The sequence below is a fragment of the Rhinatrema bivittatum genome, chromosome 2 (assembly GCF_901001135.1).
Source record: "Rhinatrema bivittatum chromosome 2, aRhiBiv1.1, whole genome shotgun sequence".
NCBI classification, from domain to species: domain Eukaryota; kingdom Metazoa; phylum Chordata; class Amphibia; order Gymnophiona; family Rhinatrematidae; genus Rhinatrema; species Rhinatrema bivittatum.
This window is the reverse complement of record NC_042616.1, coordinates 567,770,147-567,914,325: the sequence shown is the minus strand read 5'-3', so window position 1 is coordinate 567,914,325 and position 144,179 is coordinate 567,770,147. Positions and strand designations below refer to the sequence as shown.

Below are 144,179 nucleotides of genomic sequence, written 5' to 3'. Positions count from 1 at the left end.
CTCAGGCTGGACGCACCCTAATGACATCATTTGAGTCTCCTATTTAAGGCGAGGGCCTTCCCCCAGTTCCTCGCCTTGGCAAATGGGTCGTCACTTTTTGTGAAGCTAGTTGCCATCCAGTGTTCCTGTGTTCCTTTTTCCTGTATTTGTTCCAGTGTTCCTGTGCCTGTTCCAGTGTTCCTGCGGTCCTGCTCCTGTGCTTGTTCCAGTGTTCCTGTCTTCCTTGTTCCTGCTTGTTCCAGTGTTCCTGCAATCCTGTGATCCTTCTGTGTCCCAGCGTCTGTTCCTGTTTCCTGTTCCACATTTTGCTACCCAGGTTGTATCTTCTTGGACTGATACACAGTACTGACCTCGGCTTGCCTTTGACTACGTTTAGACTGCTGCCTGGAACTGACCTTTGCATGACACTGATTACGCTCGGACTGATACCTGGAACTGACCTCTGCTTGCTACTGACCATGCTCAGACTGATACCTGGAACAGACCCTCGCTTTGGCTGACCACCCTCGATGGATACCCTGGCTTTGACCGTTGCGCTTCACTCAGACACTTTCTTTGTTTCTCCCGTGACCACCAGGTCTGCCTGCTCTGACGCTGCCCGCGGCCTTCTACAAGCTAGTCCACTAGGCGCTGCCTATCCTGCCCGGAGGACCTTTAGTTCCTATTCCCTTCCAGTGGTCTCCGGTACTCTCTGTTCTGGTCTAGCTCACCTGTTCTCCACAAGCTGCGCACCCTTGCTCTTGGTGGGCACACCTCTCCGCTACCTCTCCAGGAGACCCTTCGAGGCCCACCTAAGCCCAGGCGGTCCGGGTAACCAAAGGCTCAACTTGCGAAATCCCCGAACTGTTATTGGTGAAGCTCCAGCTACCCTCTGTCTCCTCATGTGCTCTGCCTCCTGGCGGCAGGCGCCCTCTGGGATCTCCCTGAGGGCCGTACCAATCCTGCGCCAGGCCAAGGGTCCACCTCCAGCACAACAAAAATATTGTGAATATCATGTGATATTGCTGTGATATTCAATTATTTCTCAATATAAAATATTTTACGCATGAGAATTATTCGCAGTAGTTAGGAATCTAATGACTAGACCAAACCCACACTTTGATTTTGTGATGATCTGACTAAATACTTTCAAAACATAGTTCAAACAATACAGTTATTATTTAAAGACCAGTCTAAGTGTTCACAGGATATGGCTTATGAGGATGCTCCAGACAAGTGGTCTTCCTTTAGTTATGTTTCCCTCTCAGAAATTAAGCTCAAGTCAATCTTCTCTCTATTGGACACATGTTCTTTTGCCCTAGTAAAGGGTCTTAAAGATCAAACCTATGATTGCATTTGTCTTATGGTAAATAAATCTTTGTCAGACAGTGTGGTACTTGGGCCTCTAAAATTGACTGCAGTCCACCCTAAATTAAAAGCGTCTGTACTTCCACCTGATCAATTAGTTAACTATCATCCCATTGTCAGCCTAACTACACTGGATACAATTCTAGAAAAATATGCTCTGATACACTTAGAATAGTTCTTAGAGGACAACAATGTTCTAAAAGAATAGTTTGGGTTTCAGAAAACCTATAGCACAGAGCTGCTTTATGATCCTTATTAGATGAGTTATATTTCATGCTTGATCAGGGCAAGTCCAACTTTCTTATACTACTTGACATAACTTCAGCATTTGACACAATCAGTCATGATATATTTTTCTCTCATTGTGACAGGTTGTAATAGGGAGCTTTGTTCTTTCATGGTTTCAATCTTTTCTGAATAACAGGCAACAACAAGTTCTAAGGGGGGAACTACATTCAGGTTGGTTTGATTTAAAGTATGGTGTTCCCCAGGGATCTTCACTTTCATCAGTTTTGTTCAATCTTTATTTGCATCCTTTGTGTTCTATATGTAAGTCATTGGGATTGCTTTTCTATATCTATGTTGATGATGTATGGTTTTTGTTTCCATGTCAGAATAAGAGTGATTTTCCATAAACTGTTGGGATTCCGCTCACCAAAGGGTCCTGGATGCAGCCGTCGCCACCTAGCCGTGTTGCCTTTCCAATGCAACACTGAATCACCTCTCTACTGACCTGCTTCAGCACAGCTGGATGCCGCCGCCTCCATGCTTCCTGTAACCAGGCTGCTACCGCTGACTTCCATTTTACTCCAGCCCTGGCATTCTCCTAGGTGCGTGTGCCTCTATTGTGAATTTAAAGGGACCAGGAGGGAAAAGCCCCACGGCCCCTTCTGATGATGCCTTTCCTGTAGTTGTTATGACCGTCGGTCACAGACAGCTGCAACCGCGTCTACTTACGTCTTGTGCTGCCCTTCTCCGGGCTTGCTCGCGGTGGGGGATAACCTCTACTGTCGCATACCTCAAAGTTCCTCATGGCAGTCAGGATGCTGCCACCACCCACGCCAATTTCGGGCCTTCCTAGGCACGCGCGCGCGCCACCGGGCCCTCCTTTGAAGATGCTACGGCGGGAACCTCAGGGGCATCCCCAACTGATGACATCATTTGGTCAGGGTTCTTAAGCACCGCCTTCGCCCTTTGCTAGCTGACTTGGCAATGAGTTCCATCGCTACCATGCTTGCTCTTGTCTCCTCGGACCTGTCTCTGATCTATCTTGGACTCTGGACTGGCTCGGGTACCTCCTCCTTGGGGGCCTGCTTGCGCTCCTATCGGAGACCTGTTCTCCTGGCTTCCCCTGCTCCTCGGGCTAGCCCAGTGCCTTCCAGAGGTCCTACCTGTCGGCCTCCCTGCTCCTTGGGGTTGCCTCTGAGAACTACCTCACTACTTTGGAGACTCATCTTCATGCTTCCCGCTCCTCGGGGCAGTGCCTACATTCTACACCAGCGACTGTATGTGCTTCCCCGCTTCTCAGGGCAGTGCCTACGTTCCACACCAGTGACTGCCTATGCTTCCCGCTTCTCGGGGCAGTGCCTTCATATTACATCTGTGACTGTTCTCACACCTCCCCGCTTCTCGGGGTGGTGTCTCCATTCCTCTACCAGAGGTTTCCTTGTGCACAGCTCAAGTCCTCAGGTTGCTTATGTCATTACCTGGATACTCAACTCGGGCTTCCCCGCTCTGTGGGATAGCCTACATCATATCATCAGTGCCTTCCTCGCTATGCAGCTCCACCCCTTTGGGCTGTCTCTGCAGTACACCTCCTGAACTTCCTGCCTCATGCTTCCCGCTCCTCGGGCTTGCCTAGCGCCGCTCTCTCAGAGGTCTCTGCTCAGGTACTGCTCTCCAGCCCAACCTGTATACTGTGGGGTTCCTCTGTACTGAATCTCTCACTCCACTCTTCGGGACCTCCCCACAGACTTCTCTCCACAAGCTCCTGCTGCACCTGACCTCGCCTCCCGACGGTGAGGTTTATAGATGAGACTTTCAGTGACAAAATAAAGGTGTGGGGGGATTTAGGTAGGGCTGGGGGGTGGGTTAGATAGGGGAAAGGAGGGGAAGGTGGAGGGGTGGAAGGAAAGTTCCCTCCGAGGCCGTTCCGATTTTGGAGCGGCCTTGGAGGGAACCGGGAAAGCCATCGGGGCTCCCCTATGGCTTGGCGCACGCAAGGTGCACTAATGTGCACCCTCTTGCATGTGCCGACCCTGGATTTTATAACATGCGCTCGGCTGCGCACACATGTTATAAAATTGGGCGTACATTTGTGCGCCGTGTAGCACGCACAAATGTACCCCACGCGCGCAGGTTTTAAAATCTGGCCGTCAATGAACAATTGAAATTTTTATGGGTAGAAATCCCATGTATTGGGGTAAAATATAGTGATAGGAGTATGCTATCATCCATCTGCCCAAAATTATGAGATGGGTGATGAAATGCTAAGAGAAATTAGGGAAGCTAATCAAATTGGTAGTGCAGTAATAATGGGATATTTCAATTACCCCACTAGTGACTGGGTAAATATAAAATCGGGACATGCTAAAAGATAAAGTTCCTGGATGGAATACGTGACAGCTTTATGGAGAAATTGGTTCAGGAACTGATGAGAGAGGGAGTTATTTTAGATCTAATCCTTAATAGAGTGCAGGATTTGGTGAGGGAGGTAATGGTGGGTGGGGCCGCTTGGCAATAACATGATCAGATATGAATTAATGAATGGAAGAGGGACAATAAGTAAATTCACAGTTCTAGCACTAAACTTTGAAAAGGGAAACATTGATAAAATGAGGAAACTAGAAAAAAACTGAAAGGTGCAGCTACAAAGGTTAAGAGTGCACAACAGGCATGGACATTGATAAAAAAAATACCATCTTAGAAGTACAGTCCAGATGTATCCTGCATATTAAAAAAGGTAGAAGAAAGGCCAAACTATTGCTGATATGGTTAAAAGTTGAAGTGAAAGAGGTTATTTTAACCAAAAGACCTTCCTTCAAAATTTGGTTTTATGCTTTTTTTGGTTATGGTTAAAATGATCATACACTTATCTTTTAGAATAATGCTGATTTCAATCTTATACATCTATTTTTAAACACTCCTTCTCTCTGCTCATTGTGGTTGACTGCCTCTAATTTTCCTTAACCTATTGATCATTTCAAAGACATCCTCAATAGATCTAACCCTACCTCAGCACTAGCTCTCAGTGAATCATGAACAAGAATAATTTTTCATTAACCTCAGTCTAATATAGATGTCAAAAAATACACAATGCAATCAAAAAACTGAACAATAACAAAGCAGCAGGAAATGTTTAAATTGAAACTTAAATTCTCAGACCAATTCACACTAACATCCTATTGAAGCTTACAAAGTAATTCAGTGATATTTGGGAATATAATTCCTGTCTGACCAGTGAAGCACAGAATTGTTGTTAGAATACCAATAAGGGAGATTTCACTCACATTAACAATGGGAAAAAAGCATGCATCATTTTGTTGTGAGGGAAAATCTTCTCTGATATGAAAGAGGGTTAGGTCGGCCATTAATGAATGTGGATGTTAAAACTATTGGTGAGGTCTGACCACCTTTTAATTTGTTTTATTTTGTTGGGAAGTGATCAATTAAAAAGTTGTATTTCTGAAAAGCAAGCTAGTTTTCAGGCAAAAGAAGATTTAACAACTGTAAAGTTCTTTGACTCACTTGATAAAACTTGTTTTCAAATGAGAGAGTCTTTTCAGAACGCTCAGGAGAATATTGGTAGCAGACAGCACATCAGACATTGGATATTTTAGCCCCTAAGAAAACGATAGTAGCCATGGTTTACAAAGTACTTTAGGAGTTTAAAAGAAAATGGAAGGCAACTGGAGTGCAAACAGTGCAGTTTCCTAAAGAAAGCGGATAAAGTAACCTATAGACTGCATTTATGGGATTATAATTTAAAAATTAAAAAGCAAAAATACATTTTATTGGTGTAAGAACATCAGGCTAGCTAAGAATAACTCTAAAGCATTATTTGATATAACTAGAAGTTTGCAGTCTGTACCTGGCACTGTAAACCCTCTGACTAAAATTAATTCTATTAATGCTTCTAAATGTCCTGAATGTTTTTTTTTTTTTAATGTTTTATAACTTACTTCAGGTCCCCGGCTGACGGTGCGCAAGTCTTCGGGACAGCATTCAATGGCGCTTTCCCAGCCCGCCCTGTTCCTCCCCGCTTCTTTGAAGAGGCCCATATCGGGGTTTATGCACGTGGCCAGGACTCGCTGGGCCACATGTGTAAACTCTGGGATTTACCCGCGTAGACCTCTGAAAATCTACCCATAAGCTGCTGGATTTAATGGAGTGCTATACGAATATAAGCATCTGGTGGCTAATAACAAACTTGCCTTCAATCCATTAAAGAAATACATTTTATTGTTCAGATCATCTGCAGTGAATTTTTCTTGTCCATCTGTGAAAATAGCATGGCAGTTTGAGTTAAAAATTCCTAGAAGTAGTTGTGGATTCAGAACTATCTGTGCAGGCCCAAATCAATATGACAAACAGGTTGGAATTTTACCAGCTATGTTTACTATATAGGTGTGCAGGCCAAAAATTTTAATTTTGTTTTGTTATATTGGATAGAGGCTTTAATTTGAATTTTATATCATTGGGGGCTTTTTTCTTTTTTTTGTTTTATTCATTTCAGTAAATATTTTATTCATTTGCAAATATATGGTGCACTTTTTAAAAATAGTGCACACTATTCAAAAATAATGCACACTATCAGCTGAAACAAAAATGAAAAGAAATCCAAATTTCAGCAGGATTATTATTATTAATTTGAAAAATTAAATAAAATATGGGTGTTTTGCTGTATTTTTCATTTTGTTTTCAAAGGTTGGAAGATATCACTCTTATACCGGATACATTGCATTGATTTCCGATGATGTTTCCAGTAGAGTTTAAATTTTTAACCTTGCATTTTAAATGTCTATTTATGGGAGATCCTGTGTATTTAAAACAGGTATACCTCAGTCAAGGGTTTGCAATTTGTGCAATAATTGTTCCTGCATACACTGTCACATAATGATACAAAATATGTGGAAATGAAGGAAAGAGATTTTTCTTCTTATGGGCCGGTACTATGGAATACAGTGCCTAAGAGCTCACTCCAGAAGGCACCATAGAATTCCTCAAATTCCAAAAAGGTTGTAAGACATTGCTTTTTACTAAAGCTTTTATGCCCTTTGGTTAACTTATCTGAAGAAAACGATATGGCTCAATGGTGAACCTATGTTCTCTACTGTAATAGGATGCTGCCATTTTATCTATTTGTTGTACATAAGAACATAAGAACATACCATACTGGGTCAGACCAAGGGTCCATCAAGTCTAGTATCCTATTTCCAACAGTGGCCACTCCAGGCCATAAGAACCTGGCAAGTACCCAAAAACTAAGTTTATTCCATGTTACTGTTGCTAGTAAAAGCATTGGCTATTTTCTAAGTAAACTTAATTAATTGCAGGTAATGGACTTCTCCTCCAAGAACTTATCCAATCCTTTTTTAAACACAGCTTATACTGCACACGTCAGGGTAGGCGCAGGGAGGATAACTTTAAAACAAGCATGCGCCATGCCCATATACACAGATACAAGCACGCACGCACTATTGCACATGTTTTCTATCATGTATGCAAATGTGTACAAACTATATAAAATATACTTAAATCTACCCAACAACATGTTCACATATCTAAAAGATACATGGCATGAATTTTCAACATAGTCAGATAAGTAGCATTTTAACACTTATCTGGCATTCTTACTTAACTGGATAATATATGCTTTTTAGTATAATTTGTTGATTGTTCTATGTAATGCTCACAGGCGAAGTTATGTTTTATTGTAAACCGTGTGATTTGTATTTTATACAGGAATGTCGGTATATAAAAGTTAAAAATAATTAAAATAAATAAATAAGTAGCTTTTCTTGGTGACTTACTGACTATATGGCCGCAAAGTCTCCACTTACCCAGAGAAGTCAAAATTTATCCAAAGAAGTGATACAAATCTCCTATATGCAAGAATTTGAGCTCCTAATTTTATCCATTTACATGTGTATATTGCACTCACGTATTTTCCTTAGCAATTGTTGGTTGTTTCGCATGCAAATCATCAAATTCTGTACCATGTGCATGTGAAGGAAATTTCATGTTTTACCAATTAGTCCTCTGGTTGGCCCAGTCTGTCTCTAGATCATCAAGACCCTTCTGGTTCTTGAGCCTAAACTCCCCCCAGTTTACCTAGACCCCTCACCCAGTCAGCATTTGGCTATAAAGAATTTTATTCTCACTTATGCCAGATAATTAGCAGGTATAAATATATTCAGGTAACATATGTGCATCCCTTTGGAAGATTAGAAAATAGGAACTTATACATGTAAATGTTGGCCCCACACCGAAATGCCCCTGGACTGCCCCTTTTCTAGACAAGCAAATTTATGCATGCACCACTACTCACACGTGTATGTTTGAGGTTTATAAAATAGCATTTATGTGAATATGCGCTATTTGGGTGCATATCTGCTAATTTGTGCCATTTACCTTTATAAAAGTAAATTTTCAAAGGCGTTACGTGTGTAAATGTAACATACTATTGCAACAATTTTCAAAAGCCATTTACATGTGTAAAATGCAATTACAAATGTAAAATGTATGGACAATTCAATGGCATATAGTAGAGCAATTTTCAAAAGCCCACTTACACTTGTAAAGTGCATTTACCCAGGTAAATATGTAGATATGTAAATCCTTTTGAAAATCAGACCCTTAATGTATAATTCAGATTTGTAAGTCACTTGGAATAAAGCAAAGGAGAACTAAGCCCTTAAAATTATGGGAATTATAGAAGAATGCAAAGGATGGCAAGCTCATGTTTTTGCAACTCTACTCATATCCTTCACATCCGAGAATTTCCCACTCTGGAAATGTTGTCGCATCCCAGAGAACATGAACACCATCAGCAAAAAACCATACGTCCAGCCCAAACCTGGACAAAGTTTTTGATCATCTTTAAAACTTGGCAACCAGCCACTTCTATAAGATGGAGAGTTCAGCATGCCCTAGAACAGTGGGTTCTCAACCTTTTTTCTGTCGGGACACACCTGACAGATGGTTCTCACATGCATGACACATGACCATCATAGGGCTAAATGTAAAAGTATAATTTCCATCCACAGAAACCCCCCTGACCCACAATTATGGATGTAAAGCAGAATTATGACATTCCCCGTATAACTCACCTTACAAAAAAGATATTCTGGTTCTAGTGTCATCTCACTAACAGCAACACAAACTCCTACTACCAGGCTCAATATCCCTACTTATGAAAAGACAGCAGTTTATCACCAATACATGTTCTCTTGAGAAAATACAACAAATAAGACTGATACAAATGCTTACATGCTAGTAAAATACCTCACCTCGGTCACATACACAGAACCGACCTAACATACTCCCAGGATCTGCAGTAATGCACATAAACTAATCCGCACACAGTTACACCTGTATTATGGAATGCACTCAAACAGTAACAACCCTACCTATGAAAAGGCAACACTACAAATATTAAATCAGGCCATAAACATCAATACACCTCCTATTAGGAAACAGAACTAGCCAAGCAGCTATAGATCCCAACACAGAAATAATTGTATAACTATACTAATAAGCAGAATAAGTGTTTCACAACAACTATGAACAGAATAATATCCAACAATTAAAAACTCATAAAAATTATTTAAAATTCTCCAAACACCAATAAAATATTTCAAAACAGCAGACACATCACATAATATTCAGTAATTAAAATGGCAGTCAATCAAGAAAAATAAACTTTAAAAGCCACCTTTATTAACCCCCTCCAGCAGCTCTCCTACTTCTCTTCCATGCACGCCAGTAGCACACACCAGAAGCAGGTGTGGCTCTGTACTCATGGTCCTCTTCCTTAGGGCCTACAACCAGTCTTTCTGTCTCTTTCACACACACATATCAGTCACACCCCCATGACCAGTTTCTGTCTTTCACACACCAATCATCTCCTGACCAGTCTTTCTCTTACACACACAAACACCAGTCACATTCCCGAACAGTCTCTCTCTCATGCACACACACACACACACAGGCTTCCCACTCTCATGTTCTATCTTACATATACAGGTTTCTCACTCCCATGCTGAATCTCACACACACCCACACACCCAGGTTTCTCACTCCAATGCTAGCACTCACCACATGCACAGGCTCACACACACACACACACACACACACACACACACACACACACACAAACACTCCAGTCATCTCCCTGACAAGTCACTTCCATTGTCTCTCCTATATACACACATCACCTCTATCAAATTTGCGGATGATACAAAATTATTCAGAGTAGTTAAATCACAAGCAGATTGTGATACATTACAGGAGGACCTTACAAGACTGGAAGATTGGACATCCAAATGGCAGATGAAATTTAATGTGGACAAGTGCAAGGTGTTGCATATAGGGAAAAATAACTCTTGCTGTAGTTAGTTACACAATGTTAGGTTCCATATTAGGAGCTACCATCCAGGGAAAAGATCTAGGCATCATAGTGGATAATACTTTAAAAGCATCGGCTCAGTGTGCTGTAGCAGTCAAAAAAGCAAACAATGTTAGGAATTATTAGGAAGGGAATGGTTAATAAAACGGAAAATGTCATAATGCCTCTATATCGCTCCACGATGAGACCGCACCTTGAATTCTGTGTACAATTCTGGTCACCGCATCTCAAAAAAGATATAGTTGCAATGGACAAGGTACAGAGAACCTTGTCCATCAAAATGATAAAGGGGATGGAACAGCTCCCCTATGAGGAAAGGCTGAAGAGGTTAGGGCTGTTCAGCTTGGAGAAGAGACAGCTGAGGGGGGATATGATAGAGGTCTTTAAGATCATGAGAGGTCTTGAATGAGTAGATGTGAATCGGTTATTTACACTTTCGAATAATAGAAGGACTAGGGGGCATTCCATGAAGTTAGCAAGTAGCATATTTAAGACTAATCGGAGAAAATTAATTTTCACTCAATGCACAATAAAGCACTGGAATTTGTTGCCAGAGGATATGGTTTGTGCAGTTAGTGTAGCTGGGTTCAAAAAAGGTTTGGATAAGTTCTTGGAGGAGAAGTGCATTAACTGCTAGTAATCAAGTTTACTTAGGGAATAGCCACTGCTATTACTGGCATCAGTAGCATGGGATCTTCTTAGTGTTTGAGTAATGGCCAGGTTCTTGTAGCCTGGTTTGGCCTCTGTTGGAAACAGGATGCTGGGCTTGATGGACCCTTGGTCTGACCCAGCATGGCAATTTCTTATGATCTTATGTTCTTAAATAATGAACATTACAATAGTCATGTACATTGGAATGAAACAGGTTGCATTCTCTCTCTGCTATAGTTTTGTCATTGTCATAGACGGGTGCACTTTTAAATTTAAATGGTTAACTTTGGGAGTTATCTGTTCTCTGTGTCAACCATTGCTCTTCCTTTGGGGCAGATTTTTAAACCTGCGCGAGGGCGCAGATTTGTTCGCGCAACCCGGTGCGAATAAATCTATGCCTGATTTTATAACATGCGCGTGCAGCCGTGCGCATGTTATAAAATCCAGGGGCGCATGCAAGGGGGTGCACAATTGTGCAACTTGCGCACGCCGAGCCACGCAGCCTGCCTCCGTTCCCTCCGAGGCTGCTCCGAAATCGGAGCGAACTTTCCTTCTGCCCCCCCACACCTTCCCCTCCCTTCCCCTACCTAACCCGCCCCCCAGTCCTACCTAGAACCCCCTTACCTTTTTTGAAGAAGTTATGCGCGCCAGCCAACGGCCGGCCCGCGATCCTGGGCACAGCGGCAAATGGCCGCTGTGCCTGGAGGCTCAGGCCCCACCCCAACCCTTTTTGCGAGCCCCGGGACATACGCATGTCCTGGGGCTTGCGCGCGCCGCTGAGCCTATACAAGATAGGCTCGGCGCGCGCAGGGGCTGGCAGGGGCAGCTTTTTGGGGGTTATGCGCGTATCTTACACGCATAACCCTTTGAAAATCTGCCCCTTTGTGTTTAACTGTCACAAACCAGAAGTTATCCCGGCACTGCTGATGATATCATATTAAGTAGTTCCTGATTACACTTTATGGGGAAATTTAATACATCTAATACTTTATGATACCACTCTTTTTAGTTCTATAGTACTACTGAGGACTTTTAAGAATTTTTCAATCCTGTGTATGTTTGGATGGGCAAGCGGCAGCTGAAAGATGCTCTCCCCCCCTATCCCAGAGAGAAGAGGGAGCTGGTACCCTCAAAGCTGTGCCCGCCCATTGCCTGCCCACTGCCCACCCCCTATTGAAGGATCAGCTACACGGCGGAAACGCTGGACAGAGACGCCAGACAGAGATGTGGCCAGCGCCAAACTTGCCTGCCTCTGACATCAGCTTTTTCCTCTGGTGGGGAGAATCACCGGCAGGGTAAGCAGCAGCAGAAAGATGCTCCCTCCATTCCCTCCAGAGAGAAGAGGGAGATGTCGGCACTCTTGAGGCTGCGACCACCCACCGCCTGCCCACTGCCTGCCGAAGGATCAGCTACACGGCAGCAATGCTGGACAGAGATGCTGGACAAAGACACGACAAGTGCTGAACTCACCTGCATTTGACACTGGCATTCTGCTCCAGTGAGGAGAATCACTGGTAGAGCAAGCAGCAGCAGAAAGATGCCTCCTCCACCCCCTCCAGAGAGAAGAGGAAGATGTCTACACCCTCGAGGCTGTGCTGGCCAACTGCCCGCCCACTGCCCACCGTCGAGGCTGCACCCGCCCACTGCCCACCCAGCACCTAAGGATTAGCTACACGGCAGTAACAGTGGAAGGGCTTGCACCATTAGGCATGTGCCCTTGGCATGCACACAAAGGAGCACAACAAAGGAGCCTGCCCCTTTGTGCACCCCTTCGTGCACGCTTTGTTCAAGCCTCCAGACTGCACTACTATTAAGACCATGGACAACTGTGAGTATAATATACCATTTACTCCATCTCAATTCCCTATTCCTGTTATCACAGGCCAGGGATGCTACACTGCAGGAGTTATTCGATGGCAATTCCATACTCTGAAAGCTAGAACCCTCACTAGCATTGAGTTAAACAACTTGCCCCCTATCATTGCATCTATGCCGTTCTTCATACTCATCAATACACAATCCATTACAAAACATCTGCTGTGATTTATGACCTTCTTGCCTCCGGAATCTATGACTGTCTATATGTTATGAAAACCTGGTTGAAAGACTATGACATTTTGATTCTGCTGCCCACCTAACTTCTCATACGTTCTCAAGCCAAGACTAGGGTGAAGAGGAGTAGGTTTGGCTGTGTTCTTTAAATCCCTTTTGACATTTACTATGTTAGATGTCTCTGCTTTTGCTCCTTACAAGATGCTATGTCTGAAATCCCAACACATTAATCTTTGTTTGACCTACAGCCCTCTTGGGCTACTAGCCAAGAATGTATTCCCCTTGTGCAAGTCAATCTTTAATCTTAACCTGAATCCCTCTTCAACCATAATTCTCAGCAACTTTAACCTCTACCCTCCACCCCCATCAATAACATCCCCTACAATATCTTGTTTGATACCCTCCTCTCTTGTGCCTGGAAGCAAATCATCTCTTCTCCTACTCACAAAAAAGGCAACTGCCTAGACATGGTATTTGTCAACCCCTTTGGTTTTCACATAAATTAAGTGAATGTAGCCATAACTGAAATTCCTTGGAGAGACCACTTCCTCATCTCCTTCACTTTCAGATCAAAATCTCTTGAGTGAATCTCCCATAGAAATAATACCACTGCCATGAAACAAGGGCATAGATCCTGAGACCCTAGCATCCAACCTCATACTGATTCTGGATAATAATTCCTGTATCTCACCCGAAGAATTATTAGAATACTGGAACTCCTCTCTTACTTCTATCCTTGACAAACTTGGCCCCTTGAAACCATTCTCAACCAAAAGAATGATCACTGCACAGTGGTATAGATCCTTGCTCCAAACCCAAAAAATGTAGAACTGAGGAAATGCAAGAGGAAATGGCGGAAAAACCCTACTCATACAAATAAAACACTATATAATGATAAACTTGCATCATACAAGAGGCCACCCACTCTGCAAAAAAAATAATATATCTACATAAAACTGTCAGCTACAGTAAATTGCCCCAGAGAATTATATGCCTCCATAAAGAAGGTAATTCACCCCAGCTCTGCCCCCTTTACTCTCCCACCCACATTCCCGGGGATGAACATCATGGAGATATTCACCTCTCACTTTACCAGTAAGACAGCAACTGTAAACAGCACCTTTAATAATTCCCTTATTGAAGAATCTGTTGAATTGACCATTGATGGCCCAACTTGGGATTGTTTCGACCACATTAGAGCATATGACTCTACTAAGATTATCAATAACCTGAAACCATCATTTAGTCCCCTTAACCCGTTCCACACTACACTACTTGAACTGATAAAACTGGATATTACTCTGTTTATTACCAAGTTCATTAATTCCTCACTACAATGTGGCATCGTCTCTGATCTACTAAAACAAGCTTCAGTCTGGCCCATAATTAAAAAACATTCAGCTGATCCTACCATCATCTCCAATTACTGCTCAATCTCCTCTCTATCTTTCATGGCCAAAGGATTATAAACAACAGTTCTTCACCAACTCTGCAACTTTATTGACTCTAATAATATCCTCAACTAATATCAGTTCGCATTCAGGAAGCACCACAGCACCAAATTACTGTTGCTCTGCAGCTTTGACATTGTGAGATGGGGTTTTGATCAAGGCTTAACATTCCTTCTCTGTCTACTTGACATCGTCATTGCATTTGACACTGTTAATCATTCCATCCTATTTTCAAGACTGCGCTTTTTGGGGCAGATTTTAAAAGCCCTACACGCGCCAAGCCTATTCTGTAAAGGCCCAGCGACGCGCACAAGCCCCGGGAGGCGTGTATGTCCTGTGGTTTGAAAAAAGGGGCGGGGTGTGGGCGGTCAGGGGCGGGGTGGTGGCATGACCAGAGGCCTCCATAGGGCCTCTAGGCTGGGGGGATCGTGCGCCAGCAGTTGGCCAGCATGTGCAACCTACGCCTGCCCAGAGGCAAGCGTAACTTGCATAACAAAGGTATGGGGGGGGGGGGTTTAGGTAGGGCTTGGGGGCAGGTTAGGTAGGGGAAGGGAGGGGAAGGTGGGGGGGGGTGGAAGGAAAGTTCCCTCCGAGGCTTCTCCGATTTTGGAGCAGCCTTGGAGGGAACAGGGAAAGCCATCGGGGCTCCCCTAGGGCTCAGCGCGTGCAAGATGCACAAGTGTGCACCCCCTTGTGCGTGCTGACCCCGGATTTTATAACTTGCGCGGCTGCACGCACACATGTTATAAAATCAGGCATAGATTTGTGCGCACCAGGTTGCGCGCACAAATCTACGCCCACGCATAGGTACTAAAACATGGCCCTATTGGTATAACTGGCTCTCTCGCCTGATTCACTTCATACCTCAACAACAGGACCCAACAAGTCTAAATCGACTCTTTTACTTCCTCCGTGATGCCTCTGAGCTCTGGGATACCCCGAGAATCTGCTCTCTCTGCTGCCTTATTTAACCTTTACATAACTCCTTTATGCCGCACTCTTGCTGACCTTGGAATTTACTATAAAATTTATGCTGATGCTATTCAATTCTTCTAACTTCTGAAAGAAACATGGGCCCTTACAGAATCTTTTCTCACCCACTATCTTACAACCATCCAAAATGGCTCCACAGCAAAAAATTAGCTCATAACATCTCTAAAACAGAAATCATCATTTTATCATGCTATCCTGTCGACAATATTCCCAACAATTTCTCTTTTGACTCCTATTCCATCACCATCTCCCAAAGTGTATGCAATCTGGGAGTCACAATTGACCCCTCTCTCTCTCTATGATCAACCATATAAGAACTATTACTAACTCCTCCTTCTACAAACTACATCTACTCGGTCACCTTAAGCCCCTCCTTGAACTCTCTCACTTCAGGTCTGTCCTTCAATCTCTACTATTCTCTGGTATGGACTACTGCAACTCCCTCCTAACAGGTCTACCTTTATATGCGACCCATTCACTGCAGATCATACAAAACTCGGCAGCAAGACTCCTTACTAACACTTCCATGTGCAAACATATCTCTCCTGTACTCAGATTACTCCACTAGCTCCCAGTCTCTTACAAGCTCGCTATGATCATACACACCTTGATTCCTGGATTTCCTCAATAATAACAATCCACACTCCCTCCCAACTCTCAGATTGTCTAACCAACTGCTACTAAATGTCCCATCTCTAAAGTTTATGCACCTTGAACAAACTAGAGAGCGCACATTCTTCTCCGCAGAACTACTTCTATGGAACAGCCTACCAAAGGAAGTAAGATATATCCGAGAAAGAATATTTTTTTAAAACAGCCTTAAAAACTTTCCTCTTCAAAAAACCGTTCCCAAACTTAAATGATAATGGACTACCCCAACATGTCCCTTCTCGGAGAGTGCTACTTAGCTGACTACTGACTACTCTACTGGTCCCCTATCACAATAAAACGAACTCACTTGATTCTTACAGGTTGCTCCCCTCTATTCTGAAGAATTATGTAATGTCTTGTTCTCTCCTGTTCATTTGACTGTGTACGTTCATATTTAACCCCACTCTGAATGTAGGAAGGGCAGATAATAAATGTTTTCAAATAAATAAATACATAAATAAATAAATACATTTATTAACTGAGACCCTACATCTGCCCTTTCATCGTAGACCGGAATCCTTTTCTCTGAAAATGGTGAAGGCTACTAATTTACATACTGTTCAGCTTGGAATTCTCTACAGCACTGCTGTAAATTGGAGTGTGCTGTGCTGAAAAATCTAGACTGGATCAGGGATTTTTAATGGTCTGGAGTCTTAGTTACACATAAATATATATTTCTGACTTAATTTTCTTTCACAACTGATTTCTTTATAGTTATCCCAAGGTAGTACACTAACAGCTGAATTTTAAAATGGCCACGCGCGCAAATATCGGTGCTTACAAGAGTGGCTGGGCCTTGTGCGTGCTGCGCGCATTTTCAAAAGGGCCCAGCCACATGCTTAAGTGCCGATACGAGCACAAGTGCTGGGCCCAGAAAAAGGGGCAGGCTGGGGGGCGTGTTCTGGTTGGGGAGGGGCGGGGCAGGGCAGGATGGAGGCTGGCCGATACAGCGGCAGTAAGAAAACAAAAAAAAAAAGTAAGTTTTAATGAAGGGCTTAGGGTTGGGGAGGAGAGGGGAAGAGTGAGCGAGTATAGGTGGGGGGTAGGGAAGTTCCCTTCTAGTCCGCTCCTTAATTGGAGTGGACTGGGAGGGAACAGGGGAAGGCCCACTTGCGTCGCCGCACATAAATTACTAAAATTCACCCCCTTGGGTGTGCCGCCCGCACATGTGCATGCAGATTTTAAAATCTGCTGCATATGTGCACGCGGCCCACAGGTTTTATAACATGTGCCAGTGCGCGCATGTTATAAAATCCACATACACCTTTTAAAATCTACCCCTACGTTTTCAAGTGTCAACATAAATTTTAGACCTTATTTTAGGTCCAAAATAGGTCACATGGCATTTCAACCAAACTACCCCGTTTCCCAGCAGATTTTTCTCAAATGAAAATTATTTAGAGTTTCTCTGAACCTCCCTTAGGTGGACACTGAGGAAATATTCTCTTTTAGAGTGGTTTTGAGACTTATTTTCCAACCTTTTAAAACTTTATTTGAGCCTCTTTAGACCCTTCTAAATTCCATCTGAAGTCACCATTGGGTGTAAAGACCCTTCCCTCACCTGATCACCACCAGCATTTGGGTCAAATTAGGGTTATTTTTAATATTTTGGCACCTTTTAAAATCGAGTCAACGAAAGTGCACCCAGAGCTCCCAAATTCATGTGAGGGCTCCCTTTCACTTTTGCACCTCAGATAGAGAGTTATTTTTCTGAGACCTAGTTTTATATTTATTTAATTCTAAAAGTTCCCCCGTTGCTGCCTCAAAAATGGAAATGACCTCATGCTTCCTGGTGTAGCCTAGCATGCTCACCCATGCTGGGTACGTTCCCCATGGCCCCTGACACTGAAAATTCACTCCCCTAAGCAACACCAGCTTCCCCAAGGCTGCTGCAGCAACACTGACAGTCACCATGGCAGACTGACTCAGCTATGGTGTTCATGGCCATAGCCCTGCCTCTGCTGTCAATCACCACTTCAGCCCGGGACAACAAACATTGCTGAATTTCTCCTTCTTTTGCAACCATGGGGCAGGGAACCTTTGCAGCTGTCTAAATCAGCTGATGGCTGCCTCTGGCCTCTTCCCCTGAACTGCGGCTGACATTCGCGATGGCTCCAAGCAGCCTTGACTCCGGCCATCTCCGGCCGGCCTTTTACCATTGCATCCCATTGATGACTGCCTTCTTCTATCAGCCGTGGGAAGGCAATGACACCCGGACCTGCCCTGCTCTGACTTATTTTAAAAAATGCTGCACATTCTTCTGCCTGGGCCATGACAACCCCACAACACAACCATGGACAGCATGATGCCACAGCATCCCCATATAGGGGCTATGACAGCATCCCCTTCCTCAGCACTCTCCATCAGCCTTATGATTGCATGACAGTCCCACATAGGCTCCACCAGCATTGACCATGATGGCCTCCAGTTCAGCAGCACTTCCCAGCACTCAGGTCAGGATATGCATTTTGAAGGTTGTTGATTGTTTTCATTTTGATTTTTTCATATTGATGTTTCTTAGAGACAACAATATTTTTATAGTCCTGGTGTAATGCAGATTTTTCAAATTTTGTTTGTAGAAACCAGATACAGGCATTATGTGGCACTAACATCATTGTGGATCCTCTATTTCAAGTGAGAATTTTAGAGCCATTGATGCCAACCATGTACTCCAATACAGCAACTGTGAGATGCTGTTCAGTCTGGTATCAAGCATCTGGAACAGATAAGTTAATTATTGTTGATATGATGACATTGCCCTGACAAAGCATGAGGATGAAATATTAGCTAATGCCAGAACTTGATATTATAGTAGTTTTAAGACTGACTAAGACTTTGCTTTTACATGCATCTATAAAATGTACAAAGATACTAGTTTTGAAGAGGTAAATGATAGAGAAGACCAGTGAAAGTTGTGACTATAAAAGATAATACCGGCTTGTTGACACCCCCATCTCATTAATATAATGTTTGATTGAGATTTCTATTTTGGATTGTGTTCAGTGTAGTTCCTTGTCTCTCTTATGTGTGCTGTTGATTGATCTGAGACAAGTTCAAGAACTCTTTACTTTTTACTTTGACGTGTTATCAAATTTCTGTCTTTTCTTTTACATATTACAGTGTCTTACTCCTGCCGCCCCATTTGTCTATCCTTGTGTGTGTGTTTAGAAGTCCAGTATAATTTAACCTGCGGAGTTTAAAGAAGGGTTTATGATGCTTATGTCCTCTGATGTATCTTTTCCATTCCACCATGACATGATAGTCTTCTGACTAGAGGAGCAAATAGAGGAGAAGGACGAGGCGGAGGAGAAAGAGGAAATTCCCCCTAGCTCTCTGCAAACAGAGACCCCAGAGCCAGGCCACAGCCATCTACATGTTTCCAAGAATAAGATAGCGGCCAAAGAGATGTTTTATCCTTTCAATTTCTGTGCACGGTCAGCAAGTGTGAAAATATGTTGTGTCAAAATTGCTCCCATAGGAAATAATTGGAACTAAACAGATATTACATAAGAATATAAGAACATGCCATACTGGGTCAGACCAAGAATCCATCAAGCCCAGTATCCTATTTCTAATTGTGGCTAATCCAAGTACCTGACAAATATCCAAACATTAAATAGATCTCAAGGTACTATTCCTTATTAATTGCCGTAATAGCAGTTTATGGATTTCTTTCTCTAGGAATGTATCCAAACCTTTTTTGAACCCAGTTATACTGACTGCTGTAACCACATCCTCTGGCGATGAATTCCAGATCTTAACTATGTGCTGAGTGAAAAAGAATTTTCTTCGATTTGTTTTACATGAGCTACTTGCTAACTTCATGGAGTGCCCCCTGGTCCTTCTATTATCTGAGAGAATGAATAACCGATTTACATTAACCCGTTCAAGTCCTTTCATGATTTTGTAGACTTCTATCATATCCCCCCCCTCAGTCATCTCTTCTCCAAACTGAACAGCCATAACTTCTTTAGCCTTTCCTCATATTGCAGCACACATGACCTGGGCTTATGTCAGGCTAGAGCAGGAGTAAAATACATTTGGGTTTTATTGATTTATTTGCAAGCTTTTTTATACTGTCCTTCCAAAAATAAAACAGAACGGTTAACAATTTTAAAACATACACAGTAAGTACAAAAACTGAGTATTACAAACCCTTAGGTCTCTGTGGACATCTTTGAGAGATGTGGAGGTGATAATGGAGTGTCTATAATGGCTTTTCTTTTAGTGTGCTCTGAATATTTGTTTTCACACTTATCAGAATATCTTTTTTGTGTGCCAAATACTGTATCTCAAGGCTAATTCCTTTTAAAACTGTTGCTGTTGAAAGCAAATAGAATATTTCTGCTGTTCTGCCTCCAAGGAAAAAATTAATTTGAATGAATTGAAACCAAAATGCTTCTGTCATACTTTGCTTACTTGAGAAGTCCCCTGAATGATTTGCCTGTTACTCAGAGTCTTTCTGTGCCTTGTAACATATTTGAAGAAATGCTTGGGGCTTGCTTCCTGTGATTACTAGTGGCAATTCTGTTATTTGAGCTGCTAATTTCATGGACAATTTAAATGCAATTTGAGTTGTGAGTGCCCAAACTCTTGTCAGCTTGGAAATGCATGGATTTCTGCTAGGATTTACAGCTGTGACATCTTGAGAAATAAAGGACAGTTCCTTAGAAATGGATAAATTATTTTCATTTTGTCTGTGCTTCTTTGCGAGACCAGACTATCATCTACTGTTCAGAGAAACAATGCAGTCTTCGGTTTTCAAAAAAATGAAGTCATTGTCTCCTGGAAATGGATAAAATATGAGGCATATTAAAGGTCTGAACTCCAACTACTGTACAAATCCAAATAGAATTTTCATTGTGAGCTGCACTTCCTGCTTGATGACTGTAGTGGGCATTAGCTTACAAGTGAAAATTTGTGATGGCTTCAACTGGTTCTTTTGCTATTTGAAATGATGCTGAGAAACTATTACTCATTCTTTTTGATTTGGGATTCATCACCTCTTCTCAAGATCATAAGTCATCACTTCTGGTGAATACACTCTTCCAATTTGCACATCAAGTGTCGACCAATATCCTGTCTAGCAGTGATAGTCGCTCAAGGTACCATATCTAAAACCATACTTCTTACTGTGAAGCATGGATATGAATATGGATTTCAAGCAAGTATTTTGATTTGAAACTTACTGGAGAATTTTTTTACCAGTTAAAATTCCAATTTGAATGTACTAATACTTGCACACATTTAACTAGTGCCCTCAATAAGGAAGAAATAACAATAGTTTTACCTGACATAGTTTCAGCAATTAGAGAGACAACTACTCTCTGTGCCTGTGATAGACAAATGGTATATAATTTGACTGTCAACTGATTAATGGCAAGGACCCATTTGACTGTTTTCTAATTGCTAATTGTGTGTAAAAATCACAGCTCCCTAAGACTAGATTCCTTAAAGATATGACAAAATCTGTAGAAAAAAACCACAGTATTAGCTTTGTATTTTTAAATTAGTTTTTATTCAGCAGAAAGCACATCAAACTTTAACAACAAACTTAAAAAAAACCCATACAATATGTATTTTGTACAATTATTTCTCATATCAGTTTAACAATACAGTAGCTTTTAATATAGTCAATACGCTAGTTGCTTCCTTTATAGATTAGATTTCCTCCTTGCATATCCCCTCTTTTCCACATAGCACAATCATCTTACGTCCTTCCATTCTATATCCCCCAACCTACACTCAGTCAGTCATACCTCCTGATATCTTAGCCCAAACCCATTCCAAAACTAGACTCTCTCCCCCACATCTTCATCACACTCTTCCAGGAGGAAGTTCTGTCCTCTAGTATCTTTCTGTCCATAAGAGACCATTCCATTATTGCTATGAATACCTTTTTAAATGGTCTTTGTACCAGTGAAAGAGATGGCAGGTGAGATTTCACAATCTATTGAATATCCCATTGAAGTGAGCTTTTCCTTCTCTTCTATTGGGAGCATCCTATAAAACTTTATCCATGCCTCCACATATTCTTCCGAGGCTTCATGTTTCTAAAACATAATATCTAATAGCTTTCAGCATGTTGCTTGCTAGAGATGAAAGGCTGTAAATGTTGTTGTGGAGCACGCCCTCAGGCCCTGTTAGGAGCGCTGACGTGCGGTTCCATCTAAGGTAGGATGTGAGCCCTTGGGACACGGCACGGCTCAGGGAGGAGCCCCAAGACACACCGCAAGAGGTAAGCTGGTACGCCCATGGGAGGAGCAGGAATAAGCGGGACTGGAACAAAGGCAAGGAAGTTCAAAGCAGGAACAAGGCAAGACAGGAACTCAGGAACTTGGAAGACTTGGATGAAGACTTGGATACTCAGGAGACTCAGACGAAGACTTGAATACTCAGGAGACTCAGACTAGGGTTCAGATTGCTTGGAAGTTTCAGACGAGGGTTCAGGTTGCTCGGAAGTTTCAGGCAAGGGTTCAAGAGTCAGGTGAAAGTACTGGGTGAGAACTGCATCATAGCACACCCTACACAGCTGCCCATGGCTGGTCACAGACCATGTTGAACGCGAAGCAGACTCTAGGCGAAGACATGGAACTTGAGACTGGAACATGGCGAAGATTCAGTAGAGGCCTGCACTGGGGCATGCCCTACACAGCCGCCTGTGGCTGGACATGGACCATATGATGCGGAGCAGGTTCTGGCAGAGTCTTAGGCATGGACAGAAGCAGGCACAAGGGGACTCCATAGACCGGGACAAGATTCAAGACTCAGGATACTCAGAAGCAAGGCATTAAAACAGAAGTCTCCTGGAGGCTTGCGCTGCAGACGAGAAGAAGGCCTTGTACCATGAGGCGCCCTATATAGCCTCCCCGGGACTGGTTACAGACCACGACATGGCACGCCAAGGGAGGTGGACAGACAAGGGACCTGGGAACTGGACGAAGAGCCGAAGATGAGAGGGCGTTGGTGTTGAATTGTAGGTCGTGAATTTTTGATGCATGGAAGTCCCTTTTGGCATTAATGGTGGCTTGCCGGTAGCCGTAGCTACCACTGCAACAAGCAGGCCACACCCCTTCTCCATACTCTTACCCACCCCTGTTTTTTCTTTGGAGATGGCAGCCCTCCATCCTTCTGCTCCGTTAAGGTGGAACACCAACCACTGGCATCCCGCTCCGTGAATGCCTCTGTGGCTACTGCCGCTCCGTGCAGTGTTTTGCTGCCTTTTAATTCACATCCTCTAGACTTGATGGACCCACAGTGTTTATCCCACACCCCTTTGAAGTCCTTCACAGTTTTAGACTTCACCACTTCCTCCGGAAGGGCATTCCAGGCATCCACCACCCTTTCCGTGAAGAAATACTTCCTGATATTGGTTCTTAGTCTTCCTCCCTTGAGCCTCAGCTCGTGACCTCTGGTTCTGCTGATTTTTTTCTGATGGAAAAGGTTTGTTGTAGTCTTTGGATCATTAAAGTTTTTCAAGTATCTGAAAGTCTGAATCATATCACCCCTGCTCCTCCTTTCCTCCAGGGAGTACATATTTAGATTCTTCAATCTCTCCTCGTATGTCATCCGATGAAGACCCTCCACCTTCCTAGTCGCCCTTCTCTGTACCACTTCCATCTTGTCTTTGTCTCTTTGTAGATACGAGCTCCAGAACTGAACACAGTACTCCTTTATCATTTTGGTCACCCTTCTCTGTACCTTCTCCATCGCAACTATATCTTTTTTCAAAGCAGTTTCAAACATATGCAGGAAAAAGGCAGCCCCATTCTGCAACTGGCCTGATTTTCAAAGGAAACTCTGTATGGAGTTTCACTTTAAGAACATAAGAACATAAGAAATTGCCATACTGGGTCAGACCAAGGGTCCAACAAGCCCAGCATCCTGTTTCCAACAGAGGCCAAACCAGGCCACAAGAACCTGGCAAGTACCCAAAAACTAAGTACATCCCATGCTACTGATGCCAGTAATAGCAGTGGCTATTTCCTAGTCAACTTGATTAATAGCAGGTAATGGACTTCTCCTCCAAGAACTTATCCAAACCTTTTTTAAACCCAGCTACACTAACTGCACTAACCACTTCCTCTGGCAACAAATTCCAGAGCTTAATTGTGTGTTGAGTGAAAAAGAATTTTCTTTGGTTAGTTATAAATGTGCTACTTGCTAACTTCATGGAGTGCCCCCTAGTCCTTCTATTATCTGAAAGAGTAAATAACTGATTCACATGTACCCATTCTAGACCTCTCATGATCTTAAAGACCTCTATCATATCCCCCCTCAGCCATCTCTTCTACAAGCTGAACAGCCCTAAACTCTTTAGCCTTTCCTCATTAGGGAGCTGTTCCAACTCCTTTATCATTTTGGTCACCCTTCTCTATACCTTCTCCATCGCAACTATATCTTTTTTGAGATGTGGCAACCAGAATTGTACACATTACTGAAGATACGGTCTCACCATAGAGCAATATAGAGGCATTTTGACATTTTCCATTTTATTCACCATTCCTTTCCTAATAATTTCTAACATTCTGTTTGCTTTTTTGACGGCTGCAGCACACTGAGCTGACAATTTCAATGTATTATCCACTATAACACCTAGATCTTTTTCCTGGGTGGTAGCTCCTAATATGGAACCTAACTAGTAACTCCAGCATAGATTATTTGTCCCTAAATGCATCACCTTGCACTTGTCCACATTAAATTTCATCTGCCATTTGGATGCCCAATCTTCCAGTCTCGCAAGGTCCTCCTGCAATTTGTCACAATCCGCTTGTGATTTAACTACTCTGAATAATTTTGTATCATCTGCAAATTTGATTAACTCACTCATATTCCTTTCTAGATCATTTATAGATATATTGAAAAGCACCGGTCCAAGTACAGGTCCCTGAGGCACTCCACTGTTTACCCTTTTCCACTGAGAAAATTGACCATTTAATCCTTCGCTGTTTTCTGTCTTTTATCCAGTTTGTAATCCACGAATGGACAGCACCTCCTATCCCATGACTTTTTGGTTTCCTTAGAAGCCTCTCCTGAGGGACTTTGTCAAACACCTTCTGAAAATCCAAATACACTACATCTACTGGCTCACCTTTATCCACATATTTATTAACCCTTCAAAAAAAAAAGAACCAGATTTGTAAGGCAAGACTTGCCTTGGGTAAATCCATGCTGACAGTGTTCCATTAAATCATGTCTTTCTATATGCTTTGTGATTTTGATCTTTAGAATAGTTTCCACTATTTTTCCCGGTACTGAAGTCAGGCTCACTGGTCTATATTTATTTTATTTATTTGTAAGCTTTTATATACCGATGAACGTTGGGAACATCTCATCGGTTCACAGAAAACAAAAAATTCAGCTAACGAGCTTTACAGAGAACAATGAACAAACCATATAAAGTTGAACATGGCAAGGGGAAAATAACATAGGGGCGAGTAAAACTGAGGCACATTGGAGACTTAGAACTGAAGAATATACAATAAGTTTGGGATCAAGCAATGCTTAAATACATAAGATTAAATAAGAAAGAAGGTCATAAGTTAGATTAACTTAGTGTTCAAATATCTAAGTCAGAGTAACATAGAATTAAAAGGGGAGGAAGGCAGTTATTAGTAAGCTTGTGTAAACAGGGAAGTTTTCAGGTTCTGTTTACATTTTTTGTGGCAAGGTTCCTGACGCAGGAAGGAGGGGAGCTTATTCCATAGGACGGGTCCTGCCAAAGATAAAGCCCGGGCTCTAGTGCAACGGAGTTTGCGCTGCTTAGGGGAAGGGATGGGAAGTGTTGCTCTGTGTTGCTGCCTTATTTATTTATTTATTTATTTATTTATTTAACATTTTCTATACCGACCTTCATGACAAGATTCATATCAAACCAGTTTACATGGAACTTAGGGACTAACAAAAATAAACCATATAACAGGAAGGCCAGAGCACAGTTACATATAACAGGGAGATTGAACTTGGGGGCTAGAGTAGCCAGGAAGTAAAAGGAAAGCAAAAACTAGAGGTTGAACACATATTTATATATACTGGGGCTGGACCGGGGGTCTAGCCAATTAGGTTGTGTCTGATTGAGGAGTATGTTGATATCTTAGAACTTAAGGAAAGGCTTGGCGGAAAAGCCAAGTCTTAAGTTTTTTTCGGAAGGTTAGGAGGCAGGGTTCCAATCTTAGGTCAGTCGGCAAGTTGTTCCAGATGACGGGGCCCGCTGTGGAGAGTGCGCGTTCTTTGGTGGAGGTTAGTCGCATGGATTTAGTTGGTGGGACTTGAAAGTTTCCTTTATATGCTTCTCTGATGGGTCTTGCAGATGAGTAAAGTTTGAATGGGATCTGAAGGTCTAGAGGTAGTTTATTGTGGATGGATTTGTGGATTATGGTGAGTGTCTTGTGCAAGATTCTGTATTTTATTTGCAGCCGGTGCAAGTTTCGGAGTATGGGAGTGATGTGAGCTCCCCGGTTAGTGTTGGTTAAGATTCTAGCTGCTGCGTTCTGGAGCATCTGTAGCGGTTTGGTGGCGGAGATAGGGAGCCCAAAGAGGAGAGTGTTGCAATAGTCAGTTTTAGAGAACAGAGTTGACTGGAGAACAGTTCTGAAGTTTTGGAAATGAAGAAGGGGTTTGAGTCTTTTCAGAACTTGAAGCTTATAGAAACAGTCCTTGGTGATATTGTTGATTGCTTTCTTTAAGTTCAGATGTTTATAGAGGATTACTCCTAAGTCTCTTACTTGAGTGGTCTGGAGGTTAGGGACTATCTGAACGGAGCTTTCCGAATGGTCGGGGAGATAAGAAGGATTTCTATTTTGGCTGCATTGAGAACCAGGTTTAGGCTGGTGAGTAGGTGGTTAATGGACTTAAGGCAATTCTCCCAGTAGGTAAGCGTTTTTGGAAGGGATTCTTTTATAGGGATCAGGATCTGAACATCATCTGCATAGAGGTAGTGTGTTAAGTTTAGGTTTGTGAGCAGCTGACAGAGGGGCAGTAAGTAGATATTGAAGAGGGTAGGGGATAGAGAAGAGCCTTGGGAGACGCCTAGTGTTGATTTGAAATTAGGGGATTCTTTGTTATTGGTTCCCAAGCACACATGTGCACCAGCTTTTAATATCCGCGCCCGCATGTGTGGGCGAGTTGCGACTTGTGCGAGCGGGGGGAAGGGGGAATTTTAAAAAAACAACACATGGTGATGCGAGTAGGCCTCTCCCAGTTCCCTCCCAGTCTGCTTTAATTAAGGAGTGTACTGGGAGGGAACTTTCCTATCCCCCTACCTAACCTTCCTACCTTTTCCACTCTCCTCCCCGACCCCTAACCCCTACCTGCTCTGTCCAAGCAGAAGTAACTTCATTGTGCCAGCCGGCTGCCGGTGCATGCTTTCCCAGGAAAGGGCCCAATGGCTGCTGTGCTGGTCGGCCCCTGGCCCGCCCCTTTTCACTGGTCTGGCACTTCTGTGCATATTGGGAGATATGTGCGTGGCTGGACTGTTTCTAAAATGCGCTTGGTGCGTGCATGGCCCAACCACATGCGTATCCACTGGATTTTATGCACGCCAGGCATTGAAAATTCGGTCATAAATTATTTTAGTGGATGCTATTTGCAAAATAACATACTCTAAAAACAATAAATAAAATTTTAAAAAAACAAACGAATCATGATAATTAAAAAACAACTTGAAATAGAAGAAATAAAAAGGAAACAAAACAAAATGAAATCAACAAAATGAAATCAACAAAAATGAATCAACATTTTTTTTTCATGTGCAATCCTAGAAGAAAGTGAAGTCTACTTATGCTTTCCATTATTAGGCTCTGCTCAGTCATTGGCACTCTCTACAAAGGGCTATTTTCCCTCTTAGATAAGATGCTTTTATTCATCTTCCTAAGGACTCAATCTTGACTAGACATATGTGTGCTCAGTGCAATAAGAAGTCCAGGCAGTCTTTCTTTTACTTCATAGCTCCCATTATTGGAGAACATTTCTTTCATGAAATCATGAAAGCTGGCTCATTCCTCCATCTTTCCTTTTATTTTATCTGATGCCTTTAGAATTAAATCTAAAAAAAAAAGTCTCAGAAAAGTGATAGTCTCCTTGCAGAGTTATTCCTTGCTGCAGCACATCATGGCACTTGTCTGTTGAAAAGTAGCTTTAAGAGTCAATACCTACCTGGCAAGCATCCCAATATACTCACTAACAACAGGTGCCTCGCTTCTTCTATTCATATATCACCTTGACATTCACTTTCATACAGCTACATAGCACACACTTCAGCACTCAGTACCATTATGCATGCTCACAGATCACTAAATCTATTCAGTAACACACACAAAAGTTAGACAAAATGAAAACTTTAATTAAAATAAATTAGATTTCACCTTCTTCCCGGGGAAGGCGGGCAGCATAGAGAGTAGACCTGTGGGGAGGGGAGAACATGAGTATATTCAGGCAAAGATGAAAGAGAATAATGGACAGTTACTATGTCTCTCAGACAAATCACAAAGCAGCAGGTGCAAAACAGGTGTATTATGTACAGAGTAAATCTCAAGGAGTGCATCCATCCATCCACCGGAAACATATCTGAAATAGAAGACACTGTCCATTTAGACAAGTAGTTGCATGCACTCGGTTTCCATCTTGCTTTCTAGGGGCAAAGAACTGGCAGACAAGATTTTGAAACTTGGTCACTTCTGGGCTCAGAGCCCAGTGGCACTCTGGGCCTACACCATAGCACCAAGGTGTAATGAGTAAGTGCTGTGAGGGTCTGGAAGGGATCTGGTTTCTGTGAAGCTCTTTTTTTTTTAACAGAAAGGGAAGTATTGAGTTGGGATGAGGCTACAGCCTGATGTCTTTTTGTTTTCTATTTTTTACCACCACAGCCACCTTCAGGGGCGGTGGGGATGGGGCTGGATGGAGGTCTTTTTCACTGGGGTTTTTTTTCACTTTGTGGGGTTGTGTGACTCAGGCCAAGTAGCCACTTTAAGTCATGTGGCCAGGAACACTGGGAAATGCGTTAATGTCCCCATGCTCCTAGGGGAAGTTAGCTACAACTCTTGAGTTGTAGTTAACCTTATGCCAAATAATGTGGCTTGTGAATTTTTAGGCAAGCCACATTATTTATGTAACCCCTGTAATGCTTGAACCCGGATAACAGTCCCAGAGGCTATAATTTCACACTTCTATTTAGATGGACACTGTAGCTATACTAATAGATTTACTTCAGGGTTTCTTGCGTGGGGGACAGTTTCCTTTCAAGACCCTCACATTGCTCTTTACCTTTTTCCATAGTTAAGTCTCTTGCACATAGCATTAGAGAATAATGAAGTCACTACTCAATAAGACACATGAGAGTTGTTTGATGGCTTCCAACTTTTCTCTTTTACAGATAAGGTATAACGATGATTTTAAGTCTTTACAGCTGAGTACTTCACTTTCCAGATAATACAAGTAATTGTTGTTATGTTCTCCCTGTTCCGGGAATATCGCTCGAAGGGGTAGTACAGGATGGCAGGATGAGACATAGGGCAATCTTCTGCCTAGCTAGCCCTCTTCCCTGCAGGTTGGGCCTTTGGGTGCTAGGGTCCAGTAAAACTCCAGTATGGCAAAAGTACATGGTGAGTCTGTGAACAGGCTGGATCAGGCAAGGCAGTGAACAGACTGGATCAGGCGAAGATGTGGACTGGCTGGACCAGGCGAGGCTGTGAAGAGGCTGGATCAGGTGAAGCTGTGGACAGGCTGGGTCAGACAAGGCTGTGAACAGGCTGGATCAGGCAAGGAACTGAACAGGCTGGAACAGGTAAGGCTCTGGACAGGCTAGATCTGGAAAAACTGTAGACAGGCTGGATCAGGCAAGGCTGAGGACAGGCTGGGCAGGTCTGGAACAAGACTGGGTCTAGGAGCAAGCACAGGACAAGGGCTGGGACAGGATGCAACAATATCAGAGTAGGACAGGGCTGGACTGAGATGGGAGGAGACTTGTACAACTAGACAGAACAAGGGCTGAGCAAGGCAACACTGAACACAGATTGAAAATGCCCAAAGGCAGCTAAGCAGAAGGTCCATAGGTTACTAGATAGCAGAATAAGGCCAGATAGACCAAAAGACAGACAAGGCAAGGAGCAGAAGACCCAGGAGCAACTTGGCAAGGTTTGAGGACAAGTAGCGAGAAGACCCAGAGGCCACAAGTCAAGGCAAGGTGCTAGAAGGCCCTGGGGCCACAAGGCAAGACAAAGAGCAAAGGAGACAGAGGCTAGGACAAAGATAACTCCATGAACCAACAAGGTAGCTATGGCAGGGCTGGGTTATATAGGACAAAGACCTAGGCGTGGGGAGAACAGAGAGAAGAAACATGGCCAGCATGGAGAGTATGCTTGTTGAGATCCCCTGGTGGAGGGGAGGCTGCAAAACAGGCTGAGTCATGAGACCAGGGAGAGATGGTGATAGTTCTGAACAGAGCTCACTGGAGGCCTCTGCTGGTGGGGAGGCATCATAGTCAGGATACGATGAGACTGCATAGCAACTGAAATCATAAAACTTGTAGTAAGTTTGTAACTTCTTACCATTTTTCTGAAGTTCAGATGTCTCTCAATTTTAATTAGTTATTATTGGAATACAGGCAAGATAGAATGCTTCCCTCCCAATATAGATGAAGTTTCAAAATGTACATTTAAAGTGTTAAGTCTTTTATCGCCTACCTCCTCCTGTAGTATCAAGGGTGATACCTTTTTCTCCTTTTTCTTTGAATCTTTAGTAGATACTCATGGGCCATGGATGTAGTCCATCTCCTCTCCTTCTCTCCTCTTTTCTCCTTCTTCCTCTCTCATGATGGCTGGAAGTCATTATCTCCTTGGATTCTGATGACCCCAAGTTCCTCTTGCAAGAAGGGAACCTCTTCCATTGGTTAGAAGAGAAAACTCAAAAGAGCTTAACTGAGTCCATTAGGATTTGGCACTCTAAACTCAAATAAGTTAAAGGTGGTATGAGAAGGTGGAAAGAAACTCTCATCCAAAAACAAAAGTCTCCATGGAGCTTAAAGTTAAGAATTAGAAAAATGAATGCACAGCTTAAGACATTATGCTATCTTGAAAGCAAAAAGGAACAAACAACTAGGGTAAAATAGTGATCTAAAAACTACTTAGGACAGTTCCATTGCTAGCTTCCACATTGGGGAGCTGCAAACCCAATAAACCACCAATATGTCTACCTCCACACACAAATGGAATAATCCCGATTCAGTATTAGTAGGGGACTAACAGGATCCCTAAATTTGATTTGCATGGTTTTGATTACTTACGAGCTGATTAATCTGTACTTGCATGCTAATCAGCTCATTTAAATATGTGTGGTGCCCAGGCCATAATTATGTGAGTTATTTAAAATATCTCACGTTTTCCCAGTGAAGGACCATTTACTGTTGGGAAAACAGCCTAATGCAGCTTTGTGGATGAGCCTGTTAGATTGTGGGGACAGAGAAATACCTACAATAGCTGAATGTAACTTGCCTTGAGCTACAATCATAAGGCATGAGCTAAATCCAAATAAATAAAATAAAATAAATAAGATGTGCAAAGGGCACCAACATGAAAACCCTGTGGTGCAGTGAAAAGGGCAAGGCAGAATGAAATATTTTCATGAACAGCCAAAAGCACCGTGAGAGGGGCAAATCAGCGCCAACAATGGCAGGAACATCCCAAGGCATCAAAAGAAGAAAAAAAAAAAGGACATCAACAACAGTGGAATGAACAACAAGGGCAACAACACCTCCAGACATAGAGAGCCCAACTTTCAAACCTAATCTGTGGTATTGCAGTTGCTTGCGTGAGTGGATATGTGGAGATTAATGCTAGGATTTTATAAACTGTGCATGTGAGCTGTACAATTTATAAAATGCTACATATTTCTGCTCTGAAATCACCTGCATGCATACTTGAAATCACCAGTTCTCTGATTCCTCCACCAGTTTACCCAGTCCTTCTCTAGTTCACCTTGATCCTCTAGTACTTCACCCTAAAATCGTACCCAATTACCTGGCTCTCCTACTCCAAAGCTGCAGACAAAAAAGTCTCATTTCACTTGCGCAAGTCAATCAGTGGGTATAAATTGTATGAATAAGTAAGTAAGTATAGGGATGTGCAGAAGGGACGGATTCGTCCGATTCAGTATTCGTATTCGTCGGGACCCAAATACATTGCATTCATTCAATGGGGAAAAAACCTGATCCATTGATAAGTTTTATTCGTTTTCTGATTCCCATTAAAGTCAATGGGGGAAGTATTTGCAGCCTATTTTTGACTGCAGAATTGGGGTTTTCTTATCAATTCTGATGAAAATTCTGGGGAGCAATCATCAGAACAAGAAAAGAGCTCCAAGGTACTTAGACTGTGGCAAAGTGGCACCAAAGTGGCATGAATAGCCTAAGGCACTGTAAAGGGGCAAAGGGGTACCAGAAGTGGCAAGGATGTATTAACAGCGAGAGTGTAAAAAACACACCACAGCTTCAAAAGAGAGCACCAATAACAGATGCATGAACCCTAGAAGGCAGCTCGACAGGCAAAGTGGCAAGACAAGTGGCATCAACATCCTACAGCACAATGAAGGGGGAACATAGCAAGCAGAAAGACTAGCACCAACCCACTGAGGAACCATGATAGTGGAAAGAACACCACAAGGAGTTGAGTGAGTCATCTGGTGTATGGCAGCAAAGCAGAGTGGCAGAAAGCTGATAGGGGCAAGACAGGCTGGCCCCAGGGAGAGTTCCCTTTCCTTTGAGCGGGAAAGGGCTCCCTAGAATGGCTTCGCCCCTAGAGTAGGGTGTTTCCATTGGCATCTAGTGAGCTCTTGCTGGTCTTTTAAAATCTGGTGGTCATACAAACGAGAATAATCTCAGCAGAGACGGAGGAGGTTTCCATGTGAACATCGGTTAAGAGATTTATTTATTTATTTATTTATTTATTTATTTATTTATAGTTTTTTATAAACCACCGCTCATCAGAGATATCACGTCGGTGTACAGTGAACAGGAACTTACGCCGGAGCGTTATACATTTAACAAGGGTTAATATATAGGTATTTGAACATAAAACAAGTAGAAGCAATTAAAAACAAAACAATCAAGATAGGCTGGCTACATCCAGGGAGAGTTCCCTTTCCTTTGAGCAGGAAAGGGCTCCCCACAATGGGTTGGGTTCTAGAGTGGAGAGCGAGCTTTCAAAGCATGGCGATGTGGAGGAGGTCTCACTGTGAACAGTGGTTTAACATAGGTCAACAGGTACTAAGAGATAGGCTGGCTGGCTACCCTGGGAAGAGTTCCCTTTCCTTTGATCAGGAAAGGGCTCTTGGATGGTCAGGCACAGTGTTAGAGGTCAAACACTTTTAGGGACATAAGGCCTGGATGGACAGGCACAGCATTAGAGGTCAAACCCTTGTAGGGACATAAGGCCTGGATGGACAGGCACAGCATACGAGGATAGAGGTCAAGCCCTCATAGAGACATAAAGCCTGGATGGAGAGGCACAGCATTAGAGGCCAAGCCCTCATAGGGGCGTAAATCCTGGACAGACAGGCACAGCATTCGAGGATAGAGTTCAAGCCCTCATAGGGATGTGAGGCCTGGACGGACAGGCACAGCATTAGAGGTCAAACCAACAATAGTACCATGAAGACATCAAAGTACTAAAAAAGGGGAAAAGTGCAATATAAACTCCCCAAGGCACAAAGGGAGCAACAACAGGAACTAACAACACTGGCATGAAGAGCCCAAAGCATCAAAAGAGAGGCAAAGGACACCAACGTTATGTTTTGGTATGGAAGTGAACCCTGGGCCGAGGTGAGAGATGACTCCGTCCACAGGGAGGAGCCCTGTGGGCCTCACTGTCGGTAGGTGCGGTCTCAGAGGCTTAGGACACAACTGTAAGGAAATTTTATTATAGGAGAGAAAAGGCAGAACCTGAGGAGCGGAGTACTGCAGTTAAAGAGTAGTTGTTCAGCAGAACCTGAGGAGCAGGAACTGCTGTAGAGAAACAGTTCTTGAACAAGGATATGCCCAGGGTTATACTTCAGAAGTAGAAGTTCAGTAAAAGGCCTGCGGAGCAGGATATGCCAGACAACCTTCTCAGTAGTGGAGCAATTACTTCTGATGTGCAGATACGGTAGTGGCCGGCAGCGCGGGGTATGCCAGACAATCTTTCCTAGCACAGAAGGAATTACCTCACGTGTACAGATCTGGTAGTGGCCTGCAAGTGGGGTATGCCAGTACAGGTGGAGATATGGAGGTAGTCAGAGGTACAGAAGCTCAGAAGGCTCAGATGACGTTGAGGCAGCAATCTGCAGCACAGAGAGTGGTGAAGTAAATCCCACTGAGAGGTACGTGGTAGTGGTCCGTGGTACGGGGTACACTGCAGGGAATCCCAGCAAGGCTTTGTAGAGTAGAAGTACTGGAAGTACTCATGGGATGTGGTTCCAAAGGAAGTCCTGAGAAGTAGAACAAACAAGAGTTCAAAGGCAGGAAGGCTCTCCGAGGAGCGGATAGCCCAGGAATGCAGAAGAGCCCCTGAGGAGCGGGTACTCAGAGCGTTTCCCACAGCAAGCCAGGAACACGAACCGAAGGTCCAAGTAGGTGGGTTCAGGAACGAGGAAACTCCTTGCTAACTCGTCAGTGTATCGGGCTGGTCTGCTTAAGTACAAGTGTAGCAAGACTACGTCATCAGGAGGGGATGCCCCCGAGGTTCCCGCCATGACGTGTACATAGCTGGCCCATGCACGCACGCACCTATGTGACTGCAGAAGCAAGATGGTGGTTGGCAGCGCCCACGCCATCCTGGGAACGCCAGGGAGGTTGGCAGTGACTGGCAGAAGCCGCCACTCATCCCAGATTACATGGTGCAGTGAAAAAAGAGGTAAGCATTAGAGGTCGCAGCCGTCTGTGACCGATGGGCACAACAAACAACAGTGGCATGAACAATCCAAGCCACCAAGAGAGGAGCATAGCAATCCTGAGAGAGATCTGACTACCCCAAGGGACCAAGAGAGGGACAAAGGGAACCAACAACAGTGGCATGGATATACCACAGCCCCCAAAAAGAGGCAAATGACACCACAACATAGGCATGAAGACCCCACAAGTCACTAATAATGGGGCATCCTGCAGGGCAAAGATGCCTTCTTCCTCGGTCCCGAGACTTAGGATGTCCCTTATTGCCAAGTGAAGCAAGAGTATAAAGCATTGAATCTCCTAGTATCCCCCATCATTCATTGCCCTGATCATGATCCTGCCATGGTCTGGAACAAAAAACCCAAAGTAGAACAGTAATCTGTTTCCAGTCTAATAGCCAGCCAACTTCATCTCACTTATCACTGCTAAATTATGGGCTGAGGTGTGGCTCTGGCCCATCATCGAAGTGTACAGGACAGTATACATGTACCCTGCTGGTGTGCACCTGCTAGAACTGCTGCTTTTCTTGTTCAGCTGCTACCGGTGTACTGTCAGGGTGCATATGTAGCATTCTGGCTGGTCCAGATGTCACTTGTGAAATGATTCTACTTACCTCCATCTTAGTCAGATGTGTGTGTGTCTGAATGAAGGGTGGGGATCATGCACCTTCTATATGTTGTCCTAAACAGTATTTTGTAAGTGGCTAGTAAGATATGAAGCAACTGCCTAAATCCTTCTGAAGGAGTAGTCATCTAGGGCACTCATTTCCCTGATATACCAGGCCACCACTTGTGATGTTGCCTGCCTCTTGTCCTGTGACAGTGATGCAGAACAACACCCAATCCTTTGTTTTGTGGCTTGCCACTGACATGGCTGCAGGGGCTGCCGGCCTGCCACCTCACAAGGGGCCAGGGATCAATTTGGAAGACAGGCTTCCTCTTTGCTATGGTTTTCCTGCTGCTGCTGCTATTTTTGAGCAGAGGACAGGGTACTCAAATCAGTCTTCTCTGAAACTGGCACTAATGGGTGTTGTTTTTGTGAATGATAACATATGCCACTGTTTCTTCTACAGATGACTTTTCATTAGTGAACTCATTCTTTAAAATGTTGATTATCCATAACTCTAATGTGCCTCCACATATGTGATATCTTGTAGGATCTGTCTCTGTTTCCCTGGGTACTGCTCTGGGACTGGGGTTGAGGATGGTCTAGGAGGTAAAAGGCTAGGGGCGTCTCTCATGTTTTTGACTACTTGCTGTTCCTTCGGGGTGCTCTTGAACCCAGCAGTATCACTTACTGCCTCTATGACTTATACTATCTGCCTGCAGCTGCTCACCAGATATCATGCTAAGATTCTTCAAATCCTCCTTATCTACTAGACTTTCAATATCTCCTTTCTCTAACTCTTCAAACTCCTCACATGATTCATCTGAATCAGTATGTTCTGCAAAGATCTGCTGCAGATATTAATTGGAGCAAAGCAAAGATTGCTGTGCTGGCTTAAGTTGATGTCCTCTAGTCCTCACTTACTACTGCTACCAGCACTCTTCACTGAGTTTGCCTTCTTCTATCTGCACCGTACCAATAGTAGAAAAGGGAACAGGCAGCTGCTGCTCCAGGTGTTCACCCAACTCTATATCTTTAGTTGGTTTTACCTCTCTTAAAAAAATCACTCTTGATCTTAGTATAGCATTCCTAGCCCTCTTGATCCTTTGCTTCTTATAATTACCATTGCTACTTGTGATGGCCCCAGCCATTTCTGGAGAAACAGCCTTCTCTCGTCTTCTCCCATTGGCACATTTGTCTCCTGATGCGAGTGAGATGATGGAATTTAAACAGATCACTAGTGGGTAGATCGTTTAGTGTTATAATATACATCCTAGTATGGACACACATAGCAGACTAGACAGACACTTTTGTTACAAATAAAGCATAGTGAACTGCTGATGATTGCTGACTATATACACTAAGTCAAACTTAGTACAATAGTCACCCATAGAAGAATTAATTTCGCTGTCACTAATTCTTACACAGAGAAAGCAAGGTGTTCCCATGACAGTCACTGCACACTCTGTATATGCTGCAAGAGAGACTCAATCTCTCTGACTGTATATTTCCTGCAGAGACTGATAAATGCTGTCTGCTGTAGTGCTAGTCTTAACCTAATGTACCCTCAGACTACTACCATTCCAAATCACAGCTAGAACACAGTGGCAGTGATTGCAAATCCATACTTTGCTTTCGATTCTAAATCTAAATAATTTTTTATAATATTTTCTTTAACTTTTGAAGCAAGTTTCAGAACTTTTGCCTTTTGTCTGTGAGATCTAGCAGAAGAATAACTGAAAAAACAGTGACTGCTCTTCATTTTACTGTCACCTAAAAAATGATGAAGTCATGATATGCAGCTGCCAGCTTGGATAGGCTAGTTGAAACAGTGCTTCAATATGATTGGTCCTGCTCCTTCCGTGTCCCATCCCTAATGATATATTCTGTGTGAAGTAAATAAATGCATTGCTTTGCTTCGCCCGAAAACTTTAATTGAACTGAGCTGAATTAACCAAAAAAAAGATTTGGGTTTTTATCAGGTGCCTTATTAATTCTTTTCAGTTATAATGAACCAAATAAAAAAATCAATTCATTCATTACATTTTACCATTCAGATTCTTTTTTTTTTTTTTTTTTGAATTCTCTGTTTTATTTTCAAAGAAAATTACAACAAATTTTACAATACAATCGGAAATACAGTCCTAACTGGTCAGAAAAATAAGGAAAAATTAAAAAAAGAAAACATTATTTGCTTGAAAGGCAATATTTCCTGACTTTTATAGGGCTTATTTAAGGCAATAGAAGTGTCTTCTCCTTAAGTGAATGGAAAAAAGGAAAAAAAAGACAACATACCATGAAACTTATGCATTCAATCCCAATACATTTCCTAATCCGATCATTACATTGCCAATAGATCCTTTAATCCCACAGGATCCGTGAATGAATAGTTGTTACCTTTGAGTTTAATGATGCATCTGCATGGATATTTCAAATTGAAATATCCTCCTTTCTCCAAGACTTTTCCCCTGTATTGTAAAAAATTCTTTCTCCTAATCTGGGTTATCTTTATCAAATCTGGAAATATCCAAATTTTTTCTCCATAATAGGTACTTGACCTATTTTGGAAAAAGGATCTCATTACAAGATCTTTATCAGTGGAAAAAGCCAGCTGTACTAATAGTAACCCCCTGGATTTTATTACAATCTCATCTTGAGATTTTTGTAATAGATCTAACAAATCTATGGAGTTACTAACCTCTTCCTGTTCTTTATCTACTTCTTGTTTCTGGTTCTGATCTAATTTATTCATTTTTTTCATTTTCCCTCCTAGGTAATATGCCTTTATGATAACAGGGAGGCATTTCTCAGAAATTTTTAAAATTTGTATCAAGTAAGCCCTGAATAGTTCAATGGGATTCATCTTTCTTATTATTGGAAAGTTATTGACCCGTAAGTTTAAAGATCTCACGGTGTTTTCTAAAACCTCCAATGTTTTATTCACATCCTCTCCAGATACTATCTGTTGAGTTTGAATTTTTTCTGTTTGCAATACTCTTTTTTCTAATACACTTAAATCCTTTTTTTGTTGTTGAAGTTCAGCGGTATTTGATACTGATGAAGTAGATGTCTGCATTACTACTTCTGTTAATCTATTAATTGAAGAATCAAGTTTTACCATACAATTCCATAATGTTTCTAACGTAATACATGTCGGTTTTTTAAAAACTTTCTCATGGTCAATAACTACTTTGATACCTTCTTTCTTATCTTTATCAATTTTATCCTCTTTAGGTGTACTATACTCCTTAGGGGGACTTTGCAAGAAACTATCTTGAGGTCTAAGTATCTTTTCTATTTCTGATATATCATTAGGCTGAACTATTCCATTCTCTACCTCTGGTGAATTAAATATGTCTATTTGACAAACCCCTGTCTGTATTGGGGTTGCTACATCCTCTCTAGCAGGGGGAGGTGGTGGTGTCGGAGCTCCCGAGCTTATAGATGCCTCAATGGCCAGAGGAGCAGCACCCCGTTCCAGTGACTCTCCTACAGCGGCCAGCCCTCCTGGGAGAATTTGGGGATCAAGCCATTCCAGAACGGTTTTCTGCCCACCCTCTATATTAATCACATCACTGGGAGGCCGTGTCTTGGCCTTCCTTTTAGTGTGTGGCATATCGACGGTAAGATAACAATACTTAGGGCAGAATAGGTAGTGGAAGTTGCATAAATATATATTAAACAAAGAATAAACACTTCTTGAAGATAGGAGAACGTCCGCAAACTTCTACACTTGAGAAATCTTAGGGCTAAGTCCAGCAATCCGGCAAGTCCGGCGAAGCCCGGCAAAGCCTTAATGTGCGCGCCCCTTGAGCGCGCGCGGCTTTAGCGGCGCGCCGGCTCTGCGGCGCGCCGCTGTTATGTAGATATTTATAGACAAGAGTCGGGGTCCCGCCTCCTCCCGGAAGCAGGAAGCGCCCCTCGTCCAGCAAACAGCGAAACAGCAAAGTTGTTAAAGTTCCGTTGGGGCAAGCCACCGCTTACCCCCGGGCAAGCTGTACAGGTAATAAAGATTGTTTTCTCCTCCTACCTCGGTGGAGCTCAGCCGCAAACTAGCTTTTATGGGTAAGAGTCCGGGTCCCGCCTCCTCCCGGAAGCAGGAAGCACCCCTCGTCCAGCAAACAGCGAAACAGCAAAGTTGTTAAAGTTCCGTTGGGGCAAGCCACCGCTTACCCCCGGGCAAGCTGTACAGGTAATAAAGATTGCTTTCTCCTCCTACCTCGGTGGAGCTCAGCCGCAAACTAGCTTTTATGGGTAAGAGTCCGGGTCCCGCCTCCTCCCGGAAGCAGGAAGCGCCCCTCGTCCAGCAAACAGCGAAACAGCAAAGTTGTTAAAGTTCCGTTGGGGCAAGCTACCGCTTACCACCGGGCAAGCTGTACAGGTAATAAAGATTGCTTTCTCCTCCTACCTCGGTGGAGCTCAGCCGCAAACTAGCTTTTATGGGTAAGAGTCCGGGGTCCCGCCTCCTCCCGGAAGCAGGAAGCGCCCCTCGTCCAGCAAACAGCGAAACAGCAAAGTTGTTAAAGTTCCGTTGGGGCAAGCCACCGCTTACCCCCGGGCAAGCTGTACAGGTAATAAAGATTGTTTTCTCCTCCTACCTCGGTGGAGCTCAGCCGCAAACTAGCTTTTATGGGTAAGAGTCCGGGTCCCGCCTCCTCCCGGAAGCAGGAAGCACCCCTCGTCCAGCAAACAGCGAAACAGCAAAGTTGTTAAAGTTCCGTTGGGGCAAGCCACCGCTTACCCCCGGGCAAGCTGTACAGGTAATAAAGATTGCTTTCTCCTCCTACCTCGGTGGAGCTCAGCCGCAAACTAGCTTTTATGGGTAAGAGTCCGGGTCCCGCCTCCTCCCGGAAGCAGGAAGCGCCCCTCGTCCAGCAAACAGCGAAACAGCAAAGTTGTTAAAGTTCCGTTGGGGCAAGCTACCGCTTACCACCGGGCAAGCTGTACAGGTAATAAAGATTGCTTTCTCCTCCTACCTCGGTGGAGCTCAGCCGCAAACTAGCTTTTATGGGTAAGAGTCCGGGTCCCGCCTCCTCCCGGAAGCAGGAAGCGCCCCTCGTCCAGCAAACAGCGAAACAGCAAAGTTGTTAAAGTTCCGTTGGGGCAAGCCACCGCTTACCCCCGGGCAAGCTGTACAGGTAATAAAGATTGCTTCTCCTCCTACCTCCTACCATTCAGATTCTAATGAAGAAACATCTTTAGTTTCAGAGAGTCTACAGGATCAGATTTCTTAATTTCTAATTTTGCTTATCATGATAGTAAAGTTAGGACAGAGAAGTCTGATCTAGGTTCTTGGCTGGTATGCTTGAAATAACTACTGGTATGCAGTTAATGAGAACGCATAGCATATGGCAGTAGTTAAGGTGAAAATTGCAAGCTGTTCATTCATGCCTGTAGCCTAAGATGTAAATTTATATTCAGGAAATCAGATTTAACCTGGAACATTTAGGCAAAATGTATCTTTGTAATTGGCTCAATTAATGTGATTTAGTAAAGACCTTTTCTTGCCTTATTTTTAGGTAAAAACTGTACTATTCCAGGACAACAAGTCTTTTTGGCAAAATTACATCATTGACATTTACTCTTCAAAGACAACAAATCCATCTGTCTAGGGTAACAGAAAATGCATATTGCATTTGTAAGTGGCCAGCCATTTCCTTATTAGTATATAGATATTTGTGCCATGTATGAATGTCATTTTTGTAAAATATGATGTCACAATATTACTGTTACCAGCAATTTTGGTTTAAGTGGCTCCCCACAAAATCCTTCCCTTTCTGCACAATCGTCAAGGGAAAAAAGAACCAGACTGGGGTGATCAGATGGCTGGCCAGGACCTCGACACCTATTTCCATCTTTAAATCCCTCATGTGCTGATTTAGGCTTGCAGGAGGAGGGGGAAAGTAACAGTGGGATTTAGGTTTGTGTGTGAGAAAGAGGATCAGAGATGATGGGGGGAGTAAGGGAGAGGGAGAGAGGGGGTAGGGATGTAAGAGAGAGCAGTACCAGAGTCAGGGGAGGGACATATCCCTTCTCCCAATAGAGATTCTACCTTCATTGATGCCAGCTTCTCCCGCCCCATTCCGTGTCTTTCTCCATATCCTAGAGCCTTCCTCCCTAACCCTTCTACCTTCTCACTTTCTAAATCCCAAAACCATATCCCCTTGATCACAGATCATTCCCCCTCCCCCTTCCCTAATCCCAGATCTTCCCTAATCTCTCCTTTATCTCAGAACTCCCTCCTTCCCCATGCTCTTTCTCTCTCCCCTCCCCATCCACTGTGTTCCCCTGCCCTTCCTTCCCCATACATGGTCCTCCCCTCTCTCCTCCCCCTTCCTGAGTCCTCTTTCCCTTTTCCTTTCTGCCTTTCACCCTGCCCTCTCTGAGAACATCGCCCTTTGCTGAGAGCTGAGTCCCATTTTACTCACCCAAAAAAGAAAAGTAAATGTTACAGACAGATAAACTATTTTACTTTTGTTGTATTTTACTACAAAACTACATTTTATAATGTAAAATAAAGTGTAAATTATTTAATATATTTAACATATCCTGCTATCTTTCATCATCCCCCTTGATCACTCCCCCTGCTTCATGATACAGATGCCCATTCTTCAATGTTTCCTGATATCTATGTTCTTCTATTCAGGGTTCTACCCTGTGTTATCTTACTATATTCATTCTCCTTGTTATGTAACTATTTATCGTTAATTTTAAATTTTTAAACTTCATACATCGTTCAATGTAACATGTTGCTTTTTGTATGTAAACCGGAGTAAAGGCAACTCTGCTATACCTCGGTATATAAAAAAATGCTAAATAAATAAATAAATATGCAAAATATGTGTGTATGCAAATGTGCCAAATAATTGCCATAGAATTTTCCACTTTTCACAGCAGAATCTATTTATTTATTTATTTAAAGTATTTTCTATACAGTCGCTAAGATATATTCCATCGCAATGGTTTACATGTAAGCACATAAGTAATATTGGAGTAAGCGTACTATAGTACATTCTAACAGGTGTCATTAAGTTTCGGTTACATTAAATCATCAAAATACGCATAAATATTTAGTGATGTAGGTTCTGGCCAGGTGTAGCTGGAAGGTACTTATACAGGTAAAAAATCTCATTTCCTGTGTTTTATTATTACGTTTGTTGTGTACTAAATTTGTTAAAATATTGTAATACATATTTTTGAGAATACTTATTTATTATTTTTATATACTGACATTTGATCTCAATTGAGATATCACACTGGTTTACATTCAGGTACTGTAGATATTTCTCTATTCCCAGAAGGCTTACAATCTATGTTTTTGTACCTGAGGCAATTGAGGATAAAGTGATTTGCCCAAGGTCACAAGGAGTGACAGCAGGACTTGAATCCTAGTCTCCTGGGTCACAGTCCACTGCTCTAACCACTAGGCTATTTCTCCTCCCTTAGGGCTGTCTACCGGTGCTCTTCTGTTTATTCCAGTATATTTTCTATTCTCCAGTCTCTTTATAAAAGGCTTGTTTAAAAAGCCATGTCTTTAGACTTCTCTTGAATGTTTTGGGGTCTCTCTGTAATCTGATCTCCAAAGGCATTATGTTCCAGAGTGTGGGTCCTGCTAAAGATAAAGCCCTTTCTCTTACCTGTGTTAGTCGTGCTGTCTTGACTGAGGGAATGGTTAAGAGAGCTTTGTTTGCTGAACGAAGGTTCCTGTGTGGGACATGTACCCGTAGTGCAGTGTTTAGCCAGTCCACTTTTTTCATCATGTATTAGTTTATGTATGGTACATAGTGCTTTGTATTTTTTCCTTTGTTCTATGGGTAGCCAGTGAAGTTCGGCCAGAGTTTCAGTTATATGGTCTCTTCTTCTTTTTCCAGTTAGTATTCTAGCTGCTTTGTTTTATAGAATTTGAAGTGGTCTTATTGTTGTATTTGGGAATCCTAGTAAAAGTGCATTACAGTAATCGGTACTGGCAAAAACAAGTGCCTGAAGCACTGTTCTGAAATCTGCAGGAGTTAGTAGCGGTTTAAATTTTCTGAGGATCATGAGTTTAGCATAGCCTTCTTTTACTTTTAGTGATATGTGTTATTTTAGATTAATTTCGGGGTCCATTATTATTCCAAGGATCCGTACTTTTTCCGCTAGTTCTATTTTCTGGTTGTTTTTGAGTATTATTGGGGTTTGAATGATGTTGATATTTTTTATTTCTAAGTGTAGAAATTCTGTTTTTTCAATGTTAATCACGAGTTCCATTTGTTTTAATAGTTGTTTTATGATGTCTAGGTACATATTAGCTAAGTTTAATGTTTTTTCTATTGTGTCGTCGATTGGTAGAATTAATTGAGTATCACCTGCATAGATGTAATGTATGATTCCTAATCCTGCTAGTAGATGGCATAATGGTAGCATGTATATGTTAAAAAGGGTTGCGGACAAGGCTGATCCCTGCGGTACTCCTGTTTCAAGACTGAATTTGTCTGACAGTGTGTTGTTGATCTGAACTTGAAAGAACCTATTATTTAGATATGAGCTAAACCAGTTTATTGTTTCGTTGTGTAGTCCAATTTCTTCTAGCCTTTTTAGTAGAATTTTATGGTTTACTGTGTCAAAGGCTGCTGATAAGTCTAACATTATTAGAATGTATTGTTTTCCACTGTCAAAACCTCTTAGGATGTTGTCTGTAAGTGAGAGGAGTAGTGTCTCAGTACTGTAATGTTTGCGAAATCCATGTTGTGATGGATATAGTAAGTTATTGTTATCAAGGTGTTCCGCTAGTTGTTTCCGTACAGTTCTTTCTATTAATTTGGCTAATAAGGGAAGATTTGAGACTGGACGGTAGTTGTTCAGGATCAGGGGGTCACTGTTTTTTTTTTATGATTGGTTTTATAATTGCTCCTTTTAGTATATCTGGAATTGTTCCTTCCTTTAGGGATAGGTTTATAATCTTAGCTAAGGTTGGGGAGACTGTGTTGGCTGCTTTTTTTATGTCAATTGTTGGTATTGTTTCGATTTTGTGTGGAGCAGGGTTTAGATTTTTTAGTATGGATTCTACTTCTAGCTCTGATATTTCAGTGAATGAAGACCATTGAGTAATGCCTCTTTTTTGCAATTTAATTTCTTGTTTGGTGTTGTTTGGAAGTTTGGATCTTAAGTTTGTAATTTTATCACTGAAGAATTTAGCTATTTCATTGCATTTTGATTCTGGTAGACTTTGGGGTGATTCTTGTTTGTCATTGGTGAGATTTGCTACTATGGACAATAAGGCTCTTGGGTTGTTAGCGAACTTCTCAATTTTGTTGCTGTAGTATTCTTTTTTAACGGTCAGGATTAAATGTTTGTAAAAGGCAAGATGTTTTCTGAATTTGGTTAGGGTTTCGGTTGTTTTGAGCTTTCTCCATGTTTTCTCTATTTTCCTGAGAGTTCTTTTTGCGTCTTTTACTTTTTCGTTGTGCCAGGGATTATCTTGTTTTGCTTCTTTTTTACACATTAGTTTGATGGGGTTTATTTCATCTGCTATCTTTTTGGTTGAGTCGAACCATGCTTCCGTTGCGGAGCTGCAGTTTTTGTAGTCAATATTTGTAAGTTTTTCCTCTAGTTTGTCTTTTAGTTTTTCAATATTATAGGGTGGACGGTACTTGAATTCTATCAGTTTATGATTTAGTTTCATTTGTGGTTTAAGAAATTTAACGGAATGAATCAGAAAATGGTCTGACCAAGATATTTGAGTGTAATCAGTTTTAACATGTTCTAAACATTTGTGGTTGATGAAGGTGAGATCTAGAGAGTGTCCCGCTTTGTGTGTTGAATTGTCCGTTATTAATGAGAAACATAATGCTGTCATAGTGTCTATCAGTGTCTGGCATGTATCAGTTAACGGGTGGACATCCATGAGAAGATTAAAATCTCCTAGCACTATGGAGGGTTTAGATATGTTTAAGTGTGTTGTAAGAAACTCGATTAGTGGTGAGATATTTAATTCAAGGAAGGTGGCAGCTCTCAGCCTCTCAGCTGCCACAGGAAACTGAAGGCTGTGGGTATAAATAGCTGTAGTTAGAATACTTTAATGATGTCATTAATCATCATTAAAGACGTTAATGATGTCATTAATCATCATTAAAGCCACTATCCTAAATCAATAACTTTTTTCCATCAGTTCTTACTCATTGATTAAATGGACTGCTATATTATTACTGTTTAAAACCATTAAAACTCAAAAGAATAAAACAAAATAAAGTATGGAGTGACTTCTCCAGTGTTGGGACTAGGGCAGGGCATATATGGAGTCTCCATGATATGCAAATTCATCTCATGCATATTAATTATTCAGGTCCTGAAAACCTGACTGGCTATGGGGTCCCCAGGACAGGTTTGGGAAGCCCTGGAGCAAGGTGGGCAGCTGCCCTGGATGAAAGGCCTAAGGGGGAGTCATCCACAGGACTGTTTTTATCTCTGGGCATAGCAGGGGTGTTGTTCTTTAAGCACACAGGGTGTTACACTGCTTACCATACTGCCCAATGTCCCTAATCTCAGGCAGCGGAGCACTCCTCTGCTTCCTGCTCCCACCCCAAAGAGGAGAGGGTGAGGTGTGAGCCTGAGCAGACAGAGCGCACCACGGAGCAAAGAGGCGCGCTCTGCCCCAAAATCCAATCTGAATCCAATCCCCTTTTCCCAATCTGAAAGGAGCAGGAAATGTGGATGGGGAAGGGAGGGAACTAGGGTAGATAAGTAGAACAAAGAATTCATTTTTTCTCTGCACATTTCTAATTTGTGATCTCTTACTCTTTATGTATTGAGGGTCTGTATTCTCTGTGTGTGACTGAGGTGATTATTCTATTAACATGTAGTTTCCTGATCGAATATTTGCAATGTTGCTTTTCCATATAGGGTGGTTGCTATCTGAGGTCTGAGAGTTCATTCTGCTTTCGCAGGGCAAGGTTTACTCTATAGGTTTCAACTGTGATTTTTTTTTTTAAGGTATTGTGTTACGTCACTAAATGCCTGGTAATGGAGGAAGTAAGTGTCACTGTTAGTGAGGTGAGAACATAATTTGAATTTCTTTTCTATAGTGAGTAGCAAGGGGGAGATATCCCAGTTTAGGCTAGTCAGCCATTTTAGAGAGTACTTTCAACCAATGAATTTCTATTAATTGATAAATTTAAGTATTTTTGCAGTTTTTTCCACAATCTATCCCCAAAAATCAGAGATGATACATTCATCAGACACTGCAATATTTCTGAAATCTCACAGTGTATATAATATGTAATTAATTGTTTTTTAAAAAAAACCTACTTAGCAACAACCACACTATGCAAGAATATTTTTCCATAGTAATTAAACAATATCAAAATACTGGGAATCTCAAGCAATGTTCATAACCCCAAATTAACTTATAAAGTGAATAAGCCTGCATTATAGAATACATTTTCTAACTATAGTGATTTTTTATTTTTCATTAATACATTGTAATAAAATTGGATGTAAAAGCCAGATCATACACAGGTACATTATTGCCACATAGGCAGAAAAATACTGGCATTGTAGTTGATATATATATATATATATCCCAACCCGCGAGCAGCCCCCTCTCATCTCTGCGTGCCTGCTGCGCCGATCAGGCTGATGGCCAACTGCCTTTCCTTCGTGGCTGCCACTGCTGTGGCTTTCTTCCATGGCATGGAGCTGCTGCCGCTGCATGCAGGAAGAGCTGCCGCTCCTTCCCTCTTCACGACGGGAGTGCCACTGCTGTAGTGTGCAGCTCCTTCGTGGCAGGGGGGCCGCTGACGCTGACTTCCTCCTTCACCACCAGGCTCCTCTAGGCGTGTGTGCGCGCCTCTGTACTGTATTTAAAGGGCTATCAGCGGGAAAAGCCCCGCGGCCTCAACAGATGATATCATCAGCCTGTTCCTCCTATAGCCCTATAAAAGGTCTGTTTCCATTCCTCGGGACCTTCGTATCAGATCCTCACAGTTGCCTGTGGTATCTTCTTCGGTCAACGTCCTCCATAGTCTTCTCATGTCTAGATGGCTCTTCAATGGATGTTCTTTGGATGTTCCTGATGTTCCTTGTCTTGTTCTTCCTTGAAGCTCCTTTGTCACTTGTCCATGTTCCTGACATTCCATGTTTCTGATGTTCCTTGTTCCTGATGTCCAGCATCTGGCTCTTCGTCCTGCTTCCAGGTTTCCTTTTTGTCCATCATTCCTGGCGTGCCATCGTCATAGTCCATGACCAGCCCATGGGGGGCTGTGTAGGGTACTTCGTGGCACAAGGCCTGTCTTCATGTCTGCAGCGCAAGTCTCCAGAAGGCCCTTGCTTTTAATGCAGAGATCTGGTCTTGAATCCTAAGTCTTGAATCCTTGAGTCCTGTTCCCATCTTCGGAGTTCCTTGTTCCTGCTTTCGTCCATGCTCTAGAGTGAAGCCAGAGCATGCTCCACTTCAGCGTGATCTGCAACCAGCCACGGGTGGCTGTGTAGGGCATGCCTCGGTTCAGGCCTCTCCTGAATCTTCATCATGTTTCCAGCTTCAAGTCTTCATCTTCTCAACTGGATTCTGCTTTGCTTCCAGTGTGATCCGCAACTAGCCATGGGCGGCTGTGCAGGGCGTGCTGTGGTGAAATACTCACCCTGTACTAGTGCCAGAATCCTGAATTCGAACCAAGTTCCTTGAGTCCTTGTCTGAATCTTCCAAGTTCCTCAGTTCCAAGTTTTGTTATGTTCCTGCCCTCAGCCTCCATCTGGCCACACATACTCATCATTCCCAAGCAGTGGGTTGGGAAGGGCTACCGAGTGGCCGGAGGGCTACTCTTGAGACCAGCATTGCGTTGCTGGGTCTCACCTGTGCATGCAGGTCCAGTGGAGGTCTGAGCCTGCCTTGTTCAAGTTCCTCTGATGTCCTACATCTCAATCCCTGTCCTGCCCTGCTCCAGCCTGTGCTTGGACACTCTTTCTTCCCATGGTGTATGCCTTGGGGCTCCTCCCTGAGTCGCACCATGGTCCAAGGGCTCACATCCCTTCAGAGCAAGTGACCGCATCCTCACGCTTGCACCATGAGAAAGGTGGTGGTGGGGACCTAATGACTGTTGAGTTTAATTATAAAAATCTCATGAGGGCCTATTTGTGTGAAATTTAACTGGGGGATACAAGAGCAGTGGTTCCTAAATCTGTCCTGGGGTCACCTAGACAGTCAGGGTTTTAGGATATCCCCAATGAATAAGATTGTATGGAAGAAATGTTGGGATTGTGCCTGGGCCTGTGAGGGCATGATGGCTCATAGTCCTGTGCTGATTTTGTGTAAAGTTTCTGCAGCTATTGCCACTGCACAAAGATCTACAGCATTGTAGCCTGAGAAGCATAGGAGAGAGAAAGAAAGGCGAGAGGGGAAGGGGCTGCTCTTGGGCAGGGGGATGAAAGGGAAAACCAGGGAAGGGATTACTGCTGAGCAGGAGGTCAGGAGGCAAGTAAAGAGAAAGGCAATGCTGAGCAGGGCACTGAGAGAAGGGACTACTGCTTTACAGTAGGGTGGAGAGGGATAGAGATTGATATTGCTGGGCTGAGGGTCGGGGTGAGGATGCTGTTGCTGGGTGAAGGGGTGAGGAAAAGGGACATTTGGACAGGGGGTTGTTAGGAAAAGAGATCTTCTGTTGCTGAGGAGTATGTTTGGAGATAGAGGGACTGTGGGGTGAAGGAGGGAGGATAAGGGAGTGCTGCTGGACAGAGAGAGGGGGGCTGCTGCTAGTCAGGGGCAAGGAGGCAAGAGGAAGAGGGAAGCCGCTAGGGAAGGTGTTAGAGGAGGGCTGGGTGGGAGAGAGAGAGGAGATATGCTTCTGGACAAGGAATGGAAGGGGAGAAAAAGAGGTCGGCAGGGTAAGGATTGGGTCATGGAAAGGAAGATGCGGAGAAAGAGGGAAATGGAAAGCAGGGAATAGAGTGGGAGAGAAAGATGGGGATGCAGGGGAAGAGAAAAGGAGATGTTGGACAGTAGGGAAGTAGAGGAGGATGCTTTGCTGGAGTTGCCACCACCAGAGGGATAGCTGTGCTTTTGCTGGTAAAGAGAATAGCGCTGTGCCAGAGTAGCCACTGCCAGTCACGAGTGTGTGTGAGGGTGTGTGCGGGTGTGGGGGGGGGGGGGGGGAGTGTGTGGGTGTGGATGTGTGGGGGGATGGGTGTGTGGGTTGTAGGTGTGTGGGTGTGGATGTGTAGGTGTGTGTGTAGATGTGTGTTTGTGTGTGCGCTTATGTGTGCGTGTGTGTGTGGTGGTGCTGGTGGGGGCGTATAATTCTGAAAATGTGCCCCAGGCACAACTAGTCCCAGCATTGCAGTTCAGCCTGAAAACACAGGTAATTTAAGTTTATATGTATTTTATAAGCATTGCATGGGAGATAACATGACATTGCTTGAGGTGAAAGGTTTTTTATTCAGTTTACAATGATATAGGTTTTCTTATCTTCATGCTGTTTTCTAGTTATTTTTGCTAAATCCTTTCCTGGAAATGCTAATTTATACAAGTGTAGCTTTAGCCTCATCCTTTATCAGAAATTCATCAGAGGTGGCATTAGTTCAAGGTTGCAGCAACAAGATATGTCTTTTCTCTTTGATTTAGATGTTCCAGCATTTTCCTTGAACAAAGGCTGTGTTGATTTGATTCCCTTGATAAGCAGTTTGGTTCCCAGCAGTCGGTAAATATTGTTCGGTTGAAAGTTGTAGTCCTTTAAGGATTAAGGTACAGACATATTTTTTGCACATATTTCCCCTTGCTGTAAGAAGTATCAGAAAAAGATTTTTTTTTAAAAAGGTAAGTTTAATAAAAGTTATAATTTTACTTTTAAACATATGCAAAGATATATCCTAGTTCGTCTAATGCAATCACTGTACTGATTCTGTCATTCCTTAAAGTTCTGGACAGGGTAATCTCCAAATCCTTAATAGTTATTGTGGCAATTTATTTGCGATGGTGTCATTTCAAAGATGATTTATACAATGCCTACAAGTTACAAGTGTTGCGGTATGAATAGGAATGCTGCAAGGTGATTATGATTTTTCAATGCCTGTCTCTTTACAAGTGTGCCTTTTGTAATTATCTTATTATGAAGAGCAATAACAAACTTGCTTGCAGCTCCCTTATCGCTGTGATTTACGGTCACAGACCATTAAGACTGCAAAATGTATATGATTAAGTTAATTCTGAGATTATTCTTTTCATATGGTTAGACCCAATAACCCATCATGCACAATAACTTGATTTCAGCAACTGTTTTTCTCTTAAATTTGAACTGTCTCAGAGAGCAAGGCAGATCTAATTTCCCATCCGCAGAACTGGATCAACAGGCAAAAGCTGTGGGAAAATACTCTGCACAGAGTTAATTTTTGAAGTTGACTTTGAGTAGTGCATTTTCACAGCAGAATTTTGTCTGGTTGAGTTGTGCCAAACTGCAGTTTGCTAAAATAACTTTAAATAGAGGATCTCTCAAGAACTAGGTATGCCAGAAACATGTAAATATCAACAAGAGGAAGAAAAAAGCAGGCACAAATCAGGGATCTCCTGGGCAAAAGGAGAAGCAAATATAATCCACAAAACATCAGAATAATAAGGAAGAGAAAAACTGGGAGAAAAAAGCAGGAGACAGCTTTGCTGCTTGTGGAGTATTTTGCATGTCTTTTTATTTGAGTTTTTTTTGCTTTTTTTTTTTAAACAAGGATATGATTATATTAGTGCTGGGGCTTCTTGAGTACTTTGCTGTCATGGTTAGTTTCTGCATGATTTCACTCTGTCCTTTTATTTTTAATTATTTTTCATTTTCTCACTTTATTTCACTGCCAGTGTGCTCTGCAGATTTCTTTTTAACTTCTCTTTGTGCCTTAAAAATATAATATTGGAAGATATTATTTTTAAATTTCGTTTTTCCTTGGTGTCATAAGTCATAAGTACCATTGTTACCAAGACATAAATTTAAACATTGTTAGAATGTTTTTTTTTTATTTTAAAGGGATTTAGCACTTAAAAGGGATCATTTTCAAAGGCACTTATGTGTATATAGCCTGGTGGGAATGTGCATAAAGGTATTCGTAGAACATAATTTTGTGCGTTCTTTTGCACACATACTCAACAGGCATTCCAAGGGGTGGAATAGGGATTTACGTACATGCTTTCGACTTTCAAAAAGTGTGTGCAGTAGGTTATGTCTACCCTCCAGCAGTTGTAACTTCAGCATGAATGTTCCCACGTGTACCCAGCACAACCTGCGTATTTTCTAAGTAGTGTTATGCACATCAGTCCATTTGGAAATTCAGAGAGTTATTTTTACCTGCAGATATTGGCCCTACATGGGTTTCTGAAAAGTACCTTCAGAAAGTACAAATTTCTCTTTTTTCCTTTTCTTTTTTTAAATTCTTTATTTATAATTTCCAATTACATATTTCATGAATTAACACTTGAATAGAAAAACATTATGACATTATCAAAATGCTTATACAAAAAAGAAAAAAAAAATCAGGAAATACAATTTTTGTTAACAATGTATTTAGTCCTCAAAATTGAGATCCAATCCTGATCTGCTACCTTGAGGAAATAGAAATATCTATATTACTTAACAAAAAACTGGTTAAACAGGTCCCTTCCTTCTTTTTAATGGTTAAGCTTACAGATTTTCAAATGACGGGGGATGACATAGCAATTTGTGTTGCGCTCGGAGGTGGACCTTTGTCCTGGAGCAGGGGAAGATGGCCTCCTGGTAGGGACCAGGAAGCACCTACCCTCAGGGGGAGGAGCACTGGAGGAGACAGAGGCTGGGATGAGCTTCACCACTGGAAGCCCGTAGGGACCCAGGCCACTTGGACTTAGGTGGGCCTTGCAGGGTCTCCTGGAGAGGTGGTAGACTGGTGTGCCCACGGGCAGGGAAGGAGCACGGTCGGGTTCAGGGCTGGAGGTCAGATGAAGCAAGGAAGACCAGAACAGCATAGGCGATGACAAGGCAAGGGACAGAGCCAGAATCAGAAGACAAGGCAAGGGACAGAGCCAGAATCAGAAGACGTAGTCAATCAGGCTAAGGTCAAATACCAGTAATCAGTCCGAGAGTGGTCAACGTAGCAAGGTTAGGTTCCAGAGGTCAGGCGAAGTCACAGGCAGGCTGAGGTCAGTAGGCAGGCAGCAGGCAGAGAGGACAAGAAACAAGCCAAGGTCAGAAGGTAGGCAGCAGGCAGAGAGGTCAAGTCAGAGTGGTCAAGTAGCAGGCTGAGGTCAGTACCAGAGAGAGACAGTCCAAAGGTACTACCTGGGGAGACGAACAGAGGAACACAGGAACAGAAGGACGCTGGAACAGGAGGATGCAGGGACAAAGCTGGAAAATTAGGATCCTGGAACGAAGCTTGAACAAGACTGGAACAAACTGGAATGAGACTAGAACAAGGCTTAGAACGCAATGACAATCTAGCAGAAAAATCCGATTGCCAAGGCAAGGAAATGCAGGCAAGAACTTCCTTATGTAGTTCCCTCAATCAGGGCGTGCCACGGAGCTAGGACCTGCTCCTGGCTCTACAAGAGGCCAGGCAGTCCTCGCATGTACGCGTAGGGGCGTGGCCAACGCCACGGACAACTCCGGACTTCGGCGTGAGGCCTGGTGCGCAGTGGAAGGCCCGGCAACTGCCATCACGGGACACCAGGGCTTGGAAGAGCTTGCGGCTGCAGCTGGGGAGGCCGACCCGGGACCTGCTGAGGAGCCGGAGAAGTGAGCAGGCCCATGCGTGGGATGGACACGGACAGGGCGCACAACAACTGGCGTAAATCTATTAGTTATAAAAGAGGAAAGCTGTACAGGATTATAGAAAATGTATGATACATTTTGATACTTTACTAGACATTTACACGGAAATTTAAGGAAATATGCAGTTCCTATTTCTAACATCTTAGGTTTTAAAATTAAAAATTGTTTCTTCTTTTTTTGAGTCTCTTTTGCCAAGTCCGGAAAAACTTGAACTTTCAGATCCAGAAAACTTTCAGATCTATATCGAAAGAATCTTTTGAATATCCATTCTTTATCTGTCTCCAGAAGAAATGACACAATGAGGGCCAGATCTTAAAAGATACAAGCGGGCGTAGATTTGTTCGCGCAACCTGGCGCGAACAAATCTACTCCTGATTTTATAACATGTGCGCACTGCCGCGCGCATGTTATAAAATTCGGGGTCGGCGCACGCAAGGGGGTGCACACTTGTGCACCTTGCGCGCGCCGAGCCCTAAGGGAGCCCTGATGGCTTTCCCAGTTCCCTCCGAGGCCGCTTCGAAATCGGCGCGGCCTCCGAGGGAACTTTCTTTCTACCACCCCCCACCATCCCCTACCTAACCCACCCCCAGTCCTATCTAAATCCCCATCCTGACCTTTGTTGCAGAAGTTACGCCTGCCTCTGGGAAGGCGTAACTTGCGCGCATCAGCCAGCTGCCGGTGTGCCATTCCCTGGCACGGCCACAAAGAAGGAGGCCTCAGTCCCACCCCCGGACCCCTGCCATGCCCCAGACCTGCCCCCTTCCCGCCCTTTTTTCGAAGCCCTGGGACATACGCGCATCCTGGGGCTTGCGCGCGCCACCGAGCCTATGCAAGATAGGCTCGACACACGCAGGGGCAGCTTTTCGGGGTTACACGCGTATATTATGTGCGAAACCCTTTGAAAATCTGCCCCTAAGTGTAGCCGGCGTAACCTGTTCGCTCAAAGAGCTTACGATAATATTAGTCACATCCATTTGAGGCTCTAATGTTGAACAAATCTGTTCCCCATGTAATTCTTCATTTCCCTTTTAAGGGGTGTTATATAATAAATCCTTGAAATTAAAGGCAAAGTCTGTTTGGGTATTTTAAGGATTTCTAAGAGGTACCTCTTCCACATATCCCTTGGAGCAATTAAGGAATTTTTTGGAAAATTTATAGGACAGATAATTTTTGCCCGAGCGTGATTTTCAATGGATTCCATTTTCATCTTCATTCTTACATTTTCTTTTATGATGGGATACTGAACATCTTTAATTGTATTTATTTCCTTTTTCACATTCTCACATTCTTCATGATTTTCCTTTATCTCCTTTCCTACCTTACTCATATGGTCTTCCAAACCATTTAGGACTTCAACCATGGGTTTCAGTTGACTAGCAACATTCCCATTTAATAAACATATAGCGTCCCAAATTGCATCCAAAATAATTAGAGTAGGTCTCACCAACTCAACAACTTGTGACTGAGTCCTGCCGGTTGTACCTCCATTTTGTTGCTGGACTTCCGGCTGTTGAAACTCTTCACCAGTTCTCCATTAGGGCTCACTCCCTTTTCTCAGGCCTCAGCAGCGCTGCTTACTTCCAACGAAGCCGGCTCCCAAGGTAAGCTTAAGGTTCTGGCCTCAGCCGGGTTGGCCGGGGCACACCGCTCTTCCAGGGACAGAGATGTCTGTAGCTCTGGGGGAACGCTGAGTACTGCTTCCTCCCGGTTATTCCCCAGCGAGCCTACTCCCGGGGTCTCTGAGACTCGCCGCACATGGAAATCCATCGGGCCCATCACAGCAGATAACTGTAATTCACATTCTTTGGCTCTCCGTTTTAGAGTGGAATGTGGCATGATTAAGGAAATCTGGACCTGCGGAGCCATTCCAAGTGCGTCTCACCAGCTCGCGGCCATCTTGGATCCCAGAAAGTACAATTTTCTAATCTAACCTAGTTTTTAAAGAAAAGTGTGATTAGTTTTCCTAAGGCTTCATTATGTTCTGTTAACTATAACATGAGCAGTAGAAGACTTTCTCAATCTATCTAATAAAATAATTTTTGTGAAAATATATAAAATAGCAAGGCTTCCCTAACCTGTCCTGGTGATCCCACAACCAGAAGGATATTCAGGATATCACAGGATAATGAGGTTCAGTATTAAAACACAGACAGAGTTGGTTCATTCAAAGATTAAGGTCATGGACTTCAGAAAAGCTAACTTTGTAAAGATGGGGGAATAGCTCAAGGTAGGATAACCTGGGGGAAGAAGTAGAACATTAGGCAAAACTCAAAGGAAATATTGTAAAAGGCAACAAACCTTTAAGGTAAATTTTAAAAGCCCAGGGCAGGCTGAAATTAGGGGTTGCGAGAAGAAGACAGGCTTGTGCACTGACCATATTTTAAAAAGCACCCAATATACACGCGTAAATGCTGTGGCGTGCAATGTGAAAAGTGTACAAAAAGGGGCGGGGTATTTTGGGGTCTGACCAAGAGATGTGCACGGAAATACTTATGTGCCCCAGTGCAAGCCGAGGTCCCCTGCAGCATAACATTACCTTCTGCTATGGATGATGTGTAAGTTAGAAAATAAAAGGATAGAGCCATTTCTTAGGGGTTTAAAGGGTCTGGGGTAACTGGGGGGGGGGGGGGGGGGGGGTGTAGGCCTATCAAATCATGGCAGGTTGGAGGATCAAGCTGTTAACTGAGTAAACCGATGGGTGAACTGGTAAACGGAGGATGGCATGGTCACATGCCCCTTTTAAAATCCCCCAACTTACATGGTAGAAGCAGGACTTGCATGTCTACTTAAAGCTAGGTGCACATGTGCACATGGCCAGGCTATTGTATCACATGCACACAAGTTATAAAATAACCATGTTTCCTGGGTGTGGGCCGACACACACGCGCAAATGTGTGCCTGTACACCAGTTTGAAAGTTAACATCTTTTTATTAGAAAATGAAATAAGGGCAAGAGGTAAAAAAGAGGTCACTGTGGTTTTGTAAAGAAGTGGTTAAAAGATAAAAGAAAAAAAGGTTAGTGTTCATAAACTAAAAGAGAGAGGAAAACAGGCAACAATATATGGAAAAGCTAAGAGAAGCTGGGAAAGTAATCAGCAGATTGAAGGCAAAAAGGGAAGAAAAAATAGGCAATACAATAAAAATAAGGGAAAGGACTTTTAAAAATATATATTAGTGCAGGAGGAAGCACAAAAATGGGATTGCAAGACTCAAAGGTTTATAGGGGAATATGTAGAGGCAGGCAAGAATTCTTTAACAAATATTTCTATTCAGAGCTCATTGAATAAGGACCAGTGACATAGCCATGGGTGGGCTGTGGACCAATTATTTTGGGCTCATGCCCACCCAATCAGTGTTGCCCGGTGGCCCAAGAAGAGAGGCCCTGCCACAGGGCCACAGAGGACATGCCAGGCATGCACATCTAGGGGAGCAGCGACCAAGAGGAGGAAGAGGTCCGCAAGGCCACCATTGGGACCCCATTCCCACCGGCGGATGAGAAGAGGAAGAGGTCCATGAGGCTGCCGGTGCACCCCATACCACCTGTGGTTGAGAAGAAGCCTGGCATGTGAGAAGTAGAGCAGGCCCACAAGGCCGCTGGAGGACTCATCCCAGCAGTGGCGAGAGAGGACTAGGCCACCGGTGCACTCTAACCCACTGGTAGCCGAGAAGAGGAGAAGGACCGGGAGGCCGGCAGTCAAAGAAAAAAACACCTTCATCAGAAGGCGCCCGTTCTCCAGCTCCCCCTCGTGTGCCTGCCCTGCAGCATTCAAAACATGTGCTGATCTCATGCTCTTGATGGGGAGCCTGCCTGTGTTTTATGTTTCTCTGTGTGTGTGAGTATGTGTGTATGTGAATGATAGCCTGCTTGGCTTTGTGTAAATGGTAGCTATCTGGGAGTGGAGGTGGGGGTGTGTGAACGGGGTCCTGCCTGGGTGTGAGTGTGTATGTGGATGTAGCTTACCTGTATGTATGTGAATGGTAGCCTACCTTGATGTGGGTGTGTGTGAATGGTAGCCTGTCTGGGGTTGGGTGTGAATGGGTGTGTGACTGGGAGTCTGCCTGGGTGTGTGTTTGTGTGTGTGATTAGTAGCCTGCCTGTGTTTGTGTGTGTCTGTGTGTGAACAGTAACCTTTCGGGTGTGTGTGTGAATGGTAGCTGTCTGGGTGTTTGTGTGAATGGTAGCTGTCTGGGTGTGTGTGTGTGTGAATGGGAGCCTGCCTGGAGCTGGGTGTGTGTAAATGGGAGCCTGCTTGGGGGCTGGGACATTGGAATGGGAACCTACCTGAGGAGTTGGGGAGGGGGTGTTTGTGTGTGTGAGAGAGAGCATTTGGGAGTGAGAATTTGTGTATGAGGAAGTGGGATCCTACATGTGAGAGTGAGAACCTGTTTGTGTACTTATGTATGGAAGTTGGAGCCACAGCCTGCATGTGAGAAAGAGCATGTGAGAGCTTGTGTGTTTGTATGAGAATATGAAGCTTTATGTGAGAGATCATGTAAAAGTGACAGCCTGTGTGCGTATCTGTGAGGGGGAATGGGGGACAGCATGTGAGAGCCTGTATATGTGAGCATGTGAGAGTGAGAGCCTGTGTGTGTTTTTATGTATGGGATTGGGAGCCTTCATGTTTGAGAGAGCATGTGAGAACCCTGTGTGTTTGTGTGTGAGAGAGCATGTAAGACTGAGATCCTGTGTATTGTGTTTTTGGGAATTGAAGCATGTGTGTAAAAGCATGTGAGAATGAGAGCCTGTGTGTGTGTGTTTAGGGCAGAGCTTTCCAAAGTGTGTGTCGCGACACTTTAGTGTGTCGCCTGAGGTGTGCCGGTGTGTCACGCGAGCCCGGTGCACGTGACACACCGGCAAGTGGGAACCAATGCAGCCGCCGGTGGACCTCATCCCACTGGCGGCTGAGCAGTGAAGTTTCGCTGGGCTAGGCTGTGTGCCGGAGACACACAGCATGAAGATCGGTGAGCCGTGGTGGAGCTTACGTCACCACGGCTCAAAGAAAGAGGTCACGCAGGTGCTCCTCCTCCTTCCTGCCCACGCAGCCCCGGAAGAAAAATGTTGCCGGAGCCGCACGGGCAGGAAGGAGGTGGAGCATCAGCCACGTGCAGAAGAAGAGCAGCGGGCTGAGAGGAGGAGGCCCGGTAGCAGGGTCCCCACCGCGGATCGGCCCGTGAAGAAGAGAGACGCCGCTGCCGCGGATCGGCCCACGGAGAAGAGAGACGCCGCTGCCGCGGATCGGCCCGCGAAGAAGAGAGACGCCGCTGCTGCGGATCGGCCCGCGAAGAAGAGGGACGCCGCTGCCTCGGATCGGCCCGCGAAGAAGAGGGACGCCGCTGCTGCGGATCGGCCCGCGAAGATCAGGGCCGCTGCAGAGCCCATCCTGCAGCAATCCGTGAAGAGGAGCCCAGAGGTAAGAGAGAGGCTGAGGGCCCGTAGAGTGCGTGTATGAGATGAGTTGAGAGATTGTGTGCATGTATGAGATGAGTTGAGAGACTGTGTGTGGGAGTGAGGACCTGAATGTTTGCAGAGACAGCATGTGAGAGCCTGTGTGTGTGTGAGAGAGACAGCATGTACCAGTGAGAGCCTATGTGTATGAATGATTGTATGAGAGAGAGCATGTGACAGTGAGAGTCTGTGCTTGAGCAAGTCAGACAGCATGTGCAAGAGAGAGACTGTGTATGAATGATTGTATGAGAGAGAGCATGTGAGAGCCTGTGTGTGTGTGTGTGTGAGAGAGAGAGAGAAAGCATGTGAGAATGAGAACCTGACTGTATGTTTGAGGGAAGAAGATAGATGGAGAGAAAAGAAATAGAAAAAAAAGACAATATGAAAGGAATTGGCAAAAAAAAATAAGAAAGGAAAGGTGGAACAAAAAAGCCTGTGACCAACTGATAAAAAACTAAGATCAGACAGCAAAGGTAAAAAAAAATTACTTTTTACTGATTGGCACATGTAATTTTTGGTAATGTGCAAAAGTAGCATTTTCTCTATGCGGATCTCACAATGTACGAGATCAACATGGAGGAAGTGGAAACCCACGGGGCCTACACAGAGAAGGCAACAGAATGGGCTTCAGTGCCAATAGCAGCAATCAGCGCCTCCCAAATACCCATGCAGCATCAGTGACAGTGGCAGCAGAGGAATGAGAGAGGCTCTTGAGGTTGCTGGCAAAAGAAAGAGAGGAGGTCTGCCTTTAGTGTGCATGTGAATGAATGGGAGTCTGCCTGGGGGTGTATGTGTGTGAATGCATGGGTGCCTGCCTGAGGGTGTGTCTGTGTATGAGAATGTATGGGTGTCTTCCTGGGGTTTGTATGTGTGAGAATAGGTGCCTGCCTGTGTGTGGTGTATGTGTGTGTGTGTGTGAGAATGAATTGGTGCCTGCCTGGGGGTCTGTTTGAGTGAGAATGAATGTGTGCATGCCTGGGGGATTGTGAGGGAGGGGTGTGAAAATGAATGGGAGCCTGCCTGGGGGTAGGTTTCAGTGTGTGAGAATGACTGGGAGCTTGCCTGGGTGTGTGTGTTTGTGTGTATGTGAGGGAGCCAGAGAGAGTGAGAGCATGAGTGTGTATGAGAAAATCCAGGGGAGTAAGAGTTTGTGTGGGGGGTGTGTGTGGAGGGGGAGAGAGTGTCTTAGAGCCTGAGAGTGTGTCAGTGTCTGCGAGAGCGTGAAGTTATGGTGGGTATAAGAGCATGAATATGTATGTATGTATGTGACAGTGTATGTGTGAGAGAGAATGGACATGTGAGTATGTGTGAGAGAGAGAGGATAACCTCCTAATCCTTGACAATATCAGGGTGACTGGAAATCAAGAGCTCCCACATATGGACAGCAGGGGCTTTTTAAAATCCTTATTAGTTTTAATTATTGGGTGTTATTTGATATATGTGCCGTTTTTAAATATTTTATTGGTATTTGGGAAATTGTAAAAAATGTATATGATTTTAATTAATAGAAATTCTATTTATCAGTAGTTTTAAAATATTCTTTTATTAGTATGGTTTTACTATTATAACTGATGCTTTATGTTTCTTGATTTTATTTGTTTTATGAGGAATGGTGGTTCTGTTTTTCCATTGTTAATACACAGAGTCTGGCTTCTTGGGGTTTCCATGTCAGTTTTTGTCAAATTTGTGCTCCTTTATTCTGTATTTGGTGAGGGTCTGTCTCTGCTCTGTGTGTGTGACCATGATGAGAGATTCTACTAGCATAGGGATCTATAGCAATCGGGTTTGTTTTGTTTCCTCAGTAGGTGGTGTATTGGTATTCTAGGACCCAGTGTAATATTTACCCTTGCTTATTCACAGGTAGGGTTATTGTTGTTTGAGTCCTTGGTGTTATTACTGTTATGTTACGATGGGATTGCAGTATAGATTTTGAGTGTCTTTTTGCGAGGTTTTGTGTTAGTTCACAATGTGCCTGGCAGTGGAAGGTGTTTGTGCTGCTGTTACTGTGAGGTGACACCAGAATTTGAAAATATCTTTTAGTATGATGAGCTGTAAGGGAAACATCCAAGCTCCATTGTTTGGGGGAATTTCAGTGGATGCACAGAGTTACAGAACTGGAGGTGCAGGATTTATATTGACATTCTGTCCCTTCCTATAAATTCCAGTCTTCACTCTCATAGCCATATAGAATTAGTTGAATGAGGCTATCAAATAATTATATAGTGTGAAACTGGCCAGCTTTTTAAAATTACGCAGAAGACCCTTTGGACTTTCTTATTAACACCAAATATTCAAAATCTGTGTTCATCCCATCAAGCTCATATATCTCATTAAAGAGGTAAATTGAATAACACAATAACTTTGTTTTATTATTGTTATTCATAAATTAGAACAATAACATTAAGCTTGGAATATTATATATTTTTAATATAAATGAGAGGTTTTCACAAGATAGGTTGTGTCGTGAAACATTTTATTATGTATATATTTAAGGAAACATACATAAATTGTCGAAATACATTTAGTTCGTTTAACCTTTAACCTCTGGTTTGCTAGTAAACTGAATTACTGTGTCCCGAAATTATGTTTGCCTTATGTGGGGGTGTCAGGGAGCTGGTCGAGGTCAGACAGGCAAGAGCCTTGGTGGTCAGAGTAACTCGAGTGAACAGGCAAGAGTCCAGGAAGGCAGCGAAACTCATGGTCTGGCAGTCTAGGGTCTTGGCAGGTGGCGTATCTCATAGTCAGGCAGGCAGGCAAGGGTTTTGCCAGGTGGCATATCTTGTAGTCAGGCAGGCATGGGCCTTGCCTTAAATAGCCTGAGGCCTAGGAGAAGGAGTCTGGGTCCCTCCCGCGGGCGACGCTGAAAAGGGGGTCATGTGGCACGCGTGCGCGCCTGGGAGCCCAGGGGTTAACTGAGAGGCCAGCACGGGGCCTGATTCTAAAGGCACACCAGGGTCAGGGTAGGCAGCAGACTAACAGAGTGAGAGACAGGCCAAGGTAGGGGCAGGCAGCTAGCAAGAGTAGTCAGGTCCAGGTGGCAGGCAATCGTGGTCAGGTCCAAGCAAGAGATCAAGATCCATAGAGTCAAGCCAAGGATGAATGAAGACACAATGAAGACACTGGACAAGGTGGATAATACAAGGCAAGGTTGGACAAAGCGGGCTGGCCAAGGAAAGCTGGAGAAGTTATGGCTAAGTTATGTTAAGAAAACATATATTTTGTAAACCGTTATGATGGCTCTACCGAATGACGGTATATAAAACTCAACAAATAAATAAATAAATGGCTGGATGAGGCAAGACTAGAAGACAAGGCTGGATGATACAAGGCAAGACATAGCAATGCTGGATGAGGCAAGGCTGGACAAGGCAAGGCTGGACAATGCAAAACTGGAAAACAAGGCTGGATGAGGCAAGGCTGGAAGGCAAGGCTGGATGATGCAAGACTGGGTGAAGCAAGGCTGGAAGACAAGACTGGACAAGAAACAGGAACACAGGAATCAGCAACACTAGGCAACATGTACTACAAGGCAGAAGACCCATTGCTGAGGCAAGGAAGAGTAGAGTAGATGGGCCTTAAATAGGGCACCAGGTGTGAGGTCATCACTAGGTGCCATGAAGTACCTTTCCCCCTGCAGGGCCTTTAAGGTGCGTTGTTTTGCGCACGCATGCCAAAGTCTGGTGTGGAGAGGAGGAAAAGGAGCATCCGGACAGTGTCCCAGCTATGTGGCACTCTTCAGCAGCGGCTGTGGCCTCGGCATGCACAGGTTAAATGTGGCCAGCCAAACATAAAACCGTGTGTCTGTTTTTTTAAACTTAGGATGGAATTATTCTTATCTAGCTAAAAAAGGGAATATTTTTCTGCTGTAAAATTTTCTGAGTCCTAAATCTGAATGAATTGAGCCAAAGAGCTTGTAGAAAAGGCTTAAAATGTAAATGCATTGTTTAAATAGGGGACAGCTACAGTGCATTTTTATTTTTAATTCAATATGTAAAAACTGAGAGAAGAAAACCATATTCTGTATCCATACAGTACAAAAATGAAGGCACTAAAGTATTAGTACCTTTCACTTTACTGCATTCCTAGCACAGCAATTCAAATTAATATAGGTTAGAAATGTCACAGCTCTGTACAAAGTACATATTTTTCATTATGATGGCATAAAGCTTTGTTAAACAGGTAAACTCAAATTTTGAGGATAAAAATAATCCTATAAATTCAAATATGCCTTATTCAGATAATTAAAGGTTTTCACATTTTCCTTTATGCTAATATGTGGTAAATTGAATGGAAACTGTTAGCTTAACTTTTAGCATAGTTATTAAAAGGATATTTTTTATGCATTGATAAGTGATTAGATTTAATTATTAGTTGTTCAGGAGCAAAGATAATTATTTATTCTAATAATGTCAGGTATTATCACTATTTGTCACTTGTCCCTCTCATCCTGTGAGTTGAACCATGGTGGTTTAAGTTATTGGGTCTGATTGACTTTTTCTCCTATTATTGTGATATAATTAATTGATTGCTTTCCCCCTCTACTTTAAATATATTTTAATTTATCAGTTAAAAATATTTAAAAATAAAAAGAAGCAATGTCACAATTTTCTGGAGCTTCTGTGTAATACTTCCACTTGACCACAATGCTTTGAAAATAATGTATCAATTTTGCCATTACTTTTTCTTCTGTAGGAAATAATTGCATTGTTTAGTTTGATTTCCAACAACAGGAACAACAGGAGTTAGGACTCATCTAAATGTCCCAGTATATGTTACTTCATGGTGTGATAATCCCAGGTAGTAGTCAGTGACTGCTAATAGGAAACATAAGACTTGCCATACTGTGTCAGACCAAAGGTCCATCAAGCCCAGTGTCCTGTTTCTAACAGTGGCCAATTCAGGTCACAAGGGGGGATCTTAAGGGGTAAATAAATGCTATGCTGCTTATCCCAGGGATAAGCAATAAATTTCCTGAAGTCCAACTTAATAAATGTTTATGGACTTTTCCTCCAGGAACTTGTCCAAACCTTTTCTAAATGCAGCTACACTAATAGCTTTCATCACATCCTCTGGCAACGAATTCCAGAGATTAAGTGCTGAATAAAAAATATTTTCTCTTATTAGTTTTAAATTTATCATTTAGTAAATTCATTGTATATTCCCTAGTTTTATAGACCTCTATTATATCTCCATTTAGCCGTCTCTTCCCCAAGATGAAGAGTCCTACCCTCTTTAGCCTTTCCTCATAGGAGGAATTGTTCCATCCCCTTTATCATTTTGGTTACCTTTCTCTGTACCTTTTCTAAATTTGCTGTATCTTTTATGAGATGTGGTGACCAGAATTGCCCACAGTATTCAAGATGAGGTCTCACCATGGAGTGATATAGAGGAATTATGATATTCTCTGTTTTATTCTCCATTCCTTTCCTGATAATCCCTAACATTCTATTTGCTTTCTTGGCTGCTGCTGCTGCACACTGAGCAGAAGATTTCAATGCATTATTAAGGATGATGCCTAGATCCTTTTCCTGAATGGTGGCTTCTAATGTGGAACCTTGTATTGTGCAGCTATAATTTGGGCTATTCTTCCCTAAGTGCATCACTTTGCACTTCTCCATATTCAATTTCATTTGCCATTTGCATGCCCAGTCTCCCAGTATTGCAAAGTCCTCTTGCAATTTTCTGAATTATCTTGAGATTTAACAACTTTGAATAATTTGGTGTCATTGGCAAATTTGATCACCTCACTTGTTGTTCCCATTTTCAGCAGTGGTCCCAGAACAGATCTCTGGGGCACTCCACTATTCACCCTTTTTCCATTGGGAAAATATACCATTTAGCTCTGCTCTCTATTTTCTATCGTTTAACCAGTTCATAATCCACAATAGGATTATGAACTTTTTAATTTCCTAAGAAGTCTCTTATGAGGGATTTTGTCAAATGCTTTATGGAAATCCATCATGAAATGATGAACTATTTATACAAAATATTAACAGGATAGACAGATTCAAAGAAACACTAATTATAAAGATATCAATATACAATGCCACTTAGCTGGATAAATTCTGACTTATCTGGTTAAATGGTGGCATCTGAATATCCAGCTCCATTCAGTAGCTGCCACTTAGCTGGATAATTGAAAGGCGGGATGGGACATAACAGGGAGGAGCTACTTTTCTGGCTAACTTACTGGTTGATACATCAAGCTGCAGTAGTGCTTTAACGTGCATTTAACAGGGCATGTCGCATGATAAAGTGATAATTTGAATGGACCTGCCCAGGTTCCCTCCCCTATTATAAATATTGCAAATTCATGCAAAGAAGGTCATTAATAGGCAATTTTATGTTAATATTTAAATGCGGCCTACAGAGAAAGTGGTCAGCCACGATAAAATATCTAATCCTTGGTCCCGAGGATCCCCAAAATTGCCGTGGCTAAAAACAAAGATTAGGTGGGGGGTCAGGGTTGACCCTAAGCTCAACCTGAAGACATCACTCAAGGTGGCCTCGACTCCTTAAAGAAAAAAAAAAAGTGTCACGTTCATACACAGCAACAGTCCACAGCCCTCCCAAAGTTTACAATGAAACTCATTGGGGTTCAGGGTTACCCCACACTCCCCTACCCCAATAATAAATGAACCTGGCCCCCAGGGCCCCCCTCTCCCAAAAAGGTATGGTTAGAAATCACTGAGGTTCCATGGGGGTACCTGGACCTTGCCCTTGTCACATAACAGGGGCAAGGTCAGGTCAGTGCTATTTTGAAAAATGGTGTCGACTTGGCTGGCTACTAGGGTGTGCCCCAGCCCCATTTTGGGACCTTCATCTCATTTTTAAGGTTTAGAGGGTGCAGGTGGATCAGGGGTAGGAAGTGCCTGGGGTGCAAGGGGTGGGGTGGGGGCCTCTCTGAACCCCAATGCATTTTTTTTACATTTGTGGAGGGGAAGGGGGAGGGAAAGGGGGTAACTCCACTGAACCCCAATGACTTTTTATTATACCTTTGTGGGGTGTGGGGTGCCCATTGGGGGACACTATAGCTCAACAAAGTTCTTTTACTATTGGAGTGGGAGGTAACTGAACCCCAATGACTTTTACTGTAACCTTTAGTGGGTGGGGTGGGCCACTGCTGCAGGTGAATGTGACACTGTTTTTAATTTGAGGAGTCGGGGCCACTTCAAGTGAGGAGGGGTCTGTGGGGGGAGGGATCCACCGGGGGGCTTGACTGCCACATTTTAAGCCATGGGTGGCTGGGAGGGTCCGGGGGGAGAGAAGAAGATTTATGATTTCTTTAAATAGCTTATGGGTGGGCCCTGGATATTTAAATATACTTTATTGGGTTTGGGGGAGGACAGATCTATGGCCAACAGGGCTTCATTTATACTTTCACTGCAGGATCAAAAGAAACAGGCCCACAGAACCCTTTACATATATATATTTTTTTCCTTTCATAAATCTCTACTTAACTGGATATCTTTGAAGATATCCGCTTAAATCACTGGTTATGTGGCCACACAAGGTCGGATAACTTCAAAATCTAACCAGCTATATTCAAACACAGCTGGTTAGATTTTGAAGTTATCTGGCTACATGTAGTCAGATAACTTTAAGCAACTATATTTAGTGGCATGTTTATCCCACTGAATATACAAGACAAGTTATCCAGCTAACTCTAGCCAGATAACGTGTCCACCAAATGGCATAATTAATATTGGCTTCCATGTATTTCTGCCACAAAAGGTGCGTATATGTTTCAGAACATGTGTATATTTATAATGCAGGAACACACATACTTTATCCATTTTATAAAATTACACACTGGGGCAGTAACTTCCAAATGGATCCATGGGAGCACATATACATATGTATTTGTGCAAGCCCAAAGATGCAGCAATTTTACGACATAGGTGCACATACGCGTGCATGTTATAAAACAGCCTGGGCATGCGTATGTATGCGCTGACTTTTGCAAGTGGGCGCGCACAGCCATGTAAATTTGGGTATGAGCTGTGCTAGTGGGGGAATTTTATAACAAGTGCGGGTCCCCACCACACCAGCTCATTCACCAGTTCACCCAGTCTAGAGCTAGGTTCTCCAAAACTCTCTAGTTCTTTAGCCTGCACTCTTCCCAGTTACCTAGATCCCTTAAGCCCCTTAGGGATGCTTGGGTTTTGTTTTTTTTGCTAACTTACATCACCTCCATAGCAGAAGTAAAGTTACCCGGCACTGGGCCTTGGTGCATGCCTAGGCGTAGGTTCTTGTGTGCAATTCTCTTGGCCCCACCCCAGAATGCTCATGCCATGTCCATATCCCACCCCTTTTTTCTCGCATGCGAGATGTGTGCGCATCCTCCCAATTTATAAAATTAGGTGGACATTCGCATGTCTTACATGCATTCCCATCTCCCGATTTTGGCGTGTACCCAGCTTTTACAATTCACCTTATATTTTTTCTGTTTGATGTCTTTCCTGGATGACCAATAGTGTAAAGTTTGGGATCTGTGTTAGAACCTTTTTCTAAATTAGTTTCTAAATTTCTCTGCCTTTTTGTTCTGAAGCATCTTCTTGTGTGCATGAGTATTCCCATTTCATTCAGTTGTTGCAAGATGTTTGAGTGTGTGGTGATGATGTTTGTTTGAACATTGAGTCTCTTTATTCGAACATCCCTTAGCAGGAAACCTTGGATGATACAAAAATGGTTTGGATTGAAGGCCATTATCAGCTAGGGTTCCAACTGTACTTTTTATTGCATTAGCCAAGTTGGTCCTCACAGAGAACTATTTTGAGTTTGAGGGAGTATTTTATAAACAAATCAAGGGTCTGTTGAGAGTACACTTGAATTTTCAGTTTTGCATGTACATTTTACCACGGTTAAAAGGGGGGGGGAGGTTAGAGGACGTTGCAGTACAGTGCAGTATCACAAAGTACGTACAGTAGTTGCTATTTTGTAAGAGATATGTGCATATACATTACTGAACTTATTGGTACTCTTTTCCACTACTAATTGACACACACAGGTGAAATTGGACTTATCATTTGGCTGCAGTTTTTGGATGGGAGGGCTGGGTGAACTGGTGGGGGTTCAGGGTGAAGTGCTGGTGAGTCTAATTGAACTGGAGAAGGACTGAACATAAGAACATAAGAACATGCCATACTGGGTCAGACCAAGGGTCCATCAAGCCCAGCATCCTGTTTTCAACAGTCGCCAATCCAGGCCATAAGAACCTGGCAAGTACCCAAAAACTAAGGGGCGGATTTTCAGACTCCGCGAATAGGCCTACTTTTGTTTGCGCTCCAGGCGCAAACAAAAGTACGCTGGATTTTAGTAGATACGCGCGGAGCCGCGTGTATCTGCTAAAAACCTGGATCGGCGCGCGCAAGGCTATCGATTTTGTATAGCCGGCGCGCGCCGAGCCGCGCAGCCTACCCCGTTCCCTCCAAGGCCGCTCCGAAATCGGAGCGGCCTTGGAGGGAATCCTCTAACGCCCTCCCCTCACCTTCCCCTCCCTTCCTCTACCTAACCCACCCGCCCGGCCCTGTCTACACCCCCCCTTACCTTTCTCCGGGGATTTATGCCTCCCGGAGGGAGAAGTAAATCCCCGCGCGCGAGCGGGCCTCCTGCGCGCCGGGCCGCGACCTGGGGGCGGGTACGGAGGGCACAGCCACGCCCCCGGACCGCCCCGGGCCGTAGCCACGCCCCTGTACCCGCCCCCAAACCGCTGCCGACACGCCCCCGAAACGCCATGATGACCGGGCCCGCCCCCGACACGCCCCCGACACGCCCCCCTCGGAGAACCCCGGGACTTACGCGAGTCCCGGGGCTCTGCGCGCGCCGGTAGGCCTATGTAAAAAAGGCTCACCGGCGCGCAGGGCCCTGCTCGCCTAAATCCGCCCAAAACCGGGCGGATTTAGGCGAGCAGGGCTCTGAAAATCCGCCCCAAAGTCTATCCCATGTTACTGTTGCTAGTAATAACAGTGGCTATTTTCTAAGTCAACTTAATTAATAGCAGGTAATGGACTTCTCCGCCAAGAACTTATCCAATCCTTTTTTAAACACAGCTACACTAACTTCACTAACCACATCCCCTGGCAACAAATTCCAGAGTTTAATTGTGCGTTGAGTGTAAAAGAACTTTCTCTGGTTAGTTTTAAATGTGCCACATGCTAACTTCATGGAGTGTCCCCTAGTCCTTCTATTATCCGAAACTGTAAATAACCGATTCACATTTACCCATTCTAGACCTTTCATGATTTTAAACACCTCTATCATATCCCTCCTCAGCCATTTCTTGTCCAGGCTGAACAGTCCTAACATCTGTAGTCTTTCCTCATAGGGGAGCTGTTCCATCCCCTTTATCATTTTGATCACCCTTCTCTGTACCTTCTCCATCGCAACTATATCTTTTTTGAGATGCGGCGACCAGAATTGTGCACAGTATTCAAGGTGCGGTCTCACCATGGAGCGATACAGAGACATTACGACATTTTCTGTCTTATTCACTATTCCCTTTCTAAAAATTCCCAACATTATGTTTGCTTTTTTGACTGCCGCAGCACACTGAACCAATGATTTCAATATATTATCCACTATGATGCCTAGATCTCTTTCTTGGGTGGAAGCTCCTAATTTGGAACCTAACATTGTGTAACTATAGCATGGGCTATTTTTCCCTATATGCATCACCTTGCACTTATCCACATTAAATTTCATCTGCCATTTGGATGCCCAATTTTCCAGACTCACAATGTCTTCCTGCAATTTATCACAATCTGCGTGTGATTGAACTACTCTGAATAATTTTGTATCATCTGCAAATTTTATTACCTCACTCATGGTATTCCTTTCCAGATCATTTATAAATATATTGAAAAATAAGGGGCCCAATACAGATCCGTGAGACACTCCACTGCCTACTCCCTTCCACTGAGAAAATTGTCCATTTAATCCTACTCTTTGTTTCCTGTCTTTTAGCCAGTTTGTAATCCACGAAAGGACATCGCCACCTATCCCATGACTTTTTACTTTTCCTAGAAGCCTCTCATGAGGAACTTTGTTAAACGCCTTCTGAAAATCCAAATACACCACATCTACAGGTTCACCTTTATCCACATGTTTATTAACTCCTTCAAAAAAATGAAGCAGATTTGTGAGGCAAGACTTGCCTTGGGTAAAAGCCATGAACTAATGGAAGTATTGACGAACTGGTGATTCCAAATACAACAAGTGAGTATTTTCAAAATTATCTACATTCAAACTTTGTAAAATACATGCCTCTACATTTAATTCTGGGTATTTATTCATGCAGTGTCACAATTATTTTGCACTCAAAATATACATATATGTGTTTATAAAATAGGTAGAAAAATATGCATTTTCTTGCTTTGGAAATATGCACACATACTTTCAAAGCAGAAATATATTTCTGCCACACTGTTTATAAAATATTAGCATCATTCTTTGCACATCCACTTACATGGCAAATGCTGTAGCATGGAAAGGTTTAAAGGTTGGGCTCTAAGCATATAATATACAAAAATAAATACATCATAATTATCATCATATCAAATGATTATCTCCACTATCTCAAATTTCCCCAATCAGCCTCAGTCACTGAAGGTCTGGATAAGACAAGCCTGCCTTCCGTATCCTCAGCCCTGGATTAACCATTATGCAAGATAAGCACGTGCAAAGGACATCAAGGGAAGGGGGATACCACAGAGTGTTGAAAATTTGCATTTTTTTCTTTTGCTTCCTAGTTATAAGTAAATAATTTGCCTATATTGCTTACTGCTATTTAGCGTTAAATAAATACAATTTAAAGAAAACTATATTTAATATAGTTGAAAGGTCTGACCTAGAAGAAAACTGAATTTTAAATCTATTTCATATTCAGCAGTTATTGAGTATTAATTTCTTGCCAGTTAAGCAATGGAAGGACTGAGGGGGGTCACCATTATTGGGCTGTGTTTACGGTTTCAGTTGGCCTTAATTCAGCTTTGTCTATTGCCATTCCAGTCTGGACCAACCCAATTGAATAAATAACAAATTAACAAACTAAGCAACCTGACAACCCCAATACAGAGAATATATTGTTGCAGCTAATATTTCATATTGTACAGGTTAAGCTGTTATATCTTTGGAGAATATGCAAGGTCAGTCCTGAGTTAATTAGGATAGCTCAGTTTAAAGAAATCATCATCGGTCCTTCATTTGTTCACACGTATTAAACCTATTCTAATATGTAAAGAGCCCTCCAATTATCAAAGTCACTATAAGGTTCTGGAGGATTCTCACTAGGGCTGACATCACCACCTAAAGGAAAGGTTACTGTCTAATGATAGCAGATGAGCAAAATCTTCTTGTACTTCCTATTATATTCTAGTTTATGTTAAATAAAATGCTTTAAGAAATGAAGTACTGAAATCATGTAATGAAATTATATACTGAAAATTATAGAGCTGGAGACACTCACATAGAGAGGCAATCAGAAGAAGGCTGAAGCCAATGCACCTCTGGTCTTGTTCGCCCTAAATCAGCTATGTATCGATGTAATCCCATAGACTTTTTTTTAAAATTGTGACTTTGTTTTGGGAAGGCCCCTACAATATCTAATGATTTCAGATGGCAGACATCACAAATAAATAGCAGCTAATTCTAAGCCTTTTTAAAATGATGAATCTGATTCTTTTTTTCAAGGTTACTCAATTGGGATTTTCAATGAGTGTACTGTTAATTGGTTATATATAAATAGATTTGTGGGGTTTAGTTGTCAAATAGAGCAAAACAGCACTCAGAAGAGGAGAATTGGTTTACAGTGGATAATAAACATGCAAATACAATCTAATTAGTGTCTTTGAACTTCTTTTACTGCACTAAGCAGAGTGAGGTAAAAACCATTCTGAACCTTTAAATACCAATGTCAACCTTTATCATTTACCTGGACACCATGACACTACAGATTTGCATATCACCACCAAGCTGGTTTTTCTACATAGTATATTAACCTTACATTTCCTTGACATTACAATAGATAAATTGATAATATTTACAAATTTAAATTTTATTTTAACTTTACCTTACCTTAAAATGTGGATGAGTAAATTTCCTATGCGCTAAAGCTTAGCATGCATGCTAAGGTTATTTAATATGCACTGGAGTACTAGGGCCCTAGCATACACATTGAATCAGTTTCAGAAAACGTTAGGGCCAAATGAACAGCTATGCACATGAAAATGAAGGAACATTAGATGCAAATTAGAATTTAGTATTCCCTTATCTTATTTACCTATAAGCCTCACACTTTGCTATTTCACACATTCCTATCATATCTTGACATATAGGAGACAACTTTAAGGACTGAAACTAAACTAGTACTAACATATTGTACACATCATTTGCTGCCATTATTATGGGGTTGGAGGGAACCAGGGATTTGGGAAGAAAAATACCATCAGTTGACAGTAGGAATCTCAATGCAGTTCACCTTATTTTTAGCTTCTTTCTTAGGGGCCGATGCAATATTATTCGTGGAAAGTGGGCGCTGACTTTTCAGCGCCCACTTTCTTAACGCACTTATGGCGCCCGCAAGGGGGGGGGCGCCATGCAATATGCAAATTAGGGGGTCACGCTAGCATGGAGTTGCTAGGGTTGCTAGCGTGACCTTAGCGCATCCTTGGTAACGCGACCCCGCAGTTACCAGCAGTGTGCCGGTTATGAACACCGACGCCGATAAACTTGGCATCGGTTTTCATAACTGCAGTCAGCCGGTTATGAAAACTGATGCTGAGTTTATCGGCGTCGGTCTTCAAAGCGGCCGGCAGAGATTTTATTTTTATTTTACTTTTAAAAAAGTACAGAAAAGCAGTTTTTTCTGCTTTTCTGTACTTTTTTTTCAGTGCTCCAGGCAGGCGTTAATAGCTGAGTGATAAATGTGCGCCTGAGATACTTTCTGTTTCAGGTACAAGGGGATGAAAGGGATAGGGTTAGGGAGGGAGGGGGTTGCTGACACTTGAAAAAAGCCCATTTAAAAAAATGTAAAACAGGAACTGGGAGTGGAGGAGAGAGGAGGATGAGGCGTGACCCCCGGTCGTACAAATTCTGCCAATTTGAGGAATAGGGAGGCAGGCTCAGTCTTTGGTAGCAAAATTAAAGGGAAGAGGGGTTTCTGCTTAGGGCCTGCTGGTCCACATTAAAAAATTGTTTTTGTTTTTTTAAATGTTACAGCCCTACTTAACTGGCTATATTCTTTTGAATATATCCATTATTTATAAAGTTATTTGCCCTCACATGGCTCTGAAACAGGTCTAAAATTATCCAGCTAACCTACCCAGATATACCCAATATTTGGCTAGGTTAGCTAGCTATCTCAGCCCCTCTCCGGAATGACCCAGAACACCTCTTTTTTATCCGGCAATATTATAGCCAGATAACTACCTATCTGGCTATAATTTAGCCAGGTAAGTGACTGAATATGCCACATTTGACATTTAGATGGATTACTTTTGTGTTATCTGTCTAAATGGCTTTTGAATATCTACCCCCTTGTGTCTAGGGGAGTAAAAAGAGTAATCCCTCTTATTGGGGTGTTGCATCCTGAGGACATCAAGCAAATGAAAGGTTTCCATTAAGCTTTACGCCTGATCCAAACCCAGCATGAGTTAAGTTTGCAACATGTTATCAATAGCTGGGTTAGGACACATATTCCAGTTCCCATTCAGTAATAGTGCCCCCTCCTAAAATAGAGCTAATTTGTCAGTAAGCTGTTTATTAAGTTCTTTATGCTCAGCGTTAGGGCCATAGAAGTAAATTAGGGTAAACTGAACAGTGCAGATTGCGCAAGCTAAAAATAGGAATCTACTCTCTGGGACAGTTAAGGACTTATGTACCTGAAGATTTTTATCTGTTAAGAATCACATACCTGAGCCTCTGCTGAGTGAGTTAAAGAAAGAGTAGTATATTTGCCTTATCCTTCCCATTTTGAGTTTTCATGTTTAGACTTGCTAAGGTGCATCTCTTGCAACAGAAGGATCTGAGCTTTCTTCCTGCGAGCTAGTTGCAATATATGCTTCTACTTGAAAGAGATAGAAATACTTCTAATATTTAAGACATGAAAACAATGGTTGCATTGAAGTGAAGCAGTAATATATTCGCCTGTAAAAGAAATCATCAGGAGCCTCTGGCAAACCTTGGGCTCCCACAAGGATTCAATCTAGAAAGCAGCAGGGGATGCAGTATTAATATATTGTGTGAAATCTGATACAACTACATAGCATTATGCAAGGAGTGAGATACCGAAAGAGAAAATTTTAGGCCTCAACCTCAACTTGGGCCTAATAAAACAGAACCCAACCCACCCAATACCCCATCCTAATTCCCCGATGTTTAACACTAGTCCATAGCCCACCCCAAACCCATGCTAAAATTACATAAGACCCTGCACCCCTCCGGTGGGAACTAAATTGGGACTGGGAGGGTGGCTCACCCATAAACCTCAAGGCACACCCCCATTAACCCAAACCCACCACTCCCCTCATCACACCTAACCCTCAACCCTGGCAAGTAAAACATGTATTGATAAGATATGCATGCAGTAATTACAAACAGCATTGCAAAAGAAACTACAACATAAATAGCATTTGCAACTAGATACGGGACATACATGCAAAGAAATCAAGAAAGATGTGACTGCATGTAAGAGTCTTAAACTGCGCTGAATTATTCTCCATTTGCAGCTCCCGGTGGATAAGAGACAGTGATCTGCTGCAGAAAGAAATGATGAAAGTACCAATCAGCATCATGACTGAGGAAAAAGAGCCCCTCCATTCAAAGTACAGCCACAGGTGTTCAGAACCAAAATCAAATTGTTAAACATAGATATCCCAACTGTAAATGGTGTTTCGGAAATCTGGTGCAATAAATAAATTGGAAAAAAAACAAATAACTTTGCACAACTTGCTGACAAGAAGGAGGATTATTGAAGTCGGAGCACCTCCCGCACTCTGGGACCTCCACATGAACGTAGCAAACCTTCTCTGGCCGCTGCTCCCGCTGAAATAATTAGGACCACCACAGTGCCTTAATTTAGATGCATGTGTCTAGATCTCAGTCACATGATGAGTCTTCTTCTTCTGCAGTTATTTTTCAGCAGCCTTAATCGTGTCAAAGATGATCAGTTTCTCATCAACTGACATTCTAAGCTTAGTGAGGTGCAACATTGCATAACAAATGCTCAGTTTTTGTAGCTCTTTTTTAACAGTAGTAAAGGCATATCATTTGCATTGCACTTCCATGAAGAAGTCCTGAAAATCATAAGAACATAAGAACATAAGAAATTGCCATGCGGGGTCAGACCAAGGGTCCATCAAGCCCAGCATCCTGTTTCCAACAGAGGCCAAACCAGGCCACAAGAACCTGGCAATTACCCAAACACTAAGAAGATTCCATGCTACTGATGCAATTAATAGCAGTGGCTATTCACTAAGTACACTTGATTAATAGCTGTTAATGGACTTCTCCAAGAACTTATCCAAACCTTTTTTGAACCCAGCTACACTAACTGCACTAACCTCTAGCAACAAATTCCAGAGCTTTATTGTGCGTTGATTGAAAAAGAATTTTCTCCGATTAGTCTTAAATGTGCTACTTGCTAACTTCATGGAATGCCCCCTAGTCCTTCTATTATTCGAAAGTGTAAATAACCGAGTCACATCTACTCGTTCAAGACCTCTCATGATCTTAAAGACCTCTATCATATCCCCCCTCAGCCGTCTCTTCTCCAAGCTGAACAGCCCTAACCTCTTCAGCCTTTCTTTATAGGGGAGCTGTTCCATCCCCTTTATCATTTTGGTTGCCCTTCTTTGTACCTTCTCCATAAATAAATAAATAAATAAATAAAACGAGAAGCTTGGGAGTGAGTGCCGAGGTGGTGACCTGGATTGCAAATTGGTTGACGGACAGAAGACAATGTGTGATGGTAAATGGAACCTTCTCTGAAGAGAGAGCGGTTTTAAGTGGTGTACCGCAAGGATCGGTGTTGGGACCGGTCCTGTTCAATATCTTTGTGAGCGACATTGCGGACGGGATAGAAGGTAAGGTTTGTCTTTTTGCGGATGACACTAAGATCTGCAACAGAGTGGACACGCCGGAAGGAGTGGAGAGAATGAGACGGGATCTAAGGAAACTGGAAGAGTGGTCGAAGATATGGCAGCTGAGATTCAATGCCAAGAAGTGCAAAGTCATGCATATGGGGAGTGGAAATCCAAATGAACTGTATTTAATGGGGGGGGAAAGGCTGATGTGCACGGAGCAGGAGAGGGACCTTGGGGTGATGGTGTCTAATGATCTGAAGTCGGCGAAACAATGCGACAAGGCGATAGCTAAAGCCAGAAGAATGCTGGGCTGCATAGAGAGAGGAATATCGAGTAAGAAAAGGGAAGTGATTATTCCCTTGTACAGGTCCTTGGTGAGGCCTCACCTGGAGTACTGTGTTCAGTTCTGGAGACCGTACCTTCAAAAAGACAAAGACAAGATGGAGGCGGTACAGAGAAGGGCGACCAGGAAGGTGGAGGATCTTCATCGGATGACGTACGAGGAGAGATTGAAGAATCTAAATATGTACACCCTGGAGGAAAGGAGGAGCAGAGGTGATATGATACAGACTTTCAGATACTTGAAAGGTGTTAATGATCAAAAGACAACGACAAACCTTTTCCTAAGGAAAAAAATCAGCAGAACCAGGGGTCACGATTTGAAGCTCCAGGGAGGAAGATTCAGAACCAATGTCAGGAAGTATTTCTTCACGGAGAGGGTGGTGGATGCCTGGAATGCCCTTCCGGAGGATGTGGTGAAGACCAGAACTGTGAAGGACTTCAAAGGGGCGTGGGATAAACACTGTGGATCCATAAAGTCAAGAGGCTGCCAATGAAGAGTGGGTGACTCGCCAGAATGATGGCTACTGCCTGGAGTCAATACCCTTATTAAATAAACATACACAGGCTTGACTCCAACATCTCTCTAAGCTTCAACAGCAAGAGGAAATGTGGAAAAAAGGATTCACACTCACAAAGAGGGGAGTAGCTGGCTTGTTACGGCGGTTACTACCCCAAATCAAATAAGCCTGATACTTCACTTTCAATGCATATACAGCATAGTTCTCTGATTCAACGGCAGGGGAGAAGAAAAGAGGGTTCGCACTCACAAAGCGGGGAGTAGCTGGATTGTTACGGCGGTTACTACCCCAAACCAAATGGGCCTGATACTTCACTTTCGATGCACATCCAGCATGGCTCTCTGCTTCAACGGCATGGGAGAAGACTTATACGTCACGCATATCCAGCATAGCTCCCTGCTTCAACGGCAGGGGAGAAGAAAAACAACCAATAAGGGCTAATAACATAGTCTGGGTAAAACAAATAAGCATGGGTGCAGCTTGCTTATTGCGGCGGCTACTACCCCAAACTAATCAAGCTAGATATTTCACTTGGATGCAGCTCCATCACTGCTCTCTACATTAAAGGTGGGGATGGAAGGGAAATAGAACCAAGAGCTAAGAGAAACAGATAAGTATGAGAGAAAATATGTGTGAAGCTTGCTGGGCAGACTAGATGGGCCATTTGGTCTTCTTCTGCCGTCATTTCTATGTTTCTATGTTTCTATGTTTCCATTGCAACTATATCTTTTTTGAAATGCGGCGACCAGAATTGTACACAGTATTCAAGGTGCAGTCTCACCATGGAGCGATACAAAGGCATTATGACATTTTCTGTTTTATTCACCATTCCCTTTCTAATAATTCCCAACATTCTGTTTGCTTTTTTGACTGCCATAGCACACTGAACCGATGATTTCAATGTGTTATCCACTATGGCGCCTAGATCTCTTTCATGGGTTGTAGCACCTAATATGGAACCTAACATTGTGTAACTATAGCATGGGTTATTTTTCCCTATATGCATCACCTTGCACTTATCCACATTAAATTTCATCTGCCATTTTGATGCCCAATTTTCCAGTCTCACAAGGTCTTCCTGCAATTTATTACAATCTGCTTGTGATTTAACTACTCTGAACAATTTTGTATCATCTGCAAATTTGATTATCTCACTCGTCGTATTTCTTTCCAGATCATTTATAAATATATTGAAAAGTAAGGGTCCCAATACAGATCCCTGAGGCACTCCACTGTCCACTCCCTTCCACTGAGAAAATTGTCCATTTAATCCTACTCTCTGTTTCCTGTCTTTTAGCCAGTTTGCAATCCACGAAAGGACATCACCACCTATCCCAAGACTTTTTACTTTTTCTAGAAGCCTCTCATGAGGAACTTTGTCAAACGCCTTCTGAAAATCCAAGTATACTACATCTACCGGTTGACCTTTGTCCACATGTTTATTAACTCCTTCAAAAAAGTGACATGGTTACCTTGAAAGGAAAGATCCTGTGTGGATCAGGCAGAATTCAAAATCACTCATTTGTCACTAAAATTGTGCAATTTGATAATATCAGCATGAGGATGGCCACCTGGGCCAGGGGCTAGTGCTAGCATGGTGTGCCCAGTCAAATTTCACTGCACCCTTTGCATAAAGGTGTAGTATCTCTGGAGCCATTTTGAAAAGACTTGAACTCCCTTTTTTCTGGCACCCCAATTATCTGGAGATTGCAACAATGGGATTGATTCTCCAGCTTGTCTACTTTCTCGGTCAGAAAGTCACAAATTCTTTCCAACTTATTGATCTTGACAATGTTAGAGGCAAGAGCGAGCTCCAGATCTGTGAGCCTCATATCATGCTCTTCAAGCTTAATGGCATTATCCTGCACTAAGTCTACTATCTGCCCCACTTTCTCCACAATTGTTGCCAGCCATGAGTCCAACTTCTGAGATATTTTATTGGAGAACTTTTTATTATGGTACGGTTGGCTGCATTTTCTCCAACTTTCTGCATTTCTGCCCTAGTATCAGCATCCCAGGATGACTCAATTGCATGAATCAAGCTACTCACAGATTAAAAGGTGAATTTTAAAACTCGGGCGCACACTAAAATCAGGAGATGGGTGCACATGTAGCACATCCATGTGTCCATCTGATTTTATAAGCCGGCCACATATGTGCACAAGTCCTGATGAGCGAATATCTCGCGTCATAGAAAAAAGGGGTGGATTGTGGACATGGTGTGGGCAGGGCATGGGCATTCCAGGTGGGGCCAAGAGATGCGTGTGCAAGTCCCTGAGAGCCTGAGCATGCGCTCAGGTATATTTGAGCATAAAATTACTTCTGCTACGGAGGAGGTGTAAATCGCAATAAAAAAAAATTCCAGGCATCTATGAAGTGTTTGAGGGGACTGGGATAACTAGGGGGAATGTAGTCTAAAGATCCAAGGGGGCTTGGAGGACTTAGCTGTAGACTGGGCAAACTGGTGGATGAACTGGTAAAACTGGTCATGGTATGGATGCATGCCTGTTATAAAATTCCCTCACTTGTGCGGTTCAAAGCTGACATTATGTGGCTGTGGAGCACACTTGTAAAATTAGGGACACACATACACATGTCAGAGCTATTTTATAAAATGCATGCATGTGTGCATGCAGGATATAAAATTGCCATGTATCTGGCCATGCTGATATACACATGTATATGTGTGCCCGTGTGCCTGTTTGAAAATAACCGTCATAGAGTTTTCTGCTTTTTGCAGTTTACTTGCCCAATCTGGGTGGGTATTGAAGCTTTTTTGTATCTTTAGGTTGTGACATCTTTCCAGTGGCAGTCCTATTTTGAGTAAATATGGAAAAACAGCAATAATATAATGGGAGCTCAGCTAAGCCACTGCTACCCAGCTCAGAGCATGACCAGATAGCCCCAAATTTTGGTGAATTTTCTGAAAATAGGCACCTAACTTACAGGTCAATACAGTAAAGTGCGGCCGCAGTTACCCTGCTCCTAACCCGCTTTCTACTCACTTTTCGGCCGCGTTAGTCCAACCCGTGATTCACTATCCCCTTTAACCTACTCTTACCACCTCTATAAATCACCGGGTAACCCCTTCCGCCCGCAGCATGTATATTACATGTAAACGATCGAATTAGCTATTCCCTCCCATACAGTAACGCGCGCCTCGACTATCGCTTTTTTACCCTGCCGTTTTGCCGCGTGTTTAACCTGCTAATTTACCGCCTACCCCTACCCCTGCATTAGAGGCAGGAGTAAGGGTAGATGGCAAACTTTCCCCCAAAAGGAAACCTAAAAACCTAAAATCCCCTCCTCCAGAAGCGACTTGACATGTTACCAACTTACTTTTTGTTGCTTTCAGCCCCTTTCCTTCTCTACCGTCCTCCGGAGGGGGCAGCCGGCGGCGAAAGTAGCTTGCAGCGGTCCCCCCCGCGCAGGTCCCGGTTCTCCTGGCTCAGCCCTCATCTGAAGATTGTGAAGTCAGGTAAGAGCCCACTGTTCTGTGCGCTCTCCAGTCACGGCGCGAGCGGAGCGAAGTGAAGCGTACTTTCATTGGCTTGAGCGCCCGTCAATTTGGGTGCTCAAGCCAATGAAAGCACATGGACGGGCATGCGTGACGCACGCCGTGACGTCATGCATTATCCATTATCATGGATAATGGAGCATTTTGATTTTCAGATTTAGCCACATAACTTATCTGGCTAGCTATGGTCATGCCATAGAACAGTCTTAAAATTAGCTGGATAAAGTTATCCATCTATCTTTTAGATAGTCGGATATATTCAGCAGGTCCACTATGCCACTGAATATCCTGACAAAGGTAGCTGGATACGTTTATCTGGCTTACCTTGCAAGCCGGCCAGTGACTGAATATTGCCCCCTATATTTATATTGAAAGAATAGAAAATGGTGTGCATAAGTTTTAGAAAACTGACATATATAAATTTATGTAAAAATAAAAAGTGAGATATCTGTTAACTCCGTTTAACATATTGGCTTGCCCTGACTCACTTTTGAGCAGCTCTGTACATCACGGATGATATTTCCCTTCATAAACATATCTCTTCATTCCACTGCTGTGAACCTTTGTTCTCTACAGTACATTTTTTTCAGACACGCTCAAAACTATACAATATAGAGCAGATTTTCACAAGCAGGAGAGAAGGTAGGGGAATGGGGAAAAAGTGAGCATCTGGCTAGGATACCTTAGTTATCCACTGACTCACATCAATTGGAGATGTGCGATGTGTGATAAAATTGCTTTGCCACCAGTTGCTTTTTTTTTTTTTTACAGGCATACTGAATGTAGTCAGGAATTTTGGAAACTTTAGAATCTACAAGGAATGCTGGAAACCATGGAATCCACAAAGGAGTTAATCTAAAAATGAGAGAGTGATAATTTCAGCACAGGATAGCTGATTAAGGACAAAATGTTTCACAGCCATTCTAGAAAAAAAATGGTAAAACAGATAAATGCAGCTTGTGCAAAATGGAACTAGATTCAGTTACTGATCACACTGTCCAAAACGTGGAAAAGGCAAAAGATCAATAAGAATTCCACCTTTCACACTTCTGATGATTGTCACCCTTAAATAACAAACACTCAATCAATAGTGCACTTAACATATGGCTGTCAATTATGTTTAAGTATTTTTTATTGATTTAAAAAAAAGATGGTACAAATACCAAACAGGGAAGAATATCACAGAAACAGGCATTGCTACTACTTAGCAATGCCCGTGTACATAATATGCACTGTATCTCATCTCAAATAAGGCAGTATCCTCATCTTCAACCCCCTCCCATTCCCCCACCCTACATCTTACTGGCCCACTACTGAACAAAAGGTTCACTTTTTACATAGATAATGTCAATAGTCATTCAAAATTAAGCTTCAGCCTGATGTGGCAACAACTGCAGATAAGCGTCCCATATGAATACAAAAGATCTACATTTTCTGGTCAGATCAACTTTATCTACATACTTTTCATTCACACACATAAGGTGTATCAGATTTCTCCATTGTGTTAAAGTTGGGGAATCTTTTCCCACTCAATGTTGCAGGATAGATTTTTTGCCAATAACAGGATTTTCCGAATCCAAAGTCATATAAACTTTTTACTTAAAGCCACCCCCTCCATGTTATCAAATAGTAGCACATCTGTCTGCAGCAGGAGCAGCATCCTCGTAACCATAAAGATATATTGAACCACTGATTTCCAAAAATAACTTATCTTAAAACAACCCCAAAATTAATGTCGCAGGGCTCCTGGCATCCAATTGCATTTTTCGCAAATATCAGATTGGGCAATAGACATATGGAATGCCTTCTTTTGGGAACAATAGTTCCTCATTAAAAACTTATATTGTACTTCTTGTAAATCTACATTGCAAGTAATAGATTTTATTTTCTTGAAACAAAGTGCATATTGACATTCTGTGAGATCTCAGATTTCCAACTAAATACTATTTAACCCAAGGTCAATGTTGGATTTCAGATCCAGGAGATGACGATAAAAATATTTTATAGAGTGCCGGCTAGGCTCCTCTATATATTAAATATTTCTGATAACAGTGCCCTATTATCCACACCCCAATCCTGCACCTTTAAGGATCGAATATAGCTTCTAGTTTGCTGATAGGCAAAATAATGCTTGTTATCCAGCTCAAAAATTCATCAACCAGAGTTGAAAAGGATTTCATAGCCCCATTCTCAGTCAGAAATTGCGCTATCATACTCAGTCCCTTAGCAGCCCAGTTTGCAAAGATTGCATGGTGTGTGCCTGGAGGAAATAACTCATTCCCAATTAAGGGCAGGAATTGAGAATCATTGCTTTTTAATTGCAAATAAAAGTAGAAATGGCGCCAGGATAAAATCAGGAGAGTGACTAAAGAGCTTCCCTAAAGTATCCTGATAACGCCATCAATGAAGAATACAAAAGGTACTCCAGGTTGTCCAGAGAAAAAAGTTTCTTTTCCATCCCAATAGGAGTATAAAAGTTTATCCCCAGCAACCAATGCACAACATGGCGTAGATTGCAAGCCACATTGTATAATTTTAAGTCTGCTAAGCCCCTCGTTCCCATTTGAGCATCAGTTTGAGCCAGGCCTCTCGCGGTTTCTTATTTTTCCAAAGGTATCCCCTTCTCAAATTCTCTATCTGGGCCACATTCTGTCTCGATAAATATCAGGGTATTGCCTGGAACATGTATAACCATTTTGGCAGAATAATCATTTGGAAAAGATTTACTTTGTCCGCCAATGATAATGGGAAATCCCTGCTGGTAGAGTTCAACATCTTCTGGAAATTTATCCTATATAATTTTGTTGGATTCTTGGGTAAAATAATACCCAAGTATGTAAAGGAATCATTTACCCACCGCATAGGGAAAATCCTCTCCCCAGGTCTGTCTCACCTCAGTAATTGTCGGTAAATTTCACACTTATCCAAATTTAATTTAAAGCCTGCCAACCATCTCCAGTTCCCCTAAGAGGGCCTTCACAGAGGCTTGTGGGTCCACAATTTGGATTTGATTTTTCTTCTTTCTCCCACCCTAGCCCACCCCCCATTTATATGGCAAAACCAGAGCTGGAGTCCACAGACGAGATGTGTAGCTGAGTGAATGAAAAAGAGCCTGGCAAAAGAACCTCAAAGTGATGGTCAAGGAAGAGACCAGAGACCCTTCTAAGGTCTGTGATATGAAGCAAGGAGGTTAGGACAGGGAACCCTATTATCTACAAATTCTTGGTAGGGAGGAAGGCAACATGTCTACATGTGTCTGGAACTTCTTTGTCATAAGGCTATTGGTGTACAATATAATTAGAATGATTCCTGTATTTTCTGCCACATTTTCTTGGTTTCTGATTGCATTATTTGGTTCCTAAGGATCTTCTCTTTCTCCATACGATTCATAGGATTGTTACTGAAAGTTCTATCAGCAATGCTGTCCTTGTACTTTTCTACTTTACCATTATATCCAATTTTTTTTTTGCATCATGCTTTTTATCTGTTGGAATAGGAATGACCCACGTGGTCACAAGTTCTTTCTCTACAATTCTCTCAGGGTTATAATTCCAGTGCTTTTCTGGTACAGTGATGTTATAAATTTTGTACAGTTTCCAGTGAATGAGCCATGCCAGAAACCCTGGGACATCAATTTTGGGGTTGTTTTAAGATAAGTTATTTTTGGAAATCTGTGGTTCAATATATCTTTACAGTTATGGCTCCCACTGCACACAGATATGTTATTATTTGATAACATTCGGGGGGGGGGGGGGGTTTAAGAAGTTTATATGACTTTGGATTCGGAAAATCCTTTTATTAGCAAAAAAGTCTTCTATGGATTCTAGTTTCGATTTTTCCACATAAATGGGGAGTGGGAGAGGGGGTGGAGAGGGAAGGAAAACCAAATTCAAATTAAGAATGTCTTCAAAAAAATTGTCTTGCATTAGGTGCAACCAAGTACCTTACCAGATGCAATAAAGCCCACATGTCAGGGTTCTACACCAGCCCCTTATCCATGGATACCCTAAGTAATCCTGAGTACACAGTTAAAATGGTGATCTCCAGTTTGCCACAGCTTCCCTGTCCATCTGATTCACTTCTGTAGATCCCTTTCATTGTACTATGCTTGCCAGTATTGTTTCTCTGGACTTCTATCCTGTCCTGTCCTTGCTCACCTCGGCTCTGGTTATTACAGTGATCCCACTGTTAAAACTATTTGTGCTCAGCTTGCATTGTAATGGCAGCATTTTACCCTTTATCTTTCTGGGTTCCAGTTCTGAGCTGTACCTCCTCAAGAAGGGAAGTGGGTTAATGTGCCCTTTTAACTTCAGGAGCCTGGCTTAAACAATAGTCCACCTTAGCTTCAGGTAGGTTCTAGCCAACATACGTGATGAGTTGTATATCATCCACATACATATAACACTCTGTTCCATTGTTTATTTCTTTAAAGGTCTTATATTTCACAACTTCCACTATATAGTGTTCAGTGCGGAGTACAGATGTACATACATACAAATCTTAATAAAACTATACTATACAACTATATTACGTAATACAACTGAGTATGGACATTAACAGACATCACAAACTAGCACTTCCCCCAAATGCTTCACTAAAAAGAACAGCCTTTAGTTGTTTCCTAAAAACTTGTACATCCATCTCTGCACACAACTGGACAGGGAGAGAGTTCCATAAAATACACCTGCATGTGTAACCTTGTAACATATGTATAAAACTGGTTTCTTATAGTTTATTAATTCAGGGTTAACCAGACTATACAAGGTTAAAGCTGTAGAGACGTGCAGTTCAACTGATAGCCCAGCACCAATAATGAAGTTACACACCGCATTAGCATATAACAGCATTAAACTTTACTGAATAATTAGCAGATTTATTCGTTCTGCTCACTCTGCAAACACATGCACACTGTAGTAACTTAGACATGAAATACTGCTCAAAGATTTCAACTGGTGACAATTCAGCAGCTATCTCCAAACTTTACACAATCTTTTCATTTATTTCAAAGTCCCAGCTTGTGTCCTACTGTGAAGCTGTTTGAATGCTGAAGGGCGGGAGATGACGTCAGCACTTCTTTTGATCCTAACTGCTGAACCCTCATTGCAAAGGGAGCCCTCAGTCTCTGGCAATTCAAATTAGTAATCCTTCACAGCATGGATCCTTAATTAAAACAGACACATTTCTTTAGTATCAGGGCAGAGCAGAGAACTTCCTCCATCTTGCTCAGGAAGCAATGGCCTGTTTTCACTTGCCCCAAACTGACTTCAGCTGGGCTGTGTGTTTTCAGTCCTTAAAGAGACAGCACCCAATTGGCAGTTCTTCAGTGTCATTGTCTTTTTTACTAAAGTAGGTCACACATGCATGATATAAGATTCATGCATTTGTGGTCGCACACACGCTGTAAGGAATCAGGTAGGCGAGAATAAGGTAAAAGTAAAATAATATGTTTATTGGTATACAATCTTAAGTCCAAGTATTAAAAGTATCTAAGCATATACAGTTCTAAGCATATACAGTTCTAAGCATATACAGTTCTAAGCTTAAGCATATACAGTTCTAAGCATTAAAGATATTGCTTAAGCATATACATCTGTATCCGTGCACAATATTTCGGCCAATACTCACTACACCCTTTTCATCATCAGCCTGGCAAGGAGAGAGCGCATCACAGGCGAAAAAGGGGTCTTCACTTTGTACGTCTACAAAGGACAAAACATCACTTTGCTCTTCCGCAAAGGAACTCTTTCTCTCTCAGTTTGTCGTCCAAAGTTACCTTTCTTTTATAGTCTACTGTATGCCAGGTGCCGAAGGGTGCGTGCGAAGTAATCTTATGTTCATGCCAGGTGCAAGCTTATGTGCGTGCGAAGTAATCTTATCTTTATGCCAGGTGCAAGCTTATGTGCGTGCGAAGTAATCTTATCTTTATGCCAGGTGCAAGCTTATTTATAGCCTACTGTATGCCAGGTGCCAAAGGGTGCATGCGAAGTGCAAACTTATTTATAGCCTACTGTATGCCAGGTGCAAACTTATTTATGCCAGGACAGGATTGCTCACTATCTGTTCTTGCAGTTCAAGGATAGGTCATCTCCATTCCAGGCCGAATGTCAGTGCTGCAGCTGATTCTGCAATATCCCTTACACACGCATATGGGGTGTGCATGCTCGTTTAAAAGTTAGCAAAATACTGATGGTTCAACCAAGTATAAATGATGTGGATTCTTGTGTTTAAAAAATATGTATGTACTGAAAGTAACATACCCTTGTAATTTTGGGGCAGTGAGATGTGATACTTTATAAAATCTGTGGCTCCTGTTGCACACTTTATAAAAAACAAACATAACTTTAGGCATATATATTTATCATATATGTGCTGAGGCATGCATACTATTGAAAATCACACACCCTATCTAATAAATGAAATAAAAATATCATAATCTTTGCACACAATTGTATTATTGGTATATCAGTTTACATGTTCTTAGATTTAGGAAAATATTCAGTTTGTGATGGAAGCTCTTAAGCACAATATATATATATATCAACCTAATAAATGAAGCTTGACTGATGTGCCGCAAATGCTCAGTAGAGAGCAGCTCTACTGCGCATGCGCGGGCGAGCACGTCGGCCAGAGCTTGCCCATAACAAAAATGGCGCTGGGAGGAGCGGCGGCGAGGAGCAGTGGCAGCGGCGGCGAGGAGCAGCGGCAGCGTAGGTGAGGGGCGACGGCGAGGAGCAGCGGCGGCAAGGCGCAGTAGCGGCGCGCGCGCGAGGGAGGGAGGGACCTCCCCCGGAGATCTTCTGTTTATGCCATCCGGAGGGGGAGTGAATGGGGGGAGGAAGGAATGAATGAGGGGAGGAGGGAGGAGGGAGTGACTGAGGGGAGGGGGGAGGGGAGAATAGAGGGTGAGGGGAGAATGAGGTGGGAGGGAGGAGAGTGAGGGGGAGGGGGAAGGAAATGGACCGAAATTTTTTTTTTAATGTAGCCCATTGTTACGGGCTTAACGGCTAGTATATATATAAAACAACCCAGAAATACATCTTATAATAAACTATACAAGTACCTGTTTTTCATCCAGGCTGTTATTTTTGTAATTGCTTGTTTTTCACATCCATCTCTTTGCCCCTGCTTCTTTCTGCATCTAACCCATAACTGCCTTCTTCACTATCATTTCCCCAGCCACTTTTCCCAGTATCCATTCCTCGGACTCGCCTGCCTTTCTGGAGTCCCCTTTTCCCCTCAGTCAGGCTTAAGCAGTGGAAACTCATCCCTCTGTTGCAGATCAGCCTGCAATCTCTCTCTGAGGTGGTAAAACAAACATTTTCTAACTCATAGGCCAATCCTCACTTCTCAAAATGATGCTGCTGCATTTTGGATGAAGTGAATTCAGTTCAATCGTCATTAATGTTTTGACGCTTTCCTGCCTTGCGTCCCTTCCTGCCCACCCCTTCTCATACTCTCTCTTTCCTGACAGAAGCCCTATCACTCTCCTTCCATCCCCCACTCCCCTACAGTCCTCTCACTCACAGGGTGAATTAAAGTGGAAGAGGAAAATAAGAGAGCTAAGGATATGAGATGGAGAAAGAGAGATGAGTGAAAGGGCTGCAGGAGGGAAGGAAAGAGGGCAAGAGGGCTGTAGGGTGTGAGAAGAAAGGAGGAGAGTAAGAATACTGAAGTGGTTGAGAGGGTCAAAGGTCACCCTCTACAGCCCCCTCACTTTCCTCCTTCCCCTTCATCCCTGCTGCCTCCTCTTCTTCGCCTCCCTTTCCCCAGACCCTACAGCCCTCAACAGTGAGAGAGCCCTTTCACTCTCATTCCCTTACCTCACCCACTTGGCCCTGTTTTAGGTATCCCTCAGGCAACCTCCATATGTGTGTCCGTGCGTGCTTGTGTGTGTAAACATGGGGCAGAAGAGGGAGGAGGGGGAGGAAAGTCTCCTATCCCTCTGCCGTGCTGAAAGGTAAACGTAGACCATCCATGCACTTTTACATCATATTGGTTTTGAGAAAACAATCTGCACAATAAGGCAACTTTGACCCATCCACAGTTTTCCTTCACTGGTATTCAGTAATTTTGTAAAGTTTAGAGTAGAAAGGACCAGTCATTCGTGAGATGTAACAGATGATAAATACATATGGACATTCACGTCTTTTTATATCTGTTAGAACAATTTTCAAACTGCCTGCAGAAGTGCAACACTGATGCTTTTTCTTTCCACCACAAGTTTTGTGCCAATTTTCAAAGGAAAACTTTTCCTTTGAAAATTGACAAAGAAAAGGTACTCAGACAGGGGCAGATTTTAAAAGCCCTACGCGCGTAAATCCAGCTGGATTTACGCGCGTAGGGGGGTGACACGTGCCGAGCCTATTTTGCATAGGCCCGGCGACGCGCACAAGCCCCGGGATGCGCGTATGTCCCGGGGCTTTGTGAAAGGGGCGGGGTGAGGCAGGGGCGGGACCGAGGCCTCCAGCAACGCGGTCGTGCCGGGGGATCGCGCAACCTACGCCTGCCCAGAGGCAGGTGCAACTTATGGAACAAAGGTTAGGGTGGGTTTAGGTAGGGCTGGGGGGTGGGTTAGGTGGGGGAATGGAGGGGAAGGGGGGGCAGAAGCAAATTTCCTCTGAGGCCGTTCCGATTTTGGAGTGGCCTCGGAGGGAACAGGAAAAGCCATCAGGGCTCGGCGTGCCCAAGGTGCACAAGTGTGCACCCCGTTGCATGCGCCAACCCCGAATTTTATAACATGCGTGCAGCTGCGTGCTCAATGTTATAAAATCAGGCGTAGATTTGTGCGCGCCGGGTTGCGCGCACAAATCTACGCCCGCGCGTAGGTATTAAAATCCGGCCCATAACTTTGCATCTCTTTTTTTGTGTTGATACTTTTTCACCCACAAGCTTTTGAGAACTGAAACATATGCGTGTACTTACCAGCCTGTCCCCAGCCATAGGCTTCAGCAATGCCTCTTTTTACCATGGGTAACATTACATGCATGGTAGGACTCCACTTACAATTTTACCTGAAAATAGGGTGGGCAATATTCAAAAATCCCATTTCCTTTGGTAAAACATTTAATAGATGGAAATGACTTTGAAATTGCATACTTGGCCTGCCCTATCTATCTATCTATCTGATCTATATATATATAGATATCATTGCTCCAGCAGGCATTTAGAATATTGGCTATTCCAAATGGCATTTGGAGCTTAGTTTTAAATGTTCTATTTTATCTAACGTTTATGTTTATTCATCTTTATTTAGCAGCATAGATAAATTAGATTAGAAGCAGAAACAAGCTTCATTGACATGGCCTGTGTATCAACTTGTTGCTATACTTCAATATAACTTACAACATTATATACATAGGTGCTCATTCTTTTTCCCTTCAACTCCTCATCTGTTTATTCTTATTTTCTCTTCTTTTATCTCGCCCCAATTCAACATACATAATCATCCTGGATGCCGTTTTCCTTGCACAATAGCTAGGAAATTTCACAGTTTGGTGATTTCTGTTAGTTTAGGTTATTATTTTCAATTGTTTAAGTTTGTGTTATAGAATTAGAAACTGAGAAGCCCATTTTTTTTATAATGCTTCTCCCACTCCTGGGCTTCTTCACTAAATACAGAGGGGTAGATTTTCAAAAACCGCGAATAGGCGTACTTTTGTTGGCGCTCCAGGCGCAAACAAAAGTACGCTGGATTTCAGTAGATACGCGCATAGCCGCGCGTATCCGCTGAAATCCGGGATCGGCGCGCGCAAGGCTATTGATTTCGTATAGCCGGCGCGCGCCGAGCCGCGCAGCCTACCCCCGTTCCCTCCGAGGCCGCTCTGAAATCGGAGCGGCCTCGGAGGGAACTTTCTTTTGCCCTCCCCTCACCTTCCCCTCCCTTCCCCTACCTAACCCACCCACCCGGCCCTGTCTAAACCCCCCCCTTACCTTTGTTGGGGGATTTACGCCTCCCAGAGGGAGACGTAAATCCCCGCATGCCAGCGGGCCGCTAGCGCGCCGGGACGCGATCTGGGGGCGGGTCTGGAGGGCGCGGCCACGCCCCCGGGCTGCCCCGGGCCGTAGCCACGCCCCCGGGCCCGCTCCTGACACGCCCCGAAAACACCGCGCGGTCCGGGCCCGCCCCCGACACGCCCCCCGACACGCCCCCTCCGAAAACCCCGGGACTTACGCGAGTCCTGGGGCTCTGCGCGCGCCGGTAGGCCTATGTAAAATAGGCTTCCCGGCGCGCAGGGCCCTGCTCGCCTAAATCCGCTCGGATTTGGGCGGATTTAGGCGAGCAGGGCTCTTAAAATCCGCCCCAGAGTGAGTAGGACAAAAGAGGAAAATCACACTAAAATTTTATTAGAAAACCTAAGTCTTCATTGCTACCCTCTGAGGTTGGTTTATCCCTCAACAGAAATATCTGCCCATCTAAGATTTATATCACCTGAGGTTTAGCTGCTTTAGAAATCATTGGCCACTTTGACCTCTTTAGCAGAGCATGTCTCTCTACTGCCAGGACCCTCTGCAATGTCTTGTGCTCTCAGCACTTCCTGTTTTCTGCTGTGATCTTCCTGGCTTAAGCTTCTGTACTGGTGGTTTACACTTTGGCAGTGGCTGGCCTTTGGTTGCTAGGTGAAAGTTCGTAGATATCTGTTTGTTTAGCATCTTATGGCTAGTCCTTCCAGACATGTGATTGATTCTGAGTCCAGTGGATGTCCAGCTACATTGCAGCACACTGTCAAGCTTTAAGTGGCTCATTTCAATGTCAGATTTTATTTGGTCATCATGACCTACTGAGGAAAAGGTCCATGATTCTTTTCATCTGTGGTCGGTTGTTCAGACATTTTCCTGGAATGGCCCTAGCTCTGTCTGGGCTCAGGTCTTTAGTTAGATCTATCTCACTGCTCATGTGTTTTCTCCTCCACCCCCCCACCACCCCACCCTCCACTGTGTTTTCCTGCTGCAGCATAAGGCTCTGTGAAAAGATTGACAGACAGAAAGTGGCTGTGCTGCTTGAGAGAACTGAGAAAAAATTGGTATTTTGTGCTTTAAATCCTCTGTAAAAATCTATTCTATAGATTAGACTTCTATTTTATGATTTTTTAAATGTATAACTTCAGTTAATGTGGACAGGTGGTATATACTTTTAATAAATAATATATTCAGTAAAATAAGTCACTTCAATAAAATTCACTTGCATTCTCTGAAATAACAGTGATGAATTATATTGGATAACACTACATATATACTCCTGCTACTGGTGACATTTAGACTAATGACTGACATAATGCTAAGTAAGAGGACTCTGTATCATCCAGGGTGGTATTATTGCATTATTGATTGTACACTAAGACAACCACTATTTAATATGACTGTGATTGATATAGATAGAAAGTGCCATTAGCAAAGAGAAAGGTTAAAGCAATCACCAAGTCTACATAGTAAGTTAAAGCTGCAAGCAATAACCTATATATGCATAAATTGCAGTTATTATAATTACATTGTTAAACTCTTGAAATACAGGGCTCTAAGTGCATGGGATGACATTCATTTATTATTAAGCCCATCAGTCCACCAAATGGTTCTCTATAGAACAGGAAGAGTTGGGAACTTTTCCCCTCTTTGTAATTTTGATCCATAGTGAGATGCACATAGAATTTCTATATTGATAATGATATTGGATTTAGATCTCCTGAACAAATAAGATTATTCTATGATAAGTTAAACTAATTAGCAGAAGAAAGAAAACTGTTTAAATAAAATTCAAAAGAAATTGAAGACAACAATGTGGATAATAATGCTAGTTTTCAGTATGAGAGATTGACAATGACTCATGCAATTATCCTTTAATATTTAATATTGCATGGCTGTTCCCTTAGGGTTGTTAACAGATATGGATCTGTGACTGTTTCCAGTTATTTTATATGTCTGAGCTACGTGTAAGTAGATTGTTTTTTTGCTATTACTGTGTTTATTGGCTTTGTTTTTGTTTTTTATAAATACTGTTTTGAGTTTGTGTGTTTGATCATTTGTATTGTATATTGATTAGAGCAGTTATTTTTATTTGCAAATGTATACCTCTTTGGGTGGCCTGAAAAGTCCAAGAAGGCAGTTTAGAAATGGTTAAAATAAATAAAATAAAATAAACAGGAACTGCTTACTATTACACAAGTTCAAACTTATCATACTATATTTCTTTTCTGAACATTAGCTATTGAAATGCTGGGTTTTACCCCTTCTCAGCCATCAGGTGAATGCTATCAGTTTCTGTACTGTAATTATTTCTGAATGCTGACTGTCAAAAACACATTAGCCTGCATTAAAGATTCAGAAAGCTGTTGATAAACAACTTTTTCTATAATCTTTGATTTAAAGGGGAGATTGGAAATTAGTGTATAGCTAGAAAGCTCTCCCAAATTCCACCTCCTATTGGAATGAAAGATTTACGATAAAATTAAGCCAGGGCAAGATCAGTGTATTAAGCTGCTTTGTGAACCACCAGGGGCAGGATCTAAACTACAAGTGATGGCTTTAATAATCTTCAAAACTGTGTTTAACTGCAGAAATAAAACATCATTAAAACACAAGAAAAACTCTTGCTTCTGAAGTTACCCCCTGCAGATTCAAAGACATCTCTCAGGGATAATAATCTGCCAATAAGCAGCTTTAGCCAATAGATCTCTCCCAGAACCATCAAGTAGAAATTAAAAAATTATTCAAGCATTGACCAGTACTCTGAATGGACAAAGTACGGTTGAAAGAGTTGTCTTCAGGGATAGTTGGAAGCTGTGATTTAGACAAAGAGGGAAGAATAAAGGACTGGAAATCAGCATGCCTACCAAAAAGAGAATGCAAGGTAAATCTCTACTTCATGGTGATCTAGGTTATAGCTAAAGGCATTTCCCCAGAGGGGTTAAAGGCATTGGGAATTGTTTGGTTTATTTTCCTGTAGCGGGGATGGAACCCACACAAATATTTTTCCGGAGGTCATCTTGGGATTTTGGTAGCTAGGCTTTTGCATATCCTGAAACTCTTCAGCTTTTGGACTATCCTCTTTTTGGGATGGGTCTCAGTGATATAAATTGCCACTAAGCATGTGCAGTAGACAGAAGGTGAGGAGACATTGCAGAGGGAAGGAGATACTGAGTAGGTTAAGGATGCAGTGAAGAGACACATCCTGGATTTCACAGTGAAGAGAAGTGTTTTGAGGAAGAGATTTTGAGTATGTCATGCCTAATCAAATGAAGAGGTTTTGAAAGAAGATTGATTTTTGGATCATCTTCTGACTGAGAAGGAGGACCTCCGGGAAGGAAGGGCTGCATTCCTGTTTTTGTATCTTGTTCCCAGTTAATGGCAAGGCAAAAGACAGATTGGTGTTTTTGAGTGTTTTAAGAAGTACTTTGGAGAATCAACCTATTTTCGAGGTTGGGGAACGTTTTTCCATTATCCCTGGTATACGTTGAAACTGGAGGAGGACTTACTTACCCTTAGTAGGGAAGGAATTTTGGACCGGGACATAGTGAGAGAAAGAGGGGCATTTCACTCCTAATACTTATGATTTTTTGAACTCATAGCCTGGATATCATTTTTAAGCTTAAGTAAACCTTTTTTACGATTTCAACACCAACTTTTGCCTCTGAGTTTTCCATCGAGAATGCCCTTTTGGATCAGTAGACCTCCTCACTGTGAGCACCGAGCAAAGGGTAAGAGAGGCTGTGCAGCTTGGCTACCCTATCATAGCAGCTTGGGCCCTGGAGGCTTAGGCCTCCTTCCCACCGAAGAACCTTGGCTCCCATGGTTGTCTGGAAGAATAAAGACAGCCCTAAGACTTTGTTGTAGCCCCTGCATTAGGAACCCTCTGCTAGAGATGGGGGTTACATTCTAATGGCAACAAGCCAGAACTGTTTATGCTGAAAGCTGTTTGAATGTAGAAAGGAATAAAAGATACCTTGCACCTGAAGCTGTAAAATTTCCCTTCCAAGGGCACCTCAAGGGACAGTCCCTCATAGCCAAATTAAAATGAGCTGGTCCCTTTGAGAATGTGTACCTTGTATATTTTAACATGCAGTACATCTTCCACAAATTAACAAGCCCAAAGACTGCCCCCCTTAAACCCCATCCAACACACCAGAGAAGGTTCCTGGCCCTTTCACCCAAATGAACAATGGACCTGATCTTTTTTATTTATTTATTTATTTGTAAATTTTATATTCTGTAATTCTATAAAGTACAGCTTGGATTACAACAGAAAATGCATATACATCACATCAAGTTATAAAATAATTAATAAAATATATAAAACATAAAAATTATAATAAAAAACATTTAAACTCAAAATAAAGTTCACAAAGATTTTGGCTCTTAGGGGAGGGGGAGGGGAGGAAATAGGAAGGATGGGGTCCAGGCGATCTGGTATGTTGGAGAAGGGAATTTTCTTATTGGGGGAAGGTGGAAGCCCAGGTAATTATAGGAGATGGTAAATTTACTAGAATAATGCCTGCAGCACATTTACTGCAAGTTTATAAATACTAATGTAGCAATACCCCCATATGTGCTGATGACATCATCTAAGGTCCTACAGTTTAATGGGTGTCAAGTCCCCTGTCGTGGTCGGTCTGATATACATCCAAAAGTCTACACTCCAGTTCAATGATGCTCACCAGGTACAGGAGAATCCAAAATAGGAGCAAGGAAGAGAATATTAACAAAATGATCCAATAACAATCAGCCACTCACTGTAGAAAAATAAACAAAGAAAGTCCAATTGGTATTCAGAATAAAGATAGCTTACTTCAGTTTAAAGAAGAGTATCCAGGCCAAAATAGTAAAATTTAAAAACAGCCTGAGGAAAATCAAAGTAAGAAAAATCATGGTTTCCTTGTCCACTCTGGGGCGGATTTTAAAAGGCGCGCGAATAGCCTACTTTTGTTTGCGCTCCAGGCGCAAACTAAAGTACGCTGGATTTTAGCCGATACGCGCGGAGCCGCGCGTATCTGCTAAAAACCTGGATCGGCGCGCGCAAGGCTATGGATTTTGTATAGCCGGCGCGCACCGAGCCGCGCAGCCTACCCCCGTTCCCTCCAAGGCCGCTCCGAAATCGGAGCGGCCTCGGAGGGAACTTTCCTTTGCCCTCCCCTCACCTTCCCCTCCCTTCCCCTACCTAACCCACCCGCCCGGCCCTGTCTAAACCCCCCCCTTACCTTTGTCGGGGGATTTACGCCTAAATCCCCGCGCGCCAGCGGGCCTCCTGCGCGCCGGGCCGCGACCTGGGGGCGGGTACGGAGGGCGCGGCCACGCCCCCGGACTGCCCCGGGCCATAGCCACGCCCCCGTACCCGCCCCCAAAACACGCCCCCGAAACGCCGCGACGACCGGGCCCGCCCCCCGACACGCCCCCGACACGCCCCCCTCGGAGAACCCCGGGACTTACGCGAGTCTGCTCTGTGCGCGCCGGGAGGCCTATGTAAAATAGGCTTCCCGGCACGCAGGCCCTGCTCGCGTAAATCCGCCCGGTTTTGGGCGGATTTACGCGAGCAGGGCTCTGAAAATCCGCCCCTCTGTGTCTCCTTACTGGTCTCCTTCCTTCTGCACCAGCATCCAGGTTCAGGATCCCCGCACTTTGAAGGGTAGGGTAACTGGAGTGTAATTCCAGCATATGCTAGTCAGAAGATGAAAAATATTCCCAAGCCTAAAGTCCTCAAAGTCCAATAATTCAAAAAACTCAATTTGTAAGCCAAAACTCTCAAAAACCTTCAAGTTCCTTGAGGCTTCTCCTCAAGATGCAACAATTTTCCTTACCCTCGCTGTTGCTGGTTGCTTTTGATACAGCTCTTCAGGATTCGACTGCAGGAGGTCATTCTGGACCCCCGCTGGACTTTTGGCAAGTCTTGTGGGGGTCAGGAGGCCCCCCCAAGCTGGCCAAAAGTCCATGGGGGTCCAGCGGGGGTCCGGGAGCGATCTCCTACGCTCCTGACGTTGGGGGACAAAAAACAAAATGGCGCCGGCGCTACCTTTGACCTGTTGACAGGTCAAAGGTAGCGCCAGCGCCATTTCTACAACGCACGGAGGTCCGAGAGTAAAAGATCACACCGGGACCCTTCCTCTGGACCCCAGGTAATTTAAGGCATTTTGGGGGGGGGGGTTCGGGAGGGTGGGGGATTTATTTTAAAGGGTCGGGGTGGGTTTTAGGGTTGTTTTAGTGTGCCGGTTTTCCCGCCCTCCCCCCCCCACTGGACCCCAGGTAATTTAAGGCATTTTGGGGGGGTTCGGGAGGGTGGGGGATTTATTTTAAAGGGTCGGGGTGGGTTTTAGGGATGTTTTAGGTTGCCGGTTTTTGATTTACACGATTTACACGATATTTAAAAAACCCAAACTGCGACGATCCGATTCCCTCCCCCTCCCAGCTGAAATCGATCGTTAAGACGATCAATCACACGATTCACATCTCTACTAACTGCATACAATAGACTCAGTTCTTCATAGCACTATTTTTAGCTCTGCTTAGTACATAGGTCCCTTAGTGTCTGATATTTAGTTTACTTTTAAGGAGATTTTTTTTTTCAAATTGTTTGAAAGCTTCTTCTGTTTAGCTACTCTTACCATATGGGATATAAACATAATTCCGGTTTCCCATGATTCTGTGGCTGCAGCAAGAGCTGCATAATCTGGCCTTCGCTGCAGGATTTGGCAATCCCTGCAAAATTAATTCCAAAAAAAGCCCCAAACCCTGTTTTCACATTTAAACAATCTCAAAACACAAAGAAAAAACAGGATACTGAAATCTTATCTCCTGTAAATCATTCTCCATACTCAGAATGCTTTCACAAAATTCATTTGAACTGGCATCATATGAAGAGAAAATCTGCCAAAAACCTTGGCTAAATGGCACTGAATATAATCCTATACCAGTCTTAATACAGCTATGTTGTTGGACACTTCTTGTTATACTACAGTTCACTATTAAGAATCAATTTTTTAGGTCAAAATTTTGCAAATGCTAATAAAAATTACTTATCTTGTGGTGTTTCTAAGAGCTTAGCCTTCAGAAAGATAAGCAAGTGATTCAATGAATCTGTACAGCAAAAGACATTTCTATAATGGTTCACCCCTTTTGTGTTGCAGTTGAGAATAATGGTGTCTCCACAGCAAAGCTGGTTCGGTAATAGCTGAACACTATGCAGTTAATTCAATTTTTGGAATGAACTTTCTCCTATAAGATGTTAAATGCCAAGATGATGTCAAAAGAGCATGATGATATAAAAAGAAACTGGCATCTACCCTGCCCAATACTGCAGTGTTTTTAGCATCCTCACACCCACATCAGGGCCTGTTTCTTCATGATATTTAAACCGGACAAATGTTTCACTCTTTATCAAGGGAAACCAACTGAGAAGGAAGAAGCCAGGTTGCACAGCTGAAAATTGGCAGGCTGGCATGCATCTATGCATGGGCCCTCTCTCCTCCTCCCTTCCAAACCCACTGATCCTCCAGAAGTTGTGAAACGGCTGATTGTCTCCTCCCCTCCCAAGATCTGATTTTCCCTCCAGGCCAGCAGGAAGAGGAAGAGGAGAGCAGTGTTTCATAGTACTGCATGTGTCTTCTCCTGCTGCTTGGCTAGACTTATGGTTTGAATATGTGGGCCATACTCAAACTGTGACTGGCCCAGATGACAGCAAAACATGAACAGTCACTTTTTTTTCTCCTGTTGGCCCAGAGAAAGTATTGGCTCAGGGAAAGAGGGTGTAGGAGGAGAGAATTGGGGAGAGTGAAAAGATTGACTCAAAGCAGTGGTATAGAGAATCAATCCAGGAGAGAGCGAAAGGGGAGGCTTGTCCTGGAAGAAATGATTGGCTGTTGGAGAAGGGGAGAGGGGAGAGATAGAGAGAGAGAGAGAGAGAATGCAGGGGAGGGAAAAGGTGGCACCACGTGGCTGGTGCTCCCTACAGCTCGGCGCCCTAGGCGACCACCTAAGTTCGCCTAATGGATGCGCCGGCCCTGTAAATACCCAAGCCAAAGAGGAGTGCCACTGAGCCAAGAAAGAGCTTGAACCTGCCATCCACTTCAAAGGAGCACTGCTACAACACTCTGTGACTTTGTGATTGGTAGGGGTAAAGGAACCTCCCCTAATTTCCAACCTGCCACCTCTGCCTTTAGGAGTTTCTCTGATTTTCTCTTTTTCACCTGGTTTTGCACTTTTCTTCACTTCCTCTGTATCTCACTCTTTACTTGCCTTTATTCCATAAAGCTTACTTTATCTCTTATAGGTTCGCTCCTTTCCTTCTTGTTTTCTCATTTCCTACCTATCTCTTTTCCTGTCCTCTCTTCTCATTCATTTACAGGGAATGAGTTTCTGCTGGGAACATTACCAGCTCTATCAAGTCCGCAGGAGTTACCATCAGTCTTCAGTGCTATTTTTGCATCCTGGCCACAAAAAGTAATGCATCACTGTGTCCCTGGCAGAAAGCCAGGGTAATAGGCTCTTAAACCATAAAACATTTTGACTTCTGTGAGTCAGAGTGCTTTTACTTGTTAACTTAGCTGTGAAAAGTTTTGTGGTTCAGTAATTGTTTCATGCATTCTCTGCAGATCTCAATGCCAAAATCAGAGTCTGTCTTGGCTTGCAGTTACAGTAAAATGCAAAATTCATCTGCAACTATATAGAGGGCAATTTTCAGATAACTGACTAGGTGCAAGGTACATTGGTACTTTTAATGTTTGTAATTTGCAATGGATTTTCAAAGAGAGACCAGATAGTTAGTTTCTCTTTGAAAAATCACTTATTATACAAGTACAAAAGTGCCCATGTTCTTTTACTCTTGCTATTTTTTTTAAATTCTTTATTTATGAATTTTCATGAATTACATCCCAAGAAAACATCTTGAGCTGCAATACATATATCCAGCAAAAATAACTGATAATACAGTACTAAATGAAATTTCCCAGGAAAACTTATTATCATTATTATTATTATTATTATTTGCAAAGTATAAGTATTATTTATTTATTTATTTATTTATTTATTTATTTAATTAACAGTTTTATATACCGAAATTCTTGTAAGGGTTTACAAATCAGTTCGGTTTACATTGAACAGAAAACAGTGCTTCGGTAAATGAAAGCAATTACATAGAACATTAACAGAGCTTCAAATGTGAACAATTACAAAGAACTAATAATAAATATCTTATTAACCAACAAACAAGCCCTCTTTTAAAATGACTTCACACTAATACTGTTTACCTTCCCTTTCTTCCACTTTCTCCCTCCCCTCTATTATTTATCCCACCAGCTCCTGTTCTCTCCATTTCCCTCTCCTTCCCATTGTTATTGTACTGAATTTATGTTTAAGTTACCTGATATTGTTTAATTTTCTGTAAACCATTGTGATGGCTTAAGGGAATGACGGTATATAAAATTGAATAAATAAATAAAATAAATAAATAAAGTCCACTTATAGGAGGATCCATTAATAACCTCAGTGGAATAATAAATACATTCAATATAGGAAAAAAGAAACTAGCTCAGAGGACAACTTTTATACATTTCTTTTGTGGTTTGGTTGCTATGGCACTGTTAGCTCCTGTCACATGGTGTTATGCTCAGCCTTGTGGATCCTTGGGCCGACGGAAGGATGCTATACCTTGGAGGAAGATCCGTAGATTCTCCTGTCGGGTGGCGAGGCAGGAACAGATGAGGTGACCAGCTGACCCTCGGCACTGGAGACAGATGCGACTGTGAAGGCAGATGATGGGTCGTGATGTCATGGAATGGAGGTGTGTCTTCGCCCCTGGAAGTCCGCGGTCCCCCCAGGAGGAGCCCGTAGGGACCAGGACCGCTGGGACTTAGGTGGACCTTTGAGAGGTCAAGGAACAGACGTACGGTGCAAGGGCTGTCTGGAGTTTCACCCCTGGAAGCCCGCGGTCCCCCCAGGAGGAGCCCGTAGGACCCGGGCCGCTGGGATTTAGGTGGACCTTTGAGAGGTCAAGGAGCAGACGTACGGTGCAAGGGCTGTCTGGAGCTTCACCCCCGGAAGCCCGTAGGGACCCGGGCCACTGGGACTTAGGTGGACCCTTGGAGACGATGGTCAGGAAGAGGTCCAAGGTCAAGTGCCAGAGGGTTGTCGCTTACCAGTCTGAGGTCACACACCAGAGAATCACCACTTGCCAGTCCGAAGTCAATTTTATTTATTTATTTATTTATTTATTTTAAATCTTTTCTATGCCGTCGTTTGGACGATACCGTCACAACGGTTTACATCAAGGCACATAAAATTAATGATACTGTGATTCGCACATTTAAAAGAGTGCCATAAGGTTCGGTAACATAGTTAGTGATCAATAATGTTTAAATGTAACTAATCATGTCCATGTCTCTATCTTGGTTATTATTATAGATTTACTTTAAAATTGTGAGTTGTTCTTTAAAGACTACACACTTGTTGAATACAGTGTGTGTGGATGTTATATTGAATGTGCTTTGCCTGTCCCTGGTTTCTATTCTCCCTTCTCTTTCTGAAAAGCCAGGAATCACCGCTAGCTGATCCAAGGTCCGGAACCAGGAATACCAAAATGAAACTGGAACAAGGAGTCAAGATGCTGGAACTCACCGAAGCAAGCAGACTCAAACAACTCTCACAGGAGACATTGCTAAGTCGAGGAATGGTCAGAGGAAGTCTCCTTATATACTTCCTCTGGCCCTGTGGATAGGAATCAGCTGCAGGCAATTAAAGGGACAAGGTCCCTTTAAATCTAGTGAAGAGGCGCGGCCTCGTGGCTAAGGATGGCGGTGGCCATCTTGGATCCGGGCCGCGGAGGAGAGCAGCAGCGGCCATGAGGGAGGATCAGGGACGGCTCCGATCCCGGCGGCCAGCCCGAAGGCCCATGCCACTGTGCGGGGGTGCCGAGCTCGAAGCAGGGCATTCAGCCCCAATGCTGCCGCTGGCCTGGTCGGCAGAAGAGGTAGGGGCCGTGCCCGCGGACAGCCACAGAACACAACAGTACCCCCCTCCTTAGGGTGCCTTCCCGGAGGCCTGGGTTTATCCGGATGATCTTCGTGGAACTGCTCCAGCAATCCCCGATCCAGAATGTTGGCCAATGGTTCCCAGGTGTTCTCTTCGAGGCCGAACCCCTCCTACGCTAGGAGATACTCCCATTTCTTTCCGTGCTTTCTTATGTCCAAGACCTCGCGGACTTGAAAAGTGAGGTCATCCTCTGAGGCGATTCGTTGGGGAGTCGTAGGCGTGCTGGAGGGCCAAGACAACACCAAGGGCTTTAAGAGGGACACATGGAACATGTTGTATATCTTGAGGGAAGGCGGCAGACGAAGCTGATATGACACGGCTCCAACCTGACTAATGATGGGGAAAGGTCCAATAAAACGCGGGGCCAGTCGCGTTGATGGCAGCTTCAGACGGATGAACTGAGTACTTAGCCATACCTTTTGGCCTGGCCGGAATGGAGGGTAAGGCCTTCTTCGCTGATTCGCGTATCTTTTAGCGGCTTGACTGGCTTGGACCAATGCGCGTCGTGTGGAGATCCACAAGCGGTGTAACTTGTCTGCTGAAAGTTGAGCTACCGGGGACGTAACTGTGATGGGAATTGGCAGCGGTGGATGTGGCTGCTTCCCATATACAATCTGAAACGGCGAGGATCCGGTAGCAGAGGAGAGGTGGGAGTTGAGCGCGAACTTCGCCCAGGGTAGCAGGCTGGACCAATCATCCTGTTTTTCGTTGACGTAGAGTTGGAGGAATTGTTTTAGCGTTTGGTTCGTCCTCTCAGCCAGACCATTATACTGAGGATGGTAGGCTGACGTATAGTCCAAGGTAACGTCAAACCTTTGACAGAGAGCCCTCCAAAACCTGGCAGTAAATTGAGGCCCCCTATCGGACAGGATGCTTCTAGGAAGGCCATGTAGTCGAAAGATATGCTGCATGAACAGCTGGGCCAGCTGGGGAGCAGACGGCAACTCTGGGAGTGGCACGAAATGTGCCATTTTGCTAAACCGGGCAACAACCACCCATATGACCGTGTTGCCACTAGATAGTGGTAGGTCGACCACAAAGTTGGTTGTCACGTGAGTCCAAGGTTCTGCGGGCGCTGGTAAAGGCTGGAGTAAGCCCGTGGTCGAGCCGGAGATCCTCTTGTGGCGAGCACATGACTGGCAGGACTCTACGTATGCTCGGACATCCTTGTTAACTTTAGGCCACCAATAATATTGGCGTAGGGTTTGTAAGGTTCGGGATTGTCTGGGGTGGCCAAAGCAGAGGGAGTCATGGGCCCAGGCTAAGACTTGTTTCCGCAAGTGCAGCGGGACCAGGGTTTTCCCGGGAGGGATGGTCGTGGTAGCAGACAGGAGGATAAGGGATGGCTCAATGATGAACTGCGGTTCCTCAGTACCTTCTGTAGACTCAAAGACACATGATAGAGCGTCAGCCTTGACATTCTGAGCCAGACCTCCAAAAATCATAAGCTACGTCCGTGTGCCTTCCTCTCACGCCAGTTCTCCCCGGCAGAGTGGAACTACGCCATAGGAGACAAGGAGCCCTTGGCTATAAAGGTAGACTTAGAAGAGTGGCGACCGTGGCTAGAGGGAGCGCAACACCAGTTTACGGTCTACACATTACACAAAAATTTAGAGTATCTGCAGCGGGCCTGTAGCGAAGGACAACATTGAATCTAGTGAAGAAAAGAGCCCAACGTGCCTGCCGGGCATTGAGTCGCTGGACCCGCTGCAGATACTCTAAATTTTTGTGTAATGTGTAGACCGTAAACTGGTGTTGCGCTCCCTCTAGCCACGGTCACCACTCTTCTAAGTCTACCTTTATAGCCAAGAGCTCCTTGTCTCCTATGGCGTAGTTCCACTCTGCCGGGGAGAACTGGCGTGAGAGGAAGGCACACAGACGTAGCTTATGATTTTTGGAGGTCTGGCTCAGAACGGCGCCAATCCTTCTGAGGATGCATCTACCTCGATGATAAACGGCCGCTGTGGGTCCGGATGCCAAAAGCACGGCTGTAACAGGAATGCCTCCTTGAAGCGACGAAAGGCAGCCTCTGCACAGGAGGCCAGTTTTTGGGGTCCACGCCTTTCCGGGTCAGGGCTGTCATCGGGGCAACGATGGACGCATAATGTGAGATAAAAGATCGATAGTAATTTGCGAAACCCAGAAACCTTTGGAGTGCCTTTAGTCCTGACGGCTGTGGCCATTCCCGAATGGCTTTCAGCTTCTGGGGGTCCATATGAAAGCCTTCTCTGGACACTATGTACCCCAGGAAGGGGAGGGACTCCTGCTCAAAAAGGCACTTTTCAAGCTTCGCATACAATTTGTGCTCTCTGAGGCGCTGTAACACTTGGATGACGTGCTGGCGGTGAGTGGTTAGAGTATCTGAAAATATCAGTATATCGTCCAAGTATACGACCACACACTGTTACAAGAGTTCACGAAGAATCTCATTCATGGTGTTCTGGAACACCATGGAGTCATTACAGAGCCCGAACGGCATTACCAAATACTCGTAGTGGCCGTCTCGGGTACTGAAGGCCGTATTCCACTCATCACCCTCCTTGATAAGGATCAAATTGTAAGCTCCTTGGAGATCCAGCTTGGAGAATATATGTGCTCCTTGCAAGTGTTCAAAGAGTTCCTAGATGAGGGGCAGCAGATAACGGTCCTTGACTGTAATAGCATTCAGGCCCCTGTAGTCAATGCACAGGCGCAGACTACCGTCCTTGGCAACGAAAAAGAACCCAGCCCCTGCTGGGGACTTTGATTTCCGGATAAATCATCTCTCCAGGTTTTCCTCGATATACTCTTTCATGGCCTGCGTCTCGGCTGGGGAAAGGGCATAAGTGCGCCCTCGAGGAGGCTCCATCCCTGGGAGAAGATTGATGGCACAATCAAAGGAACGATGCGGTGGCAGAATTTCGGCCTTTTGTTTCGAGAAAACATCTGCATATGCGGCATATGGGGCTGGTAGGCCTGGAAGGCTGGTGGAGGCAATGGGACATGATACTGGAACCACAGAGCGGAGGCAATTGCCGTGGCAATTCGGCCCCCAACGAGCCAGCTGCAACATCTTCCAATCGAACTGGGGCTCGAGCTCCTGGAGCCAGGGGAGACCTAGGACGATCGGATGGATGGAGTACTCCAGGATGTAGAATGACATTGGTTCCTGATGCAGGGCCCCAGCCCTCAGCTGGACGGGAATCGTGGTGTGAGTCACCTGTTCAGGAAGAGGCTTTCCTTGGATCGAAGAGTTGACCATGGGAACAGGGAGACGAACTTGTGGGATCTTTAAATGTTCCACCAGGCCTTTCATTATAAAATTGCCTCCGGCGCCGGAGTCCACTAGAGCTAGCGTGTGGAACTCCCCAACAGTCACGGTTAACGCCACCGGCAACGTTAGTGGAGGTGCAGGTTCAGTACGGCCCAGGAAGAGACCTCCTTTAGGTCTTAGGCCCAAGAGTTTTCCGGTCGTGCGGGGCAGGCAGCTATTCGATGGCCTGCCGTGCCGCAATAAAAGCAAAGCCCTTTCCTGGTGCGCCACCAACGCTCTTGAGGAGACACTCTCCCACGACCCAATTCCATGGGCTCTTCGGCGGGAGCCCGGGGGGCTTCTATTGCACTCTTGGGCGGAGGTGAGGGCCTTCTTGCTGTCTTAACTATCGGAGGATGAAACCTCATCCGACAATCCACCCGATTGGCTAATTCAATCAGGTCATTGAGGTCGTCCGGGAGTTCTCTCGCTGCTAGCTCATTCTGGAGACGCGAGGCTAACCCCTCCAGGAAGATTCCGTGCAGGCAATCTTCCCTCCAATTCAGCTCTGCGGCCAGGGTACGTAATTCCATTGCGTACTCTGCCGTGGTCCGAGTACCCTGTCGCAATTGGAGCAGTTCTGAGACCGCAGTGGGTTTGCGGACGGGTTCATCAAACATCTACCGGAAGGCAGAGAGGAACTGACTCAAGCTTTCGAAGACAGGATCCCTTCTCTCCCACAGATCAGATCAGAGGTTTCCCGTCCAGCAGGGACATAATGTAACTGGTTTTGACCAGGTCGCTGGGAAACTGCGCAGGCAGCAAGGAGAAATGGACCTGGCATTGGCTGAGGAACCCTCGACACAGATTCGCATCTCCAGCGTATAGAGAGGGCTCCGGAAGTTGAGTGAGAGCTCCTTGCCCCAGGTTGCCCCTGGAGGCCTGAACGGTATGAGGCTGAGTAGCACAGCCTCCTTGAGCCCCTGATGGAGATGGCAGTGTAGGGTTCATGGGTCTTAATGCCTCGAGGCGTTGGGTCAGACCCTGTACCGCAGAAACCAGGGCATCGAGGGTCTGTTGTTGATCCTTCAAGCGCTGGGCCATTCCAGGAATGGCCTGGTGGGCAGATACTTCCGCTGGGTCCATGGACTTGGCAATCTGTTATGCTCAGGCTTGTGGACCCTTGGGCCGACGGAAGGATGGTATACCTTGGAGGAAGATCCGTAGGTTCTCCCGTTGGGTGGCGAGGCAGGAACAGACAAGGTGACCAACTGATCCTCGGCACTGGAGACAGATGCGACTGTGAAAGCAGATGATGGGTCGTGACGTCATGGAACGGAGGTGTGTCTTCGCCCCTGGAAGTCTGCGGTCCCCCCAGGAGGAGCCGGTAGGGACCAGGACCGCTGGGACTTAGGTGGACCTTTGAGAGGTCAAAGAGCAGATGTATGGTGCAAGGGCTGTCTGGAGCTTCACCCCTGGAAGCCCGCTGTCCCCCAAGGAGGAGCCCATAGGGACCTGGGCCGCTGGGATTTAGGTGGGTCCTTGGAGATGATGGTCAGGAAGAGGTCCAAGGTCAAGTGCCAGAGGGTCGTCGCTTACCAGTCCGAAGTCACACACCAGAGAATCACTGCTTGCCAGTCCGAAGTCAATACCAGGAATCACCGCTAGCCAATCCGAAGTCAATACCAGGAATCACCACTAGCCGATCCAAGGTCTGGAACCAGGAATACCAAAACAAATCTGGAACAAGGAGTCAAGATGCTGGAACTCACCGAAGCAAGCAGACTCAAACAACTCTCACAGAAGACGTTGCCAAGTCGAGGAATGGTCAGAGGAAATCAAAATATGCTTCCTCTAGCCCTGTGGATAGGAATCAGCTGCAGGCAATTAAAGGGATAAGGTCCCTTTAAATCTAGTGAAGAGGCGCGGCCTCGCGCCTAAGGATGGCGGTGGCCATCTTGGATCTGGGCTGCGGAGGAGAGCAGCAGCGGCCGCGAGGGAGGAACAGGGACGGCTCCGATCCCGGTGGCCAGCCCGAAGGCCTGTGCCGCCGCGCGGGGGTGCCAAGCTCGAAGCAGGGCAGTCGGCCCTGACGTTGCCGCTGGCCTGGTCGGCAGAAGAGGTAGGAGGCTGTGCCTGTGGACGGCCAGAAGCGCAGAACACAACACATGGTAAGGGCAAAGGGCCATCGGCGCCATTTTGATTAGTGACAGGTGACGGCCCGAGAGAGGGAGATTGCTCCTGGGACCCTGCTGGACCACCAGGGACTTTTGGTAAGTCTTGGGAGGCGTCAGGAAAGTCTTGGGGGGTCGGGAGGGTGGGGGTGGCAATTAATTAAATTTGAAGGGTTGGGGTGGGGTTTTTTTAATGTGTCCGTTCTTCCCCCCCCCAAAAAAAAATGATTAGAAAACCACATGAAATTTTGTGGGTTTTCTTATCATTTTGTCACAAACGAATACACATCCCTACAGATCATTAGTGAGTGCTCACCTGGAATACTGTGTCCTGTCCTGGAGACTTCATCTAAAAAAGGATAAAGACAGAATGGAAGCAATCCAGATGAAAGTGACCAAAATGGTGTGGGATCTATACAGAAAGTCATATGAGATGAGACTGAAAGACTGACTATACCCTGGAAGAGAAAAGAGACAGGATATTTAATACAGGCTTTCAAATACCTGAAAGGAATTAATGACGTGCAAAAGTCAAATTTTTTCTGATGGAAAGGAAGCTGTAAAACTAGTGGTCATGGCATGAAATTTCAAGGTGGGAAAATGTCAAGAAATATGTATTCATGGAAAGGATTTGTAGCTGCATTAGAATGCAATCCCAGAAGAGTTGGTGAAGACAGGAATGAAAATGAAATTCAAAAGGGTGTGGGATAAACACAGAGGATCCCTGCTGGTTAGAGAATGGAAATGAAGAAATGGGGTAACTTTTCAATTAATTCTAAAGTTTGCATTTCTGCGTGGAGGTAGCCTGCACAGAGCGGCAGTTGCTACTACTATAAAACTTGTGGGGCACATGAGATGGAGCATTTTAGTCTTTATTTGCTATCATTCACAATGTTACAATGCCCCCAGGAATGCCTCTTTTTCATTTAATTATGCATGCATTTTTAGCTACTCTGAGGGACATTTTTTTTTACCTTTGTGGTAATTACCTAGCCAGATCCCTTTGAAAATTGACCTTGAAATGCTTGGGTTGATCTAACTGCTGAAATGTCTTTCTGTGAAATTGTAGGAGGGTAGCAGCATATGGAAAGAATTAGAGCATGAAAGCTTTAGGTCCAGGTGGCAATCTGTTGCTCTTTCATCTCCACAGTATGACTCTTGCCCTCCTGTCCCCATGTCAGCTGGGTAGCAATGTGGACCACTGGAGAAGAGAGACTGGAGCATGGAGTATGTACAGCATAATGGAGCAGAGAAAAGCCATTTTACTCCGGCCCCTTTTATCCTGCTTTCACAATGCTACTTATTGCTGTGGAGATAAGGAAGGGGAGGCTGAAGCAGGAAGGAGAGGCTTTTCTCTGTTCATCTCTGCTTTGCCCCTGCATTCCTGCCTGCAATCAGCAGAAGTGGATGACAGGAGAGGAGAAAGCAAGATTGGAGCTTATAGTACAGCAGAAAAGAGCCAGTCAGAGGGCTGATCCAGCCCTCCCCATCCTTTTCCACTCTCCACCCTATTTGCTGCCTGGAATAAAGGGATTTTTGCTGTTCTGACTAGAAAAGAGGGGATGGAGAGGGCAATGTCATAGTCCCAGCAGATTATTGTGCTCACAGCTGACAGCAGAGGGGATGAGGAAGTCATTTGGAGCTCTACTCAGGCCCAAATGATTTGTGACAACAGGAAGAGGATTAATGCAGGTAGCTTTTTGGGAGGGCAATGTGCAAATGGGTGAATGTTGGAGTAGATAAGGGGAGGTGCAGTGAAAAAAGGGTTAATGTTTGGGAAAGAGGACAATGCAAAGGGGGTGAAAGCATCTGAGGGGAATGAATTGCAAGGAAGTGAATGTTGGAAGAATTGAGGAGGTACATGAGTATTGGGAAGATGTGAGGAGGGGTGAATGTCATCTCCTTCCTCATCTCCCTTTAGTCAGCATTGGATATTAGGCTGATGGCACTTTATTCTTCCAGGGTCTATGCTGCTAGGTGTTCTTCCTTCATATATTGAGAAGCCAACTTCAATCCTGATTTGAGTGCAAACAGTCTCAAAAAGACTACGTCTTGTATTATAATCATTGGTCATACAAAATTGCATTTTGTATCCATTTTTTAATGAGAAAATATTTTTGTATGCAAATAAAAGTCACTTATCTTTGAGTGAATATTTGTCTTATTTAAGCAAATTGCCCACTCGATACTGCTTCAGTGTTTCGTCGTTTAGAGTTACCATTCACTGTGCTTGTCGGCGTCTCATGTTGAGTGACAACAAGCATGGTGAACAGTAACTCTAAATGATGAAACACTGAAGCAGACAGCAGGACTGGGAGACAGGCCGAGGTCAGGGCAGGCAGCAGATAGGGAGAAGTCAAGTCCAGAGCCAAGGTTGAAGTCCAGGAAGTGAAGGCAAGGAAATGAGATAGGGGAAGGACTGGCAAGAAAGACCAGGATGAACAAAACAAGACAAGGCAAGGAACCAGGAACAAGAAGCAAGGCAGGCAACAAGGAACAAGGTTTAAGACAAGGAACAAGGCAACAGGAAAAAGAACAAAAAGCATCGAGGAACCTGCTGCTGAGGCATTTGAAGGGCATCTGAGGCAGTTTTATATAGGCAGGGCCCTGTGATGTCATCAAAGGTTGCCTTGATGCAGCCGATAAACAAAACCGCGATCGGGCCGCACAAAAAAAAAATTAACGATGTGAATCGGAACCAGAATCGGATTCCGGTTCCGATTCACATCTCTATTGGTAACTGGATAAAAGACAGGAAACAGAAGGAAATGAGGGAAAGGTAGTTAGTGGGGTGACCCAGGGGTCCTACAGTTCAACCTGTTCTACTTAACATATTCATAAATGATCTGGAGAAAGGAATGAGTGAGATAACCAGATTTGCAGATGACACAATTTTGTTTTGATTCATTAAGATGACAGCAGATTTTGAAGAACTGCAGAAGGACCTCGTGAGACTAGGAGACTGGACATATAAATGGCAGATACAATTGAATGTGGAAAGTGCAAAGTTATGCACATAGAGAAAAATAATCCCAATTATGGGTACACGATTTTGAGTTTGTGTCAGGAGTCACCACCCAGGAAAAGAATCTTACAGCCCTTTTGGACAGTACCTTGAAATCTTCAGCTCAGTGGTGTGGAGGTGACCAAAAAGGCAAATATAATGTTAGGAATTACTTGGAAGGGAATAGAGAGCAAAACTGAGACTATCATAATGCCTCTATAAAGATCCATGGTGCGACCGCACCTTGAGCACTATGTGCAGTTCTGGTCACCCCCAACTCAAAAAAGGCTTAGAGAACATAGAAAAGATATAGAGAAGGGTGACAAAAATGGTAAAAGGGATAGAAAAGCTCCTTATGAAGAAAGATTAGAGCTCTTTAGCATGTAGAAGGATTGAATGCAAAGGGATATGATTTAAATTTATAAAATCATGAGTGGGGTAAAATGGGTAAATAGGGAGTGATTATTTATGCTTTCAAACAACACTAGGACTATTAAACTAGCAACCAACAGATTTAAAACATCATAAGAAGTATTTTTTCACTCAGTGCACAATCAAGTTATGGAATCTATTGTTGGAGGACAAGGTCAAAGCAACTAACATAGCGGGGTTCAAAAAAGGATTGGACAAGTTCCTGAAGAAAAATTCCATAAACAGTTATTAGTGAGGTAGTCTTGGTAAAGCCAGTGCCTATCCCTGGGAGTGAAATACTAGAAATAGATCAACTATTGGGGATATGCTGGGGACTTGTGACCTGGACTGGCCACCATTGGAGATAGAATGCTAGGCCCAATGGACCTTGGCCTGGCCCAACATGGCACTTATTATGTTTTTATGGATTCAAGAAAGTATGGCATAAACAGAGGCAACCTGTGAGGGAGTGAAGGGAACTGTAAAACAATGAGTTGGGCAGATGGGCTGACTAGATAGGCCATGCAGTCTTTTTCTGCCATGATGTTTCTATGTTTCTAATATGGGGAGTGAGAAAAAAACAGGGTAGGGAGTTATATGAGAACCATGTGGGAGAAGGATTGTGTGTGAAATAGCATGAGGGAGTGGAGGGGGCACAAGAGAACCAGGAATGGAGGTACAAAAGTTTCAGAATAACTGAGGGGAAGGCAGTAGAGAAATGCAAGAAAGCCAGAGGTAGTGAAGGAGAGTGATGGTGCACAGAGTCACAAAATGTTAAGGGGGGAGGGAATTTAACAAAGAACTAAGGGTGTTATTTTCAAAGGCTTTCGCACATGGTACGGCCGTATCGCTTGCAATATGCCTCTATCGCATGCGAAAAGGGCCTTCTCGCATGCGATAGAATGCAAATTAGGGGGAAGGGAGGCGTTGGGGCGGGGAGGGGGCAGAGTCAGCGGTGTCTTCGCAGCTGGCGATAATGTGACCAACATTATTGTCGGCAGTAGCGCACCGAATAGCAACATTTTTAACGGTGGCGCTATTTGGTGCGAAAGCCGGCAGCCGGCGCACAGCCATGGTGCGAAGGCTGTGGGCTCTCGCAGGCTGGCCCCCCTTCGCCCCCCCCCCCCCCATTTTTGCTGTGAAGGGGGAAAGGGCAGGAAACAGAGCTAGAAATGGTGATGCTGGGAGAGGAGGAATACAATCACATGGATGGAGGGTGAGGGAGCCAGAGATGGTGACTGGGAGGTAACAACCAGATACAAAGATAGCACAGCAATCAAAAGCCAGTATATAATACTTAGAGGTCCTACCAATGTGGCATAATTTGATTCATGGTCATTCTAACAGGGAAAACATCTTTCAATGTATTCACAAAGAATCGAGTTTAGGAAAACAATGCTCATGTCAGTGATAGTGCCCAAAGAACATCCTGAAGGAGTCATGTAGAACCAGGATCTCTCAGACAGAATTTAGAATAGGTTATAAACATTTTTAGACTAATGAGGATTCTTGTTCCTTTCAGCATCATAAACTGCATCAATTTTTGGGGGTCTTCTTAATATTTTTATTAAATTCTTTTTTTTACCTGAAACTAGATGTGAAGCTTAAAATCTGGAGCAAATTGAAAGAGAACTGATTGGATCTCTGAGTACATATAAGAAGGCTCAGTTCACTCCCTTAACTTGTTTATTGACTTTTTTTATTTGCTTCTTTTACAAAACTTATTTCTCATGAAATGAAAGCTTTGAAATCTTTACAAAACAAAACAATAGAACAATTTTTGACATGATCATTTAAACAGACCCCTCATGTTGTTCTGATCTTGGCCTTGTGGCTATCCATAGGAGCAAGGCTGTGCTTGAAGATTATTGATGTTGACATTGGCCTTATTTGCATTCTGCTACGATGATAAAAATAGGTTTGGGAAAAAACACATATCATAAGTTGTCACCAATGAATTTGCTCCATCGTTGACCCATGAAACTCAATGTATAAAGGTTTATAGTTGCAATGCAAAAATGTAACCATTACCTTTTCTGTTGTAGCTAGTTTTAAACCTTATACAGTAACAAATATATACAAATCAAAAACACAATGCTGGTTGCAATACAAACAGAAGTAAGAAGGACAAGATAAATGCTTCAACATTCAAAATGATTGGAGAGGAGAAATTCATAGGCTAGAAATGCAAAATTCTTCTGAGGGAGTAAAATACATTTTAAAAGCTTTTTATAAAGATATATTTGCAGCAACCTTTACTGTTATGCCTATTTTTCCAATAGGAGGATGCAAACCTAATTAACAGAATCAATCAATCAATAAAAGCTCGCAGTGACTCCCATCAGCCCATAATTTCTATGCATGTAAACAGATGCAAATTTACCAGTGGTTAATCTGATATTATCCAGTCACATTATTAAAATAGTTTAGTTCTATTCCCTTTTTATAAATCATTCTGTCAGTATAGGTTCTTTTTTATTTACTGTATTTAAAATGATTTCCCCCTGTATTTATTTATTTATTTATTTATTTGAGGTTTTTTCTATACCGGCATTCACGGAATTCGTATCATGTCGGTTTACATAAAACGAGGGGTAGTCAATACATTAAAAAAACGTGCATAAATAAAACAAGAGAGTATACATTTACAAATTATAACAAGTTATAACAAGTGCGCAGAAAAATCAGTTACAATAAAACAAGGATGGTTCTAACTGGGAGAAGAAGAAGAGGATGATAGTAGTTTAACAAGAAGTAGAATGTGCAGTGTTTGGTAAGTCTGTATCAGTTTAATGTAGCAATAGTAGGGTAGATTTTAAAAGGTGTGCGCGGTTCCCGGCGTGCGCACATGGACGCATGGATTTTATAACATGCGTGCGCTGGTGTGTACATATTATAAAATCCATGGGCCGCACACGCAATCGCCAGATTTTATAATCATGCCCGCATGTGCGGGCGGTGCACGCAGGGGGTGAATTTTAGTAAGTTACGCGTGGCGACACAATTGGGCCTTCCCCCATTCCCTACCATTCTACTCCAATTAAGGAGCGGACTGGGAGTGAATTTCCCTACCCCCTGCCTAACCTTCCTTCTCTTTCCCTTCTCCTCCCCAAATCCTAACCACTACCTACCTACCCGTACATTTTTTATTTTACTACTTACTGCTCCCCTGGAGCAGAAGTAATTTGCGTGCACCAGCAACTGCAGGCACGCTCTTCCCCAGGAAAGCGGCTAATGAATGGTTCTGCCCCTCCCCTCCCCACCCAGACCAGGCCCCCCCCCCCAGCCCGGCCCTTTTTCAGACCCTGGCAATTGTGCACGTAGCAACACTTACGTGCGTGGCTGGGTCCTTTTCCAAATGCGCAGGGCCCGGCCATGCGCGAAAGTGCCAATATTTGCACACGTGGCTGTTTTAAAATTCAGCTGAGTGTGCTTAATCAGTGGTTTTCTTCCATTATTTACCTAACGAGAAAGCATTGATATCCAAGCTAATAATTAATGCTTTCATTATTAAAATATACTACTGCTCATTATAAACACAAAATAAAAATAACAAGCATAATTCTTGCAATAGATTGAAAACATCTGGTCTTGAACATATAATACTTTATAAACTGATAAACTTTAGAAACATAAACTTTATTTACTGCTTGGGTATTTGTCAAGTACTTGTATCCTGGATTGGCCACTGTTGGAAACAGGATGCTGAGCTTGATGGATCCTTGGTCTGACCTAGGATCAGTAGGAGCACTGAGGAGAGGGTCACCTTACTGGTGGCTGGACAGAATCAGTAAGTACTGCTTGGGGAAATTTTTAAAACTTAAACTCCCACCCACCCATAGATAATCCTTTAATTTATAGGTAGGTGACACTTTCACACACACAAAAAAATTAATCAACCTTTTCACTTAAATTCAGAAATTCCCCACTCCTTATCAAGAGTTTAATCATTCCCTTGTAGGTCACTACCAGATATATAGTGAATACACTAATACATTTAAAGGACCTTAATTGTACGCAGTCTTATGCCCATAGCAACCTAAAACTTAACTAGGAACAAAACAAATTTAAGATTAAGGCAGCAATCCAGCAGCAAGAGGAGGGCCAACTCGTCTTTTGAATCAAGTGTCACATTGTTTACCTGCCAGTGAGAAATTGTACATGTGCATCTGATGCAAAGAACTCCTGTCTCTTAGAGAACGACTCTGATCTCTGGAGGATAGAATGGCAGCCCTAGAGGAGCTGAGGCAGAGAGGTATATAGATGAGACCTTTAGGGACAGAGTAGCCAAGTCCAAACTCCAGACTGGCAGCCCTGATGCTTCCTTGGAAGAGCTAAAAGATTCCAATTTATCCCTGTCCATTGAAAGGCAGAATGTTAATACAAACAAAAAACACACTTTGGCTAATGCCAGAAGTCTAAAAATTAAGATGGGAGAGTTAGGGTGTACAACAGTGAATTATGACAGACTTAATTGGCAAATCAGAGACATGGTGGAAAGAGGATAACCAATGGGACAGTGCTATACCAGGGTACAAATTATATCGCAAAGACAGAGAGAAGCATCTTGGTGGTGGGGTGGTGCTTTATGTCCGGGAAGGCATAGAGTCCAACAGGATCATTCATGAGACTAAATGCACAATCCTTGGTTATTTGTCTGTAGGGATGTGAATCGTTTTTTGACGATTTAAAATATCGTCCGATATATTTTAAATCGTCAAAAATCGTTAGGGCCACGATACAATACCAATTCCCCCGATTTATCGTTAAAAAATCGTAAATCGGGGGAAGGGGGAGGGCAGGAAAACCGGCACACTAAAACCCACCCCCGACCCTTTAAATTAAATCCCCCACCCTCCCGAACCCCCCCCCAAATGCTTTAAATTACCTGGGGATCCAGCGGTGGTCCAGAACGGCAGCGGTCCGGAACGGCCCCCTCAATTGAATCCTGTTGTCTTCAGCCGGCACCATTTTGCAAAATGGCCGCCGCAAAATGGCGGCGGCCATAGACAAAAACGATTCGACGCAGGAGGTCGTTCCGGACCCCCGCTGGACTTTTGGCAAGTCTTGTGGGGGTCAGGAGGCCCCCCCAAGCTGGCCAAAAGTTTCTGGGAGTCCAGCGGGGTTCAGGAAGCGATTTCTTGCCGCGAATCGTTTTCCGTACGGAAAATGGCGCCGGCAGGAGATCGACTGCAGGAGGTCGTTCAGCGGGAGTTCCGGACCGCCGCTGAATGACCTCCTGCAGTCGATCTCCTGCCGGCGCCATTTTCCATACGGAAAACGATTCGCAGCAAGAAATCGCTTCCTGAACCCCGCTGGACTCCCAGAAACTTTTGGCCAGCTTGGGGGGGCCTCCTGACCCCCACAAGACTTGCCAAAAGTCCAGCGGGGGTCCGGAACGACCTCCTGCGTCGAATCGTTTTTGTCTATGGCCGCCGCCATTTTGCGGCGGCCATTTTGCAAAATGGCGCCGGCTGAAGACAACAGGATTCAATTGAGGGGGCCGTCCCGGACCGCTGCTGTTCTGGACCACCGCTGGATCCCCAGGTAATTTAAAGCATTTGGGGGGGGGTTCGGGAGGGTGGGGGGTTTAATTTAAAGGGTCAGGGGTGGGTTTTAGGGGGTTTTAGTGTGTCGGCTCATGATTTTAACGATTTTCACGATAGTTTACACACCCAAACGGCAACAATACGATTCCCTCCCCCTCCCAGCCGAAATCGATCGTTAAGACGATCGAGGACACGATTCACATCTCTATTTGTCTGTACTATGATGATATTCCTTGAACAACTCAATGTTAAAAGCCACTGAAGAAGCCATCTTTGGGTGAAATATGCTGGGCAATTGATAAGTGGGCAATTGATATTAATTAAAAGTGGGATGCTTCAAATGAATATGAGATGCAACCCAATCCTATGGGTTTTTGACAAGTGTTTTTTTAATAACCCATATGCAAGGCATATTTTTTAAATGAATATTATATTTCCATGGAAGAAATTGTCTTTCTATTGTCTATGTAATATTGGATTATTTATAACTTTTTAAGCTTTGGGATATTTGGGAAAAAGTAGAATTGCAAGTCCCTTCAGTTGGAGGCTTTTGGATCATTGGATAACTTACAGCATAATTGTTTTTGGACTATTTTTTTAAGGACCTTTGAATAAGAGAATGGGTAACTACTACAGAGAATTGTTATTGTGTTGATATTTTTGTATGATTATTTATATTTTTTGTTTTATTTTGTTTAATGATGTTTGGTTTGTTATGTTTTTGTAATTAGATTTTGGGTTTTGTGTTGTCTTATGTTTAATGTTGGGGTTCCAGGAGTTTACAAGGGCCTGGGTTAGTGGTGTTGACATTTCTTAGGTATGTTAACAAATGTAATAGAAAGATAAAAAAAAATGTGTGTAAAGGAAAGAAGTGTTTTTGAAAAGTGATATTAAACTGTAATGAAAATGCCTTTTTTGCTACTATTGAAATATAGTTTTTTTTTATTATATTGAATAATTAAAGGTGAATTTTAAAAGCCCAGCACGTACAATAATTAGGGGGTGCACGAATAATTTGGTTTCGTGCGTGCTGACTGCATATTAAAAAGTGCTCAGATATGCACGTAAATGCCACAGTGCGTACATCTCAAAACTTCTCAGAAAAGGGTAGGGCATGGGCATGTTGGGGCTTGGCCAAGATATGCGCATATAGGGGGTCATTTTCAAAAGGATTTACATGTGTAAATGTAACTACTATTTTAGTAATTTTCAAAAGCCATTTACCTGTGTAAAGTGCACTTAACATGGCTAAATCCTATGGACAATTCTATGGCATTTATTGTAGCAATTTTCAAAAGTTCACTTACACAGGTAAAGTGAATTTACACATGTAAAACCCAATTTTAAGCATGTAAATGCTTTTTAAAATCAGGCCCATAACATCTTACATGCCCCGGCACGTGCCAAGGTCCCCTGCCATGTAACTTTACTTCTGCTATGAATGGCATATAAGTTATAAAAGAAAATGTTCGAGCCATTTTGGAGGGGCTTAAAGGGTCTGCAGTAATTGGGGGGGGGGGGGGGTTTACAGGCTATCAAAGCAAGGGGGTCTAGAGGATCCAGCTGTTAACTGGATGAACTGGTGGACAAACTGGTAATGGCATTGGCATGCACCCCTTTTAAAATTCCCAACTTACCTGGTAGAAGCAGGATTTATGCATCCATTTAAAATTTGGCACACATGTGTGCATGGCCAGGCTATTTTATAACATGCGCACATATATGAGCACCAGTTACAAAATGGCCTCATCCCTAGGCATGAGCCGACATGCACTTGCCAGTAAGCACTTGTGTGCCAGTTTGAAAATTACCATCTTTGCTTTTAAATCTCATTACCAGCAAAGCAAACTCCTACTACCAGGCATCCTGTCATGAACCTCAAAATCATGGTAAAAACAAACTCAGAACTTTTGTATCAAACCTGACATCTCATAACAGCACTAACATCTAGGATACACATGGCAACATCTCTTCCTATGAAAGGCCAGTCAAGCATTGAAATGCAAATGTACCTTTTGTTTTGTATATATTTAATAATGCTGAGATTGTTGATGCTTGGCCCGCCCCCACCCCCACTCCCCTCTTATCCCAAAAATATAATCTTGTAGGCTACAAATACGAGACGCAGACTTTTTGTGAATGGAAGAGGCCGCAGCTTTATTGAACTATTAACAATTGACCAAACTGGAACTTGTATATGAGATGCACGAGCCGATAATTGTATATTAGGGATGTGAATCGTTTTTTGACGATTTAAAATATCGTCCGATATATTTTAAAACGTCAGAAATCGTTAGGGCCACGATACAATACCAATTCCCCCGATTTATCGTCAAAAAATCGTAAATCGGGGGAAGGGGGAGGGCAGGAAAACCGGCACACTAAAACCCCCTAAAACCCACCCCTGACCCTTTAAATTAAATCCCCCACCCTCCCGAACCCCCTCAAATGCCTTAAATTACCTGGGGGGTCCAGTGGTGGTCCGGAACGGCCTCCTGCAATTGAATCGTGTTGTGTTCAGCCGACGCCATTCTGCGCCGCCATTTTGCAAAATGGCGGCGCAAAATGGCGGCGGCCATAGACCAACACGATTAGACTGCAGGAGGTTGTTCCGGACCCCCGCTGGACTTTTGGCAAGTCTTGTGGGGGTCAGGAGGCCCCCCCAAGCTGGCCAAAAGTCCCTGGGGGTCCAGCGGGGGTCCGGGAGCGATCTCCTGCCATGAATCGTTTTCCGTACGGAAAATGGCGCCGGCAGGAGATCGACTGCAGGAGGTCATTCAGCGGCGGTCCGGAACCCCCGCTGAACGACCTCCTGCAGTCGATCTCCTGCTGGCGCCATTTTCCGTACGGAAAACGATTCGCGGCAGGAGATCGCTCCTGGACCCCCGCTGGACCCCCAGGGACTTTTGGCCAGCTTGGGGGGGCCTCCTGACCCCCACAAGACTTGTCAAAAGTCCAGCGGGGGTCCGGAACGACCTCCTGCAGTCGAATCGTGTTGGTCTATGGCCGCCGCCATTTTGCGCCGCCATTTTGCAAAATGGCGGCGCAAAATGGTGCCGGCTGAAGACAACACGATTCAATTGCAGGAGGCCGTTCCGGACCGCCACTGGACCCCCAGGTAATTTAAGGCATTTGGGGGGGGGGTTCGGGAGGGTGGGGGATTTAATTTAAAGGGTCAGGGGTGGGTTTTAGGGTGTTTTAGTGTGCCGGTTTTCCTGCCCTCCCCCTTCCCCCGATTTAGCTACGGACCGCCGCTGGACCCCCAGGTAATTTAAGGCATTTGGGGGGGGGGTTCGGGAGGGTGGGGGATTTAATTTAAAGGGTCGGGGGTGGGTTTTAGGGGGTTTTAGTGTGCCAGTTCATGATTTTAACGATTTTCACGATACTCTAAACACCCATACGGCGACGATACGATTCCCTCCCAGCCGAAATCGATCGTTAAGACGATCGAGGACACGATTCACATCTCTATTGTATATATAAGTAATAATCCCGGGTACTTCCCGCCGTGTCTCCTAGCAAGGGATCCCTCTCATCAGGTCCCCTGCCTTGATCTTGCTAGCAAGGGGGCCCATACTGAAGGTCTACCAAATCCGGCCCTGGCTCGTGCCCCAGCCTAAAGCTGCGACATATAATAACACACTTGCCACTGTAACAGGTTGAGATAAAACTGAGGAACAAGCATAAATGCTGAAGTAAACTTATTACTAACATAAGCCTCCTGACTACAACAGGATAACTGTTATTGCTATTCTTAGTACATGTTGGTGTTTGGTGGCAAAGGGCGGGTGGGTGGGGTCTCATGCCGTCGTCGCTGAGGAAAAGGGGGAATGGCGTCGACGGTGCTCTCTTTTATCGGCGCTGCGACGCGCATTCAGCACATGTCACAGGTCGATGACATTGTCCGGCGTCAGGCCCGGCGCGCGCGCTCCAGTGGAGCATGCGCTCGGCCACCGGGGACATACTGCATATGAGGGAAAAGGATGGGCATGCCCCGACCCATCGGCGTCGCCGTTAGGGTTGGGCTTTCGCACACGGGGATGCGAGCCCTGGTATTTATGTCTATTTATGCCAAACTTTGTAAACCACCATAATCATTGGAGCATACTATATCAAAATAGTTTTAAATAAATAAATATATCAACAAGCCCTAGAAACTAATACACCTCCTACTGTGAAAACAGAACAAACTAGACTACTATACACTAGCAAAATCTTTCATCTCTGTCACACACACAGAACACAGGAAGATCCTCACCAAATACAGAATACAGGACCACAAATTAGAAAGAGAAAGAGGCAGACAAAAATTGAACTGGAAACCCCCAGAAGCATATTATAACCAAGGGATATGCAAAAATAATTTCCTCTAAAGTGAACTTCTATAAAAGTCACTTTGTTCTAATTAATTCCCATTCACAACATAGAAACAAAAATCTCCTATTATCTTTTGAAATGCTAACTTTAAAAATGTTTTATTTTCACTAATGTCCTGATTTTCAAAAGCATTTAAATGCTTAAAATTGAGCTTTACATGTGTAAATGCACTTTACCCATGTAAGTGGGCTTTTGAAAATTGCTACAATATATGCCATTGAATTGTCCATTGGATATTCATGTGGAAGTGTACTTTACATGTGTAAATGGCTTTTGAAAATTGCTTTAATAGTATGCTACATTTACATGCATAACTCTTTTGAAAATTCACCTGTAATTGTTTTGTCACTTTCAAAAATTAATTATTCTGACTAGCTGATGGGAATTTTGATAACTCTAAACTTCACAGGATTTATCTTATTAAACCAGAGAGGTATCCATTTCCCAAAACTTCATAACAAATAGGGGGAATTCACTGGCTCTTTTAGAAATTAATTCCACTCTGACCTGGACCATGGTTTCATCAGACTAGGATTCCTGAAGGAGATTAACTTTAAGGCACTGACATTTTCACATAGTTGTCTCTCCTTTACAACATGACAATTTATTAAGCTTTCTATCCTTCAGTGCTTTGGTAAGTGATTAAATTGTAAGAGGTGTGCTCCTGATAGCCTTTATCAGTGAATGCACCTGCTTCAATGAGCATGCATTTTCATTTCCATTTAATTACAGGATGTTTGATTATATTAAAACATGTAATAGTCTCCCAGCTTGCATTGTTGTTTATAGGCTGAAGGCTCACCTTTTCATTTCTCCATAGGTGCCCAATTCTCTGGCTAGGGATTTGGCCCTTTGCCTCTTCTTTCCTAGTGAGTGCATTCTGAGTTCTTTAAAGCTCTCTGTGTACAATGTTTTAAGTAATTTGCAACACACTACTCTTTTATCAGAGAAAAGGCTCAAGGTAGAAACTGACATAAATGAAGCAGAGATAAGCTGAACGATTGCTTCCTTGTCACTTCACAAAACCCCTGGGTTAGCTGCATTCATTATTGAATGTTACCAGGCATTTTGACACCTCACCTAAAATACTTTTGGAAGGCAAAACTGTTATTTCCCTGGCTGAGGCTAAGGTTGTTCCATAGACGTCAGAACAGGGTAGGCCAACCGAGTCCTGGCCTACCAAATATTTGCTGTGCCATCCCTAAGCACTAGAGCCAGCACCGCGTGGCTGTCTGCATCATCACTTTGGTTTCATGAGACATGCAGATCGGCCTGAGAATACCAGGGCCTTTGAGCCTCAAACTCACAGAGAGGCATGAGAGTGCCTGTATTCATGCACTGATTGGCATGTCTCCTGAGACCAGCACAAGAATGAAGAGAGACAAGTGGTAGCAGCCACAACATTTCTGGAACAGTGGAAAGATTTCAGTTGGCTGTGAGGTCCAAGGCTGGGAGCTGGAGGCTGGTCAGGAGTGGAGGTTCTGAGACTGGAGGGTGGCTGGCTGGGAGTGTCCGAATATGCTATCTATTCTGCCACCTACTAAAATAACTCACCAATTTGCTTTTAGTTATATGGCTTCATTGCTGTGGAATATTTTGTCTTTTTTATCACAGAGTAGAGAACAACTATTTGAAATTTAGAAAAAATGTAAAAGTCTGATTCCTTACTAAGGCTTTTGATGTGTAAACTCTGCTTTTATGCATTGCACTATATGTTATTATTTAAGACTTTTAATGATTTATACTGTTAACTGTGTTGATTTTTAAATCTTTTTTCTTTTTATCTATTGGATTGTTATAAACAGGTAGATTTTAAAAGTGTTGCTCGTAAAAAAATATGGCCCCAATCACAGTGTGTGGGCCTTGCGCAAGCAGCACAAATTTTAAGAAGCCTCAATGTACACGTATACATACCCATGTGCACATCAAGCACAAGGGGGTGGAAAAGGAGTGAGGCATGGGAGTTCCTGGGTGGGGCCAAGAATTATGTGCATAACTCCAATTTTTAGAAAAGCTGACCATGGCGCACATCGGTGTATTATCCTCATAACAGGGGCGGATTCCGGGTAAAGATCAGCCTGGGGATTTTCCCAAAAGCCGGCCCAGAAGATACCCTGTGGTCTGCCAAGTGGACCTGGGTCACCTAACCTGGTTCTTCAAATACTCCTACCTCTAATATTCACACAACCACTCTCACCCCACCCCCTCCAACTCCTAACCTCTCCTCTTCCCTCTCCCCCCACCTACTTTCCACCTCCTTTCTACCCCCTCCCTCTACTTAAAACTCCCTAAAGTGAATTTGATCAGGACAACATATTGTATATAAAAATTTGTTCCCAATCACGTGTATATATACCTCCTTTAAGTGTGGATACCCTCCTATATATCAGAATCTCCCCCCCCCCCCCCCCCCCCCCCCGTTTAGATAACCTCTTTCTCGTATCCCACCTTGCTAATTTCTACTTGCATAATCTAATCTGTTATTTGTATGTTCTTAATGTTCCTTATTTAATTATGCAATAATTGTAAAGCCTGTTGCTAAGTTCTGTTCTATGTAAACCGACGAGATGTTCCCAACGTTCGTCGGTATATAAAAGTTATTAAATAAATAAATAAAATAAAATAAATAAGTGTGGCTTTGTTGCGGCCACGCTCGGCAGACCACATGACCAGAGCGACCGGCCCACCGGGGGATGCCCGATCCCCCGAATGGCCATTCCACCCCTGCTTCATAACTTGATTTGGCCAAAAATTCTCATTATGCTCAGGAAATACATAATGCCAATGTCAATAATAAAGTGTTATTTAATACTGTAAAATCCCTTACCTCACCAAGAACTGATTTCACTGATCACATTTCTAACAATTTTTGTAATAGCATTGCCTCCTACTTCAAAGACAAGATCTCTAACTTATCTTCTAAATTTAGTCACTTGCCCATCCCAACCAATAATCATCCTCTGCCAATCTACTTTTGGTCTGACTTCTGTCTTTTTAATTCCAAAACCATAACCCACGTTCTCTGTAAAATAAAAATATCAAATAGTACATTCAATCCCTGTCCTGGTAAATTACTAAGAGATATTCGCAAAGTTATCTCACCTTCCCTAACCCACTTAGTCAATTTATCTTTGACTAATGGAATCTTTCCATACTCCTTGAAATTAATATCTATTCTACCTATCCCAAAAATTACACCCAATTGCCTCACTCACCACCCTGGCAAAAGTAATAGAATCTGTGGTCCTACATCAACTGAACAATTACATTGAAGAAAACAATATATTAGACACTAATCAACATGGTTTCTGTAAGGCACATAGTACTGAGACCCTCCTACTCTCCTCATTTGACACAATAATTCATGGATCTGACTCAAACATAGACTTCATTCTCATACTTCTTGACATTTCTGCAGGATTTGATGCTCTGGACCACAATATTCTTTGCTCCAATTATTATGGAGTCTCAGTTTAGTGGACCCTTAGGCCGACCTGCAGGAGACTGGGAAAGGTGGTCAATGTCTCTAGTATGTGGCAGGCCGGGAGGCAGATGTTCAGGCAGGACGTAGAGGTGCTCTTCACCCTGGAAGCTGGTACTCCCCCGGAAGGAGCCCGTAGGAGCCCAACCACTGGGACTTAGGCGGCTTCACCCTTGGAAGCTGAAGTCCCCCTGGGAGAAGCCCGTAGGGGCACGACCGCTGGGACTTAGGCAGGTTGTTGATCAGGACTGAGAACAGTAGATAAGTACTGTAACAGGGCTCGGGTTCTGGAACCAGGCATAAACTGTAGCAGGGCACAGGTACTGGAACCAGGCAGGAACTGTAGCAAGACTCGGGTGCTAGAACCAGGCAGGAACTGTAGCAAGACTCTGGTACTGGAACCAGGCAGGAACTGTAGCAGGCTAGTAGGAACCAAGCAGGTACTGTAGCAGGCAAGCAGGAATGGAGGGAGTAGCAAGGCAACTCACTCCGGGGCACGGCACAACAGGGAACCAGGAGATAAGCCCGTTGCAAGGCAAAGACTGAGTGTCCGCGGCTGGCTTATCAAGACAGCGGCGTCTGACATCAGGAATTGGGCGGAGTCACCACTGGCGGGAAACGGCCTAGAAATGCATCCAAGTGGCGCGCGTGCATGCCTAGAAGCAGGGCGTCCATGGGAAGCTTCCCGGCGGCACGGCCCCCACAGGGATGCTGCCGAGCAGGGCGCAAACCACGCCTTCAGAAGCAGGAGTAGGTCCAGAAGCACGGAGGTAAGGGTCTGGTCGCGGCGCTCGCGGCCAGAACCGCAACAGTACCTCCCCTCTTACACCCCCTCTTAGCCGGTCCGGGTTTACTTGGGTGGTCCAGATGGAACTGCAGTAATAAATCCTTGTCGAGGATGTTACGGGCCGGTTCCCAAGAATTATCCTCGGGTCTGCAACCCTCCCAGGCAAGCAAGTACTCCCAGCGGTGTTGATGGAACCGGACATCCAAGATTTCATGTACTTGATACATAACCTCATCGGTACCGAAGGGTCCGATGGTTCAGGAGCCCGGGAGCGGTATCTGGATAAAACAAGAGGCTTTAGCAATGACACATGGAACAGGTCAAGTATACGCATGGAGGAGGGTAGGCGTAATCGGTATGAGACTGCTCCCACTCGTTCGGCGACTCGAAAAGGCCCACAGAATCTCGGAACTAGTCTTCGAGACGGAATACGTAGCTGTAGATTTTTGGTACTAAGCCAGACGTGGTCTCCTGGGAGGAAGATGGGTGCTGGCTGACGATGCCTATCCGTCCATTTCTTGGCGGACTGGGCGGCTTTACGGATCTTTCCCTGGATAGACATCCATAAGGAAAGAAGCTGGCGGGCTGAAATTTGCACTGCTGGGAGTGCACTAGGTTCAGGCGAAGGCAAGGGCGGTCGAAGTTTCTTCCCATAGACGACGAGGAAAGGCGAACTTCCAGTAGCAGCATGCGTGTGATTATTATACGAGAACTCCGCCCACGGGATTAGCTTGACCCAATTATCTTGTCGTTCATTCACAAACGAACGGAGGGGAGTTATCGGCCCGATTGAATGCCAGGCTCATATTTATCCCGACCCATTTTATGGGTCGGCATCAAAGAGGCTGCCTGTTTGATCCAGGTACAGCTGCAAATGATCAAAAACCTACTTTAGTGGCCCAACAAACTCAGACAAGAAAATCTTGTAAAAATCATAGGGTAACCATGTGGGCCCAGACTTTTTTCCCTGGAAGGCGAGAAATTGCATCCTGCATTTCCGGTGTAGAAATAGGTGTCATTAATCTCTCTGTCTGAGGACCAGTCAGAACAGGCATCTCTAACCCAGCTAAATATCCTGCAATCACTTCTTCTGAGGTAGGCCCATCTGCAGAATATAACTGTTTAAAAAATTCTTTGAACCTGTCATTAATACCTTCATTAGACTGTATTAAAGCCCCATTGGCCTGCTGTATACTAGAAATCAATGACCTCTGAGTCTGCACTCTACGCCATAGCAAGTGTACAAGTATGGCTCCTGCATTGTTCCTGAACTCATATAATCTCTGCTTGGAATATCAGAAAACCCTTTCCACATCCTCCAATTCTAACTCTCGGAGAGCTACCCTACTCTTTTCTAATGCTTTCTGGGTGCGATAAGAGCCTGTACACTTATGCGCTCTGCGTTCTTTTTAAAATTAGCCCATTTGACAGTAACTTTTAAACAGGCATGCAGGCACCCATGTGCGCGCATTTGTCAATCTGTGCCCAGAGACCCATCCATTTTATAACATACGCGTGTACATTGGCGCACACTTTTAAATGGACACGTGCATGCGTACACAAATGCTGCTTTTACTGCATAAGTAGGGAAATTTTACAAGGGACACACACTGACTCCATATCTAGTTTTCCCAGTTTGATCCCAGTTCATCCAGTTAAGGAATAGGACTTCCAAACCCTCCCTAGTTTAATAGCCCCCTTCCCCCCATTAGCCGTGACCCTTAAAACCTCACTGACTAGCCTAGATTTTTTTGCTTTATTACTTACATACCATCCATACCAGAAGTAAACTTATTTATTTATTTATTTTATTTATTTATTTAACAATTTTATATACCGACATTCATCAGTGATATCACATCGGTTCACAGCGTAACATAAACTAGTGCCTGGGATGGCGCTTTACATCGAACAAGTTTAACATAAAAACATAAATAACATATTAACAAGAGAGTAATTAAAAGGAAGGAGAAATATAAAGAAGAACATAATATAAAATAACATATTAACAAGAGAGTAAATGAAAGGGGGGGAGATGTGAAGGATAATTAAGAATTAAGTTAATTCTTAAATTATTGTAAGCAAGTGTTGCAAATATTTACAAAATTTACAATGATAGGGAATAACATAAAATATATCATTTGTGTAGAAAAAAGGGTGAGAGGGAAGGGAAGGAGGGAGGGGGGAAAAGGGATAGGAAGGGGGGTAAGGGTAACACAATAGAGAGAGAGGGGAAGTAAGGTGTATATATTTTAGAGAATAGCCAGGTCTTACATAGCATGGGACCCCGGTGCACGCAAGGATGATAAGTATTTATGCACACATCTCTTGATACACTCGTGCCCCCACCCAGACCATGCCCATACTCCTCCTCTTTTTGGAAATTTTTGACTTGTGCACATAGCAGGAGATATGTTCGTCCTCAGGCGGCTTTTAAAATCCATTTGACATGCGCCAGCCTGACTTGTGCATGTATCTCCCAATTTTGGCAAGCCCAGGGCTTTTAAAATTTACCTTTTAGGTTATAGATTATTTTATCTTCCTTTAGATTTTATATATTTAAGTACTTTGATTGTTTATTATATTCACTTCTTTGTATTTTTATGTACATCACATTGATGTGTTTTAATGATTTTGCAGTTAATCAAGAAATACAGTAAAGGGGTGCCAGGCTGAGACAGACCGATGTTCCATCAAGACTAGTATTCTGTCTTTGGCAATGGACAGTTTCAGTTATGTAAAAGAAGTGATGACTGCATGATTTTGATTTGGGGTTAATATAAAAGCTTAATCTCCTAAAATTTATTTGGTTAATTTTGTTTACTCTGTTTGCCAATAAGCAGTAATTGACCTACTCTTTAAAATTTTAGTTAGGGTTGTTTGCACTTATTTGACTAAGGCAAAATTTGTCCCTGACCTTTCATTTGGACGCTAGTCTAAATATGAAGATTTGAAATTGTCTGTGAGTAAGAGAAGAACAAGCACCACTGAAACAGTTAGCAATTTATTTATATATTTTACAACACTTTAACAAACAATTCCTTGAGCCTTATTTGTAGACAACTCTGGTTTGTCTATTACACTGTTTCCCAGCCCTCTCCTGGAGGCATACCTAAGTAGTCGGGTTTTCAGGAAACCATAATGAATATGCATGAGATAGATTTCCATACACCGAGTCTTCAATGAATGCACATCTATCTTATGCATCTTAATTGTGGCAATCCTGAAAACCAAACGGAATAGGTATGCCTCTAAAAGAGGGTTGGGAAATGCTGGTCTATTATATAGATTCATGAATTCTTTAATATCATTTTTGCTATGTTCTATTTCAGGTTGCCCAGAGCACTGGTATTAAATCTCTGACAAGTTTCAAAGTACAATAAGAACATCTTCATCATAAAACTGCTGCTTCTGAGGTGACCAATAAACAAATCATAGATAAACATCAGAAAAGAGGATGGACAGATCTTCAGAGATAAGACCCCTTGGACAGACCAGTAGTCCTTCATTTAAGAATTCTTCATTTTTAACTTTAAATACCACTGACTGCAGAGAGATTACAGTACCAGAAGAAGTCTTTTTCACTATTTCAGCTGTTGGCCTGTCAGAAAACTTGTTGGTCCTTTTAGCAGTCTTTCGCAATAAGAATCTCCATTTGCCCATGTACTTTTTCATATGCAGCTTGGCTGTGTCTGATATGCTGAGCAGTCTGTACAAGATTCTGGAGAATATCATGATCATCTTATCCAATGTGGGGTATCTGGAGCGCACAGGGACACTTGAGAAAAAGATGGATGACATAATGGATTGGTTTTTCATACTGTCTTTGCTGGGCTCTATCTTCAGCTTGCTGGCAATCGCCGCAGACCGTTACATAACCATCTTTCATGCTTTACGATACCATAATATCATGACTGCGAGACGTGCTGCAGTCATCCTGGCTGGAATTTGGATATTTTGCGGTGGAAGTGCCATTGCCATGATCATTTTTTTCCATGATACTGCCACAATTATTTGTTTCACTGTTGTGTTTCTTTTAATGCTAGTTTTCATAATCTGCCTCTACATTCACATGTTCATTCTCGCTCGGTCTCATGCCAAAAAGATAGCATCACTTCCTGGGCAGTGGAATACAGTCCACCAGAGAGCCAACATGAAAGGAGCCATCACTCTAACTATCTTACTTGGTGTCTTCATATGCTGTTGGGCTCCATTTATACTGCACCTCCTCCTCGTTACATTTTGTCCACATAACCCTTACTGTGCATGCTACATATCAATATTTAACGTGAATGGCACACTAATCATGTGCAATTCAGTTATTGATCCATTAATTTATGCATTTCGGAGCCCTGAACTTAGGACTACTTTTAGGAAAATGTTTTGCTGTTTGTGGCCAAGAAAGAATAATAAAAGTTCAATTTTCAGAATGTAGGCAACATGTAAGCACAGAGAGAAGCTGTGTATAGCAATGCCTAACATAGCCAATCTGGAGCTATAGATTTAAAAGCAATAAAAATATGGGATGAAGTTTCAAAATGTATAAAAATTTGCATATATGTGTGTGTAAGTAGCCTCAACTCATGTAATGCATATTTTATGAAGTAAAAAATATGCGTGTATGTTCACTTTTGAGTGTATGTGTATAAAAGGGGTGGTCTAGGAGCATTCCATGGTGGGGCCAACATTTATACTCATAAGTTGTTATTTTAAAAGACACTTATGCATGAGATATGCCAGCTTACTCATACAGTTTTAATTATCTGCTGTAAATGATATTAAATATGTTTATTTTATACTATTGGCTGGGTGGGAGATCTGGGTGAACTGGGGGGAGTTCAGGCTGAAGACCCAGGAGGATCTCGATGACCTGTAGAAGGACTGGGAAAACTGGTGGACTAATTGTTAAAACTGGTAATTATCCTTGATGTGTGTTTTAAAATACACCGACTGATGTGCATAAATCCGGATATATGTAAGTCCTACTTTATTTTCATGTGTAAAATATATGCGAGTATTTTTTTAAATAATTAGGAAAAGTATGCAAATTTAATTAATCGATATGTGTTCTTTCAATGCAGTGCATGTATTTGTGCATAAGCCTACATATGTGTATGTATGTTGCAGGGTAGAGATACGCATATTTTATAAAACACACATATACCATATGTATGGGTTATAAAATATTAGCATAGATCTGCTCACAGCCATATATGCACATATATATGCTGCTGCGTGCAGTTGTTTGAAAGTTATCATGCATGCATATTTATAAATAAAAATAATATTTCTCACATAGTATATGGATAACACATCTGACTACGGCTCAGAAGACTCTAGGTTCAACTCCTGGCTGGCTCATGCATTCTATTAATCAGAGTGGCTGAGTGGTCTAAGGTGCCAGACTCAAATCTTCCTGCTTCCCTGTGCTGGGTGTTCTAGTCTCCTGATGGAGGTGTGGGTTCAAATCCTACTTCTGACATGCTCATCCTTTAGTTTAGAAACTCAGGCTTATTCTTTCAATACATTTTTCAGACAACATCCAACAAGGCATTGATCTGTGCAGTCTGGGTAAACAAGCATTGGGGTAACTTGCTTGATGCGGCAGTTACTACCCTTAAACATTAAGGGGCGGATTTTAAGAGCCCTGCTCGCCTAAATCTGCCCAAATCCAGGCGGATTTAGGCGAGCAGGGCCCTGCGCGCCGGTGAGCCTATTTTACATAGGCCTACCGGCGCGCGCAGAGCCCCGGGACTCGCGTAAGTCCCGGGGTTTTCGGAGGGGGGCGTGTCGGGGGCGGGACCGAGCGCAGCGGCGTTTTCGGGGCGTGTCGGGAGCGTTCCGGGGGCGGGCTTGGGGGCGTGGCTATGGCCCAGGGCGGTCCGGGGGCGTGGCCGCGCCCTCCGGACCCGCCCCCAGGTCACGTCCCAGCGCGCTAGCGGCCCACTGGCGCGCGGGGATTTACTTCTCCCTCCGGGAGGCGTAAATCCCCTGACAAAGGTAAGTGAGGGGTTTAGACAGGGCCGGGCGGGTGGATTAGGTAGGGGAAGGGAGGGGAAGGTGAGGGGAGGGCAAAGGAAAGTTCCCTTCGAGGCCGCTCCGATTTCGGAGCGGCCTCGGAGGGAACGGAGGTAGGCTGCGCGGCTCGGCGCGCGCCGGCTATACAGAATCGATAGCCTTGCGCGCGCCGATCCCGGATTTTAGCGGATACGCGCGGCTACGCGCGGCTACGCGCGTATCTACTAAAATCCAGCGTACTTTTGTTGGCGCCTGGAGCGCCAACAAAAGTACGCCTATTCGCGCTATTTGAAAATCTACCCCTAAGGGCCGGATTTTAATACCTACGCGCGGGTGTACATTTGTGCGTGCAACATTGCACGCACAAATGTACGCCCGATTTTATAACATGCGCGCACAGCCGTGGGCATGTTATAAAATCCGGGGTCGGCACGCACAAGGGGGTGCACATTAGTGAACGTGCCGAGCCCTTGGGGAGCCCTGTTGGCTTTCCCCGTTCCCTCCAAGGCCGCTCCGAAATCGGAGCGGCCTTGGAGGGAAATTTCCTTCCACCCCCACCTTCCCCTCCCTTCCCCTACCTAACCCGCCCCCAGCCCTACCTAAAACCCTCCAAACCTTTATTTTATAAGTTGTGCCTGCCTCCGGGCAGGCGTAGGTTGCGCGTGCTGGCCGAGTGCCGGCGCGCGATCCCCTGGCCCAGCGACTGTACGGAGGCCTCTGGCCATGCCCCCGCCCCGCCATCAGACCACCCCTGACCTCCCACGCCCCGCCCCGAACCGCCCATGCCCCGCCCCTGTTTTCAAGCCCCGGGACATATGTGCGTCCCGGGGCTTTACGCGTGCCACCGGGCCTTTTGAAAATAGGCCCAGTGCACGTAACCCCCCTATGCGCGTAAATCCTCCTGGATTTAAGTGCATAGGGCTTTTAAAATCTGCCCCTAAGCCTTTCGATTCACCTTTGATGCAACTCCAACATTACTCTCTGCATCAAAGGCAGGGGGTGGCAGGAAATTCAAAGCAAACAATTACCAACAAGGGCCCTGAACTTGGTGGTCAGTAAAACAGATAAGTATGGGAAATTGGGAGCTTGTTGGGCAGACAAGATGGGCCGTTTGGTCTTTTTCTGCTGTCATTTCTATGTATCTATGTATATAACGTTTGGGATATTTTTCTGAACTCTTTCATATCAGTGATGTCAAAGGAAAAAGAACAATCAATGAAATAACATGAGAGCAATTTTCAAACAGCTTGCACGTTTGTGAACAACACAGGCACTTTTAGCATGTGTGCTTCATGCTAATTTTAAAAGAGAAACAACATGGCAGCCTCTGTTTGACAATGAGTTCAAAGTACATGCATTAAAAGTGATCACATACTTTGCATTTGTTCTTTTGTGCGAGCAGCATAGAAGGCGAGAATGACGTGTGCACTTGTGAAAATGTCATGTACATGAATTATTTATGTCCCATGAGCTAAATATGCCTTAGGGAACATCTCTTCACATTCAAGCTAAAAGTGTGCACATTATGGAGAATTACACTTACTTTTAAGCCAGCCAGAGGTCCAATTTTTAGAGCCAGGAAAATGGCTTTTAAAATTCTCCTCTGTATGGTGGTTAGTTTGAAAGGCATCAGTTACTATGAACAGCTTTTAGCACAAACCTCTGACCTGTTGTTTAGGGGGTCAGTTTGTAATCTCACATGTAGTAATGTCAGGAAAGACTCACACAAAGCAAACTTCTACACATATGTCCACTTGGAAAAGTCTACTTTGAAACCTGGTGCATATTTCCTGACATTACAATGTGTGATGCTGCAAACTGAACATGTGTATAAGTCCACTTTGAAAACTATTCCACCAAATCTATCTGCACAAGTTGCACCTGCTAAATTGTCCACACAAATTTTTTGTGAAAATTTACACACATAGGGGCGGATTTTAAAAGGGTTATGCGTGTAACCGCAATAACCCGCTCCTGCGCGTGCCGAGCCTATTTTGCATAGGCCTGGTGATGCGCGCAAGCCCCGGGACATGCTTATGTCCCGGGGCTTGAAAAAAGGGGCAGGGAGTGGGCAGGGCAGGGCAGGGAGGGGGCGGGACCAGAAGCAGGCGCAACTTATTTAACAAAGGTCAGGGAGGGTTTTAGATAGGGTTGGGGAGTGGGTTAGGTAGGGGAAGGGAGGAGAAGGTGGGGGGGGGGGGGGGTGGAAGGAAAGTTCCCTCCGAGGCTGCTCCGATTTTGGAGCGGCCTCAGAATGGGGAAAGCCATTGGGGCTCCCCTAGGGCTCGGCGCACGAAAGGTGCAGAAGTGTGCACCCCCTTGTGCACGCCGACCACGGATTTTATAACATGCACGCGAGCATGTTATAAAATCAGGCGTAGATTTGTGCACGCCAGGTTGTGCGCACAAATCTACGCCCACTCTTACCTCTTAAAATCCGGCCCATATTTTTTGAAATCCAAAAGTATGTATGTATATGTCCATAACCTGCCCTAGCTTTTCCCCCAAGAATACCTTTGCTTAGACATGGTAAATATATGTACCAACATGATATATGCAGATAAGTTGTTTGCATGACAGGTGAACAGTTTTGTAAAAGGTCATTTATATGCGTAAATCATATAAAGTCCCTTTGAAAATCACCATTCCTATGTATTTGGTACTTCATTGACATCAACAAGTTTCATGATATGCATGAATTTGAAACAAATGGGTAAATGTCCACATCAGATTAATATTGGTCCACACACATCTGAATGGTACTCCCCTCTATCTGCTGTCCTTCAAGGTTCATCACTTTCTGCTATCCTATTTAATATCTACCTGATACCACTAAGCCAACTGTTTAACAGTCTTAACATTCAATTTAAAATCTAGGCTGACTACATTCCGTTTTTTGTACCTTACTCCACATCATCGTCTATCACACTTTCCACTATATGTCTTTATATGAAAACCATTAATATATGGCTATCCCATAATCATCTTAAATTAAATGCTTCAAAATCAGAAATTCTTCACCTCTCAACTATACCACACTCTGCTTGTAGTCCCCCATTTTACCTACTAACTGATTTACATATCCAAATTGTTTCAAAAGCCTGTAACCTTGGTGCAATCCTAAACTCAGGTCTATCCATGTCTCATCACATCTCAACTACTATCAGAAATTCTTTTTTCAAACTTCATATGTTAAAATGCCTCCGTCCTTTACTATTTGCTAATGAATTCCTTACCGTCCTACAATCTCTTATTCTCACAGATACAGATTACTGAAACACCCACTATCTTTGTCTTCATGAAAACATTCTTCACCCCTTACAACTAATCCAAAATACGGCTGCTCACATTCTAACTGGCACTGCTCGAAAAGATCATATAATCCCGATTCTACATTCATTACACTGGCTACTGGTTCAATTTAGAATACAATATAAAGTCTTATCTATTATACATAACCTAATTTACAAAGATCTTCTATCTGGTTTTGCTTGCTCCTTTGCATCTATCAACCAAATAGGCAGCTACACTCTCTACATAAAAATCTTCTAGAAATACAATTAGTTTAGTTGGCCAGACTCAACATCTCACGAAGAGGCACCTTTTCAGTTGCAGGCCCCTTGCTCTGGAATTCTATCACAGATCATCTAAGGCAGATCTCTTCACACACTGAATTAAACAAAAAACTTGAAAACATATCTGTTCTCAAAGGCCTTTGGATCGTTCTATACTGCTCGGTAGGCAGTTCCATTATACCTGTTATTTGTCTTCATAAGTTTATTTTTCCTCATTTTTATCTGACTTGTAACCATGATTATGTTTCCTTTATTTTTTATTTTTATTGTTTTATGATATGCATTTTTATGTTATTTTAATTATGTATATTGACAAATGTAAACCGTTTTGACCGACATTCATTGTAAAAGCAGTATATAAGCCTCTTTTATATAACTAAATAAATAAAACACAATGAATCAGTATATATTTGTCTCATTTGTGGACTCCCAAAATGAATGTAGGAGACTCACAAATAAAACAATAACATTTTTGTCACATTTGTTTATGTTTTCCCTTCAAGTCTATGGCCCATTGAAATCTATGGCCGTGTACTGTTGAGCAAAAAAACAACTGGTAACTAGCAATCAACTTTTGCCTGTGTGATCTCACAGTCTTTTCAAAGCCAAGGCTAGATAAGTTGGCAAGGAAATCATACAGAGGAGAAATAAAAGTGCAGCATCTTTTAAAATAGCTTATAGTTGCTATCCATATCAAATGACACAGAGCTCCTCCCACTGAAAAGTATGAGAATGTACAAGAACCAGTCTGTAGTTTCTCTCTAGCTATTGGCAGAGAAAGACAAGTTTATAGAAACTGTCACAGAATTTTAAAAGGTTTAAAAACTTTTGGATTTGGTACTGGCTAATTCTGATCTCTTGGCTTCAGTGATCTCACTCACTGTACCAGAAAGACAGAGGCTGAATTTGAGTGTGGCGATTGTAGCAGTATTAGTGATCTTTTTTTGTCTCTGGAACATGAGGTAAGCAAGCACAGTACATTGAAAGACTGAAAAAAAGAGTCTTACCAAGCTTCCATTCTTTTTGGTTCTGCTTAGCTAACATTTTTTTTATCTATGTGGAGTCAGTCAGCACTGAGTCCACACAGCACAACACACATACACTGTATATGTGTCTGTACATGTGTGTAATAGATAGTTCTGCATACTTCTCCCTACTTTCTCCCCCCCTCTAGCTTTTAACTATACATATGTGCACTTGCCTCCCCTTACTGTAAATAAGCCCACACATGTCAATTTCTCAAGTGTACATGCCTCGTTTAATTTGTATATAAGTTCCTTTGCATACTTAACCCTAACTTGAATGCAAAAGTTGTAATTCTGCTGTTAACTCTCTCTTCCTTGGTATTTTGTATTACCCAGTTAGCCCCTCCCTTGTTCTTTGTAATTTCCTTTCTCAGTTGACTGTAAACCGACATGATGTGTCCTACGAATGCCGGTATAAAAAAGTGTTAAAATAAATAAATAAATAAATAGTGAGTGGTACTGTGGGTAGGGTTAGAGTTATAGTATCAATAAATAAATTCATTTGTAATATCCAAACCCCCAGTAAGTAGTGCACTTCAACAAATTCCATCATGTCAGGAAAAGGAAGAAAAGAGAATGACAGGGTAGATAGAAGCAGAGGAATTGATGCAGATACAGCCCAGTCTAGAGCAACAATATAAAAAGCACTAGTCCTGCCTCCAAATTGAAAAGAGACTTATTAAACAGTAGAATGGTATGAGTGTAAAGCACTGGCAGCTCAAGGAGGTAGCAGTTGAAATTTAGAGAACATATACCAGCACTGCCTGTTTCTTTCCTTCTTGCTTTGGAGAAGAGGAAAAAGGTGAGAGAGCAATCCAAGATTGGCATTAGCAGGGTAGGGGTAGCAGAAGAGCAATGCCCAAAACCAGAGGCATGAGTGTGCTAGTCTATGGTTATTGCTTCTGAGGCAGTAGAAAAAGTATTTACACCAGTTGATTCAGAGGAAGAATCTTGTCTAGGATTCTCTGAATCAGAACTTGAAAAGCTAGTTGCTGAAAAAAAATTGGAAGCATTAGTCAGTAACATCTTAGCCTTAAGTGCAGTTATAGGGGACATAGATGTTAATGATGATGGTGAGGGAAAGCAGGCAGCACAGGTAGAGAGTGAGAGTAATGAACCTGGCATTTTTCCTTAGGGTCCATCTTCAACCTCAACTCTAGTATAGCATATGCCCCAAGGATGTAGAGAACAGGAGGCACAATAAAGTGAGGGAGGACCCATGTTTTGTTCAATGTATTGACTGCAGTAAGGATATAAGTTGAGGGAAGCAAATGGGATATCTGACAAACACTGGTATGCAGCATCACCAACAGAAGAAGCACCTACCACCCAGGGAAGAGATCTCGGCATCATAGTGGATAATACATTGAAATCGTCAGCTCAGTATGCTACAGCAGCCAAAAAAGCAAACAGAATGTTAGGAATTATTAGGAAGGGAATGGTGAATAAAATGGAAATGTCATAATGCCTCAGTATTGCTCCATGGTGAGACTGCACCTTGAATACTGTACACAATTCTGGCCACAGCATGTCAAAAAAGATATAGTTGTGATGGAGAAGGTACAGAGAAGGGTAACCAAAATGATAAAGGGGATGGAACAGCTCCACTATGAGGAAAGACTAAAGAGGTTAGGACTGCTCAGCTTGGAGAAAAGATGGCTGAGGGGGGATATGATAAAGGTGCTTAAAATCATGAGAGGTCTAGAATGGGTAAATGTGAATCAGTTATTTACTCTTTCAGTTGATAGAAGGACTAGGGGGCACTCCATGAAGTTAGCATGTAGCACATTTAAAACTAATCAGAGAAATTTCTTTTTCACTCAATGCACAATTAAACTCTGGAATTTGTTGCCAGGGGATATGGTTAGCACAGTTAGTGCAGCTGGGTTTAAAAAAAGTTTGGATAAGTTCTTGGAGGAGAAGTCCATTATCTGCTATTAATCAAGTTGTCTTAGAAAATAGTAGCTGCTATTACTAGCATCAGTAGCATGGGATATACTTAATTTATGGGTACTTGTGAGGTACTTGTGGCCTGGAATGGCCAATGTTGGAAACAGGATGCTGAGCTTGATGGACCCTTGGTCTGACCTAGTATGCAATTTCTTATGTTCTTATGCTAGCATGGGCATCAGGGTAGGGTAGTAGTACTAGCTTGGGAACCCCTTCTAATAGTCAAAGTAAAAGCCAGAGAAAAGGCATTCAAATTTGCATTGTTAGTTTGACATGCTTAGTCTTTTTAAATAATTATGTATGTACCATTTAGGAGTGTAAACCATATTGACCTTTTGCGAGAATAAGGTATAGAAATGTTGTTAAGTAAATAAATAAATAAATAAATAAAAGGGGAAGACTTTTCCTCAAGTTGATTCCACAGCCCCTTCCTCTAGTCAGATGGCAGCCCAGAAGCCCCCGTGTGTCTGCAGCAGCAACCCACCATAGAGGAAGTGGGGCAGTGTTCCATAGCACTGTCCTGGGGCAAGAGGCAGGTAGCATCTAAAGTGGTAATGAGGAGCATCAGGGAAATGATTGCCCTAGATGACCAGCCCCTGCAGGTAGTAGAGAATGTGGGCTTTAAGTGATGGGGTGGTATAAGACAATCTGCTACTTGAAGTGAGGGATGAGATGGTGCCTCCCCCCTTAAAGGTTCAGGACAGGTCAATTTACTAGAGGGAGTGAGGGGAGGGTTCCCCTTTGAAGTCTGGCCCTTTCAGAAATTTGATATGATGAAGGAGGGAAGGTGGGAATCAGAGATCCCAGGGGAATGGAACATAGATTGTCAGTGATAACATTTCTAGGGAGCTACAGCCATTCCCCACTCCCAAGACCCTACCACCTTTCCTAAGCATCTCTCCACAGGGGATTTGGGTGAATGGTGGGAGACTGTGGTATACTGTCTCATGGCTGGTGCAAGGGTATTAGGTGCCCTAGGTGAGCCTTACAATGTTACACAACTCTTCCTCCCTACCCCAGCTCTCCCTACACTCAATTAAAAATTCTACATTTTATCAACCACTTCCCCAACTAAAAAAGTGATAGTGTGTCAAACAAGTGAAAGAGTGGCATGAAGACTTCAAAGCATCAAAGTATCATGAGAGGAACAAAGAAGTCACCCGAAGTGGCAAGAATACCCCCAGGCTCCAAATGATGGATGAAGGGTACCAACCAAAATGGTAGAAAGCCCTAGGCAGTAAGAAGCCAGAGGAAATTCTGGAGGAGGGCTGATGTCATTGTCATATGGTATTAGGTGAAGGAACTGGCTATTCAGGCTTGGAGCTGGTCTTCACGAGGCTAATATGCTACTGAGTAGAGGCACCAAATTCTCTTTAGCCACTAGCTGTTTAATATCCTGCAATTCAGGGAATCCAGGACATGATTCTTCTTCTGAATCAGTTATTGAAAATACTGCATCCATTAGCTCAGAAGCAGTAATAATGGAGAAGCATAAAAAGTTTTATGCTAAAAGGGACATGTGCCAACATTATTGCCAGTTTCAACAGTTTGTTCCCAGTTTGCCCAGGCTAGGGATATGACTTCCAAATCCCACTAGTTTATTTGTCTTCCTTTCTCCTGCTAGCCCCAACCTGTAATAGCCCACTGAGAAGCCTAGATTTTTTCTTTTAGGACTTACATGCCATCTATAGCAGTAGTAAAGTTAAGAGGCAGGGGACTCTGATGCACACCTGTGCACATAAGTATATATGTCTACATCTGTTGGCCTTCTGGCAAATGCTTACACCCCACCCCTTTTTCAATACTTTTCACATCAGTGCACTGCAGGAGATATGCATGCACTTAGGTGGATTTGAAAACCCATTCTGCGCATACTGGCCTAACTTGTGTATCTCCTGGTTTGGATGTGTGATGCACTATTACTTTGCACATCGCGATACTGTGTCTCACGATGCAAAGCATTATCGTGGGTAATGATTTTTACCTATGTGATGTGCAATGTTAAAAATTTGCCTAAGCACGCCCCTTTTTAAATCGCGGCTGCTAACGTGCCATATTCCTGCAATAAATATAGCAATTTGATGAATCTAGGCTTAAATTAGTTATGGTTCCATCTCTGTTCCTTGTATAACTGTAGTGACTGCAGAGCTAATAAAGTACATGAACACTGACTCAGAAGGTATAGAGTGCTATGAATTGAAAACAGCAAAATGTCATCAAAACCCCCAAAGCATACAATGCAGTGAATCTCAAACAGCACAAAATTGTTAAAATTCCCACGGCCTATGGTATGTGGAATTGCCACTAGCACAAGTTGTCAAAATCATAAGGCATATAGTGCAGGGAATTTCAAACAGCTCAAAGTTGTCAAACTACCAAGACATTCAGTGTAGGGAATCACAAACAACTCAAAGTCATCAAAAACCCCAAGACCTGGAGTGCAGAGATTCACAAAAAGCACTAAGGTGTCCCCCAAGGCTTAGAAAGTGGTCCTTTGCAAACATCACAAAGGTGTCATAACCCCCAAAGTATAGAGTGAGATTAATCACAAATAGCACAAAAGCCTAGACAAGCCTTGACAGCAAGATGGAAAACCAGAAAAAGGTGGGGTGAGGAGGAACTTATATTTATTTATTTATTTCAATTTTTTTTTCTGGGTATAAATCACTGCAGTATAACCAACAAAGTAACAGGGTGGGAGAACTAGGATGGAATTCTAGAAGGGGAAAACAAAATGAAAAACCAAAAAAGAGGTGAGTGGGAGTAAAACCTTGTATTATTTTTACTTTTAAGCTGTTTTTTTTCTGGGGACAAAATATCCTAGTATAAGCAACAAAAAAACAGGGTGAGAGAAATAGGCTAATCCAAACAGCAAATGACACAGAGGCACCAAAACTTCCATGCTGGTACATTATAGAAATGGAAGATAGGCTTATTAACATATAACAAGATGGTATATCAGCAAACAGAGCAGTTAGGCAGCACAGCAGTAGAACCTTCATTGTACTTTCAGTCATCTTGCTACTCACATGGAAATTCTAGAAAACCAAGCAAAGGTAGAATGATTTTTAGAAAAGCTAGATTTTCTATCAACTCTGGCGCCAGACTTGAGTTATGAGGGCTTACAATGTCCCCTGCCATTGATAAGGCACATTCACTGGGCACAATGATTAATGGACAGACGGACTAGCACTGAGCCACCTTGGCTAGGTCTGGCCAGCGTGTGGACTTGTGTGCCCAACAAGTCAGTGCATGTGTCCATATCCTTGATGGGCTCTGCGAGAGAGCATGTCATAGAAATTTGCACTGGGGTGTCCTTTTCTGGAATGGACCAGCTGCTTTAGCTCTCACCTGTGTAAGGAGAAATGGTTCTTTATGGGTTATGTGGCTTTAGTATTGAGGTGGAAGAGAATGCGATAGTTAACAAGATACTGCTCCTGCTTGTACTACTCTCTGAGGAAGCCACTATTTCCTGTGCTACATCCCCACTGTGCCTCTGCCTCTTGCGCTCCTGTTCACACACCCTAGCTACCAGAATCTCCATCATGAATTTGAGATGCTGAGACTAAAGAGTGAGACTCCCTTTCACCTATGGATCATAAAGTTTGGCAAGGATATATGTATTGTTTTCTATCAAAGATTTCAGTCTCTCTTGCACTGCTGTTACAATGTGTCCACAAACTGCAACACCTTCACTTCCATTCTCTCTTGCTCATGGAAGCCATCTGTAAGGTTACATAAGCCTTCCTTTCTAGTTTACCGTGAGTCATGTGATCCAGAGCAATAGCCAAGAAATCCCCTTCCAAATTTCCATTAACAATAATCAGCCTATTTTGCTACATATATACCTTTCATTTCAGGACTGAGAAAGACAAGTTGTTCTCCTTTTTTCTTCTATCTTCATAGGATTAGTGGGGAAATCCAACTTTTCTTCTCTGGTAGCCTTAACTGAGATATTCTACTAGCATTAGAACAATACTGGTTTTCATCTAGATTTCATCTCAGGTTGAGATACCTACTCTTATACTGATTATACTGTTTTCTATGGAATTTTCCCCACATTAAGCATAAACATCCTGTTATGGTTAAGCAGTGTTTGGGTGGATTCCTGTGTACTGTGGCAGATGACTACACCCACGGGGAGGAGCCCCGTGAGGCACCACAGTACTGGGCTAAATGCAAATGCACAAACACAGGGGTAGATTTTAAGAGGCGCGCGAACAGCCTACTTTTGCTTGCGCATCAGACTAAAGCAAAAGTACGCTGGATTTTAGTAGATACGCGCGGAGCCGCGCGTATCCACTAAAATCCGGGATCGGCGCGCGCAAGGCTATCGATTTTGTATAGCCTGCGCGCGCCGAGCCGCGCTGCCTCCCCCCGTTCCCTCCAAGGCCGCTCCGAAATCGGAGCGGCCTCGGAGGGAACTTTCCTTTGCCCTCCCCTCACCTTACCCTCCCTTCCCCTACCTAACCCACCCACCCGGCCCTGTCTACACCCCCCCCCCTTACCTTTGTCGGGGGATTTACGCCTCCCGGAGGGAGACGTAAATCCCCGCGCGCCAGCGGGCCTGCTGCGCGCCGGGCCGCGACCTGGGGGCGGGTACGGAGGGCGCGGCCACGCCCCCGGGCCGTAGCCACGCCCCGTACCCGCCCCCAAAACACTGCCGACACGCCCCCGCAACGCCGCGCGCTCCGGCCCCGCCCCCCGACACGCCCCCCGACACGCCCACCTCCGAGAACCCCGGGACGTACGCGAGTCCCGGGGCTCTGCGCGCGCCGGGAGGCCTATGTAAAATAGGCTTCCCGGTGCGCAGGGCCCTGCTCGCGTAAATCCGCCGGTTTTGGGCGGATTTACGCGAGCAGGGCTCTGAAAATCCGCCCCACAGAGTTTAGTTCTTTATTAAACAGCTTGTAGTGTACCACCAGAGGTGGCAGTAGTGAGGTAGTCTGGAAGTAGCAGTCTCAGGACCCTCAGCAGAGCGGACCCTTCCCACCCCATTGGTATAGGGGGATTCTGGTGAAGGTTTCCCAGTAAGGCAGCGCTGTGGATGAGATAGACTGAGAGTTAGATTACTCACTAGATGGTTGCTGTTGGTATGCGATTCCACCAGGTTGAAGAAGTTTGGTAGCGGCACCGAGGCAGGGAGAGCAGGCCCTCGAGGAGCGAGTACCTGATCCCTATAAGGCACCTGAAATAAAGCAGAGGGCCCCCGAGGAGCGGGTACCCAGGTTAGCAATACCCTGAAGAGCAGAGAGAGAGCTTCCAGCGGCAGCACGGAAACAGCAGAGTAGCTTAGAACCGGTCAAAACCAATCCTTTGTTAACTCATCAAGCTAGCAACATAGTACAGGCTATATACCCGGATGGCGTGATGTCAGTAGAGGGAACACCCCCGAGGTTCGCGCCAGTGCTGGAATAAAGACGTGGGTGGCATGTGCGTGCGCATCCTAGTAGGCCCTTGAGAGGAGCATGGTGGGAGGCAGCACCATAGCTGTTCCAGGGATACTGGAGAGGTCGGCTTGAAGACGCGGCAGCAGTCATTTTCCCAAGGGATGTGGGAGGAGCCGTGAATAAGGTGAGGCAAATGGGGCGAAGCCGTCTAGCACTGACGGACACAGCACTTCCACCCTCTGCCACTGCTCATATTTGTAAGATTTTGCATCAATATCACTAATGCCGCAAGGCATAGTGAATCCTGGCGGTAATGGGGGGCGGGGGGGGGCAAAGCGGGGGGCGGTCCTACACTAGCTGGCAGCGATCGCACCTCCTCAGTGCGATCGCAGCCGGCGTCGTGCCGATTAACTACACCATAAAAGGTGTAGTTATTCGACGCGAAATAGGCAGCGATACGGAAGCTTACCGTTTCGCTGTCCGTGCTGCACTAGCAGAGTCGGCCCCAGTGCCGCCCCGACTCCTCCTCTTCTGGGGTCGACTCCACACCAATGTTGCTTTCCCACGCGTGTGAAAAGCTTTTTAGCTATCGCACGCTTGCGCTGTTAGTGCAAGCGTGCGATAGCTTTAGAAAATGACCCCCTTAGTGTTAGTTTAAATTACCGTAAGATTATTCAGGTCTTGTAATAAATAAGAAACACTATTAAATCACCTTGTGTTTAATTTTGGAGTGGGGTTTGGTTTGCTGGGATACAGGTTTCTTTGAACAAGATGTATTGAGGGCTTTCTTAAATGCCACTGTTTTTTTTAATGCTGAACAGGGATATAGGTAATGAATTTCAAAGGGTTGGACCAGATATTAAGAATTCCCTTTCTTGCATTTCAGTCAAACGTGGCTCGTAAGGATGGAATTGCAAGGAAAGCTTGACTGGAGGAACAAAGACTGTATATAGGAGTTAAAATTGTTAAAAACAAGCTTATCCATGATGAGGTCACATTATTCAATAGATTATGTATGATAACTGCCAGCTTGTATTGTATGTGCTAGTGTAGCAGGAACCAATGTAAGGATTGAAGAACTGGGGTGAAAAGTTCATGAATATTGACATTTATTAGCACATGGGCCAAGGGCCATTGCGTTTTGAATAATTTGACGTGACCTTATAGAAACTAGATCACAGTTTGACTGTGTAACCGATGATAAGCCATTTGCAAACATTTTCCCCTATTCTTTAACTATGACAAAAAGTAAGTTTGCTTACTATAAGTGGGGTTCTCTATAGACAGAAGGATACATTAGCCATGACACATGGATGGAGTTATATGATGGCATCGAACAGACCAATTTCTCTAGCCGTGTAAACTTTCGTTACTGAGCACGTGCAGGAGATCCCACATGCACGCTGCCTTGTGAATCCCTCAGTCAGTTGTAGAGTTTAACTTTAGCTAGGTAGTCAGCTCTCCAGGGAGTTAGGTGGGTATAAATCATAGCTAATTCATTCTGTGGTCTACGGAGAACACCCTTTATGGTATGCAAACTTTCTCCATCAATAAGCAGGGCTGAATTAGCCATAACATGTGGACAGTCGGAAGCTGAGTGTTGCGTGGTGAAGCACTTAGGGGTCGATTTTTAAAAAAATACCCGTGTGCATCCATGTGCACGTGCAACCCGGCATGCGCACATGGACGTGTGATTTTATAACATGTGCACTTATTTACTTGTTTGTGCTGCCAAGATTGCAAGGTGGTATTTGTGGGGGGATGGTCCGTGCCTGCTAACAAGTGTAAACAAACAAATGACATAATAATAGCACCAAGTTCTGGTCAACAAAAGTAAAAGCATGTAATAGAAATGCATAATTTGAATTCACCAATCCTTTGTATTTAGGAAAGGGGCCCTGACATTTTGCGATATGCATACTTTGAATTCCCCTGGTGTATGTGTGTGTGTGTATGTGTGTGTGTGTGTGTGTGTGTGGGGGGGGGTGCTGGTCAGAGGGGGAGTGACTGGGGTGACTGTATGGGGTGAAAAGTGGGAGAGAGACTGGTTGGGGTGGTGACTGGTGAGAGAGAGGCAGCCTGGTGTGTGTGGGTGACTGATGAGGGGGGAAGGACCTGGAGTGACTGATGGAGTGACAGATGGGATAGAGACTGGTTGGGGTGATGACTAGGTGTGAGAAACAAACTTGTGAGTGTATATGTGTGGAGGGCGCGTGACTGCTAAAAGGTGAAGTGACTGGGTGACTGTATAGGGTGACA

The 144,179-nt window shown here is 43.6% G+C and overlaps 1 protein-coding gene and 1 long non-coding RNA gene across 2 annotated transcripts; one reads left to right on the top strand and one right to left on the bottom strand.

Moving 5' to 3' along the window:
• Positions 1-49,955: 49,955 nt before the first annotated feature.
• On the top strand, positions 49,956-129,584 carry MC2R (melanocortin 2 receptor). Its single transcript, XM_029590922.1, has 2 exons — positions 49,956-50,075; positions 127,295-129,584. The coding sequence occupies exon 2, from the start codon at positions 127,420-127,422 to the stop codon at positions 128,395-128,397; it is 978 nt and encodes a 325-aa protein (XP_029446782.1). The 5' UTR covers positions 49,956-50,075; positions 127,295-127,419; the 3' UTR covers positions 128,398-129,584.
• On the bottom strand, positions 84,349-85,776 carry LOC115085196. The gene is made up of 2 exons (XR_003854755.1): positions 85,570-85,776; positions 84,349-85,342 (listed from the first exon to the last, which is right to left on the bottom strand). It is a non-coding gene; the product is annotated as an uncharacterized LOC115085196 (long non-coding RNA).
• Positions 129,585-144,179: the final 14,595 nt, after the last annotated feature.

Coding starts and splice junctions, on each gene's coding strand:
- MC2R (XM_029590922.1), top strand. CDS start 127,420: ATGGACAGATCTTCAGAGATAAGACCCCTTGGACAGACCAGTAGTCCT.